Here is a 142,664-nt window from a genome sequence, read left to right on the forward strand (position 1 = left end):
TACTACGTCTGTCTTGGTGGCTGAGCTGTGAGCAGTTTGCAAACTGATTTGGGCTAAAAATAATCTGGTGCAACATGTTGGTTCAGACCTGTCCTCTTTATTGGCCATAGGGTGGCATTAGCCTGGGGTTATTTCTGGCAGACAAATTGCCGGCTTGACATAATGACCATCTCTTTTCTGAAGCTGATGGATCATTTCTGGCGTCTGCACCGGTAGTTTATATTTAGTTATTTAAGATATGGTGATAGCTAGAAATATGTTCCAAGTGGCTTTGAACCCAGTGCCTGGTCTGGGGTTGAAGTGGGGGTGAGATGTCCATTACTCCATGCCACTAACGGTGGAGGAGCTTTGCCAGCAAAGTTTCAAGACAAGCCAGCCAAGTTTCATGTTTAACATTTCAGTAGTCACTCTGGTGGTGCCGGGGATCCCTGTCAGGTTTCGGAGCCTCTGGTAAAGGTCGTCACAGTACCTCGAGGAGGGGGAGTGTCATCTGTCCTTGCTTAAAGTGCAACCTAGCATGCAAACTCCACGGGGCAGTGTGTCAAAGTGGGGCAAATCTGTTGGATCCTCCCGGGCTGGTGAGGTTAAATTGAAGATACGCAAGGTTAAAAACGAGATTTGGAAGACAAAGAATTTCAAACAATATTTTCTTTTTTTAAAGTTTACACACAAAGTAGTGTATGCCTGTTGATTGGTCGGTGGACTGATCAGTGGATTTGATGTGTGGAAATGGTTTAAGGGCTAATATCTGGCAACATACAGAGTGTCCTAATATAGTTGTTTCCTTTCTATTGTCTGTTGAAAGAAATCAGGCTTATTTTTACTGCCTTTTTAAAGGAAAACCCAATTTGAAATACAGATTCTTGTAGCAGTCCAAGAAAAAAATTCTCCATTAATATGTTGCAAGAAAACTTCACGTGCATGTGCTGTTTATTACTATTATTATTAGTGTTCACATTGCCCTGTAGTTGTTCTCATTTTTTTTCAAGTAAACATTCCCCTCAGAAATTTATAATCTCAGTTTATTTCCTATTGTTCTTGTATTGCTTTAGAAAATCAGAGGACAAATTAATCTCTGTAATAATTTAATTTTTTTCTAGAAGATTTAATCTAAGGTGAAATTTAGTCCCAAAACTTCAATAAATCATGTCAGCAATGTTAATTAGAATATGCACTTTATTCATTTTCTTTATTATATGTAGCTACTTGATGTCTTTGTGCATGTCAGCTACAGCTGCAATTCTGCAAATAACAAACTAACTGTGTAATTTTTTATAAATCACTACTTAGAAGAAGGTGACTTGTAAATTGCATGTGCTTCTAGTGCTGTTTAAGGCCAAAGTGAACTGCCCCACTCAATATGTTTAAGAACTTGCTTGCTCCCAGAACGTGAAGGTAGCATTAATTCTCATTTATGAGAAACCTTTGAAGTAGTATTTGTTACCAGTAAAAGCAAGAAAAGAGGATGTTCATCTCAGCACAGGCGAACATTTAAGTTTACAGTATTCTTTTCCTAGCATGACACAATTGCAACACTAGTTGTTTAAATGGACATTTCTAAATCAACTCCTATTTTTAAATTTCATTTAACAAACACTGCAGCTCATCGTGCACCAAGAAGGTTCTGTTCCCTCACCTCAAGACCACCTCGGGGGGCACATTCAGCTCTGAAGAGCTGTGATCCAGTGACCGTGACTGGCCTGATGGGGGTTTGTGTAAAGAGGGTTGCACCACTGGCGGGCACAGCGGCACAGCAAACACGAGGGGCAGCAGGCAAATAGTCGTTCCTCAAAACACACACATACGCCTCTGCCAGTAAGTGCCTTTTCAGTACAAAAATACCGTACAAAGGGATGTCCTGGAACACCAGCAGGTCTGCGTTGTATTATTACACGTCCCAATAGCAGGTGTGTTGTGGTATCGCTAGCACGTTGACTCCGGGAACAGCTTCTCATTAACCATACGAGCTGGAGGAGTCAATGTGAAGGAAAAAAGATTAGTTGTCCTGTTTTGAAGAGAAAGCATCTTTGATATAATTTTTAGAAGAAATTTAAGCCATGGTTTTGGTTGTTCCTAAGGCTTCATTCAATCCTTAGAAAGTGTCAGCCTAACCATAATGGTTGCAAGCATGAGAGAAAAATCACACAACCAGCATGTTAACTGACATTGATTATGTTCTGCTGCCAAAATGTTTTTCTATATACATTCTATACTGTCTGTTTGCCAGTATATATCGCTCTATGCAGTTTGAGATTGGGACTGGTTTTTGCTGATAAAACTCTCCAGGCAAAACCTTTGCAGCACAGACAAGGCCTCCGCTTTCCAGGTGAGCGGTCGTGTGATCCCTGTCCGGGGGCATCTCCTCATTTGACACAAAGCCGCAAACCCTCTGTGGTATGAGATACGTGTGTTGTCCATGGTAAATCCCCAGGGAGACACAACCACCCAGCTCTCTTGGGGAAGCCAATGAAACGTACTGGTGCTGGGAGGGTCAAAGGCTGAGTTTCAAAGGGGAAATCCCATCTGAAGGCGGACGAAGCCTGGGGTTTTCCTGCACTGGGACTCTGCAGCGGGCTTGGGAGCTCCCGCGCCAACCCCCTTCATCTGGTCCCTGACACTCTCTGCACAGCCATGGCCACGCTTCTTCATAGCGGGGTGAAGAGTACTCAATGCCTGAAGGACACCATAAGTTACTGCAGAGCATGGGGATGGTTTCAGAATGGATTTAAAACAAATATCGTACATTTATCTAAGATTTGTTTGGACTGAGCCAGGATAATTTAAGAGTAAGCTGCTAGCTCAGGACTAGCGAGAACTTGTTCTGCTGTACCAAGAACTACCCGTAAGCCCTGGGCAAGGGTTCAGCATCACTATGTCCCTTTCTTATACGTAAGGTGAGGGTGACTGAACTTCCCTCAGAGGTACATGGGGAGAAAACTGCACGGAAGGTTGGGACATGCCCAGAATCAGTGATAATATCTTGGCTGGCATCTTTAAGTGGAAATAACATGTTAATGATGTCAGTTTTGGCCTTAGGCAGATTTCTTTAATGCCTGTAGGGAGAAGTTTGTGTTCTTCCAAATCTAATAGTGCTGGTGATGTCCTCATGCGAGGGATCAAACTCAGTGGAGTTAGAGCTCCTTGAGCCATGGCTGATTTTGGTCCAAGCTGATAAATAATTAAACCAGTCAGGTTAAACAGTTTTCATGTTTCGGGAATCTCCACAGTTTACAAAAATTCTGACAACAGCATGAATACAGGAAAAAGGCCTAAACCAAGCAATTTTAGGCGTTCTCATCTATTTTACCATAAATTCTACCACTCCATCAAGTTGGTCTTTGAAATGGAACCTCACCCACGGTTTGCGTCTCTTCATGTCTTCAGACATCGATATGAATGACTTCAGAAAAGTGTGCTGGCCCTCACTCAGCCCATTTTATTTCATTCAGTATATTATGATAACTTATAATGCAAAAGAAAATCACAGTATATAAAGACACTGAAATGTTAAAACTCTGCAAATATGAGAGCAGCGATATGCCATACTCTTAAAAAACATCAGAAAGCATGTTTGAGTATTCCACTATGATTACAAATAACTTCATGTTGTATTGTTTTATCAGATTATTAAAAACATTTAAATAAAGTTTGACAGATATACTTTTTGTATTAAGAAAGGAAAACAGCAAATTAATATGTAAAATTTAATTATTTTTGTTCATTTACAATGTCATATTGTTAATGTAATGCAATAGCATTGTTTTATGCTTACAATATTCTTCTGATCTTTAATTAGATCAAAACAATGTTTTAATTCAAAATTATTAATGATATAATGAACATAATATACTCTTTGTTGCTCTTCTACTTAAAAGAGACCCAAAGACTTGCATACCTATCCAGGTACTGTCAGAACTATTTAGAAGAATGTAGCAATCTGTATGATGTGAGTTTAGTTCAAATTTAATATGATATTTCTGAAAGTTCAAATTTTCAGCAGAGAAAAAAAAAAAAAGGATGGTCACCTTTTCAACTGTTTTAAAAGACTTGTGATTTTTGAGAAAACAGTAACCTTGTGTAATCTGAGCAGGAGGTGCTTTTAAGGATTTAAACATCTATCTGATGCCAGCATCAACAGAGGTCTCTGGGACACGTAGATAAGAGTTGTTCAGAGAAATTGCTCAACAACAAATGTATTCAGGCACACAGTGAAGAGAAAGGTTGAATATTAACAGAGATACAGTGATTGCTCAGAAGGGCTGGTCCTATCACTGTCAAGCTGGGAAATTAGGGTTGCTGCCTATATATATAGGAACAGAGGGGACCTTTCCTTGTCAGAGCTGCTGGTGGGAGAAGGTCACTGAGCTGCTCAAGCAATCCAGCACCATGAAACTGCTCCTGCTGTTCCTGCTCTGTGTTTCCTCTGTTAAATCTCAGGCCTCTAGTGACTATGACGATGAGGTTGTAATACTGATCATAATGACTAATAATTATAATAGTGAAAATTAATAATTTCATTTAATTGCATGCATGACTTAGCTTATGTGAGTTAGCTAAGTTAGAAGCTGTGGGGAAAAAATGATCCAGTGCATGTTCATGTTCCACTTGAGGTGTTCAAAGAAATAACCTTTTTATTATTTCTTCATGTATATGTAACTGCACAATAGTTATTTTCTGAGTTTGGATATATTGTCTTTGTATTTATTTTCTTTTTCTGTAGGGAATGAAGAATATCTGATGGTAAGATTAGTTATTTTGCTGAATTTATTTAAAGATATTAATTTAGCAATGTTGACATATGATATTACAGACAATTGATATCAGGTGCAAAGGAGTAGAAAAGTGCAATTAATCATGTCCTGTCTCAAAGACAGTAAAAAATTTTCTATGGATTCAGTAGACATTGAAAAAAAATTAACTACCCATTCATATAGTTTTACATTGGAAATGGAGAAGTAACAATTGTTAAACAAAAAGGCAAGCAATGAGGATCAATCTAAAATAATAGTTTAACCTATATTTAGTTTTGTTTAAGTAAAATATTTTAATGGGAAATACAATTTAGAATCTCAGTACATTTTTTATATTTTGAAAATCCCTGCAAAAATGAAATAGTAATTTCAAAGGGTAATCAGAAATGAGACTATTTTCTGTTATACAATCTAAGTATTTGTGTTGGTACGTTGACTATTGATAACACTACGATGCTAAATAATTTTCAGCAATGTTGTGATTTGTATGCTGCCTACTTTTGAAACTACTTGAAGCCTCTGATCCTGGATCCTTTCAAATGGTTGTTATTTATAGCTAAGTTGGAGCGGGATTGGAGATGATTGAAGGTTTTGATTCAGTAGTTCAAGCAACTATTAATTCAAATGTTTTAGTTTCAACAAGCGCTTAGAGACCAGGCCTGTTTTCCTTGCTCAGCCTATTAGACTTTTTCATTTCTGGCAGAGATGGGGAATGTATGCATCAGACGGAGCTCTGAAAACCTACCCAGAGAGATGTTATTGAATGCTTTTCCTAATTCCATCAGTTAATAGCTGGCATGTGGCCTGAGACCTGATGATGTATTTGACTATGGCCTGATTTTCTGAGGCCTTACAAATTTTCTTGTAGCTCAATCAAAAGCTAGGACACTGATAACGTGATGCTGAATATTCTTCTTAGCCCTAAGAATGTCTAATTACTTTCTTTTTATCCTACTATTTCAAATTTCACGGTGCTTAGTGGCTCTGAACTATATAAATATTATTTCTTTGTCAGAATGAGCTATTAAAATATTGTTTTGCTTTGGTTTGAAGGTTTTTTAGTTTGTCTATATCTAGATAAAGGGAGTGTGACTAGTCTTACAAGGGAGGGCATAACAATGACTTTTACATAATATCAGTATAATATTTCCATTATTACTTTTTCCATTCCATTCCATGGTTTTGCTTGCTGTTAAAAACACTGAAGAGTGCTGAATGGATGCCTCCACCCTGTGCCTAGCATTTTACAATAGCAATCCCAGATTCAGAGAATTTCCTCTCCCCCTGGCTTTGCAGGATGACAGCCCCCAGCCCGATGTTCGAGGCCACCGACCCCTGGACAAAAGGCGGGAATCGGCCCCCACGCTCCGACCCGTGGCACCTCCCATCAGCGGAGGGGGGTACCAGCCCCGGCCCCCAAAGCGGGGGAAGCCGAGCGACAAGAAGGAACGTGTCGTCTACCCTGACGCTGGTGGCTGCAAGCATCCTCTAGAGGAGCTGGTGGGTGTCTGCCTGTTGATGCAGCTGATAACAGACTGTGCTTTTCTTCTAGCGTACCCAACATGGAGTTTTTGTTGCCAAATAAGCGAAGGTCGTTCATTTAAAGCAGCCCAACTTTGCTTCATTGTGCTTGAGTTTGGTAGGACTGCATTCAGAGGAGTAATGCCACAGAGTCCATGGGATTAGTCACGCAGTCAGACAGCATGCAGTGAAGATGGGGAGATGAGATTTGAACCGTAAATGAGGAAAGGAATTATCTGTGGGTTAGCCTGTGCTTTCCACGTGGCTTTGAATGGGTAACTATTAAGAAGGACAGAAAAAGGTTCCTCAGAAGTGCTGGCTTGAATTTCAGATAATCTCAAGGCACCAGGTTCAAGACCAGCTTGGACGGGTCTTTGAGTAACCTGGTCTAGTAGGAAGTGTCCCTGCCCATGGCAGGGGGGTTGCAACAAGATGATCTTTAAGGTCCCTTCCAACTCTAACCATTCTATGATTCTGTGATTCTATAACCCTAGGGACCAAAAAAAATGACCTCCCATGTTTTTCTTAAAATTTGTTTCGAACTGTAAGTATAATCTACCCTCAGTCCCTGCCCCAGCTCTCACAGAAGAGCATCCAAGCATGCTGAGACCTACCATACTCCTCGCTGCCTTGCAAGAGTCTATCACACTCCCTGCTGTGCTCTCTGATGGAAAACTCAAGCTGTAACAATGCTGAGAGGCATCTTAGTGTCTGAGGGCAAATTTGAGCATGGAGGTTTCCAACAAATGAAGTCTGTTAAAACCGAATGAATACATGATTGTGGTGGACCCCCACTGCTGCCTGGGTATTTTGGTTCTCACGGGGCTTCAGAATTTCCCACCTCTTTTTAAAACACTGCTGTCCTTGAGGATGCGGCGCTTGTTGCAGAAGCAATGGTGCTCAGCTTCTTGAGATGATAATTTTTGAATGAATCGTATGTTGGTTTCACAAGAGATAAATATAATAAGGTGTAGAGAACATAGTTGATTCTCCGAGGCTAGTGAAAGAGGACAGGGGTAGATATAAACATGCACAGGCACCAGGTAGTTTCTGACAGGCTTTAGTCATAGTTCAGGTGGCCTAACACCATGAATATTTAACAATGCAGAAAAGTGAAAAGTAGATAGTAGACCAAAAATTGTGAAGAGAGAGGGCTTTCCCCAAGAGCTTCAACAAAAGAGCCCTCCTGGGGGAGTCTGGGCTCCTTCCTGACCTTCAGACTGCAGCTTCGTTGTAGAAGTTGAATGTCTTGAGTCCTTACCTAGATGCTTAAATGTCTGGTCTCACATTGCTAACTGTTCAGTGTGTTCAGAGGTACGGTCATTCACTGATGGGATTAGAAACCTTTTATCTTGACTTTTATTCACAGCCCTTTTTGATTTTTTAAGGGAGTGCTGTGTCCAACTGGATGCGAGCTGCAAACTACACTGGTAAAACAGGAAAAAAATGTGAAAGCAGTTGTTCGTGATCTAAAGGACAAAGTGAGCAAACTGTCTGATACCTCTACGACTTTCTATGAATACGTGACTGTTCTAGACGATAAATTGGTAAAGAGGCAAAAACAAAGACAAGGTATGCTATTTCTATGAATTACTAGTGTAAATGGTGTTGCAGTTCTATTGGCATTGCTACTGTTACTTGTTAATTAGACTTCCTAAAAAAAAATCTGAAAGACGGTGGAATATCTAGAAAAGTAGGGTTCCATGACCATGTCCTCTTAAATCTTAAAAAAAAATCCTTTGAGAGAGGCAGAGGAATGGATCTCATACTAAGTCAAGATTCATATGAGGCCCCTAAATGTAAGGGTGATGTGTTCCCCCCTTACCTGCTCTCCTATATCCATCCAATCCCTTTATGCCCAGCTCCTGGCTTGGCACCATGGCTCCCTGGAAAGAAGCTAATTATAGTTCTTTGTCAGAATATAGCACCACTGATAAATGTACTAGCTAGCAAAGAAATAACAATACACATGTACCACTTTCCTGAGAATGTCTGCAAAGTTTTTGCGCACTTTGGAAAAGTAAGCAAAAACAAATGCCTATACTTCCTTCCTGCTAAGGAAAGAAGTGGCTTCTCAAATTGTGTTTACAGATTGCTCTTCATTATTTCGTAACTGGAAAAACATGTTGAAAAATAATCTGTTTTTCATCTCTTTGCTTTTCTAGACAATGACGATATACTTTCTCAGTACAACACAGAAGTGGAACTGCATTATAATTATATAAAGGATAATCTGGACAATAACATCCCGTCTAGCCTCAGGGTCCTTCGTGCAGTTGTGGATTCTTTACACAAAAAGATACAAAAACTGGAAAATGCCATTGCAACCCAGGTGGACTACTGCCGTTCCCCATGTGTTGTTTCTTGTAATATTCCAGTGGTTTCAGGCAAAGGTACTCATTCAACTATAATGACAGCTCTTCTCCCATTTGTATCACTGTGCAAATTGAGAGATGCATCATTCAATTGTTTTGAACATGCCTCTGAAGCTTGTGTCATTGATTAGGATAGCAGAAAAGAGGGAAAGTGGTCCTAAAGGAAAAAAATCTCTTATGGACACCTGTACTGGTCAGACCAAAGATCCTTTTACCCAATATCAGTCTTCATTAGTGGCCAGTAGCATTTTAAAGAAATATGTGCTTCAGGGTCTTTGTAAGGTGGAGGTGATACATTTGTGACTATCAGTTGTACCTTTGTTTTTTTTCAGTCAAGAAAGGTTCTTCTTTCACAAGCTTGTCTAGTTCAAAAAGTCATCGGAAAGTATACATTCTTCCATCACTCAGTTTGAACTTTTAAAAATTCCCATTTGGAAAAGTAGAACACTGTTCTTTTCCCTGATTCTTTCACATGATGTATCACAGAAATCAAAATGGAAGTAGAATTATATATTTATATATATTTAAAATTGTTCCCTTATAATCAGCAAACTGAAGGATAAGAAGATTGTTGAAGAACAACAATCAGCTCTTTCAGTAACAGAGTCTCTGGTTTATTCTTGCAGAATGTGAGGATATTATCAGAAAGGGAGGCGAGGTATCTGAAATGTACCTCATCCAGCCAGATCCTTTCGGCAGACCATACAGAGTATACTGTGACATGGAAACAGATAATGGAGGTTAGTGTGAAATAACTATGTTTTAAAAATACTAATTAATATGGATGCTACACACATTCGTATTAGTAATTTGCATTTTATACAAACGAACATGGACTTATAATTTTTGTAATTACTTGAGAATTAAGTCTGATTGACTCGTTCAGACAGGTCTTGTTGGACATCTTCAGATGTTCATTAGGATACTTATATAATGAAACTGCAAATAAATTGCTGGGATAGGCTTTGTAAATAAAAATGGATCTGACTATGACTAGAATGGACAATGTATGGGTGGGCAGACAAGGACAGCCTGGCTCTTTTCTTACTCTGCTGCTATATGCTAGATAAAAGATCAGGGTAAAAAGTCCTTCAAATTCTGCTTTTTCCAGCATTCCTTATGAAGCAAGGCGCTATTTGAGTATGAGCAAAAATGGCAAGGCTGAGCTCATAGGCAGTGAAAATTCAGACCTGCTGCAAGGAAGCCGTATGTTCCACTTGCCTTGAGATGAAGATAAAGGGGCTGTATCTTAATGTTTCATGCTTCTTTCTTAGCGGCAATTTAATCTAAATACTGTCGCTCCTGCAGGCTGGACTTTGATTCAGAACCGCCAGGACGGCAGTGTTAATTTTGGAAGAGTATGGGATCAATATAAAAAAGGATTTGGAAATGTTGCGAAGAGTGGAGGGAAGAACTACTGTGATACCCCAGGTAAAACACCAAGCATGAAAGGGCTCTTCTTACTGAAACTGTTTTCTTATATTTCTCAAAGTTCTTTGATTTTTTTTAAATTAACTAGTCCACTTTGGCAGACCTATAGGCAAATCATAAAGTTGCCTTGAATTTTATTGTGAAGTCTATTCACAGAGCTCTCACTGGTTGCTTCTCAGGTGAATATTGGCTTGGGAATGACAAAATCAGCCAGCTTACCAAAATAGGGCCCACTGAAGTTTTAATTGAAATGGAGGACTGGAATGGTGACAAAGTATCAGCTCATTATGGAGGTTTCACCATACAGAATGAAGGAAACAAGTACCAACTTTCAGTCAGTAACTACAAGGGCAATGCAGGGAACGCGCTAATGGATGGCGCTTCACAACTGCATGGAGAAAACAGGACAATGACAATTCACAATGGCATGTTCTTCAGTACTTATGACAGAGACAACGATGGATGGTATGTACTTGCATTAGACATTTAAAGTAAAAATGGAGCTTAAAGTAGAGCTGAATATAGAATATTTCTCTAATTTGCTGTTAGTTTTCATAGTATTTCGTGGTATCTTAAAATATGTTTTATCCCTGCAAGTTACCAGCCAAATGTCCATGCAGTTCTCTTGCCTTAGCCAAGGGCAGGTAAAACTATTTATTAGGTTAGTACTGCTCCACAATCAAGTAAGAAGCAAGCATGCTGAATTTTACTGATTCCGGGAATGACATTACCATAGACAAATCAGCAAATCTGGATGCAATAGATTAATTGTCAGAGATTGATGGTAGCAGTGCTGAGGACACTGTCTTTCTTAAGTAGGAACATTGGTACTCACTCCAGTAACACATAATGGGTCCTCAGGAAAGAGACTGTTAGCATGGCCTGTTTAAAAAACAAAGTTCTGCCTACTTAGAAGACAGGAGCTCAGTTGTAAAGTACACAATTTAGCACTGTATCTCTAAATTGTGTGCTATGTCTTTATCTTAATACCCAATTACGTATTAATGAATAAAGGAATTGTTTAGACTGGGGAAGGCATGCATTTCTCATCGTTTTATATCTTTCAGTTGCATTGATATTGCAGTTATCATTATGAACTGCAAGTAATTGTAGTTATCAATCAGTAAACTAAGATGACACTCCCAAGGAGATGCATTAACTTGTTTTTCTTAGCTGCTTCATCTTCCAAGTGCACTGTGTAGCACACACTTGTGATGGTCAATATTTTACAGAAAGTTCAGAGAGGATATTAAATGTTTATTATGGTTTGACAATTTCAGTACAGGGGCAGGTGTATGTACTCCGTCGATCTGTTTGCTTAACACATCTGTTTGTTCTTCTGTCACTCTTAACACTTGCTTTTCTCTCATCAGGTTAACCACTGATCCAAGAAAACAGTGCTCCAAAGAAGATGGTGGTGGATGGTGGTACAACCGCTGCCACTCAGCCAACCCCAATGGCAGATACTATTGGGGAGGGACCTACAGCTGGGATATGGCAAAACATGGTACGGATGATGGTGTTGTATGGATGAACTGGAAAGGGTCATGGTATTCAATGAAGAAGATGAGCATGAAAATCAGGCCATACTTTCCACACTAGCCATTATCAAAATGTGCAGAATCAGGGATTTTCTTTTAATATTTGTACATGGTTATCTTTTTAGCCACAGTGTTCAGGCTTGTCTTTACATATGAGAACCAAATATGTATGTACGAGCATATTGTGACCTAAAGTGAAAAGCTATGTCAACCGCAAATCAAAGTCTGACTGATGAAAATAACTCACAAGTGTGTTTTGTTGCATTTTTCATTTGTTCACAAGACAGAAGTAACTATTATAGAATAATGCTGATAAAAAAAACGCAAACCCAACTTGTTTCACTATTTTACAAGGGACTTCTATACCACCTTTGAAGAGGGAGAGGATTATTTTTAAGAGTTTTCTAAAAATTAAATAAAGCCTTAAAACTAAAGTTTTCTTCGCTTGATTCCTAAGTATTTATGCATTATCTGGGAAGAAGCAAACACATTCCACTAAATAAGGGACAGTCATTTTCTATTATATTATAAAGGTAATGGTAACTACCTGTGTAAGAAGTTGAGAAGGAATAAAGGGAAAATATAGCATCTAACACATAAGTAGGTCACCAGTCACTTAGTTCAAATCCTGTATGCTGGATAAAATATGCCCTTTCCTGGGACCTTGCTCACATCCTGTGCCTCTTAATATCCCTTCCACCATCCCCCATCCTTTTATCGGAATTAGAATATTAGAATATTAGAAGACCTGGCTGGTATGCCTTTCACACAATCGCTATTGTTGGACTAGAGTGACTCCAATCATAGGGTAGGTGGAGGTTGGGTATTTCATTGAAGCTAGGCTCCCTCTGTAGCTAGGAGCAGATGTTGTCCCAAAGACAGGACTTCCCAGCCCTGGTAGGCAGGATCAAACATCTCTCAGAGGGGACTGCCTTCCTCCACAAAGGAAGGGACCCAGATCACTAGTGACAGATGGATCCCATCTGAAACCTCTCATGTTGATTTAAACCGTGGAACCCAGGAGGACAAGGAGGAGACATCATGGCAGCACCTCACTGAGCACAAATTTTCAGCATCCCCACAGGCAGGCTTCCGCTGAGGCTAGGAAACAAAAACACAAGGCGTAAAGCAGCAACCCCTTTTCCAAAAGCACAGACATTTTGCTGCACATGGCTGTAAAGATGTCTTTGGTCTTCAGCAAACTTGCCAAAAAGGTTAGACAGTGGCTGTCTTTGAGAACACTGAAAAAGGGCTAAAAGAGGGTTGCTTTGCCAGTATTTGATGATACTGTTAAATGGTATGAAACACGCTGGCCAGTGAGATTGGAGGCAAGGAAAGTTTGCTCATGCTTGTTTCCCAATAGAAGCACAGAAATATTAAACAGAGTAAATGCTTGTGTAATTTTATGTCATAAGGTATAAAGGTAAACACAGCATGTTCTTGTGTAATTGTGTAATCAATATAACTGTTTTTCCATGCACAGAATCACAGAATGGTAGGGGTTGGAAAGGACCTCTGGAGATCATCTAGTCCAACCCCCCTGCCAGAGCAGGGTCACCTAGAGCAGGTTGCACAGGAACGCGTCCAGGCGGGTTTTGAATGTCTCCAGAGAAGGAGACTCCACCACCTCTCTGGGCAGCCTGTTCCAGTGCTCTGCCACCCTCAAAGTAAAGAAGTTTTTCCTGCATCCAGATTTCTCCTAAAAAATCCTTACCACACACTGTCAGCAAGTTGCTGATTTAAACCCCTCATCTGTAGAAAAGTCCTTGCTTGACACATGTGCCGAAAAACATTCTAAACCAAGGAAATATATACTATAACCATCCACGTTATATCATTTTGCTTGTGCTGGTTACAGTCGTAACCTTTTAGTGGTCACTAGAAAATAGTTGCCTGTTTTGGGAGTTGTATTTTGATGAGTTATCATGAACTGTCTTATTTCAAAGCTACAGTATGCACAGGAAACTACCAATGGGATTGAAAGTCTACCTCCGTATTTGTAAAATCAAAGCTTAGGATATCCTTAAAAGTCAGTATTAGAATGCATGCATCATTTATCAAAGTGTACTCCATGTTAGGTGTGTGCCAAAAGTGAGAACCCAAACCACCCACGCTCTGCCTGGGAATGGAATCCTGCTGCTGTTGTGCTCCCCTCGAAATGGAAATGAGAGGAGATGGCCTAGAAGTGTGACTGTCGATCAGACTTTCACGGTTCATGTTAGTGGAAGCAGGAGTTCATGGTGAACATAATTCTAAATTCTTTTACTTATTTAACACGCTTAAACAAAGTTAATAATTCAAATTATAAATATTTTTATCTCCAGTCAAGGTGTGAGCTGCCAAAGACATAGACATAGACATGGTCAAAGACACAGACAAAGTCTATATAAAAAGGGCTTTAAAAATCAATATTTCCTTGAAAGGGTTTGTCAGTTATAAATAAGACGGAAGAGCTGTTCTGTTAATGATTAATCAGTGTTTATTTTTTAAGCCACAGATGTGTCCAGTTGCCTTCAAATTCACAGGGTAAAAATACATCATGTTCATATATATGTATAAAAAAATCTTTTAAACTTGTAGTTGTAACAGACATATTAAAAGCCTGTTTTTCTACAGCATTTCTATGGGCCTGATTTTCATTCTAACAATTTTAAGGGAATAGTCAGAGGCTCTAAATGGCAGCCAGACCACGCCGTTTTCGATCTCATAAGGCACGTTGTACCTGGGGTCGTAGTGGCCTCCCAGGTAGTAAATGCCATTGAGGTTGGCCGCCTGGCAGCTGTTGTACCACCAGCCGCCCCCGTACATCTCCGCGCAGCTCTCCTCCCAGCGGTCCTGGTCCCGGTCGAAGGTGCTGAACCGCATCTGGGCATGGGACGTGTATTCGGTGCCCTCCTCCAGCCAGCCGGCGATCAGCGCATCCCCGGCGGTCCCCTCGTAGGAGGACACGGCAAGGGGGTACCCTTCTGCTTCAGACCCTACCTGTGCGATATACTCTGCATAGACAGCATTTCCATCCCAGTCCTCTAACTCTACCCGAAGGAGAGTGTCGTTCTGAGTCAGCAAGTGTATGTTTTCATTGCCCAGCCAGAACTCTCCTCGCCCTCTGCCATCCACGCTGCCGAAACCTCTCTTGTAGTCTTGCCAGGTCCGGTTAAAATTCACTGATCCATCCATTCTCTGTTGGATCAATAGCCATCCTCCCAAAGTGGTCTCTTGGTCGCAATAAACTGACAAAACCTTACTGGATCCCGCTGGCTTGATTTTGAAAATGCCACTTTTGGCACCAAAAGTGTGTTTCTGGCGGATATCATCACAGTCTAAAAAAAAAAGTTGATCTGGTTTGACAGGAGTTATCAGCAAAATTTAATAAAAGGTTCAGAGGATCCAAGTACCAATATCTCTGAGGAAAATTGTTAAACATGTCTTGGACTACCCTAGGTATAGTGACAGGCAACATTAGAAAGAATTGAGATAAGAAAACTTTACATACTTCTTAAATTGTGAATTGTCTATGTGATACCCAAGTATTAATGAAATATTTCCCTTTTTGTTTCTGAGGTGGCAACAAACGGACACAGTGCTTGCGTTTTATCATTACACTGTTGTACTGCAGTATCTAAAACCAATGTGTCAGTTTGGTTATGGATGGAGTTTGGCTCCACTACCTCAGTAACTACTTGTGTGATGCCTGTGTACCTTTCCCAGTGTTGGCTGTCCTTTGCTTCACTCTTGTCCGTCTGAAGCTGCGTGCCTGAAAGTCTGGGGTATCCTCTGCACTCTGATCATGTTGCACCCCACCTAGCTGCTCAGTTATTTCACGGGTCTTTAGTGATTTGCTTTCAAAAGTGGAGCCTCCCTTGTTGAAACTAGAAGAGGAGCTGGTCACTACAGCCTTGGAGTGACTTGCACTGCCAGATGGGAATCCAGATGGCTGAAGGTGAAGTCCTCCAAAGTCATCTTCTTCCTCCTCTCCTAAGTCTGTAAATTTGCCTTTCCCCCCATAAGTCCCTGAATGACTGGATGTTCCAGTACCTAAGTGACTACTGCCTGTGCCAGTTACGTGGCTGCTAGTTGAAATGCTGCTAGATCCAGCAAAGTGCCTATTAGCGGTGGATGGAGAGTCAGGGGTAAAAAATGATTCCATGCCAGGGAATAAACTGTCTAGCTTGTGGAAGCCATCTGTCCCACCAACATGATACACGCTTCCTTCCCCTCCAACATTTCCTCCTCCTTGTAAATGGGAGCAGTCTGAGCCATCAGAAGAAACCACTTTTTCAACTACTTCTTCTCTAGGGCCATCAGGGCCGGTGACAATTTTTTTGGTGGTAGTTTTGGTGCATCTACGAACAGTGGAGGAGGTTCTGTCTCCCAGACCATGGGTTTCTCTCCCATGAGTAGAAGTAACTAATTTGCTGGTGCGTGAAGGTCCATCCCCCCTTGATTCTGCCATGGGATAGAAGCTGTCGCCTCGGGAGGGGTTCGTGTCTGTTTCTGATCTTTCTAATACCGCTTGCATCTGCCTGATGTTATTAACTATGTTCAGAGCCTGCATTTCAGGCAGAGGCTTATGCTTAAAATGCTCAGGAACATTTGAGTCCTTAAGTGGCCTCATTTTCAGTGTGCTCAAGGTGGTTGTTTGAAGCTCTGGGTGCAAGTTGATGGAGTTGGCTTGGGTAAGCTGCTTCTGGATGTTGTCATAGCTTTCTTTGTCCACCTGGTAATCAAAGCTTTTAGCACAGGTTCCTTTGCAAGATCGTATCTTAATATCAATGTCCACCTATATAAACGGAGAGAAATAATTTGGTTAGGGAGCTTTCCTGACTTTCTCAAGCAAGTGTATCCTTTGACTGGACTGGGGAAAGGTGGGAGCTGCCCTGGTACCTCCCACCTACAGCTAAGCTTTTCCAAAGCTCAGTTTTGAAAGCATTCCTGGGTTTATTCCACTGTAAATACGACATGTGCAATAGCACAGTGCACAGGAACTCCCTGGAGAAATATGTTGTAGCATGTTCCCAATCTCTGCTCCCTTTATTCGTGAGCCATAGGGGTGTCCTCCTGTGTTTGGAGGGAGTGCTGCAGAGCTGGGCACACTCCCTGGGGACTGGGGCAGAAACAGGTCCTCCAAGGAGAGGGGAAGACACTGGACATGTCCCAGAGCTTGTCATGGCCCTGCTGTGAGGCCTGCCATCCTGGGGTTACCACTGCTTTCCCAAATGATCCAAACGCTGTATCTCTGATCCAGGGATAAAAATGGGCTTTTGAGCAAAACTGCTGTTTGTGACAGGACTTTTCCTTGCATTACCATCAGCAGAATTGGCCGCAACCTGGGAAGACGGGCTCTAATGCCAGCACTGTCTGTGGGCAGTGGTGGCAGCACCGGGGAAGGACAGGGCACATCCCCGTCATCCTAGCTGCTCAGCAGCTCCTTACAGCAGGAGAAATGCCTCACACAGAGCCAGTTATCAGCAGATCTAACATCCTTGCTGCCCATCTGAGAGGGCTGATGGGACCAGGAGTCCTCCTGAGCAGGAAAAGAAAACCAAGCTACACAAAAGAAAATCCAAAAATCATTTGGGGATTTGCCTCAGCAAGTCAGATCTTGTGGGAGTTGCATCATGTTTTCTTCCAGAGGCAGCACTGCTCACCACGTGTAATGGGTAGACCCTCTTTCTGTAGCTGTCCTGGAAAGAATGGAAATTATGTAGCTGCTACCTACCTCCAAGCGCTTCATCTCCACCACCTGTTCCTGGATGCTGCTCTGCAGAGCTTTAATTCTGTTTACTTGAGTGATAACTCTCTGCTTCAATGTCACAATTCTCCGCCTCAGTTCTCCCGACAAGTGACCGTAAGTCTCATCAGTCTCTGAAACAGAAATGCATCACAGTCACCCGTGCACGTGAGATTTTCTTTCCTAAAAGAATAGCGTAGTTTAAAATATGCAATTAAAACACGTAATTAAGAACATATTTCTCATAGTACTGAGCAGGTAAAAATTTAATTAGTTTTTACCAGATAACAGTTAAGAATTTTGTATTACTATGTTTATTCTGGCTCTTGATAATGAGGTCCAGTGCAGCATATATTTCCACTGCGTATTTCTTATGCACAAAAAAAATAATTCCACAATCGATAATAAAACTGGGTGCAAGATACTCACGCTGAGCACTGTCCAAGTTTGGTTTTAGTACGTTTATGGTTTCCACAATTATCCGATTGGATTTTTTATAGTTGTTTTGATTTTCTGCAAGCAGCTTCTTGATTTTATCTATTCTGTGATTATAATCCTGGTCCGTTTCATCAATCAGTCCTTGCATTCTGCAGCCTGATGGACATTTTGTACCCTAAAATTGGAAGAGGGAAATAATTGTCTCAAAATCTTCATAAATAAACCTGTTTTTAACATTAGGTTTGCAGAATTTTGGCCAACAACGAAAACACATTAAAAAAAAAATTAGGGCAAGATTCTGCAAGTTCTCTTCAGATGTCCTGTCCTGTTCATCCAACGACTTCGCCAAGGACTTGTGTGACTTGGAACAAACCACCTGGGGGCTGATCCTTTACCTCTTATGCCTCTGGCACTGGTGTGATGGAATCAGTGAAGCGCATCCGCAGACACCTGCCAGAAGGGGTGTGCAAGGAACAAGTAAACCCTTAATTTTCCCTCTCCGCTGTTCCTCAGGGGTGAAATATGACATACATACATATATATATATGTATGTATATGTCTGTCTCTCTCCCAAAGGGCTGCTGTAAGAAGTCTGTTGCCCAGTTTGAGCAAGGACGTTAGAGGCCAACTTATTTAAGCAGAATTTTCCTCAGATAAGCTTAATGTTCTTACAGACTAAAGCTCTTTGCCAAGATGTCATCAAATAAATGTAGCACAGAGATGGGCTGAGATGCAAGAGGCAAGAGAGAGACAAATTAACAGTTTATACACAAAGATATCCAGTCAATTGTTATGAATCTTTTCCTGAACACTTTGTCATCTGACTTCCTAAAAAGTAACCAGTGAAGTGTAAGCTATTTCTAGCTATTTCTTTTCCTTGTCACACATCTTTCCTTCCATTGCCTTTCTTTTTTACCAACTCCAAAAGTGGCAATATCAAAATTCTGAAAAGAAATCCTCCTTTTTTTTTTTCTAGGAATAGCTGCCTTTTATGTCATCTTTCTTTTCCAGACTTATTTTCTCTTCTGATTCTGCAGCCCTGCAAACTTCTCTTCTTCCTCTTTCTTTCTCCTCATTTTTTTCCATCTTCTTTTTTTTCCCCACAGGAGATCTCTCCAGGCTGCCCCGACGTGAAGCGTTGCCTGTCCTCCCTCAGACCTAAAGCCCCACGGTGTGCTGGCTGCATGGTGCCCATCGTAGTGATGCAGCTGAGATCTGTGAGCATCCTACAGACGGGCCCTGCTTTCACCCCCAGAGCTCATTGCTCACCCAGTCATCGTCCGCACAGATGGGCCAGTTCTTCTCATACTGGCAGGAGGACTGGGACATGTGCTCCACGATCCTGGGACCACGCACTCCTGCACCCTCCCTTTCGAAGGCACTCTCTCCGTCTTGTGCCTGCCAGGAGGAAAAAAGGGGAAGAGCAGAACCGAGATTAACTAAAAAGGTGCCAAGACAACAGAAATATAATGCCAACGTCCTCAAACACTCAGTGGCATAGCTGATGTATGGCAATTACAGCCATCTGGAAAGCATCACACTAAATACCACAAGGATTTTATTCCTGACACTTCTTGTAAGATACAATTTTGTTTGTTTTGTCAGAATAAAGCTTTTCATCTCTTAAAATCAGTTCTGCTATGCAGGGAGCTGGTGATGCGCAGGATATATCATGATAATATCATTCCACAGATACCTTGTATTCTGCATGTAAATATAAAATTAACTTGAAATTAGATTGAAACTGGTTAAGTTAAAGCAAACACTTAAAAAATCCCATGTTCTATTTCTAATATTTCTAAATTTCTATTTTCATTCTACCACCTTCAATCTATACAAAACCGGCTTAAAGATGTATATGAAGAGAGTTTTCCCCACAGTGTTTCTGATTTTAATCACAGTGCTAGCTGTAAGCCTGTAGCAGCGTGTTTTGCCTGGCATAAAGAACAAGAAAGCTAATAACATCGTAATAAAAATAGTAATGTCAGTGATGGATGGACTTCACTATGCTAATGGAAAGAAAAGAAATAAATATACTGAGATTTTCTTCCAACATGAGAAGAGTAAGTGCATGTATACAAAACTAATTCTAAACCAAAACACTGTAAGGATTCCTACTGTGTTATCACTTAGTGAAAGACTGGAAAAGAATTCTTTTTTCATAAAAGAAAGCCCTGTTTTAGGGCTTGAGATGTAATTAGGTCTGACTGGATTCCTCCGCATACTTTATCTTCTTTTCAACCAGCATAATTAATGCTTGAAGATATGAATGATTAATTATTATTATGATTAATGCTTAATTCTAAGGCAGAGACAGTTTTCCTAATTCTAGCCTCCAGGGCCAGAACCTCAGCCCTGGGGAAGTGGAATGTCATTACTAAAATCAGCAGATTCACGCTGGTGTGATGCATCCTGAGGATGTGGCCCAAGTGCCTCTTAAAAGTAACAAATAGAAATTTGACTTTTAGGTGGTCTGTGCCCTTTCAGCACTGACAGCTCCGGTGCGACCGCTTCTGTTTTGGCCCATCCGCTTCCTGTAATTTCTGTCCTTTGTTAAAACATGCACATTCTTCAAAAAACAGTCACAAAGAGAAACATAAAGAATCTAACATGAGATTATGACCTAAGACCTCAATGAGAAAAGAGCAAGGTTATATTAGCATAGTTGAAAATCAAGTCTATCTCTTTCCTTATCTAAAAGTTGATTCTTAGCTGTAGTTTAACCTGATGTTGCTGCCACAGGAATCCTTTCTTTTTTTGATACGTATTTTATAATAAAGGTATTATGAGTCATTCACCCTAATAAACATGAAAATTCCTGGCTGTCTGGAGCCACCAGCATCCAGTCGGTTAGATTTAAGACTTAAAGCATCACCTATGAATCTATGAATTCATGTTAATGTACATACTTTGCTGCTCCTGAAGCCAGGCAGATTCAGCAAAACCGAATTAAGCAAAAGTAGAGCACTGGATACTCAAAAACTACTGATGAAAGTCCAGCAGTGAAGTGGTTACAGTAAGCTTGTGCATATGTGTATGCATTGAATTTTACAAGTTAGGTGATAGCCAAAATGTATCTAACTAATGAATGAACATTAAATAAATGCTTACTCTTCAAAATATAAAGATATGAAAAGAATCAAGTAAGCAAACTCATACCCAGGCTAAGTTGAGGCACAGCAACACACAGAGGATCCTCATTGATATCATCTTCAGGAGAATAGTGAGAAGAACTCAGACTGAAAGGATGCTCTTCACCGGTCTTTTGGTGCAATTTAAACCTTAATGCAAAGCTGAGATTAATCATTATGCTCCCTTCTGTTTGGAGATAAAACATGCCAAGTGCTCCCCTCCCCCTTAGGTGATTACTTAAGGCCTCTTGCACAAGTTTCTGATGTTATTTACTCCAGATAAGTTTGTACAACACCAACATGCAGGCAACACCATGTATTCCAGGAAAAAATCTGTCTAAAGCTTAGTTTCTTGTAACTGGATGTTCAACTGTATGTATGCAGGACCTGGCGGGATCCAGCAATGCTTACCTGCTGGAAAACACACACTCTGTGCGATGGGCATTTAGCTAGCATAATCAAAGAGCCGATATTTGGAAAAGCAAGTCATTGGTTTGCCCTTTCTGTGTGACTGTGTTCCACTGCTGTGAAATTTGCTGGCCTTTCCAAAGCAAGTAGTAGTCTAAGAAAGGTTGATACAGTCTATCTGTGACCATGTGGTCATCAACCAAAATTAATTCCTGAGGAGTGCAGAGCCCAGTTTACACCAGTTCTTACAGCTGGACTTTACTGGCATTTGTATAATGCATGATGTGTTTAACATTATGCCGTCTCTTACACAAATGGTTTATTATAAATTTTTATCAAGTAGCATTTGTTTGAAATGAACACATATTTATGAAAAGCACAGTGGAGCGGTACTTGAAAATGTCCCAGGACAGATGTTAAGCATAACTAAATCTTCCTAAGGAGTCATGTCTCCTTAAATTTTTGTATAATGGGTATAGCTTCTATGTGGCAATTGGTGATAATGTTCTGCTGCTGTGAGCCCTATAACAAGCCTGACTGTTACTGGGCAGTGTTGTACATGGCTTTCAGACACTTGAGGGATGCTGCCCATCTCAAAAGTTGCCACCGCAGTGAGAGGAACAAGCAAGAAAACCCTTACTTGAGCAAATGTGGGCCTAATCAGTTGAAAGAACAAAATTCTCTCTTGGCTTTTTAAAACCTTATGATATTCACAAAGCTCTACATCATGTTCTGCTTTAGTGGGACATGTTTAAGCTTGACTCTGGCATTTTAAAACATATTTAATTCAAAATAGCTGATTTTAGCTTTGGATCCATTCCAGCAGCCATCCCAGGCTTTGCCTTATCCTCCTTTCCTCTCCGTTTCCTCCTGTTTTCTCCCTTAGGAGCCTTGAACCCTCTCCATGTACAGTTCACTGCAGTTGAACTGGACCCTTTGTTTCCTCCCATTTCTGTCCTTGCATTTCATGCCTCTATCATCTAGAAAAACCCTCTTAAACGTAACTTAACTTATACCAATATCATCAATAGTGAGTCATATCCTCAGGTAGCAGAAGAGCTCAGTAAGATGGTGCTACATCGATTAACATCTACACCACCAGGACCTGGTTTTTCATGACTAAGAGTTTCTGTTATATTTAAGGCTTAAGCTTATTCTGGAACAAGATGTTTTGTTTATTTCAATTCCCTGCAACACACTTTGTAAAGTCTTCCATTGAATCCCACGCAGTGCCAGTAATAGTATGATGAAACAAACCTCTTCTGATTTCAGCAACAAGACAGCCCAGCTAACTTCAGCAACAACTGTCCAAACAGACCACATATTACCTTTGCTCAGTTTGAAGATCAGCCAGCCATAGCTGTGTTGTTTGGTTGATAAATGTCTGTAAGGCAGCTCCTGAACTCAAAGCAGATAATAAATATGATTACACACCAAAATGCTCAGCTCTCAACTTCAGCAAGGGTAAGACTGGTGATGCTTCCCTGCTCCAAGTCCTACACAGTTTTGTTCACACTGTTGCAGCGGTTCCATGAAAGAATTATAAAAAGCTCATAGGACAATAAAATGCTTAAAGGAGGGAATGACCACAATGAGAGGAAGTCTTGCAGGATTAGGATTAATTATTTTACAGAACCGAGTAAAATGGGCTTCATCCAAAATATACTGGGGTCCACGGAGAGTCTCCCACTCAAACCAACAAGCTCTAACTTAAACCTCCACGACTGATACAAAACTCTGCTCAAAGATCACAACCTTAGGACCTCTGTGCTCAGGAAAACGAGAATTGCTATTACAACCTTCATGTGCTCTCCTTGTGGGTACACTTGCGGGCTGTGCTTTACCCCAGGATCACACGTGATGCTTCTTCCACCAAACCCCTTCCTCCTCACATTGAGCATGGATGGTGGTCTGCAGGCAAACAGCTGCCCAGAGCTGTATGTTCTTTTCATTGTATGATGATGCTCTGCAGGCTGTTTAAAGTTCAAGGATTTTCCTATGGTGCTCATCACTCAGCTGCCCCAGTGCATTACAAACATTCATTCCCTGGGCACAACTTTCAGTTAAGGTTGTCAAAAAGCAGTTATTTATTTTGGGGATTCATTTTGATAGTCTGAGTCTTCAGAGCACACCTTATGTGCAGATCCCGCTGCCGGCAGCTGCAGCTCTGTGCCTGCACGGGGTCTCAGGAGGAACATCCAGCAGCCAGCTCCAAGACACCCAAGTGACCTGGGTGACGATAGCAGGAATAGCACCTCATTCTGCAGGGTATCAGCTGTAAGTAAGAGACAACTGTGCCCTGCCTGGTCTTACTTACTCACTATATGCGTGACAACCTATGCAACAACTAAAGCATCCTTCATCATTCAGACATGATGTGACATGCCACCTTAGTTCTGGCTTTCCCAATTTGCAAGAGCTTGATTTTGTGATCTTCAGTAATCTCTGAAGATTATTTTTGTAATTTAATAGGCCTTAAAAATCAAGAGCAGTCAGAGCACATCAAGCAGTAGAATTTCTGCCTTTTTAACCACGTTGACAGAGGATGTGACAAATTGCTAGGTTGTGTCCCAGGTACTGGCTACCGGTGTAACACTGGACTCCTCTGACCCTGATGGAGGGTGCAGCTCTCTGATGACCTTCAAATCCAGAAAACTTAAGCTCTGGTCCAAGTAAAACTCGGTCACCAAGGCTAGAAGAACTGGAAAAAGCTGATAACAGATCATAAACATTAGATAAGCTACGAGGGGTTTCCTGCTTCATGGAAAGGGGATTGCTGGATAAAGCCAGGGTGAAGGAGGAGCTCCTCAGGCTTTCCAGTTGAGGGCTGAACTGGGGCCTGACCTTTAGCCCGTACCTTTGCTTTCATGTTGCAATCATCCAGTCACTTCTCCCTGTGTTTGTTTGAAAGGCTAAAGGCCAAGAGCTAGATAAACTTTGGATTTAACTTTAATTCATGATCAAAGGACAGAAGGACAGTTCACTTCTTCAGCTGCCCTGCTCTTGGCAGGCTGCCACAGTAATAGTTGAGGAGTCTGGGGTTTGACTCTGGTTTGTGTGCCCTAGATATGAGCCAGCCCTTGTTTGTCCAGCACTCCCCCTGTCTCCTGTCCTACCACCAGTCTCTGCCACCAGTTTCCAGGTGGTGCCTGCTTCTCCTCTAACCTGCTCATTCATGTTCCTCCTCTGGATACCTTGGCTGAGACTCCATTCTCCTTCAGCACCAGCTCTCTGCTCCACTTTCTCTTCGTGTGCTCCTCGGACTACCTAACTCCTTTGAATTCGTTACAAGCCAGTCCCAGCATCTGGTCCCACATTTTTCCCGTGCAATGTCCCAGGGACTGAGGGACTTAGCAGGTCCTCCAGTCTGTCCACCTTTATTCTACCTCTGTCCCTTCCTCATCCACTTTTTCTTTTTTTTTCTTTTTTTCTTTTAGCTTTGGAGTGACAGTATTGTCAGAAAAAATAGGAGAACTGTTAAGGCCCCTTTCTGATAGTTGGAGGGTTGGAAACAGTGGAAAGGAGCCCCAAAAGGCATGAGTCTTGCCAGTTTTTTTTCAGGGCCCAGAGAATCTAACTGTGTGCTGGCATTCTGCAGACTCCCTGATGAATTCTGGCATAGGACTTCTTCGAAAGATCAGGCTTCTTGGATTCGATAGCTCTGACCCTCCTGACCACTGGAGCAGATGGTCCTCTCCAAAGAGGTTAAAATGATTTGTGAAAACTTAGGATACCAATCAACAAATCAACTGGAAGAATAAGCTAATCTTAGTTCTGGTGAGCAACCCATAAAATGCCAGTTCATACCAGTGAAATGTGTGTAATTACAGAAGATTGTCATAAAATAAATCATTGTGGCCAAAAGCTAAAGTGGAAGAGGCAAATCATAGCTCAGACCTAGCAGAGTGTGGATACAGGAGTCAAAGTGAGAGAGAGGAAAGGAATATTTTTTAATTCCATGTTGTAAATATATAAATAATAACAAGCTTAAAGTCATGTCATAGGCGGGATAAACTGAAGACAGAAAGTGGAAGGGACTTGGCCAATGCCGCTCAAGTGGCTGTTTTCAGAACTAGGATCAGACTGGACTTGCCAGCCCTCAGCTCACATCCTTCCCCCAGGCCTCTCTACACATGCTGCTTCAGCTACAAGGAACCACGGGAGAGGCCTCACGGCACAAAACGTTCAGGAAAACTGCTTTGCTTGGTGAGGAGTTGGGAGTCAAGGCTGGCAGTGAGCCACGCAGCAGGGCTGCTTGCATGCGTGCAACAGAGTCGTGCAAATATACCCATTGGTGGTGTGGAGGGGCTGTCCCTCATCCCAACCAGTTGTTAACTCCATGCTGACCCTATGCTTAATGATGGCTTCTTCTCACCTACTCCTGAGAAACCTGCCTTCCTCTTAGATTTTGGCCAAGGGTAAAACTTGAACTAAGTCAAAACAACCTCAGTAAAAATGACAGGGGGACAGACAGGAGCTTATCATGCAATGGAGACTCAGATCCAGGGAAGGAGGCTCAGGAGGAGGCTCACAAGAGACCTGGGCACTAAAACTGGAAAAATGTTGAGGTGGCATAAACTGCCTTATGAGTGTCTGTGTGTCTTATTAGTGTAATGTCTCCCTGTATTTAAAATATAGCATTTGAATGTGCTATTCAGAAATACCAGGTGAACTTCTCACCTCTCACTAGTAGCTAAAAATAAAGACCGGGATACACTTCATATTTCACTTCTTAATATATCAACTTGAGATACAGAGGCAGAGGCAGAGACAGAGATAGAGATACATATTCTATCTCTGAGTGTATTTTTTGTTGAGAAATTTATCCAGAAACCTAATGTGATTTGCTAATGTACCCCTCAAATGCACTCATCAGATATTCTGAGTGAATACATTCAGACGGCATCACAAACTCTTTGCTGTTCTTGATCTGTGCTGTGGGTTTGCTTATGTATGTGGATTACATGGAAAATTATTACCAGATCTAGGAAAAGAAAATGCAAGTAAAATACCATGAATTTCTGCTGCACATTTTAACTTTTTTGGGTGTGTCAAATAATGGTACTAGATATGTTAATTTTTAAATATTTATGAAAAAAAAAGGCAGTATTCAGGAATAATGGTTGTACATTGTAATACTACCCAGAAAGCCAACCACATCCTGGGCTGCATCAAAAGAAGCATGGCCAGCAGGGTGAGGGAGGAGATTCTGCCCCTCTACTCCACTCTGGTGAGACCCCACCTGGAGTACTGTGTCCAGCTTTGGGGCACCCAACATAAGAAGGACATGGACCTGTTGGAGCGGGTTCAGAGGGGGGCCACGAAGATGATCAGAGGGCTGGAGCACCTATCCTATGAAGACAGGCTGAGAGAGTTGGGGTTGTTCAGCCTGGAGAAGGGAAGGCTCCGGGGAGACCTTGTCGCAGCCTTCCAGTACCTAAAGAGGGCCTAAAGGAAAGATGGGGAGGGACTCTTTATCAGGCAGTGTAGTGATAGGAGGGGTAATGGTTTTAAACTGAAAGAGGGTGGATTTAGATTAGATATTAGGAAGAAATTCTTTACTGTGAGGGTGGTGAGGCACTGGAACAGGTTGCCCAGAGAAGCTGTGGCTGCCCCATCCCTGGAAGTGTTCCAGGCCAGGCTGGATGGGGCTTTGAGCAGCCTGGTCTAGTGGGAGGTGTCCCTGCCCATGGCAGGGGGGTGGAACTAGATGATCTTTAAGGTCCCTTCCAACACAAACCGTTCTATGATTCTATGTGCTATATAGCAAATTAAACTTTTATTCTGAGTGATATTCGAGAAACTTGTTAATATCTATGCTTTGGAGTAAAATATCTGTTCTTGATCATTGATAGTATACTTCCTAACACATCCTGATTGAAAATGTATTCATTATTTCGTGGTAAGCTCAGTTAAGTAGACTTCACTAGTAAACTAGGCCTCTTTCAATTTGCTATGTACTTTGATCTATGTTACAAATCAATTTTATCAGAAAATAGAATGAAAACTTTTGGAAACAAGCCGCTTTTTATGAAGAAATAGCTCCAACACCTGCTTCTAAACAAAGAGCAGAAATTATTGGCCTGCCAGTCAGGAATGACTGAATCAAACAGGTTTGATCAGAGTAACCTTCCAACCATCATAAAGTTTACTTTGTTTTGTTTGGCCAACAGAAGAGCACAGATAACAAGTTCAGATATTTTGTAATAATCAAAAATTTATTGAGAATTTGTACAGAAAAAAATAACCATGTACAGAGGTAAGCACTGCTCAGGGAAGAGGCTTGGGCATTTTACAGTCAACGGTGTTTTATAGTCAAAATTGAACTGTGTAAAGTTAGGTAAGTTCAGTGCCTAAGATATAAAAGATTTGTTTTCCCTGTTCAGACCAGTCTTTGTGAAATTGTCCCTTTACGAGTCTCCAACCTACAACAGAAAAAAAAAGAGAGGATTTTAATGTCCTTCAAAAGAAAGAAGTGCATAAGGCTATGATGACATGTTGATAGTGTTCCTACATATTTATACCAGTTGGAAATTAAAAATGTAACATTTACAACACATTAAGGCAAGGGATTATTTCTGATCACCAGACTATCTGTTTAACTATCTGTTAAAAGAAACAGTAATGTGGAAGGTATACTAAAATCAAAGTACAACTATTTCTGTGACAAAACGCTAAACAAAGCCAGCTTCTCTAAGATGCAGTGGGCTTAACGCTTCAGCTGGCCAAGCTCAGTGTTTGAAATGATAAGAATGTTCTGCTGTCATTTTAAATATCTCCTCGGCCCTGTGGTTGAACCTGTTTGGCGCTGCCCAAGTTGTGCTGTTGCCCATCTATTGACAGTCTGTTGAATGGGATGATTTTCATTGCAGTTTTCTTCATGGAGTACCACCGGTCACGCCAGGTTGCCCAGATAATGCCATTGTCATACCCAGATGGACCAGCATCTTCCGATGTGTACACACCATCTAAAAAATATCCAGTTGGTACAAAACAGTTAGCTGCTTTCTAAAATAGTTAATGTGCCCACACATTTTTCCAGTACTAATACCTCTATAGCATCCCTGGGCATGCTAACAGGCCCTGTTCACTGCTGTTCTCTCCCTAGTTTCCTTCTCTCAGGACTGATTCTCCCACTTTGGGCTGGAGAGCAGCCGTAAGTTCCTACTGCTGGTGTTAACAGTTATTGCAAAGAATGGGCTACGCCAGCTTTGGGAAATCCAGATGGCAAAACATACTCAGTGAAAGTGACCCATTTTTCTTTGTCACTGAAACGTGGTGTCCTGCATTATAGCTATTTAGAAGACACTTTACCTATATAATATTTGCCATTGAGGTGGCCAGCATGACATCTGTTCATCCACCATCCAGATCCATCTTGTTCAGCACAGTTGCCAGCAAAGTTATCATTGTCGTTGTCATAGGTACTGAACCGCATGCCATTGTGAGAGGTAAAGGATTTGTCACTGGGATCGTCTCCAAAATCAAAGCCATCAAAGGCATCCCCAGCTTCACCACCAATAAAATAGGCATAAGTCAGTCGATACTTGTCTTGTTCACTTCCCACTTTGAATACAGCATAGTCAGCAGTGCTGTTAACAAAGGATAACGATGAATATGAGCGTACTGCATTCCCAGTATATGCACAAATGAAAAATACATAGGTGTTAGCACTGCAGAAAAGGCATTTATGGCATCCTAGCATTTGAAAAGGAATTGGTTTTGCATGATTGTGTGCCTCAGTTCAAGATGTACATCTAACCAACTTTTGTGCTCCAGCATCAGGCATGTTTCTGACTACTAGTTTCCAGTGACGTATGAAAGATCTACATTATGTAAACACATACATGTATCTCCCAGGTTCATAATGCTTTGGTCATGAGGAAATTCTTGGTGGGAGGAAGGAGTGCCTGTCTCAAGAAATAGCAAGGACAGTAAGCCCTCCTGGAGAATGGAATACATTAGAATAGAACAGAATAGAATAGAATAGAATAGAATAGAATAGAATAGAATAGAATAGAATAGAATAGAATAGTTCAGTTAGAAGGGACCTACAACAATCATCTAGTCCATAAGATGCATAAGATGTGAGGGAACTTGAAGAGAAGAAACAGACTCCTTCTGCCAATTCAACTAGGGCTGCCAGCACGTGGCCTTCAGACACACACGTGTGCCTGGCAACATCACACAGGGTGCCAATGCAGCGTCCTATGCATGTTAGCAGGTCTAAAGGGTCATCGTTTTTCAGAGAGCTGTACAAACCGACACAGCAGTGGGAGCAGTAGGTTTTAAGCTGTCATTTTCAGAAGCATCATGAGCAAGTACCCTTTTTTGCCACTCCAGTCCTCCAGTTCTATTCGTAAGGTGTATGGCAGAGCGGACTGCGTAGTTATTAAATGCATCTTTTCATTGCCCAGCCAGAACTCAGTGGTGTCATCTGGAGACAGATGTCCAAATCCTTCCTTATACTGAACCCAAGTTTTCTTGAAGTCCTCACTCCCGTCCAGTCTCTGGGGGAAAAAAAACAACACAAAAACAAAACCAAAAACCTCAATCAAAAAGTTACGTACCTTATGTAGGTAAATAAAAACAGGGCTGATGGAATAAGCTTGCTCATGGTAATAATACATAAGCGTCATACCCTCTGTAATACTGTCCAGCCGTTGCCATATGAATCAATCTCACAGTAGACTAGGAATGACTGCTTGGCTTTTTGAGGCTTGATGAAGTAAAGACCACTTTTTCTGGCACCTTTATTTGCAACGTCTTGACAATCTGAAGTAAAGATTTTCAGAGGATTGTTATTAATATAGCTACAGTTCTACCCTCACACTTATTTGATATTGTAACTTTCTTAGTGCAAGAAATACAATTCATCCAAATGTCATTGTTGCAAAGTTAGCTATTTAACCCACATACTTTAAGGTCATTGCCATAAAAACCTTCTAAAGTTCACAGGACTTGTGTAAAATGAGGAAGAATTTAGTCTCACATACAGCTTAAGCAACTTAAATGTAAAATACAGTCCTTGCATTAATTTCTACAGCAACAAAAATGGCATTTTTTGAGCTAATGGAATAAATATTTTTTTCCAGGTGACTCAATAGACATGTGATAATGAATTGCCTTCTGTTTGTCTGATGTCCATAGAAAACCTCTTCCTGCCCCTCCTGTTTAGCATACATTCTGGGATAATCATATTTTGGCCAAAAAGGCCAAATGAGCAAGCAAGACCTCTGTTCCATCTGAACGCTCTCTTTGCAGAGCATCTACCTACCACTTATATTGATCGAAGCACTGGTTTCATAACTTGCAATCTCACATACCTTTGCAGAAATCTATGGTCCCTAAGATTACAAACAGATCATCACCGTGATGCCAATTGGCGATACTTGTAACCGAATTAACCCTCCACCCTACAAGAAGCATTTTGTGCACCTCTTCCAGTTGTCTCCTGTATTTCAGCCGTGTCTCTGCATGGCTCCTGACAGTGTGACTCAAGCAGGGCGATCTTCTCTTTCAGCTGTGCGATCCTGTTTGTGTTCAATATATGCGTATCTGTCAACTGTCTGGACGGAGAGACATAAAAATGGCTTGTTGTTTCAGCTGCTTCTTAAACTGTCATACACATTTCCCTGCACACATGCCTCACCTGTGTAGCAAGCTGCTACATACACTCCTGTAAAAGGGGGTGCCTCTCTTAGCACTGATATTTAAAGATAAGGAAACTAGACAAAATGAGAAAGCACGCACTTAATCTTATGCAAAACTTGACTCTAGTCAGGAAAACTCAAACCAGTAATTAATGTACGAATATAAGTCTATGGAAAGTTTTCCTTTGTTCTCCCGAAGTAAATGATAAATTATTCCTCTTTAATTATGGATGCATTTGTAAAACATAAATGCTGTAAATAAACTGCTACAAGTGTCAGAATGCCTACATCATCTGTGATATAACATCACAGAAGTGGAGATTTTTCTACATTCATGTCAAAAAACATAATCTTAAGATCTAGAAAAGTTAATGGTGTTCTTAATTTTATTTTCAATATCAATTTACAAAAGACTACCACTGAGTTTATAGTTACTTATGATTTACAGCTACATAACTGAGTTGATTTACATGGATACATGCAGTAAAGTTAGCCAGAGTGAACGATCGTACAAATATTCCATACACTCTGCATTACAGCACAAACTCCTATTAATAAAACCTAAAAAAGTCACGAAAAAATTTTAGGAGCAGCTGGCACAGCAAAACAAACTTAAAAAAAATATCACCATGCTTTCTGACATTCTTATCTTGCACTCCTTGCACAATTAATGGCTTATGCAGATGAGCAGAGAATGCAATATCAGATCCTCATGATCCTTCAGTGTCTTGCTCAGCAGCTGCTAATGACAGTGTGGGCACAGCAGTTCACATGAGCACAAAAAATCTTTCTGAGGGAGCCTCAGTTGCACTTGATAGAAGAACAGAAAGAAACAATTTGAATTGTCAAGTGATATAAAAGGTGGAAGATACCTACTGTATAGTATTTTCATGAGACAAAATAGTGTTTTCATATCTGATAATTTCTTCAATTATTTTCTTGGACTTTTGAGTATAATCATCAATTGAATCTGTAAAACAGGCAAAGGATAAAATTGTGGCCATTAGGCAAATTAAAAAACACAAGAACTACATAAATTCTATTTTTCAATTGTGTAGTTATTTTTATATTCTCACTTGGTAGTTTCTGCTTCTCTGGAGGATAGAGGCTTTGGATGTGTTGAATCAAATGTTCTGTTGTTGCTGTGGAGTTAGTAATTTGCCGTAAAATTCTCTCAATTTCCTGCAGTTCATTATCCATAGTAAGATGGTATTTATTAAAGAAATCTGCAATGCCACAGGTTGTTGGGCAGTAGCTACCCTAAAGACAAAAGAATAATAATTGGCAATGTTTCAGGAGCAAGAAATGGAGAGCAGCTATCTGGTCAGCTTACACAAACAATTGTGGATGAAAAAGGGCAGGCGTTTGCCACTTTGTCTGCTGTATTTGAATTTACAGAGGCAGTTTACTTTCATGCTGTGTGCACACATAGCAAGAAAACAGTGCACACTATTACTTGTAGCGTCTGCTGGATATATGCTTTCATCAACAGTGCAGCCTCCCGTACATTTTTTACCAAGCGTATACCGCTCTTAACAAATAACGGGCTTAAGCACAGTGCATTTAATGAGGATCAAAAATAACAATGAGGATCAAGTGATAATGGTAGTTAATAATCAGCATAGGAAAGCTTTAATTAGACTCTTAAGATAAAAGAAAATTGTTCAGGTACTTACAAATCGTTCATCTAATATGCAGCAGTTTTCTCTGGTAGCAATGTACTGAAGAGAAGAAAGAAGACCGTTTTCAGTGAATTTTCTCCCAACAGCGCTTTCTGCGCTGAGGTGTTTTCTAACATCGTCTCTTCACTTACCGCCATGCTGGTAGAAAAGAGCAGTGAGAGGAGAGGCCCCAGGGGAGCCCAGCTGCCTAAACTCAGCACCATCATGTCTGTCCCACCGGGCGCTGCTGACCGCTCGGTGCAGTCAGGCAGTCAGCAGCCGAAAACGTCCAACCCAGCACGGGGCGGCAGCAGTTTAAGGGAGCAGGCTGAAGCTGGGGGCGGGCACTGGGAGGTGGCGGGAAGAGGTGGGGTAAGGGTTTGAGGTGGATTCCCAGAATTTGGACACATCTCGTACTCCTCCCATTTTCAGAACCTGCTTCCCACTTACCCGCTTGATCTCTGCTCCAGCTGGGAGGTCTCAGGAGAGATGGGAAGGTGAGACAAGGCATAGAGATGCTACTTCTAGTAACATGAACGTTCAGGAAACTCACACATCGTTTTGGGATGGGGGCTGGCAAAAGTTTCACTCAAACAGCACCAGGAAAAGCCATAGTAGCTATCTGAATTACGTGGAACAACTACCAATAGCCTAACAATAAACCCTGTTTTGCGGTTATGTATCACTTTCCCACCACAGAATGCTTTGCATAAAGAATCAACCTCATTCTCCCTCTTCTGCACATGACAAAACTGAGGCAGGGAATGGTATGAAGTCACATCTGGAAAAGAAGCCTGTGGTATTTCTCACAGGCAATGGAAGCATGAATCTTCCCCAGCCTTCAATTCAAGGAGTCCATTTGAACGACTTTGATCAAAGCTTCCTTGCTGGGGAACTAAGGTTGTCCATATCTGCCTTATTCAATACACCTACAAGACTGGCGACAGGCTCCCTCTTCTGCTATGGGCTTTATCCCAGCCAAATTATTTTATGTATGTGCTTCTGCATACCATCTCTATAAATAGCGTTAATAGCATTCTACTCGTGCCCTGCACCTGATCTTTATGCTGTGGCTTCTCCAGAGAAAGCCTGCTTTTGTGTTTGTATGACAACCCATGTGATGGGACAATGCTGAATGAGGCTTTTGACATCAATACATTTGACCAAATGATGAACAGAATGGTGGGACTGGGGCTCACTGCTAGATCTGTTGGGGTCGGCTTTGTGATTTCAGGCAAGTGACTTCCCCTCTGTACAGCATGGTTCAGCTTTGCTTAATAGGCATTTAAAATCCATGGACAAAAGCACTCTGTAGAAGCTAGATGTTATAGTATTACAAAATTAGATATGATTATGCCTGGAAATATGGAGAGTTCCGGACCTATGTAACCTCTTTTCATCTGGTTACATCTGGTCAACCAGAAGGTTCCCGTCATGTTCAAGGATCCAGCGAAATACTGCCAGAAGGAAATCTGAGCATTTATGATGCTAAAAATCAATTTTATGGGACGCTTATGTGAACCACTGTTCATGAGAGAGTCAGCCTTTCAGTAACTGTACTGACGACCAATGAGTTAGCTGCCAGGCTGCCAAAAGTCCTTTCCAAAGAATGACCGATGCCAGACGTTTACCCTTCCAATTTTGGCATTAATTACCTTCAGGAGTCATGTGCTGAACATGACTCTGTTGTCCTTACTGACACAAATAGGACATGGCTCCACTTTTTACATGGTTAGTTCTGTTTCCTAAAGGGTGAAAATAAAGTAAATAAAACTGGGTTAAAGTCTACCTCCTCTTGCGTTTTCTATTGTTGCTTCATTAGCACTGTTAACACGGGCTCAGGAAAGTACCAGTGAATCTCCTTGCCATTGCTGCTCACACATTGCCATGACACGGGGTCCAGAGGATCCTGGAGGTACAATTTCAGTGGCTACATAGCGCCAGGATTCCCTTAGATACGATTATATAGTGTGAGTAGGTTCCCGGTATGAGCTTTGTGAAATAACTGGCCCGGCTTCAACCACAGGTGTACACTCAAGAGTGCAGATGGGCACGTAACGTCCATGGCACGACAGGTGAACCATCTAACACAACCCAGGTATCCCTCATCCTTTGACAGAGTAAAGAACAACCCTCCCCTTTTATCACTAATAGCAGTACATAGAGGTTTGAAACTCTTTCATAGTTAACAGCGATAGCACAAAATTATTACTATATAAATTTACATTCATGAAGGAATCGACATTAAACATTGCTTTGATGATTACCAAATATCTGTACACTGCATTTAAAAGAGTTGCCTCATTGTATTTCTGGTTGCAACCTCTTGTACTCCTTAGCAGAAAATGTAAGTATTTAAAAGTCACTTTTTTGGGGGTTGCTTTACTGATTACACTGTCATGATTTAGCCTTGAATAATTAATCCTTTCATATCTTTGCTTCCTTCTCTTTTCTTCTGTGGTTTCACCTTGTATGACTTAAAAAATCCTTATTCCTGCTTTTCATTAATTTGGAAACAACTTGTATTCTCAGTAGCGTGGCTATGCAGTACTTTTCCTCCCTTGCATACCAGTTTGTCTTGTTTGGTCCTGGCTGCAAAACAGCTGACCCATTTACCAGACAAATGTGCTAGAGACCTAGTTGTACCCTGAGATGTGCCCAACATAAACTGACTCTGTTGATTTTCTGGCCAGTTTTTTCTTTCCAGTAAGTCTGTTTGCTGATTTGGTAACAAATGAGGAACAATCCGTGTAGCACAGGCAGAAGGAAGTGTTCTTAAAGTTGGTTTACTTTTTTCTTGCAGTTTATTTTTGAGTAGATAGTAAAGGTGAATCGTTATTTGTTTAAAAGAGCCTGCTTGAACTCAATTTTTGTTAGTATTTTTGTCAAACAGCCACTGGGAGACTATCCAACACCTTCCCATCATTCATAGTAAATCTTCCCTCAGAAATACAAATCAGAAGAAATATGCTTGTGTTTGTAAATTAGTTCCTGAATATCAGAGTATTCTTACGGCTGTCTTGGAAAAACAATTGTTTTTTAAACTTATGGCTCACAAGCCTTAAGAATCTAACTTGAACAATCAGTCTAGAACATTTCAGAAGTGCTTTAGTAATCCATTTTAAGATATCCAGTGGGGTTTTATTTTTGTTTTAACTGAAAGTGTTCAGTGGATTTGACTTGAACTTGCTTTTTTTTCTGGATGTTCCAGAAGTTAATTTCCTTTTGCAAAAATAAATACCAAAAATATTTTTAAAATTGCCTACTTTGCTTTGCAATCCATCACCAATATGTATTACCCTGCTTGTACTACCAATAAACTATACAGATTAGTGGGCAAAATCCCCTTTCCTAGGTCAATCAAGGAGCGAGTGATAATTAGGATGAGAAATAGAGATGACTAAATAGCTGACTAGTAATTGAGGTTATGCTGCTGGTGTGCTACAAACCCAACTGCAGAAAAGTGAAAATGAAAAAAAACAGTTTTGTAACTCATCTTTCTCTTTCAATATTCAAGACTTGGGCAAAAGGTAAACAACAACATTTTTGCCAACCCGATAGTCCAATCTGTGCAACAGACTTCTTCCTCACCCTTCCTGAAACGAAATGCCTGGAGCATTTGTGAGTCAGCAAAAATCAGCTCAGTTGCCCCGCACGGGAGAGGCTTTAATTTCTTTTCACTTATGACACCAGTACAGATATTCACTTTGCTTCAGTTCAAATACAGGCTGGAAACAGTTGTTTCTTTGAAAATGGAGTGAGGAAAATTAAGAAATGTATGTATTTCATATCAGACAGATCTTTCCATTTTGGAAAGAATTCATGGGATATTTTGCTGCATGCACACTGTGAATGCAGAAGAGAGACTTTCACTCGCCTTAGAGTGTATTCTTAAATAATATTATATTGTATTATATTATATTATTATATTGTATTATATTATATTACTATATTTTCTTAAATCTAAGCATAGAAATTACACTGATGCATGGCCGCTAAAAATCATCTGGTTTTAAAGATTTTATTTAAACCTCATTCAAATCTTAAAGAATTCAGAGAGAACATATCTCTAAAAACAACAAAAATGTGATATAAAGGAACAAAATCAAGGTAGTTCAGAAGATTACACATTTTGTTTCTTTGTCACAGCTGAGGTTTTTCTGAGTCGCAGAGCACAGGATCTTATACTTCAACATGCTAAAAATCTACCAAACATACTACAAACCCCAAACCCACAAGTTGGGATCAGTTAAACGTCATTATTGAGCTTTGAGTTGTTTGTGCCTTATACGGGGGCATTAGATGCAACATGGCGAATTCTCTCCCTTTACTGATTTACAGAGATAATTTTCAACTGTTGATTCACTTAGAAATGGCTGGTTTTCAGACGGTCTGCAAAAGAGAGATTGCAGTGTATGCTTTACCTTCAGGGCAAGAGCAGTGAACTCCATCTGTTAAACAAATAGATGCACTAATTTGTGGGAATGAGATAAGTAATAAATTCAAATATTTGCTGAATATTTTGTAATTAGTTGAGAGGACAGAGCCTCAATAAACTAAACAGAGCCTACTCAATAAACTAAAATATTCATTGGTATCTGCTGATACAATAGGTGTGTACAGGAACTTATTTACAGTGACATTAAAGGAAATGCAGAAAAAACATAAAGTATTTCAAAATAAAACCCTGGTCTGTGAAATACTTTGCTTGTACTTTTTTAAGTGATCAGAGGAAGCCTGACTGTCAGGAAAATCTGAGAAAAATAATGGAAAGTGTATTTGCTTTGGAAAAATGTACTCCGCGTTGTCCTCCCTGACTTCCAGGATTAGTTCTGAACACTACTAATTCAGGATGAGGGTAGCAGATGAATTTCACATTTCCGTGACACATCATCTGTGCTCCATGCTAGTGCACAAATCTGTTTACAGGGTGGGAAGCACAGGCCTACAATTGAAACATTAACAGCACTAGCCTAATAAAAGTAAATCTAAGTACTTAGGGTTACTGAAGGAAACTGAATCTCAGATTGACCTATGTTTGAACCATGACCAAGAAAAAAATTGTATTAATTATTTTTTTACTCTGTAACCTTTTTCTTTCTCCAGCATAAAAATTAAAGCCAGAAGATATTTACCCCTTCCTTCTCAAAATTTATGATAGGAATTAAAAATCTGGCTTACTTTTAAGAGCCAGTGGATGCAGATTCCTACCATGTGACAGAGTTATGGTGTTTATTATTGTTGACCTTTATCCCCTATATAGGCCACAAACACAGTCAAGTTTTTAACTAGCACCTCCATGTATGAATTTCACACAGGCTCGTTACTGACTGTAGTTTCTTCTGGGCTTCACCGACAAACAGACAGTGCCATCTGATGTCCTGAAAGAGCAATACACTGTTTCTAAAATCTGTTAAATCACATAAAGGCCAAAATCTCAAAATTACAACTTGACCACCACAGAACATTCCTTCACAAGCCTCTCTGGAAAAGAGCCTCTAAATAATTTGCCTCCGTTTTCATCAAAACAATCCTAACCTTGTGTATGAAATGATGGGCTCTGAACTAATCATTACTGCAGCACTGGCTTAGTATCTTACACGTGCTGTATATTAATTCTCTCACACACATGTAAACATACGTATGCGAATTTGCTAAAATTGTATTCATGCTGCATAAGGGCTTTACAATGATTTCTGACAAAGCAAAATCCAGCCCACTGCAGAACCATGAGCAGATGCTGTCAAAATCCATGTGACAAAAATATTTGAAAGAAGCTGAAAGAATAAAGCACCTTCTAGCTTCCAAGACTGTTCCACCAATGTAGACACGTGCATGTGAATATTAGTATCTTCATATGGATAAAATGCATTTGTTCATCTGGGGTGAAATGCATATATTTGCATAGCGCAGATGGCCCAGGGGATGCTGGCAGGAGTAGATGACACTTCTGCATGCGAGGCGGGTGCGGACGGTGGTGAAACACAGCCATCTACCGGCCTCTCGTTCGCTTTGTTTGAGCAGCCGTGTCTTCTCACCTCCAGAAATTCACTTTTGCAGCATGAAATCTTGGCCTGACACATTTCAGCAGGAGTTTTACTTACATTAATGGGTTATAAATGATTATGTTTGTTAGTGATTGGCATTTATTTTGGATATGCTTAAGCACAGAAGTGAGTGAGGACTACAGGACATTGATTATGGAGTCACAGCCAAGGTAAGTTGCATTTGAATTTCAGCACAGGATTTGAGCCCATTGCAAGACTTGTCGATGTTTCCTGCTACGTTACAGGATGTTGGAATCTTACTGTAATGTATTCCATACTGAAACGCACATGGAAGACACTTTAAAATTTAGCTACAGAAAGCATTTGTCTTTATGCCTATACCAATAGCTGTGTAATTTGCACCAGGCAGTGCTCTTTCTAGTTCTTGCTTCAAAGTTTACTTTAAGGAGCTACAATAAATACACGTTGCTATAGTTAGGACAAAGCTATCTGGAGTCAGCTGTGTATACGTTACGCATTTTTTTTTTCCCCCACTGTGATTATTTGGATGTTTACTAGTTTATAGGGACCCAAAACCCGCAAGCTTTCAACATAATTAAATAACTTAACAATCAAGGTTAGGTCCTCTCTATGTGTAGGGAACCAACTTTTCTTTCTCTGTGACCTCCTTGGTTCTGCCTGTTTAATAACTTAGTACAGTAATTGCTTATAATTTCTTAGGCACTTGGAAGGTTAGAAGATGGTGCTTTATGGCCTTTTTGAAATAGGAAAACGTTGCACCTCCCTACGTAAAGAACCAAATTCTAAGATCACGGCATGACTATTTTCTATCTTCTCTCAACTATATCATTTCTAACTGCAATCAGAAATCAGTCTAATTGGACACTTTATTAACAATTTTCAAAAGTACTTTTTAAAATATTTTCAACATGGCTACTTTTTACATCAGTAAAACCACCTCTCATCATCATATACTTAGCATCGTCAGTATCACACATAATGTTGTATTTTTTCAGCGTTCCTGCAAAGACCCCAAATTTTATAAATGTTTCACTTGCAAGAGATTATTCAAAACCACCTAGAATCAAAGCATATGTGTAAAGGCAGATCTAGCTGTTATTGCATCAGGTCAGCATGCAGTTCTCTGATTCAGTCACAGTCCTTGTCACATCAGATGAATGATGTGGATTTTCTCTAGCTGAGGAGTCACCTCCGAAGTCACCACCTGAAGCACCTCTACACGATCAGCCCTCTGTGGAGACATTCAGTGACAGCCCTCTGGTTCAGACCTCAGGGCTGGGAAATCATTCCTCTGTGCATACCAGGGAATTTGCTGGTTTGGTGACATTCATCTTATGTCCACCGACATTCACTCTGGGACCTGAGAAACCCTTCCTGTCAAAACTGAGACACCTAGTCCCACAAAAAGCCTTATTTTTTAATAAACACATTTTTTATTTAAGGAAGGAGGAAAAGCTTTCTTATAAATTTCATAACCAGACTATCTGATATGCGGAAAAGGACCTCGGGGTGTTGGTTGTCAGCCGGCTGAATATGAGCCAGCAGTGTGCCCAGGTGGCCAAGGTGGTCAGTAGCATCCTGGCTTGTATCCGAAATGGTATGGCCAGCAGGACTAGGGCAGTGATCGTCCCCCTGTACTCTGCACTGGTGAGGCCCCACCTTGAGTACTGTGTCCAGTTTTGGGCCCCTCACCACAAAAAAGACATTAAGGTGCTGGAGCGGGTCCTGAGAAGGGCAACGAAGCTGATAAGGGATCTGGAGAACAAGTTTTATGAGGAATAGCTGAGAGAGCTGGCATTGTTTAGCCTGAAGAAAAGTTGGCTGAGGGGAGACCATACTGCTCTCTACAGCTACCTGAAAGGAGGGTGTAGAAAGGTGGGGGCCGGTCTCTTCTCCCAAGTAACAGGCGATAGGACAAGAGGAAACAGCCTCAAGTTGTGCTAGGGGTGGTTTACACTGGGTATTAGGAAAAAATTCTTCACAGAAAGTTACCAAGCACTGGAACAGGTTGCCCAGGGAAGTGGTTGAGTCACCATCCCTGGGGGTATTCAAAAGACGTATGGTGCTTAGGGACATGGTTTAGTGGTGGAGTTGGCAGTGTTAGGTAGATGGTTGGACTTGATGATCTTAAAGGTCTTTTCTAACCTAAATGATTCTATGATTTCGACACTACCGAAACTCTGAACGGGGTCACAAGGTTTCAGGTTAACCCCCGACCCCACGCCTGGTGTTTCAGTCCGTGCCCTTGCCACCCCTGCAGCACCGCAGGGGTGCGGCGGCACCTGGCGCCGACCCCTGCCCGGCGTGGGCCAGAACCAAACCAGACGCCCCGTTCAGGCCCGTTCCGGCGCGCAGCCACCACAGCCCTTCAGCCGCCTTCAATGTTGAAAGGAGCGCGCCAGCCGGGCCTCCCGGAGCTCCTGCCATGTCTCCCAGCGAACCCGGGGTTCATACACTCCGCTTCCGCAGGCGCCCAGCAAGCTGTTCGGCCGCTGTCGCGGGGCGGGCCAGGGCGGGCCGCGGGGCGGGCGCGGGCCGGGGCCTCAGCTGGGGGCGTCGCCCAGGAGCCCGCCTGCCGCCACCATGAGCTGCGCCGCGCTGCTGGGGCTCCGGGGACCGCGGCTGCTGGGGGCCGCTGCCTGCCCGCCCCGCTGGAGCAGGCGGCTCAGTGCCGGCTGCGAGCCGCCGGCGGGTGCCGCGGTGCGCATCGGCTGCGCCTCGGGCTTCTGGGGGGACACGGCGGCCGCAGGTAGGCGGCGGCGACTGCCCGCGGGGAGGCTCGGCCGGGCGGCGGGAGTGGTCGCTGGGGCACCGAGGGCTGGCGAGGCCGCCGGGCGGGGGGGCGTCCGGGCGGCGGCTGCAGCGTCGCAAACAGCCCCGTTGCGTAAGCGGCCGGGCCGGGGCTGCTGCCGCCGCACGCCCGGGCGCGGCGGGGCGGGCCGCCCGCAAGGCCGTCAGCGAGGGCAGGGGCGGGACGGCCCGGCGGGCCTCAGCCCGGCACCGCGGGCGGGACAGGACGGGCCGGGGCGGGCGCGGACGGCGCGGTGCTAACGGCGGGTTCTCCCCTGCCCCGCCAGTGCCGCAGCTGCTGTACGGAGGGAAGCTGGATTTCCTCGTCTTCGATTATCTCTCCGAGATCACCATGTCGCTGCTGACGGCCGCCAAAGCCCGGTCTCCCGTGAGTAGCCGCTGCCCGGCCGCGGCGCGGCCGGTTTGGCTGAGGCGAGGGGGCCCGGCTGGGTGGGGTGCAGCCCCGCCGGGAGGCGGGTGGGCTCCGGTCCCTCCCCGGCTCTCGTCGGGCACAAATCACCCTCCCAGTCTGTTTTAAGACATGTCAGGTTATGGGGACACGTTTGCTTTTGTACACTTCTTACTTGCATGTATTTATTTATTTTCACATACTCAGTTTCATCTTATAAAAGCGTTCACATCCTTTTCTGTGTCCAGACATTTTGGGAGCTGGTTGTTCTTCCCTGTTTTTTCCTTTCCCTTAACCAAGAAAAGGGATTGGGTTGACTTGACTGTAACAAACAGCTTACAGCTTTTCATTTTTTCAGGTTTTAGGTTACACTCCAGATTTTGTTTCCACTGCCATGGCTCCTTATATAAAAGATATTCACAGGAAAGGTATGCCGCTCTTTGTGTGAGTTTGCATCTTAATTAAGTTCACTTATCTAAGTTTTGTATGGCTTTTGTTGCTATAAACATCTGGTTTTTACCCAAGCATTTTGCTGTCCTCTAGCAATAATATTTTAAACATCAGCAAAAATCACATTGTAATAGATGCAAAGTGCAGGTCTGGTGACATTTAGATTGGGTAACTTGAAATGTTTGCTATAATTACAAATATATACATAGATATCCATGTATATCTTACTGTAGCTTTAATTTGTGAATGGAAGCTTGCTTTACAGACCTTTATTGAAACGTGAGATATAGACGGTTTCAATGCAATCTAAAAGTTTTTGAACATTGCCATATAGTTCTAGAGTATCACTTACTTTCTGATCACTTTTTTTCCTGTTTACATTAGTACAGTGTCACAGTTTTCTGAGCTTGAGAGGAGAAGGGGAATTACTTCTAAGTACCCAATACCTTGTTAACACCGTCTGGAATTTATAGACATAGGTGCATGTTTCTGCTAAAATGCAGTTGTTTGGAGAGCGTGGATGCTTGAATGACTGGTGTCAAATACTATTTCTGTAGGAGTTGTTTTAATACTGTCTGCCTGCCTCTTCATGTATGTCTTTTTGGTCACTTTTCTCTTTCCATGCATAAAGGAAAGATAAAAAGTTTCTATAACAATTACTTTTCCATAAATGATTTTGCATTGGCTTATTCTGATCCTTTCACAGATTAAATGGGGTTCATCTTTTAATGTGTTTTTAGTAGTTTACTTGATAGGATGTCTGACACCTTGCAAAGATGCTACCTTGCTTGCATTTCAGCATGCTTTAAGTTTTTAAAATACAAGTGACTGTTGACACTGCTGAACTTAATTTGTCTTTTTGTTTAGGTGTCCGTGTCATCAGCAATGCTGGTGGAATTAATCCACTTGCTTGTGCAGCTGCCCTTCAGGAGGTGGCAAAGAAAGCAGATGTTGATTTGAAAATAGCTGTTGTTGCTGGGGATGACCTAATGAGTGAGGTATTTTATTTTGTCTTAAGGTTTAGTAACACTGTGGAAATTATTTTAGTCCTATATAGCATGAAGGTGGCATTTACTGTCATATAGGAACTTACTTTGTGTATCTTTATGCACTAGCCTGTAGCTAGTTAAAAGCACCAAAGAAGTGCTTCATTTTCTTCATTCTTTTTATGCATAAAAACAATTCTTGGCACATCTTTGTTTGGTGTGTGATGGGGGTGAATTTTATAAGACTGTGGATCCGCTGTTTATCTTTTTGAAGCAAACTGTGAATCTGATATAAGGTATGCTTGCTTGTCAGGACAAGCCAGGATGTGCTGTTACTTATTTTTTCTGTCTAAATTAAATAATCTTGAATGTTAAATCTCTTAAATTTAAACGTGGTGTAGTTACCATGTGTTCAAATGTTCATCCCTTCTATCTGTTTTTAGTAGTTTAAAGGCATTTCCTGTTGTTATTTTGTTTACAGGTAGCTGCTGTTCTGTTTTTAAGTGATTAGTTTATAGCCAGTAAGGTAATGTTAAGTGAGAGGATTGAAGTTTTAATGTTTCTGAAAAACCCTTGAAATCCGTAGATTAAATGTATGGCTCTTTTTGATTTAAAGGATGACAGTTTATGTATGAAGTCTGGTTGCACAAAAAGCATTGGCCATACCTGAAAAGATACTGTGAAAACAGTTTATACATTGATAGTGGTTAAAGGCGGATAGGTTTGCACAGTGGTTAAATCTCTGCCTGTAACTTGGAAAATTATTTATCTGAATAGGCTCTGTTATTCCTTGCATGTCATTGAATGTGGAAGATGGTCAAGTAAGATTCTTTATTTCCAAATTACATGCAGTGCTTTGACTTCCTTTCAAGAAACTTCTGCTCTACTGAAATTACTTTATCATCAGTGGTCCAGAATTTCATTACTGGTATGACAGTGAAATGGTCGTTATTTGAGTTTGGCATGGACGTTTCTGATCTGAAAAGAATTATTTTCTATGCTAGTGTCGGTACGTAACTTGCAGGAGCGAAAAAGAGAAAGCTTTTATTGCCTACAGACAACTTTTGCTGTAGATACCAAACATCATAAGTAAAGCTAGGAAATGTTGTTTGTGGTTTGGAGGATTTCAGTCCTTAACATGGAATACCAAATTAATCAAAGTGGAAGGTTTTTGCCACACTATAGATCCCTCCCCCTGTAACTAGCATTAGACATTGAGTCTATGCCCCTGGGTCCACTGGTTTCCCAAGCTGGCTACTGCATGGTCAAAAACACCTGTCCTCCTACCTCTCTGGAAACACAATGTATTGTAAATATTACCTGGAGCTGCAGAATTAGCCTTGATTTCTGGCCACACCACAATTGCTGTTATGGCAGACACATTTCTGTTTGCAGGGTTTGATTTATTCAGTCCTACAGCAATTAAATACCGTTTAAAAGCCTAGAAATATACTAGTTCATGGTAGTGGATCATCTGTGAATGAACTAGCATTCTTCAAAGACTGACTTACTCTTCTGTGTGCTGGAAAACTATGGTTAAAAGTGTGTCTAGGGCTTTTAGCCATTCAACTGATTTGTATTGTTGCTAATTTTAATGATTATACTTTGCTTAGAGTTGCTATGAGGTGGATCTGTTGTCTGATACTAATAAAAGGCTTACACTAGATACTAGAAAATACTCAAAGTTTTGATGTTTTGTTTGTTTTCCAACAGAAAGAGAACCTGAAAGGAGCTGGTATCACTGATTTAGAGAGTGGCAAACAATTTCCAGAGAGCATTCATAGCATGAATGTGTATCTTGGGTGAGTTATTTTAATAAGTTGGTTTTGTTATGGAAAAATAACTTGAACACATTGACTACATGAGCTTGTTTTATTTTGCAAGTAAAACCACCCAGTATGTGAGGTTCACCTTTGCATTATTCAGGCAACCAGAAAAAAAAGTTTATAACTTGTAAATAAACTTTTAATTTAGAACCTTGCCAGTTGCAACTCCTTAGCATTACATCTTTTGTGAATCCTCAGGTTTTAGTTCAAGCCAAAATAGTTTTAGTTTAATTATAACAATTGCAAAAATCCTTTTTTATGTGCAGAATATCCCGTCACTGCATGGAGCAGTTGTTTAGGATGTTGTCACTAGAGAAGTGCAACTGAGGAATTAGGGTACTGGGACATGCTCTGAGTACTGTAGGAGGTTCTATTAGGCTATGCTGAGTTATGTGTCAGGCTTTGTACCTTTGAAGTTTTGGAAGCTGGGTTTCCAGGACGAATCACTACTTTGAAAGATCTCCCTTGCCTCCTTTATGATCCTGAAGGCCTCCCATAAATCTCTAAATGCAGGTGTTCTAGCTGCCTGTTTGTGAACAGTTTCATTTTCATTGTCACCATCAGCCTCTTCAGATGAATCAATATCAATCAGGTCTATCAAAGGGGAAGGACTGAGACGCGGGACAATGGTCAGATCTTCCCAAAAGCCAGCATCTCTTCCAGTTGGTGATCCTGTTTTTGCTTTTCTGTCCTCCATGTTATATATATCATCCCGTCCTGAATTTCTGTTCAATGTTCTTCTAAAGTCTGTGCACACAGTCCACCCTCTTTTACATTAAAGTTTATGGGAAAACTGCTTTTATCTCTCTTTTACCATTATCATTGCCCTTTCCAAAAATGCATCACTGGCAGATAGCAGAAAACGGCTGTACCTAACACAGCATGTATTTTTCTCTGTAAAATAAGAACCTTTTAATAGAAGAGTCTTTTTTTTTAATTCATCTTTGGTGTTTTCTGTTGTTGCTGGGTTTTCTGTTTGTTAAACTTTGACTTGCAACATCTGCAGATGTGAATAACTGTAAATGAGATCTACGAAATAACGTTTAAGCTTTGTAATTGTCAGACAGTGTTCATTCCATTTCTGGTGATTCATGATTTATTCATGAATTCAAAAAGCAATGCAAATCAAAACAGAGAGGACAAAAGCAGGCTAGTATGAGGATGAGGCATTTTAAAAATCTGTTACGTAGAATGGTTTAGGTTGGAAGGGACCTTACAGACCCTCTAATTCCAACCCCTCTGCCACAGGCAGGGACACCTCCCACTACACTAAGTCGCTCAAAGCCCCATTCAGCCTGGTCTTGAACACTTCCAGGGATGGGGCATCCACGACTTCTCTGTGAAACCTGTTCCAGTGTCTCACCACCCTCATAGTGAAAAATGTCTTCCTGATACCTAATCTAAATTTACTGTCTTCTAGTTTGAAGCCATTACTCCTCATTCTATCACTACATGCTCTTGTACAAAGTACCTTTCCAGCTTTCTTTTATGCCCCTTTCAGATTACCTCTTGTCTCTGCTTCATTAACAGATGCTATAACAGTGGACTCTTGCTCTTGGTTCTCTAATAAAAGCAGTATTTCTTTATGAGCCCCTTAATCTCGGTTGCGTTGAAATGTAAAGCTATTGCCAGCCTCTTAAATTAGTCATTTCATAAGTTACATTTTTCTTTGACAGCATCAGCAGTGGGGACTTATTTGTAAAGCAGATGATAAATTTATATATGCCTGTAAAACAAGTCAGCATCAGAGTGTGTTGGGTAAAATCTGTAAGTCCTGTAGATAGGTGACTTCTAATTCGCTAAATCTGATGATGTTTACAGTTTGATTCTTGACTCAAGTGTGTAAACTCCATCTGAAAAATTTGCATTGGGATATCAATCCTGAAGTGTTTCTTCTGTCCCTCCTGATTTGGGCCATTAGGAGTTCTGTGGAGCGAGTTCATGTGCGTTTTTAACAATAAGAGCCAAGTGGCTTTATTTGCTGCTTTTGAAAGGTAGTTACACAGTTTTTCTGGCAGTATCCTATATGGATGTATGCAGAAACCCCACTTGTGCTTTTTACCTGTGACTGTTACTTAACGCCACAACTAGAGGTGTAAATTGTTTCTGTATGGTGTATATTTGCTTATTGTTGTAGGTAGTATCATTTGGCTCATGTAGCATTGGGAAACAAAAATACATACTTACGTTTTATGTTTACATCACTAGGAAAACTTCTGTGTCTTCTAACTTATCTCTTGACAAAAAGAGGGCTAAGTCTATAGAAACTGTAGACAAACACTGCTCTTGGTTTTGTTCTTCAAGATTCGCGGTTTATGTGGTTTGTGTTTTCAAGCTGCCTGTTTCATGAAGACTAGAAGGATCCAGCACATAACGCATGTTTAGAAGCCAGGAGTCATGTGCTGTGGTCAAAGCTTGCTTACTAAAGTGTATAAACTCAAGCCGTTCATCTGGGTGAATACTTTCAAGCCTGACTACTTTTGACTGGGACAACTCTTAACTGATCAATCTGGAAAATCTGTTGGCTGAGTTTCTTTGGAAAGAATAACTGCACAATGCTGTTCTTCAAGTTAGTTGATATTGCAAGTTCTAAAAACACTTAAGGAAACTGACCTGAAAGGTTTAAAATTGGAAGGCAAAATTACCAAGCTTTCTCTGTGAAGAATATTGGTCTTTATACACTCATCTACCAATGAAATGAGTAATGAATCTCTGAAAAACACTATTTTCTGTTACTGGTAATAGAGGTGACACTCTGTGCACTATATTCAAGACACTTGTCTCGATGCTTGTAGAAACTGTTTCAATTATGTCATTTAGATATCTGAATTTGATAGGGTGTTCTGAGGATTGCTTTTAAAAATATTGTTGTACATACAAAATGACAAATTGGTTGTTAAAAATGATCTTATTGATTTCCTACAGGATTTTAAAGTGATTTCTATCCTTTGTGTGACAGGGAACTGATTTTTTTTTTTTTAATGTAAAAAATGTTACTGTTGTTTTTTGTCATCTTTAGTGCAAGACCAATAAGCAGAGCTCTGGACCTTGGAGCCGATATTGTTGTGACAGGTAGATGCGTTGACAGTGGGATTGTATTAGGACCACTCATTCATTCTGTAAGTACAAGTTAATTCCCATGTGATAATGAACATATGTGAATGAATATTCAGCAGTCATTTTCAGACAATTTTTGTTCCTGATGAAAATATAGATGCCCAATTAAAAATAATGAGCACCTTAATTTTTTTTTTTCCTTACATGCCTGGAAAGTTGCTAGCTTTCGTTTCTGCTAAACTTATAGCAGAGTTATTTATGAACATGTGTATCATGAAGTGGAAAGCACTTCGGTGAAGTTAAGGAAGTCTTAGCATGTTTCACCAGTATTTCACTCTTGCTGTCCACACCACCACCCCCCCGCCTTGAAAATTTGGTGTGCAAGGTTAAGAGGTATATTTTTCTTTACCACAAGGTGGCGATCGTAGAGCTCACTTTGGGTTTACGGGGGGACAGGCACATGAGGTGGTCTAAAACACTGGTCTTTTTCAATGGGTAAGCAGTTTTATTTTAAGTAGTTGAGTTTCAACGCAACATTTCTTAAATTCTTCGAATTTCAACAAACTATACAAGCACGATATGTGGTTTTCTGAAGTATTTTGAATAGTTTGTGCATTTTTGTGAATGACCACACAATGTGAAGTACAGAAGCTTTCTTTTGGTGCATATTTACAAAAAAATAAAATATGATGGTATATGTTAGTGTCTAGTTACAAATATCCTTTCTAAAACTTCATACTCTTCTGACTTCATGCATGTCAAACATTGCTTGATTAATGACACTGAGAGGAGTGGTGCGGTTGACACACCTGAGGGACAGGATGCCATCCAGAGGGACCTCATGAGGTTCAACAAGGCCAGCTGTGGAGTCCTGCACCTGGGTTGGGGCAACTCCTGGTACCAGTACAGGCTGGGGGATGAAGGGATTGAGAGTAGCCCTGACGAGAAGGACTTGGAGGTACTGGTGCATGAAAAAGCTGGACATGAGCTGACAGTGTGCACTTACAGCCCAGAAGGCCAACCATATCCTGGACTGCATCAAAAGAAGTGTGGCCAGCAGGTCAAGGGAGGTGATTCTGCCCCTCTGCTCTGCTGTGGTGAGACCCCACCTGCAGTACTGTGTCCGGCTCTGAAACCCTTGTCGCCAGAAAAACACAGACCTCTTGGAGCTGGTCCAGAGGAAGACCACAAAAATGATCAGAGGGCTGGAACACCTCTCCTATGAGGACAGGCTGAGAAGGTTGGGGTTATTTAGCTTGGAGAAAGAGAAGGCTCCGGGGAGATCTTATTGTGGCCCTGCAGTACTTAAAGGGGGCCTATAGAAGACAAACTTTAGCGGGGCCTGTTGTGATAGGACAAGGGGTAATGGTTTGAAACTAAAAGAGGCTAGATCTAGACTAGATATAAGGAAGAAATTCTTTACTGTGAGGGTGGTGAAACACTGGCACAGGTTGGCCAGGGAGGTGGTAGATGGCTCATCCACAGAAGCATTCCAGGCAGGTTGGATGGGGCTCTGAGCAACCTGATCTAGTTGAAGATGTCCATGATCATTGCGGAGTGGTTGGACTAGATGACCTTTAAAGGTCCCTTCCAACCCAAACTGTTCTATGATTCTAATCTAGAATTAAACTTTCCCATTTATAATTGTCATTATGACTCATTAGTTTATTTCTAGCTGTTTACATTCTTAAAATAGCTGTCAGTGTGTATTATCTATTCCAGAGAAGCCTCCTTATCTAATGTATTGAAAGGTTTTTAGGGAGAGTTCTAAATAAGAAACAATGAATAAATTGCTTGCACTGTGTTGAACTTGGGAAAAATAATTTCTAGTTAAACGGAAGACATACTTCCAGTTTTTAAGGATGACTGGTAGTACTCCAGGAACTGATGATTTTCAAAGTTGAAAAAACATAGTGGTTCGTTTACATGACATAAAATAGGTGTTGGACTTTTAAACCTCTGTGTTATGCAATTTTTGAATAAGACAAATATTGCACTTCCCTTTTTTTTTAAAGAGGGTGTGACTTTGAGAATATGTATTTGTTTGGGTCTATTAATACGAAGAAAAAGGAAATGCAGCAGAGTTGTTTTTTTTTTTTTTTTTTACTAATTAACTGTATAGCTGCTCAAGTCCATGTACAACACCTACCTGTTCTTTAGATTGCTGCAGTTAAGTAAAAATATATCCAATGCATTGTTACTCAAAGCAGTGAACATACTATATGCAGTTTTCTGTACTGTATGAAACTTTTATATATGTAACATGTTTGTGTTTTTCTTCTAGTTTGGCTGGAATAGGGATGAATTTGACTTGCTAGCTGCAGGAAGGTAAATGATATGAGAAGAAATTGGTAAATTTCTGCTATCCTGACATTATGATATGAAATATAATTTTGTGATTTTGTGTATTACTATTGAAGTAATTTATTTGAATATTTTTGTTAGCTTTTGAGTTTTTTTAAGGCACATTTAATATTCTCATTTGGAATTGAATTTATAGACAGTTCATTCTGTAATCAACTTAAAGTAACAAAACGAGGAAGGGAGTGAAGGCTTTTATTTAGCAGCTTAACTTTCTCTTCTTGTCCATTTTGTGTCTATTTTGTCTCAAGAGATGAAATTTTATGGCCCAGACCAGTGACTCCCAGCTTTTTCTGTTTGGCCGTCACTGTTGATAGTTGAGATGGTAGCAGGTCTTATTCTCAAAGATGCACAGAAGGAGATTCAATGAGAGGTCAGCATACTTGTATGGTTTTGCAGCAGCTCAGTGTCAATGTTCTCATTTGCAAACCTAGTTGTAAATCCTAAAGTTAGGAATCTGATGCAGAAAGCATGGGGTAAAACTCTGTCACCTAATTTAACATTATGTGTTGCCTGACTGTGCTGAAGTCCATAAAAGTGAGTGACTACTTGGGTAACCCAAGTACACCTAGTAGTAATATGCTTGTACCTTCTGTTGCTTGAGAACAAATGTTTAGAGGAACTCCAGCTCCACTGAACTGGGCATGATAAAGAGACAAAGATTTTTTTCCGTAATTCTCTTGAGTGTTAATGGACTATCACAATCAAAGATTTGAAAATCATAATAATGATCATAATACATTCTGTCCTTCACATAGGAAGTGAGATCCTATAGCTCTTGATTTTAAAAATGGGCTTTGCATATTTAGTTACACACAATGCAAACTGCTAAGATACTGAATTTAGATCAGGACTTCTTGAAATGACCAATGAAACTCATTTTTTGGTGTCAAATAATCTTTCAGGTGTTCACTTTTTTCAGGAAATTAATTTGATTCTTGATGTAAAGGTTACTCCTTTCAACTCTTTTTATATTAATCTTTCAGAATCCCTTGTTATGTTTAACGCGTAGTTTATAAATGTATTAGATGCCTATGGAGGAAAAATAACATCTTCTGTTATTTAGCTTTACTTCCATTGTACTATTATATTTTAAAGCTTGATTTGTGAAGCTTGATTTTTACAGAATATTTAGTTATTTGAATGACGTTTTCGCAGCCTTGCAGGTCATCTCATTGAATGTGGTGCTCAATGTACAGGTGGAATATTCACGGATTGGCATGCAGTACCAGACTGGTAGGTAATTGTGACATCAGCATATATGTTTGTTGTGGACCAAATATAAAGTTTCCTACTATATCTGTGTTGTGAAAACTACTTCTACTTTATTCTTTTGGGGCAGGCAGTATGGGCCTTTAGATATTTTCTCACCTTAATGTTATTCTTATACAAGGTCTCTTCTCCCTGTTGCAGTTTTCCTTTCTGGTCAACTGGGGACTTTCTTTGTTAACTTAAGAAACAGATGATTTGAAAAAAATTTTAGCCCTTTGGTTGGTTTTTTTTTCCTATTAGATTATTTTTTCTGTTTTCTTTTTTTATCATCTGCTTTTGGGAAAGATTTGTTACTGGTTTTCATGTATGATTGTAATGGAAAAGACAGCATGCATATTTTGGATGCTGTTTCATCAGTCTTTACTTAGATCAGAGTTGCCTTCCCTTCAGTCACAAATGTTATATAATTTGCTTTGGGAGGGATGAATGTATGCCACAGTCCTCTCCTGCTGTATGACTGACCTCCACAAACGTGTTGAGCTGTTAGTCTTTTCAAAAAGTTACCTGTGTATCTTGTGTTCAGACCTACTGAATTAGACTTTCATGTAGGTAGGTCCTTCTGCCTGCTGAGGAAGGACTGATGTAGTCTGCTTTTGCCCAACTTGTTTTTAAGAGCAATTTAAAAGTAGTCAGGGAATACATTTTGCATAAGATGAGTGATTCTGGCTGCAGTTTATTCCTGTTTTCCTTAGGATGAGAGGGAGGATGTGCTGTGTCATGAGAAAGGCAGTGCTTCCTTTACGCGATGGAGGAAAGTGATGAAGAGTTGTGGGAGAGATATAGGAGAGAAGGGTGTCTTTCATGCTGGGTGTTCCTGCTCCCAAGTTGACCCTGTGAAGGAGGCCACTGGGGGCAGTGTGTAGTCCAGGTGGATGAACCAGCAAGACCCTGTGCCCTGCAATCTGAGAGCCGTTCTCCTGAGTTAGTTCCTGAGGGCTGCCGTGCTTTTTTGTCCTCCTTGTAGTGACTGTTTCTGATTCAGAGCGTGATCCTGAAAGAGGTATTCTGTTTTTCTGAGTTCCTGAACGCTGATGGTTTACAGGTCAAGGCACATATGGCATTGAAAGAAAGAGTGACAGGCATTTCTTTTCACCTATTAGGCAGCTAGTATCCCTGAACAAACTGCACTCGCTCTTCACTGTTGTCTTCAATGGGAAATCAAATGAAGATTTATAGTAATGAGATACTCTGTTCATTTTGGAAATTTATAACTGCTAATCTTATTCCTATTCTCATGTATCTCCTGATGGTTTTATTATGCTGTATCATGAAACTTCTTAAAATCTCCTGTAACTGTGACTCCAAAGGACCTTGCTTTATAAAAGAATGAAAGAAAAAAACAGAATACTGCTTTTCTTATTAAAAAGTTTGGTAGTTCTTTAAGGATTTTTCTGTGCAAAATGTCAGTCTGGCTTAAAATAAAAAGGGAAGTGTGAGTGTATTAAGATAAGAGCTACTGGAGTGGGAGTAGCTAATTTTACAGACATTGGATATGCATAGCTAATAGTCGTGTATGTGTAAAAATCATGTAACTGTGTCTAAAATCGCAGTTGTCTTTTGGCTTAGAGCTAACTCATGCTGACTTGAATTGCTACTAAAGAATATAGAAGAGTAGCATGCAATACTGCTCTGTTACCTTGTCCCCATCGATCTGCATGCATACTTCTGAACCATGTGTGATTGTATTTGTGCTAATGTAACAGTAATTTATTTACCTTCAAGTTAAGTCTACCTTCAAGTTAATCATGGTGCCTTAAAACTAGTGGGTTTGTTTGCAAATTCAGAAAGACTTAGGGATTTAATTGATGAAATTCTTGAAACAAAAGCATGTTACATATCAGCCTGTATGATAAACTCCTAAAACTAGTCAAAACCAAAATAATGTGTGACCTTTAATTTTATATTTGGAGAGGCAGAGTAGAAGACTGACTAAACTTGACTTGTGGTCCAGCACATCCATTTAGGATACCTGAGGAAGGGAAGAGGGGAGGAGATTTCTTGGAGAGCTTTGCTGCCTTCCTGCCCCATCCCCTTCTCCTCCCGATATATAGTTGTTTACTGTATTTAGGCCCAAATGCGTGAAGAGGAAATATTACGGAAGCTTTTGGGCTGCAGAAAAATGCATTTTCCATTTGATAGCTTAGTAGTAACCTGTTGACTCCTTAAGTTAAAGAAACTTGATGGCATGGGGTTTTTGTTATTTAGACAGTCTGAATCCATTTTTGATGCATGCATATAATGCATTGCATAATAAAGCACAATAATAATATGATAATTCATAGTTTCTGTTATGACAAAAACATGCAATACTTGCTGCCACCAACATTACTTATATTGCCAGTAGGTGAACAGAGCTCAGAGTGAGCTTGCAGAAGTTATTTGACTATTAATGATTTCTCTCTTATTTAGGAAAAGCTATGTTTTTAGCAGTCTCTTGAAAGTAACTGTGTCTAAGTTAGATCTCAGTACATCATGGTGTCTTTGATAGATAATGTTAAATCCAAACCAGCCCAACAAAGTCAGTAAATGTGGAGACGAAGAAGCCAAGTCAAATCATAGAATCTCTGTGTTTGTCGTTAAAGTGCCATCACGTAGGAATTTCTCACTGCCATGTGTGTGCTCATACAGCCAAGACCACTTACCGTTCAGCTCTGCAAACATTTACTGGACCTTTACACTAGAGGTTAAGAAAACCTTTCACACCATTTATGCTGTTCTCTGGTGACTAAACGCTAGAGGGCAACCTCCCTTTTCCTCACATGGGATTGCAGAGGGTCAGTTTGGTTATGATTAGACTCAGGTAATTTTTTTACTGTGTTTGGGTTTTGGTTTTTTTTTTTTTTCTCCCCAAGAACAGTAGTCTACGTTGCTCTTCTGTCTTTTGTTGCTGAAAAAGGTGTGAGTGTACTGCTAAGAAGAACTGATGGGTATGAGTTTTTCTAACTTAGAAACTAATAAAAGGAAGAATTTATCAAATTCTAGGCTTATAAGTCTTACCTGTCTATGTGCGTAAGCAAAAATAGTAAGTAAGAACATTTTAAGCTAAGTAAAGCCAGGCAAGTCAGAGCTCACATTCCATATCCTGTCTCTACATATTGAGGCATTGGATTGGACCCGCTTCATTCATCCAACATAGTTTTTTAGTTTTGTTTTGTGTTTTTTTTTTTTTTTTTTTTTAAATTCTTGAAAAGTTCAATGCAGACCACTTCTGGGAATTCAGTTCCACTGCAAAAGGGTCCTTTAAGTCTCAGGAATGTTCATTGGGGTATACTGTGGCCATTGAATGTTAGCTGTTAAAACCTACGCTATTCTTTCTTCTTCTTTGTTGCGTAAGTTTTTATTGTAAAACAAGTAAAATGCATGTTCCAACTCGTGACTCTCCAAGTTACTTTAGTTGATAGAAGCCAGACGTAGCTGATTTCTCTCTGCTGACCTAAGGCGCTGGGATTTCTTTAATTGTGCTGGGTTTCTTTCCTTAATGTATTTGACTTAAAGGCAGGAATCTTGAAGCTGTAAAGTTTTGTCCAGTTTTCATGAAAATGGGTAGGCAGGTAGAGGGGATAGATGCCGTGTACTTTTCCAGTGAGAGGAAGGCTGCTTGACTCGCCTCTTGTATGGATTCTCTGATGTTTGGCAGAGAAAATACAAGAAACCATTAGTTGACAGTTTATAGAAGACTAATGTGCATTCTTAAGTGACTGATTTTTAAGTAAATATTATCAAAACAGGCACTTATTCCTTTTCTGTCATTTGTGTAGTAATATATGACAGCAGGTGGTCAGAAGAAGTGATAATACATCACTGCTCCCTGTTTAATGTCCAGTGCAGAGCACTGAATAGAGAATTCATGCAATGTATCAAAATGCACTGTGATGCCAGAACTACATTGGTAATCAACAGCTCTGTATTTAATTTCATTTAACCCCAGACATTGCTATCTCTTACTTTTTTTTTAGTGTCAGTGGGTGATTAGTACATTGTTTTGTTTTGTTTTGAAATGCAGGAGAATAAACTAATGCTGATCAGTAGAGTAATCATTTTGAGGAGGTGATAGACACTGACATTTTGCCCTAAGCCAAGAGTGTGCAATGGTTGAGACTGCATAATCCTCTGGCCTGGGATGACCAAAAGGGTAAGTCAATAGTTGTAGTCTCTTAAGGGCTGGATCCAGATTGCTTAATTTGGGACTTGGAACAGAATCCAGCATGCGAGTCCCGGTCAGCAATGTGGAATGCCATTTTCTCTGTAGCACCATCTATTCCAGGCAGCTGAATACAGCTGATTGGCTTGAAATGGTCTAGGCATGAAAAATGTACATACAATGCGTACTCTGAAATGCCCTAGTCAAAGGAGATAAGTGATGCAATCAATAAATTTTGCCTAAATTAGAATTGCAGCAAAAGTTAGGAAACATGTTGGTACCTACCCGTAAAGAGATGTGTATACCTTACCCATAAGTTTGTGCTGATCTTGCCTGACTGTTAGCAGTTTTGAATTGGTTGTGAAAACGCTGATAGAAGTGGTAGCAGTTTCTACATTTTGCCTAATAGCGTTGCAGTTAAAATACAGGTCCAGGGAGTTGAGAAACTTGGCTTAGAGCTCTCCTTAGGGTGACATTCATTGGGTCACCTCCCAGGAAATTGCATTAGCTGCAAAGTTAAAAGTTCATGCCACAGTCTCTTTGGACCCTGGTTCACTTCTGTGTCACATGCATTGCTGTGGCGTTTTTGTTTTCTTTCTTGCAGCATCTTCGCCTGCAAGTAAATGTACTACACGGACTTTACTATCTTTGTTGCCAGTAATCTCAGCCTACACCAGTAGTGGTCAGAATGAGATACTTGAGAGTATGGCACCTCATGAGGAAAGAAATACCCATTTTTACCTCAGACAGTGTCTTTCTCCCTGAGCCAAACAGGACCCAGTACTGATCATGGATTTTACCTTTTTTTTTAAAATGCAAATGGTGTAAGATACGTGGCAAAACAAGAAGGAAGGCTACCTTCATAGCTACACTGAGGTTGAAAAGTGCATTGTCCTAGAGTAGGCAGGAGATCTCTGCCTAGACAATTACCGTTGTCACCTGTGACCTGTAAACTGTAACATTTTTGAGAGCCAAAACTGAAGAAAAAATGAGTATTTACATGGAAAAAATTAATTCAGGGGTAAGTTGTCAGGCAGAGAACTGACAGGAGACTCAGTTTCAGAGCCTGATTCCTATTAGAGTAGGGGACAGCAGTTGTGGGTGGTTAATGAAAGGGGTCTTCAGCAGCAAAACCAGTTTTGGAACTTTGTTACACCTGTGCTATAGTCAGTGAGGACCTGCTTTAACTGTTAACTCCTCACACAGCCCCAACTTGGAGGGGATTTCTGCGGTTTGATCTTAGCTTGGCTTTATTCAGTGCTCAGGTTTACTAATGCATGTAACTTATTTAATTGTTAAATACCAAACACACAAAACGAAACGAGCATTTTGGATAAAAGAATGGTAGATGTCATCTCCTTCCACAAACTGATGTATATTACCTCTGTATTTTAACTCTGTGTTAAAAGAACTGCTCAAAATGTTTTAAAAGTAGTACTTTCATATTTATCTCTAGTGTTGTATTTTATTAATTACACAATCATATAATTTAATTAGAACTTATTTTAGTAGTTTCCTTTCAGAATTGTTTACATTGGTTGATATTGCCCCATCATACTAGGATATTATATCACTAAACCGATGCAATTCTTCTATTATTGAAGGATGCCACTTGGTCATTGTGCCACTTTGGATGCCCTGACTGTAGTTGCTGTGGAATTCATAGTTCTGTGGTTTAACTCCCGTGCTACACTGTTCAAAATTACAACTTGGCTATGGGTTATGGCCAGCATAAAGTTGGCATGTTACAGAGTGGATGTTGTATGGTGTGTAGTCATTCAGCAAAACCTACTAGTGAATCAGGCAATGCGTTACTTTTTTCAGTGGAAGCGCTGATGAAGGTGATGGTGTGATCATAGTACCTGCGGTATGTGCTAGAGTACGCGATGCACGTAGCTGTTGCTGGTAGTGAGCTCTAATGCCAGGTTTAAGTATCTGTCGCTTGACTGAATCATGCCATAGAGGTGACTTATCCCAGCAGTATACAAAATATATTTTTCTCTCATGTTAATGTAGGTTCTTATTGGCATCTGCTACGAGGTAATATAGGATGTATGTGTTCTTTCAGCCATCTAGTTACAATACAAATGGAATCCAGGGGCTTCTTGCTCAATTCATTGCATCTCTATGTTTTGAATTGTTAAAAAGTAAGAGAAGCATTCACAGCTGATGTGACCTGGGAGAACGCATATCTTCCGCAACTAAATGAGCGTTCAGGAAAATTCATTGGGTGGTGGTGGACCTTGAGGAGGACACATCCCTCATACTTATCTCAGATGAAGGCAAAAAGTCTTCCTTGATACCATCGCTAACTGTTGAAATAGTCTTGTAACAATGAAAGAGATGACCAAAGACCATAGGTTGCTCATTGTAGTGTTCTTTTCATTGACCTTTGGGGTTGTGGATTTCTGAATGGTTTAAATATAGCTAAAAATTCTTATGCTTGGGCATGCTAGTGTCCTGTGTCAGCATGCCTTTCCTAGGAAGACTTTTGTTTTTCCCCTTTGTTTTGGGGTGTTTTTTTTCTTTTTGAGTGGGGGTGGTGGTAGTGTTAGTGTTTGGTTTTGGTTTGGCTTTTTGTTTCTTTTTTTTTTTTTATGTGTGTTAGAAAGTCTTCTCTCCTTCATACAATTTTTTACAAGCTTTGTGTCAACACTTTGCTGCAAGTGGTAAGAGTTGAGTGTATCTTTTTTTATATAGCAAATATGTCTCAACCTTAGAGGCTAATTAGAAGCTGTTCCAGAAAGTACATTCGTACCTATATGGTCTCCTTCCAGCTACTCTGGCAGCATAAAAAATTCCACCATAAACATCCTCTGACTTTGGCCCTAAGATAACAGGAAAATCAGAGTCTGTCCTTCCTTCTGCATACTAAGGGACCTGAATAATAGTGTTGTTTATATTAATACTCCTTATCTGCTGTCTTCTATGATTGGTCTGTTTTTTATGACTTAGTGTTTGCCAGATTTTAACCGTTTTAGGGGGTGAAATTTCTGTCTTTGCATCACTAAGGCGGGGGGTTTTTTTTAATAGTTCAGGCCTTCTGAGAGTGGAGCTTGGGCAAACTGAAGTCTAATCGGTGTTAGTGGACTCAGTGGTTCAGAGTAGAAAGTTGAGTGTCTACAGTTTACCTTTTCCTCCTTCAAAACAAAGATCACTGGGGAGTAGGTGCGGGAATGTCTCCTAAGAGTTGCATGTGCTGATGACTTGGATCCAGGTGGGTTGCAGCAAGGATATGAGTTGTCTCTGCATTGGAATAGACTGCACTGGGTAATCTGTCTTGATGGAAGTGATTTCACTTTTGGGTGAGTGATTCGAATAAGCTGTGTTGAGCCTGCTAGCAAGGGACCTGGTGGTGTTGCCTTAAGACAAGACAGATAGATGGTAGGGTCAAAGCAAACAAGCGTGGCGCCAAGAGGGTAAAAGCTCCTTAATTCTAGCCTTGTTCACTCACTGATACCTCTGTGTAACACTGGGCAAATCATGATGCTTCTTGTATCTGTCTCCTTACCTGTAAAATTGGGATAATTACATATGTTAGTCTGTTACCCTACAATATAATGTTAAAGACCAAGAACTGAGAGGGTTTTCTAGTGTTGCTGGGTTTTTTTTTTTTCTATGTCACACTTTAAAATGTTGAATGTTACGTTCTTCTTGCTACCATCTTTTCTTCCTCCTCTTCCCCTTAAAAAACTAGATAACTTGTATAAAAAATTGTTGATTCCATTCAATTTTTTGTATTTACCAGGGTGGGTTTTTTGTTTCCTTTTATCTGTTTAGTGGTTTAAATATTTTCAAACACCAGTCGAATGAAGTATAATCTTTATTGATTGATCATGGGCTTTTCTAGGTGTCCTCCAGCTACCATACTTTCAAAGTTTTGTATGCTATCAGTATTAAAGCTGCTGATCTCTGGTAACAGAGCTTGTCTCTTAATCCTGTTTTTTAAATAATGGGGTTATGTTTGAAGCTTCCCAAAGATACGGAATCTGTTCAAACTCCCATGAACTTTTACAAATGTCACTTAAAAATTCACTGGGTTCTTTGCTTACTTCCTTTAAAACTCTGTGGATTTATGTCATACAAACTATGTTCATCTAACCTTTGCTGATAACCAGTTTGCTTGTATGTTCAGCACATTGTTCCCACCAGCACCCAAAAATAATTAATTTCAGGGATGGACTTGATTTTAAGTATGTATGAAGAACCTGAAGGTCGTTGACTTTAATGAGAACGGTGATGTTCACCACCTTTCATTATTAGGACCTTTTTAGAAAAGTTTTGCTCTTGAAAGGGGCTGTATCTCCTTAACTCCTTTTTTTGTGTTCTTTTCGTGTGTCTGGGGCACAAATTACCAACCTCTTGTGAGAGAGGAGTGAGCCAGGTAGCCTTTTTAGAAGAATATTTAGTCTCTATGTTAATTTTTAGGTACTTTTTAATTTTGTTTTTTTCAAAGCCATTACTTATTCTCTCTAAATAACATAAAAGCCTTTTAGCTGGAAAAGCAGGTATGTAGACCTCGTCCACATAACCCTGAAAATTCTGCCCTGCTACTGTAATGACCAACATGTGTGTATTACTACGAGTTGTTTGATCACTTTCTGTATATTACTCTTGTGAGAAGGAAGAACATTTTCATTTAGAAACATGTCTATATTTTTCTATTTTACTGCTTTTCTTTTTGCTGTCCCTCATAATTTTCTGTTTGTTCTGTCTTTTATTATTGTTTTGGCCTGAAGATCTTAGCTTTCATATATCTTTCTGTTTTCTGATTATTAACATGTGAAATTGTCCTTAATAGGTGTGATTGTTCCTGTTTCCTGCTTCCCTTCATCTCCAAGGCTTCCAGCATAGTGTTCTTCCTGCTTTGACTGCCTTTTTACAAATCCAGAGTGCAGGATGCATTTACATGTCTTCACCTTCATGCTGTGTGCTGCTATAGCGAACTAGAATTAGCAATCATGGTTTTACTTCTGAATTTACTTCTTTAATCATAGTCTTCTAATTCTTCCTGCTTCTTTTTACTTTAATCATTTATGTTAGTGTCCTCCTCCAATTCCCTTCCCCACTTCTGTCTGTTTACTGTTGGCATCTTTTGTTATATCCTCACTCCTTTGTCAGGCAATAAAATGCATCCTTTTATTATTTTGGTTAAGCAGTTTGTTCACTGCTTTTTCTTGAGTGTGTTTCTTCAGAAACAACCAGCTATGTTATAACTCTTGATCAGTTTTATTTAATTAGTCATTACCATAAAATTCTGGTATGTTGTTAACTCATTTTTCTTTTCACTTTCCCTTTGTATTTATAGGGTTTTTTTCAATGTTTTTCATATTCTAGGCACAACATAGGTTTTCCCATTGTAGAATGTTCCTCTGAAGGAGAATTTATTCTCTCCAAACCACCAGACACAGGGGGACTAATCTCTTTTGGCACTGTAGCTGAACAGTTGGTGTATGAACTGGGCAATCCGCAGCGCTATCTTTTGCCAGATGTCACATGTGACTTTTCCGAAGTTTCCATCACTGAAATTCCAGGTTAGTCCTCTTACAATGTTAAGAGAGCTGTGTCAGTGAACTGGGTTACCTAACTAAAGCAGTTACTTTAATTTCCATGTTTTCTCTGCATATTTCTTGTTATACCAGTTCCTTAGAGTGTGATACTGTATTAAACTTTTTTTTGGGGGGGGGCTTTTGCTGGAAATTCCTTTAGAAATTTTAACCATAGTCTTTATCTTGCTGGCTGACTGATTTAAATCTTTGATTGCTACTCCTTTTGCTTTACTTTTTAATGCATGCCTTGCACCTACCAAGTCTTTAAACTATGTATTCTGTGTGAACAACCTTGAGCCAGCTCCACTGTGATTTCAGTGGGGTTTTTTTTTTGTTTTTTTTTTTAAAACTGCAGCTCAGGTTTTTTTCTCAAAAAAAAAAAAGTATGTTTTGTACATGTCTTCTCATACGGCATTTGAAATATTAGTAATAATGGAAAGCCGTGTCTTTCAAAGCACTACTTGGTAATAGTGTTTTTCTTGGACATTTAGGTGGATCATCTTAAGTGGTAGAAGCATGCTTACTTAGGTACAGGATTTCTACCAGAGAATCTCTGTTTGAAAAAGTCCATTTGCTGTCCTCGAAACTCAACAGCCAGTAGACTAGAGGTGGATATAATGTATGTTCTGGATTTAGCTTTAAAAACAAAACAAACAAAGAATGCCATGTTTAACACATTTGAAGATCTGTAGATTGGATAAGACAGCTTGAAAAAAATGTGTAGCTACAGTAATTTGAAGTTGGCTTTTTTACTGCATCTGTATTGTATATACTTTTTGATTCTAATGGAACTTATCTGTGACAGTATGCTGAATGTCTTTATAAAACTTAGAACAATTGAAATATCAAAAACTTACTGTGATAAAACTCATAACACTGTAGCATCAAAAATATTTTGCTTCAATAATGTAAGTACCATAAGTACTGTACAGTGTATGTGCTCGAGTAACATAACCAAGTGGCACTCTGATAAGGCCAGCTTGCTGCTTTTAGCCACTAGTCTTTTTTTTAAAAAAAAAAAAAAAAAAAAAAAAACAAAAAAACCAAAAAAAACCCCGAACCACCCTAACCTTCCTATGAACTTTTAGCTTGCAAATGACCCGATATGACATGTTTGAACTTAAAATGAACTTTCACATGAACTTTCAGTTAGCATTCTTAGAAATGTAACAGATGGAAAATGGGCAGATTTCTTAAGTATTTTTAGTTTGAAGTGCTTTGACACGTACACCAGTAAAAACAGGCAAGCTATCTGTTTTTGCTGTTTACATTGCCAATTTTATTGTCCTGCTGGATTAGTTGGCAGTGTTTGAACTGAGAGGTGGTTCTGTTTTCCTTTTGTCAGTGGATGCTATGCATTTTGGTTTGCCGTGTTTTTTTTTTTCTTTGCATTACTCCTTCACCTGAAACATGAAACTTCCAGATATTCACCCTGACTGTAGGGATATTGCTCTGTATTGAGAGAGTTAAATTAACCTTATGTCAGCCTTGCAGAAAGAGTAATGATGATATTTGAGTGACGTGTAAAATTTCTGCTGGTCACATCCACGTTTTCAGATATGTTCTGATTGGATCTCCTCAGAGTATTTGTGTAAAGCTTTCAACTCCTTCCTGAATATTTGCAAGCACAGGTTAGGTACAGGTGAGCTACAGTATAATTCTGTCTGCCTGACATGAAGTGCTGATCCTGCACTGCTAATTTGCAATGGGTAGCACCGATTGATTTTTCTGCAGTTCAAGCTTGAACCTGACGCCATGGCAGCAGTTTTCTCCAGTTTTTGTCGTTAATATTTCTAATACTGAATGCGGTAGTTGCCCTGGGACATCCATTCAGACTGTTCTGTTTCTGTTCTTGACAAAGTTAAGTTATCCCTTCTCTTACTCAGCTATCAGCAAATAAGTTCTCACTGCTTTCTCATCTGTCTTGTCTTGTTTCTTGACCAAGTGAAGGACTGTACTCCATTTCAGCCAACTACAGTAAATTGTATGCTCTGTGTGTGTGTTCAGTAACTGGCTGTTACGTGGAAAATAACTATTGGGTCTGAAGTCCTAAGGCTGATTTGTGTTAAGTATTTTTTAAGTGCAGGAATAAACATTTCAAGCATTCTAATAAAAAGGCTCACTGAAGTCATAAATTTAGTCACCAATTTGTTGTTTGTGTTTCTAAGGCAAGGAAGACTGTGTTGTAAAGAGTTCTCTCTTCTGTGTCAGTACACCTATCAATGATTTTCTTTTTCATTAAGTACATTTGATTAATACGTATCACAAAAGAATGTCTTTGAAGTTATATTGAAGAAGCTTAAATGCTGATTTTTTTTTTTTTTTTTTTTCCCCACAATAGGTTTTGATGGTGGGGCAGTGAAAGTTCATGGAGCAAAAGGATCGCCTCCTTCAACATTTTATAAGGTATTGTCTCTTTCTGTGGAGTGTAAGGTATTCTTGATTTACAAAATTTTATATTTTGGAGAAAATACTAAATATTTTCTGCCACAAACTGCTACCGCTTTAAAATCCTCATCCTCCTTGACCCAAGAATAAAAGAAAGGGGAAAAAGGAAAAAAAAGACAGACCTTATTTGATACATAAAACCGTGTTAATTTGTGTAACAGGCTTATCCACAGACCTCCAGGGAAGGCTGGAATGGTTCTTTTATAGTAATAATAATAATTTTTAAAACATCCTCGCCCTCTGAACATGAGTTTTTCTAAACTTTCACCTAATATAATGAAACCATGATTTTTTTTTTTGTGATAGGCAACCTAGAATTTCAGTACCATATTTTCGTCATCTTTTTGTATTTCCTCAGAATTTTAATTATTAGTTCAAGACTTATAGTTACGTAACGCTGGAAGAGCAAATTTCCTTTCTCTGAGTGATCTGTGTCTGTATTTTCTGCATTTGGGAATAACTGTGTCTTTTTAATCTGAAAATACAAAGACATCTTAGAAGATAAATACAAGCATATTTCTAAAATATGTTTAGTTTTAACAGTCAGACTTACGGTGTTATTGTATAACTGATGGAGAAGTCAGTTTAGAAGTAATTCCTAAAAATGACATAGAATGAAGTGAACAGTTTTGTACAAATTCCATCAATCAAATGATAGCTATACTAATGCTTTTATTATTCTTGTAGTAATTAGTGGAATTTGATACGGGCAAATACGAAGGCAGTGAATGTATGAAGCAGGAAATACTTTTTCTTTCTTGGTCTGAGTATGCGATTTGAAGCGAATATGTTTTGCTTCTCAGCAACTTTCAGCAACTATTCTGTTCAGCAGCCTTGTCCTCCTGCAGTTTTTGTTCTTGACACTTCCATACTTCTGAATATCTAAAGGAAATAACTGAGATTTGAGCTTTTCAGTTGATGAACAATGAAATGGAATAAACCAAACAGAATTACAGTTTGTTTTTTATATAGCAGTAAAATAAAAATAAGTTTTAATTTATTTCTTATTTATTTATTATTATGTCTTAATTAGGGCATTTGAATTGTATGTCTTTAGGAATATTTTTTTAATGTATCTTATGTTTTTTATATTAAATAATGTAATGATACTCTAAAATATGTAGGTTTAGACTTCCTGGGAAATATTTCTATTTTTTGAAACTGGCTGTCCGTGATAAATGGATATATGCTTTGTACACCTGTTTTAGAAGTGATTTTTAGGAAATTAACTTAGTATGTTCAACTTGGCTAGGAAGTGACTGAACGGGCATTATAACAAGCTAGAAGTATTTTAAGGATGTGTAACGTCTTTCAGTAATTTTACAGTAAGTGTAGAGGAAAATTATTTAATTGCGGCATTAAAGGTGGAGTGTAGTTAGTAAAACAATGATAAAAGAAAGTGAGATATAAGGTAAATTTCAGGGAAAATAATGAGAAATACATTACCTGTGAAATAGCTTCTCAAAATAAATATCTAAAACACTGGTTTTTTTGGGGGGCATTTAAAAGTACGTTGGGTAAAGTATTTGAAAACTTACTGCAGGTAAAATATTTCTGGTTGTAGAGTTACACTGAATGTCTTACCAGGTTCTTCAATTTCTGTTTTTGTTTTTCTGTTAGGTAACAAATGTTGAAAATTATCATCACCCTTAGTTCAGATATATCTATTAAAGCTTTTCTACCACTTATAGCCATGCGTTATGGTCATTACTTTCACTGTATTAGAGCTCTGTTAAACAGCTGTAGCACTGGAAGTCTAGCAAAATGCTTATTAGCTAAATGTTTGCAATGTACAGCATGTTCTTTTGTGTTCATGCGTGCATGTGCAATATTTTTCCACACTTACTGTAATGCTCCTGGGAAACTTAAATGTGGTCTATTTCACTGTGATAGATTATTCAGATTTTCAATGTCAGAATGTGTCCTGTGTGCCAAAATAGATAAGTACAGGGAGAATTTAAGGATGACAGTGAGAAGTGCGTCAGAGTTTCAGTTCTGCAGATTTGAACCTTCCTCCAGTAGAATTTTGAAATTTAAATAGTGGAGTAAATTTTTGTGGTGATCATGATGGTTTCTTGCTATTCTGCTTAATGTATGAATAATGATTGTCAGAGAGCATTTATAGCATAGCAGGACTGAATCCCATATAATTTCATAATGCCTTTCTCATTAGGTAAATGCTACTTACCTTGATGGCTTCAGAGCTACTGCTGTCTGTCCAGTGGGAGGTCCAAAGGCAGTACAAAAAGGAAAACGTACTGCGGAAAGTATTCTGCAAAGGTTAGTATTTGAGTCTTGGAAGAGGGTTTTGGCTTTTTCTTTTCAGAGGTGATGAAAATAGAACTGTGACACATGATGGCAACCATATAACCTTGTAGGAAACCTAGAAGATTATAATCTTCCAATTGGGAGGACTTTTCAAGATTTAAGTAGCCTGGGTAGGAAACCTGTTTTCAACATCTAACTACACTTCAACTACATTTGACAGAGTGAGAAAGATCTCAAATATTGTTGAAAATAGGTGGCTGGATAGCAGAGGGAAACCCAAATCAATGAGGGAAAAGGTGTGATTCAGATTGAAATTTATTAGGTGCCAGAGAGAGACCCATGTGAAGCTAGTTTTCACTGATTTTCACAGAACTTCTTTTTATCAAAAATCTTCGTGCTATGAAATGTAGGCAGTTTACCAAGTTTGTGTTTTAAACAAAATTATCTTAGTGCCTTGTAAAATGTGACTAATGATTTTGTTTGCTATAACAATTTTACAATTGTAAAACACCTTGATAATCCTTCAGTCATATTGTCATGCCAGTACATTTGGGCGAGGAGGGATTCCTCTTAAATATAATACCATATCCTCATGTAAATCTCTGAACATTTATTCCAACAGCCTCAGTCTTTCTGGTTATGAGATCTATCTCTCTGTGCCTTGTTTTATATACAGCTTCCTCCCATCTTATTATAGACCTATGCAGCAAGTACACTAGGATAGGCATCTGTCAGAAATGCAAGGTTTACTGGGGCCTTAGAGTGACTTATTGCCCATGTACTGCACTGTGACGAAGGAGGAGCTGTGTGCCTTCCCTCAAGAGACATAGCAGATGAGAGCAGGCTGATATGGGATGTGTAATTAAGCTATAGAATCCCTTTCTTCAGAGTGGTGTGATTGCTAAAGCATGTGTGTCCAAGAGCTACTGAGAAAACCAATGAAGAAAAAAACCCTTCAAGAGCTGTTTAATACAAAGACTGAGGGACTCAGAAGTCTCCAAAAAGCAATCTTTTTGGAAGCTAGTTGATTATTTTGGAAATAGAGTGGTAGATGTTCTCTTTCATTTTTGCTCTTGAGCATTATTTCAGACAGACTTCGTGAATCTTTTGTCTGATTGAAACAGCTTATGGTGCTGCTGCCTCTGTGACCACTAGAAAATTAATTCAGCCTGCTTACTGTGCTGTCCTGAGTAATCCTCAGAAGAGAGGGGTCATGGGAGATAGGCAGTGGCTGGTTAACTGGCTTGATAAGTGGCCTCTAGCCCATGAGGCATGCCTGGAGCAGCTGTGGCTTGTTCTGTGCATTAAAAATCACAACATACAGTATTGCCCATAAATATATTCTTGATCTCAAACACAATCTTAAACAGATTAATGTGTGGAATTGTTTATTCAGCATGTTTGAAATTCAGATTTGTGTACGTCAACCTAGATATAGGATAAGATTTAAGGTATTCTGATCACTGTCAGAGAACGCTCTACCAGCAACTACATCTCATTAGGAAGTTCTGACTCCAGTCCTTCCTCCAATTCCTGTTGCAAGAGAATGTCATAAGGACATGATCTTTCAGCTAGCCAGCTTCCAGTCTGTTCTAAATTTAATTCTGCACAGTAGCCTAATGGCGACAAGTACAGAATAAGGTGCACAAATTTAAGGAGCTTCAATTGTACGGGTCAAATTTGTTGGCAGCCTAAGACATTAAGCAGCTTTGGCAGCTTGTAATAGGTCTTTCGCTTCTTTTCTTGCGTGCTTCTCCTTTATTTATTCATTTTTGAAAGCAGGAGAGATTTGGCAGTATGTGTGAGAAGTCTCTTTGGAGCAGTCTTTGGTGTCCCTTTATTTTTGATGGTTCTCTGTTGCGTTACCAAGACACATGAAAGGGCTAAAAAAATTACCAACAGAATCTATTTGGAACTCAAGTATCTCTAACTGTAATGTTTGTAGATAAGTAACTTAAAATAAATTGGAGACACAGTTTGCAAGTTTAGGTACCTTAAATCAAGTATCTGTCTTTGTGTGGTCATGAAAATAAAGATGGCTTTATTTGTGGTACATGGACCACCTTCATCTCTTTACAATAATTAGAAAATTACGTTTTGTATTTAAGTCCTGTACACTGATTCATTTTTTAGGTACTGATTCATTTTTGGCATTTGAGAAGCATGTTCATTAATCTCAAATATATGCCTTAAAGGTTTCAGTAAAAGTTCCTTGTTCAGTTTGATTTTTCTTCATTGATGCCTGTGATGTAATGAGGTAGTTTATGTATGTATTGGTAGTTCATAATGCCTTATGGCAGAAACAGAGTTAAGAACTGAATTACCAGTATGAACATCAGGAAGACTGCATATACTGTAATTACGTTTCAAGTTGTCTTTGTTTTAAAGATAACAGCAAGAGCTGATATGCATTTATTTGTCTTGCCTGTCATCTTTCAAATAATTTGAATAAACAAAAGTCTCAATTTGAAACCTGGGAGTAAATTCAGGGTCATAACTTCCTTGTCAGTAATTGCTTAATTTGTAATATTCATAATAATTTGTTTAGTGTAAAGTATTCATAGTCCAGTTTACATGACAGAGCTAACTCCTGTGGACTACACAGGGCTACTTCAGGTAATCATTTTGAGGCAGTTCACTAATAAAAAAAATAATCATTTGTTGCAGGACTCGTCTTATTTTCAGTCAGCTTGGGTATGAAGATTACAGTGCAGTTAACATACAGGTTTTAGGGTCTGAAGATACATATGGACCTCATGCTAGAAGGAGTATAGATGGTGTAAGTATTCAGTGGAGTGTTCTTAAACTTTTACTGACCTCTTTTAATCTCTCCATATTGTTATCTTTTCCACAACTTTAAAGGGATTGTTATCATCTTGGGAATTTCATCCCATCATCTTGCAAAGAATTCAGTATCACTACTTAGTGTACAAAATTAACGCTGACAGGGTCTCTGCAGTATTGGGTCTTCCAGAAGCACTGATAGGAAATCTTACAAAAATGTTGTTGTAGTCTGTTCTAATGTTGTTCATCTAAAGAAATATCTTCTTCATAGAAGTTGTTATGATGTAGACTTAAATTGCATTAGATGTAACTCTAAAAGACAACATCATAACGGTCGCAGAGTCAGAAAATGGCAGAATTATTGTTGCCTGTGCAACTTTAAAACTGCCTGTGAGTACTTGTGAGACAATCTTCAGCTATGTAACTCTGTGTTGTATTTTGTGACTGAATAAATTCATATGTAAGAATATGAATGATGGCCATAGGCACTGCAGCTGTGATATATGTGGTCTGTTTTCCCAATCTAGACCATGAAAGTCCTTTTCAAAGGAAAAAGACTGTAAGTCTTGTCCTTACTTACATGCACTTTAAATATTTAGACAGTTTAGTTTGTTCCAAAACAGTAGCATCCAATTCTTCTTTGTCAATGGCAATCTTGCAAAACTCTCAAGGTACACGTGGCAAAACTGAGCTCTGAGTTTGATCTTAGGAGAGCCAATACTTAAAATAGCCAAAAATTTGTATGTATAGGAAACAAAAACATGATGTGGAGAATACTACAGATATTAAGTGTTCTTAGAAATTGGGCAAGTTTTATCTGCAGCTGTTCATTTTAGTGCTTGACCTTCAATTTAATTCTGCACAGCAGCAAGAGTTGCTTCCTGATGAACCAGCTTTATAAGGTGGTCTTTTTCCTTTTAGGACCATAAACCCTGCAATGTTAAGTGTGTTACTGAGATTGCAGAATCAAAATTTTGAAACAACAGGAACAGATGTTCCTGATGTAGAACTTGTCCGTGTTCTGTTTGTACCAGCTCCTTATGATTATGCATTGTAATACATTCTTTAATTAAATTGTTACATAGCAAGTTTTCTGTCTCATTGTATGGAGTGAATAATGATTTGAAAAAGAGCAGTTTCTTCTTCCTTATTGTTCTGTTTGCCTTGATTACAGTACATTAAATAAACTTTCCAAATAAAGTTGAGTATTGGTAGTATTTTCTGTATTTCCAGCCTCAACTCCCAGGTCTTACACTAAAAGTAAATGGAGCGTTATCTCAATTGTATGTGCTTTCCGTGTATGCCTGAAATAAGACGTGAGAGCTGAGGCTGAAATACAGGAAATCACTCTGTGGCCTTCCTCCTTCACCTTGTTCCTCCAGCAGTTCAGAAGAAACTAACAGCAGGAGTTTTCTTCTGGAAAGCAGCAGTAGTAGCTTGAGAAAAAGGGGTAGGGAGTGGGGTTTTCTTTTCCCTTTAAAATACAAAGTCATAGAATCCTAAGGAAAACATCTACCTCCTGGGGCTTCAGGTAGGAATAATGTAGTCTCTTAAACGCTCTTTCCTGCCACGTCTTTCTGTACAGAAAATTAGATATGTTTATTTGGCTTGCAAAGAACAGTGCTCAAAACCAGAGACACGTTATGTTAGGCCGTATATTCACACACAAAGAAAACAGTTCCTGCTTTGAAGATTCTATCATCTAAATTTAAAGAGGAGAAGCAAATATGTATATGAATACCAAGACAGGATAAGTTGAACAATATTTGGAGCTCCCTGTAGATGTCTGGTGTGGCTGGACTAATGCTCACACAGGTCTGTCACCCTGTGTGCGAAGGTTAGTCTTTGCAACTGTGAATTTACTGTATATCCCAGGCTTATGTAGGCCCATATACTGTAGTCCGAGCTGCTGTGTGGAGTGTTGACTGTTCTTGACAACACAAAGTATGCTTGAGAAATCAAGAAATGCTTGACTCCTTTCCATTCTCAGTCTTCCTTGCCGGTTTATGTGGTTGTTGCTTGCCACTCTGGTAGCTTGCTTTGTCAGCAGGAGCCCAGCATGAGTAAGAAAGGGACCTGAATCAGCACTGAGTAACCCTAGTGGTGTTTAATTCATAATATCACCTGCTCTGTGGGTTTCTGTTGGGAAGGAAAAAGGGTTATGACAGTGTCACAGCGTCAGTGAGGTCACGGTTTAGAAATACTGGATGTGCTTCTTGTGAAAGGTATCTATTAATACTACATCAGGTATTAAGAGTTTGCTGTATAAAAACTGTATGTGCTGTGTCTGCTAGTTTTCTACTAACCCTTTGTTAACCAGTTTACACCACCTTGTTGAGACTTGGTGAAGTATAACTTTTGTTTTGCTATTTTTTTTGTTTTAATTGTGGTGCTCTTAAGATAAATGACTTTAAAATAGTCTATATATCCAGTTTTAATACTGGGTTCACCACTCAACAGAATTCAGCTAATTATTTTCATAGACCACTGTATCTTGCATCTGTGGGCAAGGAAGTAAACCTAGAACTTAAATGGAATATTGAAGACATTGTGCACTTTAGAACCAGGAAGCAGATGTGGATGCATAAGTATGTTTTCTTCAAGGGTATTTCCTATTAATTGTTATTTGTAGTAATTTAATGAATCTCTTGGTAGCTTTGAGAACACTGAATGTTTTAAAAAAAAAATGCATTTGTTGTGGCATGGCTGCATATTTTCTGTGTAGCAATTTTTTGACACTAATCTAGTAAAACTTTTTTAAATTGGAAAACTTATTGGTTTCTTATTTATATTACCTTAATCAGGACATCTGTTTCTGTATTCATTGAAGGAAATTTCTACACTTTCAGTGAAACATGATCTGGTGGAATAACATAACATCTCCTACCTTGGCTCTTAAACTTTTATTTTAGGCTTTGCCTACGTGAGTATTGAGATATACTAATAAAAATGTGAATCAAGTTTGCAGGATTTCCAATGTATGATAATATTGTGGTAGGTATTTTCCAGGCTGGGAGCTTAGACGCTGAGAAATGAACTGTGTGTGTCTCCCTGGGAGTATGTCTACATAGGGGTACTTAAGAAAGATGAAAGCAATTATATTTACCCCTGTGTTATCTCAGAGTACCTCTATGTAGATATGCCACTAGAATAGGAAGTAGAGAAAATTCATCCTTCAACTTCATGAATATTTAGGACTTAGGTTTAAACATACTAAAACAAGACTGGGTTTTAGCTGATCACCAGCTAGGAAGTCAGGAAGTTTTCCTCCCTTGGTGTAAGCTGACGTAAGTGAGCTTGTTTGTGTTGGGGTTTTGTTGTATATTTGAGTTGGAATAGAGGATTTAGTAGTCCGTTAACATAACGGTCTCTTTGGGATACTCTTACAGTAACCAGAATGCTTGGTGCAGCGTATTACAATACTTATTATAAACACAATTTCAGCAGCTGCTGCTAGGAAATACATCCATGTTCCTACATTGCTGAAGTTACTTAAATTCCTGAAATTGACTTGAGATTTTCAATTGTTGGTGTGTTCAGCAGTATTGCTTTTGGGAAAAATGTAGTGTATACACACAGGAAAATGATACTAATATACAATATCAGTATTTCAAAAGTTAATATTCAATTTGGTGGTTTATGTAATGTTTTCAAAGTACGCAGCTTTACAGAAATGTGGGCAATTGAAGTAAGTAATACTAGGAGTTAGAACGTGTTCGAAGACAGGCAGTTTAGGAGTTCAGATACAGCATGTAGCTTCTCAGATTATTTTGAAGAGGAAAAAAATTTTAAGCGTAAAATGTTTAGTGAAGTCTTAAAATTTGGGAGGTTTGGAAAAGACAGTTTGTTTTCTTATGATATTGTTAAGTTTACTAGAATTCTAATGAGTAAATTTTATATTTTGTTAGGCATAGTAGTCTAGCATTTTTCACTGCCAGCTGTGTAAATTAACAATTGCTTCAAGCAATTTTAGAGTTCTTTTTGACATGACTTCTGGTTCTTGAAATCAGGGACACCCATTCAACTCCAGGTAGTGAACAAACATCAAGAAGGATGAGACATGGTTTTGTTTGATCACAGCTTTAATTCAGTTCAGCTAACAACTGCCTGCATATAATAACAACTTCAAGGTGTTCATCTTTTCTCTCCTGTTCTTATCTGTTAGAGGAAAGATGATGTTAGCATGAAGAAAGGTTCTGCTGTTTTTTCACTGTTAAGTCGTGAAAAATTTGGTGCTGTGTAGGATCATGCTGTTCTGTGGCCTAGAGGGGGGAGTGGCTCCATTCTTTAGATCTGAACAAAAAACTCTGTCCCTTGTGCTCCACTCCTCAGCCCCTGTTTTGAAGTTGGGGCTGTTGAATTCTAGCAGCATCTGTATCCTTCCTGTCTGCTGAGTATTTAACCTCTGATGCTTTCAGAAATGTCACTGGTTTCTGTATTTGTAAAGAAATAACCAGATTTTAACAAAAAGCTTAAAAGTGCTCCACTAGGAGGAAAAATGTTATTTTAAAATATTCTTCTAATTTTATGCATAATTGAGAATCTATTAAATGCTTCAGAAATTACTGTATGTAAGGAAAAAAGTTGGAATAAACTAAAAATGGGTTATTTAGTCATGTATATTCATTTCCTGGTATAGCAAACGTCTGGCATAGCTTCTGAAGGGCTTGGATCTTCCAAAATACAGTTGTTCCTTTCTTCCAGGAAAACATCCTCTTCAGTATCCTAGGTAGCTATATGTTCAATTTTCCTTTGCTTTTCTACATTTTTAGTCCAACAGCTACTAAATCTTTAAGAATTCTTTGGGCAGGGCATTTTTAGAGAAGTCCTTTATTATGAAGTCCTCTGAGCTCTGTAGAATAACAAAAAAAACTCCAAAAACCCAAACTTTTTTATATTTTTCATGCTTTCATTAAATTTATCCTTTCCTGTTGATGTAAAAAAGGACATAAACACGGGAAGAAATCCCCTAGTATCTTGTAGTCAAACTCTTCCTTTTTTTAAATTTTACATTGATTAAGTAAGGAAAGAATTTCCTGTAAGGTTACCAAAGAAACTTACTTTATGTTCATTAACAAAAAAAGCTGACTTCCAGAGAGCTGAGTGCCAGAGGGAAGAAATACCTTGCTGCAGAACTCCATGGGTGGAGTAGTGCTGTGTGAGAAATTCCTGACCGGTAGATTTTGAGACCTTGTGCAGTTCCATTTTATACGTATGATGGAAATGGTTGTGCCTGTGCTTTGAAACAAGAGATACTTAGGGACAGACTTGTATTTTGAGCAGATTTCACATTTTTAGATATACAACGGTAGACTAAAGGTGGTTCTTACTGGTGGATGCAAATTTTCAAATAAATACAGTCTTTGCCCTCATTGGGACCTAATGTTCCCTCTAAGGCTTTTGCCAGAGTGTATTGATTCCAAAGGTAGATCTTCCAGTGGCAGAAAAGAGATTTTTACAGAAATAAAATCTTAAGTGAGAGAGAGTCCTTATCTGCAAGGGCGGGTGTGTTAGTTGACTGTAGAGTAGGGAGCAGAGTATTGACTGGGTTTACCTTTAGAGGAGTGTCCGCTCTTTTCTCTGGAAACACGGTGGCTTTTACAAATTCTATTCTCCCATTTAACTCCCAAGGATTAGGTTTGAATTCTTTTCCCTGAGCAGATCTGATTACCTCTTGATGCGAAGAGAAGTAAACCTGGCTCTCTAACTTGACCCCAAAGTATTCTCAGTGCACTTAAAATAAGAAGAAAGTTTGTTTGCCAGTTCCACTGAGAGTGAAACCAAGTATTTAGTTTCTTATAAAGTATTATTAGTTATAATACTTAATTATTTAAGAATGCTGGAGAAGCAGCACAGTGTCCTACTGCTCCGAAATACCCAATAGTTGATTTCATGGTAGCAGAATAAAAAAAGACAATGAAATGTTAACAGAAAATTACAGTGATGCTGGATGAAGTGTCACGGAATGAAAACTGTAGCAGTGAGCGAGCACTAAATGTTTCCATTAGATTTAACTTGAATGCAGAGCTACAGTTGTTTTTCAATGAGGTAAACTTTAACTGATGTTCCGCATCTAAGCTAGTCTAATTTCTACGTTTTTGAAGCAGGGTCCTCGGGAAGCTGTTATTTGGCTTGCTGTACACCATAAGCAAAAGGAAGCTGTAGAAATCTTCTCCAGAGAGATTGCACCAGCTGGAACTGGCATGGGTAAGTATTCACAGCATCTTCTAAGAATTTTAAAGTTACGTTTATTTTTATTTTTTTTCCTGAGCATGACTGGTCCCTAAATACTGAGTCGTGTTCAGTTTCATTGCGCTGTGCATAGTGAAATTGTAATTTTTTTAAAAGTATTTATGTTTGGTGTACAAATGGGACCTGCAGACATCAGCAAAATGATAAAATAAAAGTTCTGTTTAACCTCAAATTAATGTGTCTTTATCATTGGATTTTGTATGAATTTGTGGTGTACTGCAGCTATTGCAAGATTTATTTTTTAATTGACGTGTGAGGTAAAGTCAAAATACTGGAATTTAATTATACCATCTTAGTTTTGAGCATATATATTAAGTATCTGCATAAGGGTCACCCAGTGTGAAATTATTTATGATTCTATTGTTTACAAAATGTTTGTTCAAAAAAAACTTCGCATTTGTTCTTTGTAAACGTCACTGGATTATCTTCACTTTCTAGGAGGACTTATTGTTTAATTATTTTGAGCACGCCTTTTTTTTCTTCTGTTCTCCTTCAAGGTCACTTAAGTGTCACCACTGTATTCATCTCAGTTGTAATTAGCACATGCATATATTATGATTTGCTGCTTACATTATGGACACTTGTCCCACTCTTATTATCCATTTAAAACTTGGACAGCTTATTTTGTGGCCTAGACCTGAGATATTTTGCAATGGCTTCTACGTACCTTGTGGAAGACTATATTGAAGACTTAAACAGATCTTCAAAATGAAAATTACATGAGTTTAATCTGAATTTCTCAACTTCCATAGCAAATCTAGAATCCTGATAAATGGAGGGGTGGGTGGGTATTGCCTTGCAGCTAGGGAATTAATAAACATTTTATTTTCAGTGGGTTCCAAACTATATGGAAGTGTGCACATTCTGTGCTGTAGTCTTTATATTGGTAGCAGAGATACAGTTAATGCGGGGTCAGTTGGGTTTGTTTGTTTTGTTTTTTTTTTTTTAAATTGTGTTTATAGAGGCAGGGTCAGTGCATGGTCATCTTCCCCCCCCCGAAGATAGAATGTGATCGTGTAAAACTAATCAGGACTATTCATTATGATAGTTTTTAAAGATTTTTGCAATTCTCAAGGCTGGTTACTAGGTCAGTATTTACCATAGATGTAAGTTGCATCTAAAGACTGTTTTTTCTAATGAATGAAAGATGGTATTTTCACAGTTGAACCAAACTATCATTTCTATAGTTAGTTAAGGATTCATAATTGAAGTAGTTTCTCCTTTTTCATTGTTCAAGTAGACTATGTAACATGCGTGAAAGTAAAGATCTATGCTTATTCTTTATTTTACATATGTATAGACAGTTTCCTAGCAAATATATTTTTGAACAAAGGAGAGCTGGATGGATTTTAAAACAATTACTTATTTTTAAGATCCGAAGCTAATGAATGTATACTTGTCTCTCCAAATTCTTCATCTGTGCTGCCTCTTTCATAAAGCAGCTGCTGTGTATATAACCTCGTTTGGAGTCTGAAATTGCTAGGTTTATGAAGATTTCAGTTTTTTCCTTTCACCAGGTCTTCACAGAATGAAAAAAAGCTAAAAATCTGTGCCACCTGGGTTGGGTGGAGTATGTCTAGTATTGAAATTGAGTTATCAGAATATGTGTCTTAAGGTGGCTGGCGAGCTTTTAGGTCATGTTATCAGGACTCTCTGTGATGAAACAGATGCATTCCTGTGGAGAATCACGTTGGTCTGTCTGTGTGGAGGATGGTGGGGTTGTTGGTTTTGTTTCCTAAAGGAACAGCTTAAACTTTTTAGAACATCCTGTAGCATTTTTTTTTTCTCAAAAAAAAAAAAGTTTCAATTCATAGAACCACTGCTAATGAGCAGCAACGGGAAAGAGCATATTTCTGGAATCATCTGGGTCATCCGGTGATAAACAGCACTTTTGCTTGCCAGGTACAGGACTGCAATAAGGTTTTTGGCCTCTGTGATGTAAATTACTAGTGTCAGAGGGTATCAGAGCTGTTTACTGACATGCTTCCGAGTGCTTGAACAACCCCATAAATAGTAATTTTTTTAATTTGTTGAAGGCCCATTGAGACTGCATCATACAGACACTGCTTTCAGTTGCTGTTGTGTTGTAGATTTCCATATTACCTACACAGATAAACTCTCTGTACGCAGAGAAGGGTCGGATTTGGGATCTAAATGTTTAGTAGGCTGCATGTTGATGTGGAATACTTTCAAGGCAGTGGTCATGAAGAGTCTTTTTTCTTTTCTTATTTTCTTCAGTGAGACTTAGCCAACAAAACAAAAAAAGAAAAATTGTGCAATAGTGCCAAACAATAACTAGTGGTGTACTAGTAACTGAATCAGCTTGATGATGCTTAGTTTGTGACAGTGGTGTAGGCTGTCAGAACTTGCTGTGAAGAGCAGAACAAGAAATGCCCGCTGCTTAATCGTCTTACAACACAGCTCCATAGATGAGGCTTAAAACTCATGTTGGCTAGATGTGTAAGTGATCTTGGGAACAGAAGCCAGAACCAAGATTATCGTTCTTGTCCCAGGTGAATTCTCTAGTCACAGCACCTGATGTTCATTTCCCACCCCCTTCTCCCTTGGCTTTTTCCTCCCCCTCTGTTTCACTGGGCCATTTTTACAAATGATTACTATGCTCCGAAGTGTAACAGCTTCAGCGAGAAGCGGAGCATGCCTCATGGGAGTTTAGTCACTCTTACGGAGGACTGGAGTGTCCACAGGCAGAGAGCCACCCCAAACTCGAACCTCTCATACCCTGAGTGAGTGTTCTGGGCAGTGAGCACCTGAGGTCCCTTTTCATACAGTGCTGCACCGCTTTTTCTCACTGGGCGTTGAGCAAAAATAGCTGTGGCTGCTGTCTCTCACGTGGATGGAGCATGCCTATCAGATGCGGTTTTGCACATCCCACATGGGTCTATGTATGTTGTAACCTTGTGTGGCTCTGTTCTGCCAAAATGGTGGCGGCTGTGGGGATGCACACCAAGTGAGGTTTTAAGCATGTGTGGCTTTTCCTGATGACAACGCAGGCACCCTTTAAGCAACAAAGTCCTGTGTTTCAAGGTTTGCCAGCTTGGTCATGTTCCCCCCATCTCTCCTGTGTTAGTTCTCTTCCAGGACAAGAGGTAGTGGCTATGGCAATGGTTGCAAATAACCTTTCTTATTTTGTATATTCTTTTAATGAAAAACTGAGGAAAAACAGGAGCAAATTATAAATCCTTCATAACCAGCAGCAAGGAGAAAGGAGCTGTCGCTTAGTAGGATGATGTCACCTGAAATGAAACACTTCAGTCCATTAATTTTTTGGACGTCTAGAGAGTGACCTTTGAGAAACAGAGAACAATTATTCCGTCTGTACCAGACAAAAAGGGGAAAAGGGAGGGGGGAAAGGAAAATTTTTGCTCTTCTGCTTGGACTGTGTCTAGTGGTTGTGGAGTATTGTTTTTTAACTGTATTCTTCTTTCACCTCAATAGCAGTTTGATGTTTGTTACTCGATGTGTGGACAGTGGTACAGATAATAATTTCCATGCATAGCACCTTTCATCCAAGAATTGCTAGCAAGCTGTGTAAACACCATCAACTACGCTTTCTAAGGTCTAGTAACATTGGAAAGTAGTCTGTCTGCTTTATAGATGGTTTCCTGAGATAGTGGAAAGAAGCATAACCACAAAAGAATTGGAATCGGAGTCCTTGGTTCTGCTTTCCCTGTAAGACGTGCTGGAGAGGGACTTTACCAATATTTAAGGGGACCAGCCTGGCTAAAATTTAGCAATGGGGAGTGGAGGAGAAGAGGGATAGAGAAAGGAGATTTGATGGTTCAGAATAAGATTGGGGAGTCCTAAGTACTCGTATATTGGAGAGGGAGGCAGCACCAAGCCTAGGCTTTAAGATATACTTGTGTTTATTGGAGCTCTTAGTGTTTCGTCGGGCTGTTTCAGCCTACTAGTCACTACTTGTAGAGCCCTGAGCTACATTTGGTAGGCAGTATTATTTTAGTTACAGTATCATAATACGAGAATTATAAATTGTAGGTAAAAGAGGTATTAATTTCTTTAATAGCCAGTACTAAAAGCCTAGTTTTGGTGGCTTTCACTTAGGCGAAATTTAAATCACTTAAGTCAAAATTTTTTGAGCTATTTGCCTGATAAACTTCATGAAGGACTCTTCAGTTATGGTTTTTCAGACTTTGTGGGGAACAACAGTGAGACAAAAAGAAATTATTTTTCTTCCTGTGATTAAAAAGCATATTACAACAATTTTGTTGAGGAGTGATCTTCCTAATGCTTCACAGCAGAGACTTAAAACTTAGAATGTTATGCCTTGAGTGTCAGAGACGTGCTTTTTATTTCTTCTAGTGAACTTAAAGTTTTAATGTCAGTATTTCTTAACTTTCGACTCATTTTGCAGCTTGATTATTTCAAAACTTTTTTATATCATACATTTTTTGTGTATTTGTATACGTAAAGGGTAATAAAACTTAGGCCTTGTAGAAGGAGAGCACTGCACAATTTGTGATCATTTTGAGAGTGCTGATTCCCCACCACCACCTTATTTATGATGGATCTTCTGAAAATCAGTAGAAGTACAACCATCTCAGGGTGTTGTGCTGATTTGAATTTCCATGTTTCTTGTGAAATCTCACCCTCTGTGTCAGAAAGAAAAGATAAAGGAATACTACCTAAATGTTGGAATGGGCGGAAGCATGCATGTGTTTGTGCTCTGCAATATAGACAAGCAGTAAGACCTGCAAAAGAGAAGTTTAGGAAGGTGGAATCTTTTAAAAAGCTTCCATAATCAAGACTGAAAGACTGAGATTTTCATAGCTATTCCCTGACGTTTTTTCTAATGCATTTTTAGTTCCCATTGTTTTTGTTGAGGATCAGTGGAGCACATGAGCGTACTTGCACATAAATTCTCTGAAATATTATTAAAATTGCAGCTGAATATTTTGAAGTTACTGTATATAGACATGCCATACATGAGAGAGTGATTTGTTGTTTATTTTCTGTTTGGAATGGAAGGCTTTTACTGTAAACTTCTGTTGAGCATGGTATTTAGTTTGCCTGTTCGGACACTTTATCAGTTTTCATTTGGATTATGGTCTTCTGATGGGCTTAAAGGGACACAGCTATTAAAAAAAAAAAAAAAAAAAAAAAAAAAGAGACAAGCATGCCTAATCTGATCTCTTTATCTTTATTTTACAATTAACACCTGAGTTTGTTAAACTTTCAGTTGGTAAAAGTATGCTTTCTGTTTATTTCTCAATACTTTGAAAGTTGATAATAGACTGGTTTTTTTAACAGCACCTAGCAAGTTGGTTTGGTTTTATGCATGTATGGTCTCCTGGAAAAAATAAGCTTGTTGTCTTTAATTCAGATACTTTATTCTGAATAAAATGCAGTGTAGAAGAGGCTCAAGAAGAGCCCTGCTGTGGGGGGGAAACTGGCATTTATAGTTTAATAGAGGTTCAGTAGCTAAGAAATGTTTTACTAATAGCTGAAATCATGTACTGACCCTTATTTCACATTAAGATGACCGGAGTTTGACACTAAGATGACAGCTGGTTAATACAACTTGAGATTTTAAAGTGCTTGAGTATATGTAAATATTATGACTGATCTCCTAAGTGTGTTGGAAGATACTTCCAGAAATGTCCTAGTTCTAACAATTTACTGCAGTCCTCATTTTTTAAGAACAATATTGCAGAAGACAGTTTATCTGCTGTATTCAGAGGACATAGATAGAATAATTTAGATCGTATAATTGATGCCTGTAAACAAAGATTGTACTTATTTTGTACTTCTACTCAACTGTATTGTAAGAACTGCTGAGTATGAAGCCTTGGATGTCAGATTTGTCTAGTTCCATCATTTAAAAAAAATAATGCTTGAGAAGTACACTTCTCTGACTGTTTTTTATATGTAAATATGATATATTTGTCATTCCATAGAATATGTAGTAAATAGATCAATAACCTTTTGGTTGAGCAAATTCGGTCACTGGAAATATAAGGGACAAACCATTTAGAGTCAAAAACTGTAAGCTGGTGAGCAAGAGAGACTGTATTTTGGAACTCAGTGAAGTTTCAAAGAAAGAAGTGTCACCTGATGGGTTTTAAGTTACTAATGCTTTTTAGATTTCCACTAGTCAGAGGATTGTCATGCTTTTTTACTCCAAAACATTTTCCAAAATGTTTCATGCAGTTGTAACATCTTTCACATATCGCATAGTGTTTTATTCTGTTGAAAAATACACAGATTTGTAGAGAAATATTTATTATTGTTTGGCAGAAGTAGATTAAAGAACAAGAAGTGATAAGCCAAAATTGTGTGTGACCATTAAAATAGGATTTGAATAGGATAGAGGAACTATTAAGGAGGCAAAACATAAGGCTCACCCGGTGGATTTTCTGATGGTGGGAAACTGAGAGAGCTATAAGGAACAAAGCTTGTTTTGCTGTGAATTTGCATCTCGTAGGTTGATTACAGGTTCCAGCTGGAGCTTTTCCTGCCATGGGGCATTTTGCAGGCTGTCATATCTATGGCATAGATTATAAAGTAGTAAAACATGGTGGTTCTACATACTGAAATAGGTGCTTGTTTGTGCCGGTCTTAAGCCTTCGTTTTACCAGTGCTGGTTTTCAGTGGATGTACTCCCTGAAACGCTCATGTGAACACCAGAGCTGGTGCAGGGGAGGAGAGGAGAATGACTGACAAGGGATGGGGGGGACGGAGCTGTGACAGCCCTGATTGAGGGCAACACTGTTTTCCCCAGTACTCTTGTGTTTGCCTGCTACCACCGTTCACGGAATTTATCAGAAACTTGCTGTCTTTTCCATATCATATATGGAAATATGATATATGTTTCATATATGATTTTTAAAAGTATTGGTGTTTGCAAGTCCATCCTTGGATGATTTTTGTAGGATAAGAAAATAAAAAAGAGGGGCAGCTGGAGGGAGAAGACATACATAGAGGATCAGAAATGGTGGAACGGTTGTATCAAGGAGCATATCTTGAGTGGACTTCACCTTGTATTATCTACATGTGCGTCTGTCACTACACCACTGCCAGATCACAGGGTGGTGGTGGTTGTGGGGCGTTAGCGTGCTTCAATATTCTTGAGATTCCTCTCCATCCTTCAGATTTGGATGAAATTTGCCATTGGACCCACAATTTGGGATCTTGCAGGTGTGCTGGAAGAATCATGGACAGAAGGAAAAAAAACTGACAAACATAAATACACACACGTATACGCATAGAGGATGATGGTTGTTTTTTCCTAAGGTAGCTGAGCTGACAATGGATAAGATTGGAAGTAGGCTAGAGGGAGGAGTCATTAAATGAAATGACAGGATAAGACTGTATGAAGAATTGTGCAAATTAATCAAAGAGAAGCACTTGCTAAATAATAACTGATTCTTTATCTTGTAGATTCAGGGCAAATTCAAACCTTTAAGTATAGAATCCAAAGGAAGGGTCCCATACCAGCGCTTAGTCACCTAGAAAGAAGTAAATTTAATGCACTTAGTGCCTGACATTTCTCCGATCATGCCTTATATTTGGGAGTTAATTAAATCAGTGGAATTCAAGTGGTGTAATCCCCAGGATTTACTCATTGGTTTTAAATGCCCAGCCACCTTGAAAATTTGTAGTTATCAGGCTGGGCCCTCAGGCACTGTGAGGGAAAATGTTCTCAGAAATGGCAAGCTTTTGAATCATATACAATTGAAGCAAAATAAATACGATATTCAGTTTGATAATTACACCGTACAAATACTGTACCTGCAGATGATCATGAACAGAATATAAATGGATTGGAAGGAAGGTCTCCAACTTAAAGTCCTTCATCTCATTTTGTAATGCATTGGTTTTGTGCTGTTCTGAGGCACGGAAGCTGGCAAATGGTGGTGGTGTTGAGTTGTTTGCCGACTTAGAGAAGTAACTTGTTCAGGAGGGTAACTGGTGGCAAATAGGATGACACTGTGCTTAGTGATGCTTTATCTGCCTTGAACTAATAAATGGAGCTCTGATAGGAAATAGTGGTCATGTAAAGTTTCTGGGAAAGGAGATCAACATCTTCAACTTAGCTGATAATCTTATCGACTTGATACTGCAGCCTGACTGATTCTCTCTCTACAACTATGACAAATTACTCATCTCTTTGTAGATAAAGATAAGCCTTCTTCCAGAAAGGAGGGAAGGAGAGCATCTGCACAGATATTTAAGCAAGCAATGTAAAGTAAGCCTAAAGTACAGCACAAGGAGATCTTCTTAAAGAAGGTGTCTTACGACAAAAGTTGATCTAAGGAGTTCACAATTAACTTTGCAGAAGTAGGTGGGGCCATAGTGACAAGCCCACTATTATGTGGTTGTGCTTCACCTTCCGTTGCCTTATTTCAGTTTTACTGGAGAAGCGTAATGGGCATCTGAGGCCTGGTTTGAGGTGAGGTGTTGTGCGCTGGTGCTGTTTGTTTGCACAAATAACAAATCACTGATTGTAAGCCACAATCAATTTAAGATTTGCTTCATCTTCTCTGCCTGAAGTCTAAATAGGAATTGCATATAGATAAAATTAAATTGTATTTAAAACTGCTCCCATCTTTCTAATGTTAACATAAATAATGGCTTGGATAACTGTAAGACAGAAATTAATATTATGTTGCAACTGCGGTATTGGTGTAGCTTTGCTCTGCAATTGCATTTGTGTGCCAGGGTAGCTGTAGTATCTCCAGAGGCAGATCTGTTGTTACAGTAGCTTGTGCTGGAGAACTTTGCAACAGCAAGCAGCAGTAGAAGGTTATCATAGCCTCGAGGTGTAAGTGGCAGTTGCTCTCAGATGGATTGTTTTCTTGTCGGTGTTTAGAGAACTGCTTTGTTGTAGAAGCCAAGTTCCATTGTGTGAGAGCAGGCGAGCAAAGAGCTTTCTTCGAGAGCTTCCAGGAAGTTGGAATTGATGTTGGAGCAAAATCTGGTATCCTTAATGAGCAGTTCAGCTGCTTAGCAGGAAGTGAGTCATGTGACAATCCACAGATAATTTAAATTAACTAACTTTATGAACTTAGATTTTCAACATGACCTTACCATATCCAGCCTCCTCCCCCAACAACCCAGATAAACCCACTAGGCACATAATACAGTAAAATAACTGCAGTTGGTTGTAATGTTGAATGGCAGTTTTCTGCTTGAACGAGTGCACGGGTAATATGTATAGGGCTGAATCTTCACTGGATCATTTAAAATTGTGTAACACTAATGTAAGGAACGCTTTCGTATTCTTTCCACTACCGCATTCTTTTGAGCAGAACTTACCAGGGAGGGAGGTGGTTATTCATGGCTGCTTTTTTGTTGTTGTTGTTGAAGGTGTTCTTTTTTTTTTTTTCCTGTACTAAAAAACACCATGGGCTTTTTTGGGGGGGGAAAGAGGGGGAGTTAACGCTAACACCCCTAATCCCTTCCAATTGTTCTCAACTGTAGCAACTTCTGAAGGTTGCTGTGTCTTGAGGTTGGTTGGTTGGTTTGTTTTTTCAGCCTCTGGCTAAAAACATAAGTCAGTGAAGTCTGTTTATCTTGTGAATTAGTTGTAATGTGCAAGTTCTGTACTAGCACACTGGCCAAGCTGGCAGAGTGATATTGAACTAACCTTAGGCAAAAGATCTCTTCCATAACTGTAGGTTTATTTACTATAATTACCATCTCTGAATCAGTCATTCAAATGTGCACTGAATGTTAGTTTTGTTGATTCCAAATGTGTGTCAAATTAGAGCAGTGTGATCAAGATAAGGACTATGTAACAGCATCCCTCTTCAAAAACTTGATTAAAACACTGTGTTAATGACTCTTTCTGGGAAATCCCTTCCAGCAAACGTGAATATGGTAAGACTCTATAATCTATGCTGTGTTGTACCATCTATGCTGCCACTGGTATGTGTCCACATTACCAAAGCACTAAATCCAAGCTAAACCAAAAAAGCCTGCTGAGAAGCAGAGGTTCTCAGTGTGAGCTTAGTACCACAACAGCACAGCTACATGGCTTTTAGTCTGTTTGGAGCACAAACAGAGAGAATTCACACCTGGAGGAAGCAAGAAGCCCCTTTTAGCCAGGATTAATTTGGGTAAACACACCATGGGGGCAGCTTTCCACAGCATTTACTTTTAAGGGACTACATAACACACTTGTTAATTCCTAACCTGTTTTAACGTATGCACTTTACTGTTTGTTTCCCCTGTAATGCTATATGGAGCTATGTATCATGGGTGCATGCTATCCATGCCAGAAAGAAGGGTGAGAAGCTATGCTCTGGATGAGGAGACCAGAACTGGAGATGGTTTTAATGGTACTAAAGCCTGGCAACATGATGTTGAGAATAAACATGAGTCTAAACACAATGCTGACTTACTGCAAATCTGGGATCATGCTAGTGACTTTTAAGCCCCTAAATTGCCTATGTATCACAGAGAGAGAATGGGATCTGCAGTACCCAGCACCTTGAAAAAGCAAAGTTAGCCAGTGAAAATGCTAAGAGAAACATACAAGTTAATCTGAAACAGTCTAATAAGCAGTGTCATATCAAACAAGTATTAAAACAAACCATGGTTCAGGTCAGAATTGTTTCGCTGCTCTCTTTAAAAGTAAATAAAACAGCAGCAATGAAACCCCCAAAGCTAAGTTCTTTTTCTATCAAATGTATCACCCAACTGTCATCGGTATACAAAATATTCGGAAGAAGAACCTCAAGATTTATTTTATACTTTGCACCTTTTGAAACAAATTCATCTTTTTGTTCGAAGTCACAGTACATTTTACGTGTTTTGCCTTTTTAACTTAGAATTAGAATCATAGAATTGCTGAGGTTGGAAGGGACCTTTAAGATCATCAAGTCCAACCATTAACCTACCCTGACAAAAGCCACTTCTAAACCATGTCCCTAAGTGCCCCATCTACCCTTTTTTTAAACACCTCCAGGGATGGTGAATCCACCACCTCCCTGGGCAGCCTATTCCAATGTTTAATAACCCTTTCAGTGAAAAAATGTCTCCTAATATCCAATCTAAACCTCCCCTGACATAACTTGAACCCGTTTCCTCTCGTCCTATCACTTGTCACCAGGGAGAAGAGGTCAGCCCCCATCTCTCTACACCTTCCTTTCAGGTGGTTGTAGAGGGTGATAAGGTCTCCCCTCAGCCTTTTCTTCTCCAGGCTAAACAACCCCAGCTCCCTGAGTCGTTCCTCATAAGGCTTGTCCTCCAGACCCCTCACCAGCTTTGTAGCCCTTCTCTGGACACACTCCAACACCTCAATGTCCCTCTTGTAGCGAGGGGCCCAAAACTGAACGCAGTACTCGAGGTGGGGCCTCACCAGTGCCAAGTACAGGGGGATGATCACTTCCCTAGTCCGGCTCACCACACTATTCCTGATACAGGCCAGGATGCTGTTGGCCTTCTTGGCCACTTGGGCACACTGCTGGCTCATATTCAGCCGGCTGTCCACCAACACCCCCAGGTCCTTTTCTGCTGGGCTGCTTTCAAGCCACTCTGCCCCAGTCCTGTAGCACTGCATGGGGTTGTTGTGACCCAAGTGCAGGACCCGGCATTTGGCCTTGTTGAACCTCATACCATTGGTCTCAGCCCATCGGTCCAGCCTGTCGAGATCCCTCTGCAGAGCCAACCTACCCTCAAGCAGATCAACACGCCCGCCCAGCTTAGTGTCATCTGCGAACTTACTGAGGGTGCATTCGATCCCTTCATCCAGATCATTGATAAAGATATTAAAGAGAACCGGCCCCAGCACCGAGCCCTGGGGGACACCACTTGTGACCGGACACCAACTGGATTTAACTCCATTTACCACCACTCTCTGGGCACGGCCATCCAGCCAGTTTTTTACCCAGCGAAGAGTACACCTGTCCAGGCCATGAGCAGCCAGTTTCTCCAGGAGAATGCTGTGGGAAACGGTGTCAAAAGCTTTGCAAAAATCCAAGTAGATAACATGCACAGCTTTTCCCTCATCCACTAAGTGGGTCACCTTATCATAGAAGGAGATCAGGTTTGATAGGCATGACCTGCCCTTCACAAACCCGTGCTGACTGGGCTTGATCACCCTGTTCTCCTGCATGTGCCGTGTAATGGCACTGAGGAGGATCTGTTCCATGACCTTCCCAGGCACCGAGGTCAGACTGACTGGCCTGTAGTTCCCCGGATCCTCCTTCCGGCCCTTCTTGTGGATGGGTGTCACATTTGCTAACCTCCAGTCAGCTGGGACCTCCCCGGTTGTCCAGGACTGCGCATAAATGATGCAAAGTGGCCTGGTGAGCACTTCCGCCAGCTCTTTCAATACCCTTGGGTGGATCCCATCCGGCCCCATAGATTTGTGCACCTCCAGGTGCTGAAGCAGGTCCCTCACCGTTTCCCTTTGGATTACAGGGGCTTCATTCTGCTCCCCATCCCTGTCTTCTAGCTCAGGGGTCTGGGTACTCAGGGAACAACTGGTCCTACTGCTGAAGACTGAGGCAAAGACTTCATTAAGTACCTCAGCCTTTTCCTCATCCTTGGTCACTATGTTGCCGGCCCCATCTACTAGAGGACAGAGATAATCCTTAGTCGTCTTCTTATTGCTAATATATTTATAGAAACTTTTTTTGTTGACCTTGACAACAGAAGTTAGGTTTAATTCTAGCTGGGCTTTGGCCCTCCTGATTTTTTCCCTACATAGCTTCACTACCTCTTTGTAGTCCTCTTGAGTGGCCTGCCCTTCCTTCCGGAGGCCATAGATCCTCTTTTTTTTCCCTAAGTTGCAACACTAGCTCCCTGTTTAGCCAGGCCGGTCTTTTTCCCCGACGGCTTGTCTTCTGGCACATGGGGACAGCCTGCTCCTGCGCCTTTAAGACTTCCTTCTTGAAAATCATCCAGGCTTCCTGGGCTCCTCTGCCCTGGAGGACTGCCTCCCAGGGGACTTTGTCAACCAGGCTCCTGAAAAGCCCAAAGTCCGCCCTCTGGAAGTCCAAGGTAGCAGTTCTGCTGACCCCTCTCCTTGCTTCTCGCAGAATCGAAAACTCTTATCATTTCATGGTCACTGTTCCCGAGACAGCCTCCAACCTTCACATCCCCCACAAGACCTTCCCTGTTTACAAACAACAGATCCAGCAGAGCACCTTCCCTAGTTGGCTCTCTCACTAGCTGTGTCAGGAAGTTATCCCCAGTACATTCCAGGAACCTTCTAGACTGTTCCCTCCCTGCTGTATTGTATTCCCAGCAGATGTCCGGCAAATTGAAGTCCCCCACGAGGACAACAGCTCGCGATCTTGAGACTTCTCCCAGCTGTTTATAGAATATTTCATCTGCCTCCTCATCCTGATTGGGCGGTCTATAACAGACTCCTACTCCGATATCCGCCTTGTTGGCCCTGCCCCTGATTCTTACCCATAAACAGTCAGTCTCATTATCACCATCATTAAGTTCAAAGCATTCATAACACTCCTTAACATACAGGGCCACACCCCCGCCTCTCCTTGCTTGCCTATCCTTCCTGAAGAGCCTATAGGCATCCATGGCAGCACTATAGCTATGTGAGTCATCCCACCACGTTTCTGTGATGGCGACTACATCATAATTATCCTGCTGCACAATGGCTTCCAGCTCCTCCTGTTTGTTGCCCATGCTACGTGCATTAGTGTATAAGCACTTCAGCTGGGCTATAGGTCCGTTCTCCTTTTTACTGGCAGGAGCCGAAGTTCTGCCACCCCCAGACTTATTCCTAAGGAGCCTGGTTACGCCCCCTATCTTTTCCAAGTCTAGTGCCAGCATGCCACCTTCAGGCTTTTTGCTAGCAAGCTTGGATCTATCCCCATCCCCCTTCAAATCCAGTTTAAAGCCCTGTCAATGAGCCCCGCCAGCTCCTGCCCTAAAACCCTTTTCCCCCTCTGAGACAGGCTTTTGCCGTCTGTTGCCAGCAGGCCTGGCGTCCTGAAAAGCAGCCCATAATCAAAGAACCCAAAGTCCTGCCGATGACACCAGTCTCTGAGCCAGGCATTGAACAGCTGGCATTTCCTATTAATCTTCTCATCAATCCTCGCAACTGTTGGGATAGAAGCAAACACTACTTGTGCTCCTGATCCCCTAACCATCCGTCCCAGGGCCCTGAAGTCTTTCTTCATTACCCTCAGGCTTCTTCCTGAAATTTCATCATTGCCTAACTGAAAAATCAATAAAGGGTAGTAGTCAGCAGGCCTAACTAGGGTAGGGAGTTTCTTCCGGACATCCTTAACTTTGGCCCCAGGGAGACAGCAGACTTCCCTACAGATTGGGTCTGGTCTACATATGGGACCTTCCACTCCCTTCAGAATCGAGTCCCCTACTACAAGGACCCATCTTTCTTTCATAACCGAGGATGTTGTTATACGAGGCATAATCTGTCTTGGCCTCAGTGACAACTCCAAGTTCAGCAAGCTGTTGTCCTTCTCATACTCCGGTTCCCTTTGCAGAACATCATATCCGTTCTGCAAGGGCACCTGGGATGGTGTGGGGGTCACCTGGGTGGCACGCCTGCCACGCCAGACGGGGACTTGTTGCCACTGGCCCCTGTCCTCTGAATCTCCATATTCAGCTGTGCTGCTAGAGGGTGGGGAGTGCTCTGTATGTGGAGCTCTGTCTGCCTGAGGTGCTTCTTTCAGGGAAGGCAGGATGTGACTCCAGTTATCTGTCTCCTGTTCACAATCCCTTATACTTCTCAAACGACTTACCTCCTCACGGAGCTCCATCACTAGGTGAAGGAGTTCCTCTGCCTGAGCACACCTCCCACAGGTCTGCTCAACACCGGCTCAAGAGCAGGGCACACCCTGCAGCCTGACACTTGTATAAAATGTTCAGTTTTATTAATTTATGAGAACATAACGTAATTTGCTAGGTATTTCTCAGTGTTTATTAAATGTGCATTATAGGAACGATTCGAGCTATGGTAAGCTATGAGCTCTAGTGTTTTGAAGATGGCTTTAACAGTTCTTTTGTGAATTTTATTTCCATTTCCAGCACCCGGCCTCACTGGAATTGTTGGAGGGCGCCCCAGAGTGTAAGTTAACTCCTGATCATTAACTTGTTGTCATGTTTGATGGTAGCGTTCCTATCACTCACCATCACCACCTTCCCCAACTTCAAACAGCAACCACAGAAGCAACTAAAGTCTCTCCATTGCACACCATGCTTAATAACTGATAACAAGATAATACTGAATGCTGCAAGATATGTATGCAAATAGTAAAATTCTGTATTGAATTATTGAACATGAGTTACGTAAGTCTCTGATCAGATCATAACAATGTCTTTGCTTAATAAGCTGTAGGGAGAACTTTAAATGGGACTTTATGGCAGGGCAGTAGCTCAAGCATGTGCCAATACAGGCAGATTTGTGGACCAGATTTCTCTTGTACCTGTTAGTTTGGAATATGGGCACAGCAAACGTACATCTGTACCAGCCCACTTCACCCAGAAGTGTGAGGTCAAATGTACCAGAAGATCCCACAAAATATTAGCATGAACCCATTGTGTGAGCAACCTGAACAGAATAATTTTGAGCATATACAAAAAATAATTCTGGTTTGGTTCAGTATTTTTCTAGATATGGCTAAAATCTGCTCATGATTTATATGCTCCCCTTTCCATACTTATTCATGAGACCATCTAAAAACTTTCGTGTCCCTAAGCAAATTACTTCAATATGTCTGTCTTGCATATGGAGGTGGGGGAAGAAACTGTAGATATATTTCCAGTAGCTCTGTATAACTAGGCTAGGTATCGGTGTGGGGCTAATGACAGTGCAATAGATTTCAATGTCATGAAGTGCATCCTTTGTCAAGAAAATATTTTTGGTATGTTGGCTGGTCCATGTCTCCCCTTACCCCCAGTTTTTTTCTTCTTTTTTATTTTAAATAAAATCTTACTTTCTTAATAATGAAGTGTAACGAATTTCTGTGCTTCTTAGACTTTCCAAAATTGTTTGGAAAACTGTTGCTAATCATGGCTAAATAGTTTTTAATTTCCCAAATGTTTGTCTGGTGTATGAATAGTCTAAATATGTATGATCTGACATTTTCATTAATTTCTGGTTAAAGGCATTTATGCTTGTTGTTTTGTGTGTCTAGGTCTCCAGTTTTGAAGCCATTTTTCTTCTATTATCCCAAAAGCAATGTTCAGGTAAGACTTACTGCTTAAAGCCTGCTCAGTTCTCTTTGAAGTCATTTGAAAAATTCTGCTGACTCTGGCATTTTTCAGTGACTTTGGAGTCCTAAAACTGCAAAGTATTCTGGTAACTTTGATTAAAAAATATTTTCCCAGAGACTAGTGTTATTCACACAGAATGTTTTACAGCAGTTGAACTTGACAACGTTACATATTAATTGCTTTGAATTTTGAAATATCTTGGATCAAAACTGAGCTTCTCTTTTCAGGTTCCTAGAACTGTAGATTTGAATTATTTTTACTGCACTTGCAAAGAGTGCTTATGAAAATTTTTTATTTTTTATTTTTTTTTAACGTTAATGGTCCCTCTTTAAAAAGAAGGTAATTGGGTGTTCAGAGAGTTGAACAGTGATCTTGTGGACACGTCTTCTGACTTTTTTTTTGGGGGGGGGTGGGGTGGGGTGTGTGTCTACAATTTGTATATACTATTGGAAATAAGTATTAAAATTGGTGGATTTCCTCTGATTCACCCAGATTTTACTTTAACAGAGAGTTGGGCCTTTTCCTCCCAAGTATCCTGCCTGTAAAAATAGGAGTAATGATTTCTGCTCTTGCCTATATTGCAAAAACTGTAAAATTATGAAAGCCTGTGCAACTATTGTGATGAGTATCATAGAGGAGTCTGTGAATGAGTTCTCTCTCTGCGGCCCTATTCAGTTTGTAACAGTAGTTTCTTTCAGTCTGAGAAGTGACGGTTCAGATGCCTAGGCAGTCCTAGGTGAGAAGTTACAGCGTAAGATGAAACGTTGAGCTGGAGTCCTACTTCCTTTCTGTTATGCAGGTACCTCTGTGTAGATTGAAGTCTTCAAGAAAAGCTTAAAGAAACTGGTTTTACTGAAAACATAAAATGTTTGGATTTATAAATGTTCTCTGCTTTTCGAATGCTGTCAGATACTTAATTTATTGAGACTGCAGACAAAACTGCATATATACCCTTCTTTCTGCAAGGCCTTTAGCTGACTTCTAGCTATTGCGTGCATCTCATGCCGAGGCATCTTAATAATGATGCTTCTGACTCAGTAAGGGCTTTCTCACTCATTCCCCATCAAGAAAATGGCCAAAGGCCAGAACGTTGGTCTGTGTTAGAGCACAGGTATTGTGACGGGCTTCTGCTTAGGGTGGTGAAGGGAAGCCTTAGGAGCACAGGCAGCAAGGGAAAGGGGGCGGGAGAGAGAAAAAAACCCAAACAAAACCCAGTTGATCTAAAAAAAAAAAAAACCTCTGTAAAGTGATTATCAATAATCAATTTAAGTGTTTCGAGCATTTCAGAAAAGGACTGTTTCTCCTTCTTTAACAAGTATACAGTGCTTAGCTCAAATAAGCCCAAATGTCTCATTTTTCTTGTAGTAGGCAATAATTTAAGATTAATTTTACAGAGGTGATGCTATTTAGTTATTAAGACTAAGTCTATAAACTGTGCATAGTGGAAAAACATTTAAAAAACCCCACCTTTCTTGTCATTTAAAGAAGTTTGAGGATTTTATTTTTATTGTCACTTATATTTTGCTTCATACAAATGGCTTGTCTTTGCTAAATTTAGTATGAAATTATTATCTTTATGGAAGTTTAACCAACTGCTGTTTAGTTCATCAGATTCAATGTAAACTTATTAATTAGCACTGTGTTCCAGACTTGTTAAAGTGCTGTTGAGATTAAATAGTAGTCTAATTTAGCAGGGAAAGAAAATCAAAATCCTTGCTCTAGGTAGCTAATCTGACAAATGAACTGTTACGCTATTAACAAAATGCCATGTGACCTATCGCTGTTGTACAGCAGTAATATTGAAGGTTACGTAAAAGCATGATGTAAGCGATTCAAGTCCTTGATTCAAAGTTTTAGCCGTGTATTAACAACAATGGTTGGATCGAGAGATTACAGAGTAAGTAAGGTATGAATTAACTGCTTTTCTAGATTGGAAGTTCGGTTACAAAGAGTCTAGTTGCTCTAGTTCAGCATTTGACCTAAAACAAAAAAAAAACTCCATAAGGAGATTTTTCAGATATGTTTTGCCACAGTGGATTCTTTTGTTTTGTGTTTGATAACACCTTTCTTCTGGCTGTCAGTTTGCATTCAGTGTCTCATTTGTTGTTTCCACTGCTCTTATGCAATTGTCCCGACTTCATCACAGATCGCCACTGGTTTTACAGTGCAAACAGTAGTTATTTTCCGTGTGTGCTTTTTCATGTTTAAAAAGTAACGTAAAACTTTATTTAGGGAGAAAAATTCTAGCAAACCTACTGAAGGCAAGAACAGCTTTTCTGAAATATATATATATTTTTTAAATCTTCGTCTTGCATAAGCATTGGAGGTCACTATTAGCTACAGAAAGAGGGCTAAGTGCAATTATTTTGCATTTGCTGACAACTGAGCACCGCTAACTGCTGCAGCTAAGTTGCTGTATGTTGTTTTGTTGTGGCAGTGTAACCTGGCTGTATGTCTGAGTCTTTAGTACCAGGAGTCCTCCAGTGCAGATGAAATGGATGCATTTAATTTTTCTACATGATTGTTCTATATGATTTAACCAGAGAAACCTTGGCTTATATCTTAAGTGAGTAGCCCAATCAGCTAATGAAATAGCAGACTTGACTATGTATATTTTTGGGATTTTTTAGGGGTGGGGGTAGTGATAGTTCATCATGCAAGATGAACAGCATGGCATTTTTTTATTTCATATTCTCATCTCAACATAAACCCCCAATATTCAGTATTAATTTCTTCTTTTTGTAAGTTGCTTTCACAAAATTTATTTGTACATGAATTTAAGATCCAAAGAGAAGTTTGTCATTAATACGGACAGTGACATTATGAAGAAAAGGGGGTTGTACCATGGAACAGCTGGAAGCTTTCAAGTTTTGGGATCCAAGTGTCAAGAGCTGTGACACGAAATTCCATGTAATACTGCTGTATATAGGGGGAGATAGAAAGAGAGAAATTCGTCTTCCTTTAAAACGTACCTGACCGGATAGAGCATTTCTTTGATTTTTATACTTTTTTTCCCGTACACAGAGATTTCTTTTAGGTGTATAATGAATCATTATTGTTATTGTCACTTTTCCAAAGGGAGGGACAGAAGCTTATCCATAAAGCTGTTACTGAAAATGGGCCAGATCAATACCTAATTAGAAATATAATTTACTTATTCACATGTCACACTGGACTTCTAATTTGATGGTTTGAAAATGGGTGTTTCTTTCCAGATAAACCTATTTTTAAATGGGCAGCATGTTGAGACATTTGAGGAGGATCTCACGTTTACATCAGATGAGGTTGTTCCGTCTGATCCACCTAAGATCAGCAGTGAATTGAAAGGTATGCCTATCCTTTTAGTTGTGAATGTATCATTTGCTGTCTTTGTCCTGGAAAATCTTGCTAGATTTTGTCTGTGAAATGTATTTTACCTGTTTATACTATATATTTTTGAGCCTGTTGCAAAATAGTGAAGCTACTTTTCTTATAAGGAAGCAGGTTGGCATCACACAGTGTTAAAAAAAAAAAAAAATTATTTGAAACTATAACAAGTATGTAAGTAAATTGTTATTCAGAAAACCTAAGTCTTAGACACAACTGAAGACAGTTGAACACTGGCTTGAAATTGAAACATGGCTTCAAAGTATACTGCAGTCTTACTTGTTAATCCTGGAAATGGTTGGGTTTACCTTACATCAGAATAGTTATGTTCTGAATGGAGGACAGACCTACAGAATCCTTAGCGTTTAGATAATTGAAATCTGGCCCTATTGCATACGGCACCTTTCACAAAATGAACACGAATGGGATCAACCTGGAAGTGGTGACTTTTAAAGAAAACGCACTAGGCTAATGATCCAGCATGATAATTCCTGTGTTGCTGTTAGACTTGTGTCACCGAATTCTGTGAAGAAAGAAAAGAAGACACTTGAGAAGGGAAAACCAGTGAGCTGAATTGTGCGGGTCAGGATGAAAAGGAAATGTTCAGAGTTGCTCACACAAGCTAGGTACTAGGTTACAGATTACTGAAAGTGCTAGACATTTGAAGATTTTAATATTCTTTCTAATGGCAGAACTATATATGGTATTTCTTAACAGATAGCATGCTTCATAATTACCTTTTGATCCAAACAGAATCTTTATTACCTTCTTCCTTCTCACCAGAGAAATGAGAGAATTAATTTAAAGCTGTGGATGGATATTTTCAAATCTAAATCAGGTGGCTGTACCTGAAGATTACTCATTAGAAATACTTCTAAAAAAATAATATTAATGCTGAAAGAGTAATTCAGGCATTTAAGTCTGTGTATACTCAAAAAAATTAATGCTGTGAAGGCACCAATATGTTAAGATCTATTCTGGATTCTAGATATAGGTGAGTAGTATTTCTCAAAATAGGTAATAGAATAGTGTAATGACTATTTACAAGTTAGTAGGGAATGTTCTGTATCTTATAGAGAAATTTTGAAATACACGTATGACAATGTGTTTGTTGCTGTTTGAAAGTCACTGCTACTGGAGATGCCTGGTGGCCATGCGTGAGTTCATTTTCCCTGTCTATTCAAACATCTCTTCAATGTGATGATTTATGTGTTGCACAGAAACAAGTTAAGCTCTTAAATATTTTTCAGCTCTTAATGTCCGTCTCAAATCTAACGTCACACCAGCATCTCTCTGATACCTGGGAGTTCCCGGGAGGGCAGGGGGGGATTCACACCATCCAACTGGGCGAGTTAAGGAATAGGAAGTCATTATTCTGTTTAATAAAGGGGTTAGCAAAGGTTGTGGTATTTTATTTTTTTCAAGGTGACTACAATGATAAATATTGGAGAAAGAAAAGCTATTAGACTCCCCGTTGCCTTCTTATCATTTGAAAAAACTTTCTGAGGTGCCTGACATCAGCGTTTATGTACTGAATTCTTTAGGCTTTATTCAGGCAAAACACCACTTTTGAGGGACAGCAGAGCTCCTCTGGTTGTTTCCCCTGAGAAGGATCTCTAAACTTTTGCCCTTAGTTGTAAATAGAAATGTTTTCTGTATGTGACTAAATACTTACCTACTTCTGTGGCTTAACACATGGACAGCATGGATGAGAAATAGACAAATGGGTTAGACTGTAAAAGGAGTAACTTCTGCTAAAACATTTTCTGTCAGCATTTATTAAGGAGGGAAGTATTTTTCCTAGTTTTATGGTTATCTCAAGTGTAAGGGACTGTTAGTTGTCTTTGAATAGATAAGAGAAATATGTGAAAATGGATTTCAAAAATGCTGCTAGATGTGGTTCTGGGAGGGTGGAATTTGAATTCACTATTTGCCCTAGCTTTGAAGGAATTCTTTAGTAGATTTGTTTAAGCTGTTTATTAAATGAAAACAACTTCCTGATAAACAGATCATGAAAGATAAATCAATTAGGGTAATAATAAATGAGGACACCAGAACACTGTCTTGCACTGGTTTTGTTTAAAGGGAGACTGTCAAAGACTGTCTGTGTGAAATGTCTGATGGAGAAAAGACTTGTACAGCTTATACAGTTTAAACATTGTCATACTTCAGCCTTTGAAGAAGCACTACTTTTTTTTTTTTTTAATCGTGTATTGAATGAAATTATTAAAAATAAGGTCTTTGCTGTGGTGTATGGAGTGTGGTAGTCTAGTCCAAAATGAACAAGCAGCTTTAGCTGGACTCTTTCAGATTCTCTTTAAACAGAGTTGTTTAATCAAAAATAATATTCCCCAGTTAAATAAGTAGACCCTTTAATATTTTCTGCCAAGTTTCATGGCACACTTCTGCTTGCACTTTTCACGGAAGTGAACATGGAAAAGCCTGTGAGCATCAAGCTCAAAACAAACCTCGTGCGTCAACTCTTTCATGGTAGGCTTTCACCATTTCAAATTTCATGCTACCGTGGCTTACTGCCAATGAAGAACCATTGTGCCAAACTAAACTGTAATCACTCTTTCACCTCATCTTTGACAGAGACACAATATACCTTACAAAAGTTTAGGTCTCAGTTAAAGCAGTTTAACACTGATAGGTTGTTGTTTGGGGTGTAGGTAGATGTTCTCTTTCTGATCCAGCTGTACCCGTAGAAGAGGTTGCTGTGGTGTGAGCCCCCAGTTGATCGTTATTGTTTTCCCTGTTAACTGCCACTCCAGTGTGCCAGCAGAGCTGCTCTTGGAAGTGTTGCCTGACCTGTTTCAACCAAATAAGTACCATGAACTATGATACAGTGTACAAACTATGTGTCATGTTGTAGTGAGGCATTTTTATCATTCACAAGATCTCCCAGCCCGTACCCAATGAACTTTTGGGATCTGTCCAGCTGCCACTGCCATAGACTTGCAGCCTCCCTTTCTGAACGGGACAGTGAAAACTGCAGCCAGTAGGATTTGGACATAGTTTCTTCCTTACCCGGCTTTGGTAAAGCTCTTTATGTCAGCTTGGCTCATGTCTGAGGAGTCATCAGTTCTCTGTGGGCAGGAAGGAGTTGAAGGTAATGATGATTTGGCTAGGGCTGGGGCTGGCTTTACCTCATCACTTGACGCAGTTCACGGTATGCGTATCTACCCATGTCTTAATAGTAGGTGCACTGTATTTTAAATCATACTTGAACTTACCACAGTGTTAATTTTGTTTTTAAGTATAATTTAGACATTCATTTGTATCTTGGGTGAATTTAAATCAATATAGTTACACTTCTGAATACAGCATGCCTTTGGTCAGCATTTAGAGCATAAAGTCTTTAGTATTAAGTCTCTTTCTCCCTGAAATTAACAACAAAACCACAAAGCCAGGACAATAGCTTGATATTGTCATCAGAAGCAATAATAATACAGAAAAGATACTGATGGATTTCCAAACTGCTTTGTGTCTTGCAACGTGAAGTTTGTCTGATATAATTGATTTACAAGACCCTCTCTTCAATTTCTTAAATTTGACAGTTTTTAATACATTAGACTGAAATTTTCTGTGACAAGCATATGCCCAAGGCTGAATTGTTTGGTGTTTTTTTTAAAAAAAAAAACAACAACAACAAACAAACAAAAACAAAAAAACCCCAAACCATTTGGACATTTTTAGTTGTGTCCTGTGGCTGCAACCAGCAGCTGTAGCACCAGCAGTTGTGCCAGAAAACAGGGAAGCTGTCGCTTCCCTGCTCGGAATGTTCCCCCTACTGCTGTCCAAGGAGCAGAGAGGGGGAGAGCTGCAACTTGTGTGCAGAAGGATGAGAAAACAACAGGAAGGGGAGAAAACAACAGGAAGGGGACAGGGGAGAGGGCAGCTGAGGGGTGAGAGGTCTGCATGTGAGTCAGGAGCTTAGATGAGTCTGTTGGTGATGCTGCGACTGAAAAGCCAGGGATACTGTGAGAGCTGATGCGGCTGTAGGGAAGTTGGATCAGAAGCAAAACTGGCTGGAAATTGCTAGATGCTCACTGCCTAAAAATTGGGATATAACTTGTGCTTCAAGTTTCACTATTATGCTGCTGTTGGCAAATAACTGAAACTCAGTGACTAAGCGACTGCCTGATCTCTTGCTTTGAGGAACAGAAACTTAGATGGTGACGGCCAACTACTCTTAGCAATCAGTGATTGCAAGAGGTCTGTGCCATGTAAGTTAACCATCAAACCTCACGTATAAACTGTGTGGATCCCACAAGACTGAATTTCTGGATTTGGGTTTGCTTTTTTTTGATACATAGGTGGATGAAAAGAATACTTAATATGAACTTTGTTCAATGAAGTGCAACAGTCCTCATGTCCCTAAAGGCCTGAAAGTCCAATACTAAGACATTGACAAGTTTAAAAAATTAAGATTGGCTTCCTATAGAGCATGCATTTATGACCATTTATAACCTTTTCTTATATAATACTAAGATATTTACAAAATCGGTAATTGGAAAAAGAAATCTTGGGTTTCTTCTATGCAGATGAATCAGTAACTGTTACAGCAGTGCGTATGGAAGTTAGACACATGTTGTCTTGAAGAGGAATTTTAAATTGTGACTGTATTCTATAGACATTATCATACTATAACAGACATCACAGAATTATCAGGACAGTAGGAACTACATGTATTTTCCATCTGCACTGGAAGCAGAGAGGCCTGTGTGTCAAGGGGACAAAAGTTGTCAGCTCGTCAAGAAATAACAAATAGCTGCTATGCCTCCTACAGAAATACTACATTGATGAGACCAAGATGAATTTTCATGTTCAGGGGTGGTGGAATAGGGGATGCTTGGCACAGCATTCAGCTGTAAAAAGGTAAAAGGAATTCGGGAGATGGAGCAGGAGGGATTGAATTCGTAATTTTGGCCCCCAGCCTCACTTCTTGTTCCTTAGGTGTTCCTGTGGGAACAAAACCTTTGGAAATGTTTTCACGAGACTACAAGCATGGCAAAAAGTATACAGTTAAAATGATAGTTATGTCTTCAAAATGTACTGTCATTTGTAGCTACCATTAATGTATTCATTTTTATATTGTATAGATCTGCCAAGTGGTCCACATACTTATCGCTTAGAAGATCTTGCCTATACTAGAAGTGGAGACAAAGGCAACTCTGCAAACATAGGTATTTTTCATTTTCTTGCTTTCTGAAGAAGTGATGCAAGATTTTCAAATAAGAGTAATGTATCAAGTGCTTTTTTTTTTTTAATCCCTCACATCGCTTCATTGTTGTTTTTTTTTTTATTGTCTCTGTACTGAAACAAAAAATAATCCATATAAAAAGGATTTTACTAATGAAATATCTGTAGTTTTCTGTTTAGCAGCTGTTGAAATCTGAGGCACTAACAAAAAATACTTGCACGTCGTACTACAAAAATCTTTGTTTAGGGTTGCAAAGTCAAGCTCCCCAAAGTTAAGAAATGCCTTTTTAAGGTTTCCTTTACACAGTAGTTGCTATTCCTTCGTGTGCGTTTTATGTAATATAATCTCTTTGTTGTCCTATTCTGTATAGTATTTCCATATATGAATTTTATAACATATATATGGCTGAAACATTGACAACGTTAGGAAGTACTCAAGTTGTTCTTGCATGTAAGAGGATGTGTTTATTATATTATTAATCCAAATGGTGTGTTTCAGTGTGCAGTCTCTTTACATTGATTGTGCTGCTTCTTGCATTGTTTAATAATTCCTTCTATTCCTTACTTCTGCATGCAACAATTGGCTCTCTTATTGTTGGAAGATGAGAGCGTGTGGTGTTCAAAGCTCAGTATGAATTAAAGGTGCGTTTGGGATTTGATTTGCTACTAGCTATCATGCTAAAACTGATGAATTTATATTTAGGAATATAGTTTTCTTGTCCTTGCTTGTGAAACTTTTTGGGGTTGAAGAATGAAGGAATGTTGATTTTCTTTTTCCTTTTTTGTTTTTTTTTTCTTGTTGCAAAGTAGCATTGTCAAATCATGAATGATGCCTAGCTAATAGAGTTCTTCAGATATAAAGACACTATTGCTTTATTAGGGAACAAAAGTAATAACAACAAACTTGACCTCTAAGATTACATTAGCTTTGAAGTTTACAGATAAGATCCCTGTGACACAAATCTGCTTTCCTGATCCTGCTGTGGAAAGTCAGCTTCAGCATGAAGTTATCTGAAGCTTATGAAAGGATATTTACAGCAATAAAAATGCAATTTTCACTTCTCACACGTCAGGATCTCATGCAGGGTGTGGGGCAAGGACCAAACCTTCAGCCACTGATCATGCCTTGTTACGGTTAATTATGATTACTTATCTAAGTCATGCAAGCCACTTAGGGAAAGAGAACTGCATGTGGGTTGTTTATTCCAATGATGTTGTTCTTTAGGTGTCTTTCAGTGACAGGGACTGTTTGCAGCCAGAAAAAGTCCAATAATCACTTAGTCTGGGAGCACTCTTTCATGTCATGCTCCATACTACCTCACTACTGACAGAGGGAAAGCTGTCATACTACTGTTGCCTGTTCAGGAGCTCATTAAAGAGGATCAATATGTACAGTTTGAGTTAAGAGGAGGATCTCAAATCAGTTTTGAAAGGATAAAGGCAAATTGGTTTTAATAGCTCCTAATCCAGCTAACAACAGTTCTGCCTAACAGGTGTGATAGCACGACATCCCCTTTACTATCCGTACCTAAAGAAAACTTTAACTGCTCAAGCCTTGGAGAATTACTTCCAACACCTTTTAGAACGAGAAAAACCTGAAGAGCAACTAGTAACAAGGTGAGTAGCTTGCTGCTCAGTCCACAGTGGTACGGTAGATACATGACGGTATTCAGAATTTACCTTAAGGTATGTTAACATAAATATTGCAAACCTGTGTGTATCGTCTTTGATATTTTTTATGTATCTTTCTTTGTTTTTTAAAATAACACTTTGAGCAATAGTCACTGAAAAAGAACATGAACTTGGACCTCTCCTGAAGCTGGACAAAGGTAGTGAATCTGTTTAGTGAAGGTATTTGAGCTCTCAGAATTAGCGTATTAATGTTGGGGCTATTTCTTTGTTTTGGTCCAGTACAGAATGTCTCTAGAAAATAGAAGTAACTTCTAATGTCCTTTAAGAAATGTATCTTTCCAGTGTTTTTAAACCATTTGGACTGCAGGTGCCCTAGTAACTGAAGTTTCCCAAGCCTCAGAGCTTCAGAACTGGGAGTTTGAAATCCCTAAAACACTACCTGAAAGACATGCACACAGGCAGTATAGACTGGAGCCCAAATTTACCTGTTCTTCCATCAAAAACATGCCTCATCCTGCCACTATGTGGGCAAAACATTTTAATTTTTATTAAGTGCACTCACCTTAGAGAAAGTATTCCTTTGATTATTCTGCTTTCACCCACTTTTTTGTCACATACACCAAGCCAGAATTTAAAGGGAAAAAAACCAACCAAACAAACCAAAAAACCCCAAAAACCACAGATAGCTTCCCTTTTTAAAATATGGATAAACTGTTGTCTTTTTGCTCGTTCAAAGCGCTTGAGTCAGAAGGGTGCAGCTGAAAGCTCAGAGCGAGTTTGGAGTTATTTTAACTACGGCTCTTTGAGTTGTACGTGCTGTTCTTTGTCTTCATAAGCGGCTCAGCGCAGATCTCACCCACTGTTTCATAAGTGCTAACAAATCTGTGTATCTAATAAATTCTGATAACAAGAAATGTAATTGAATTTCCTTTGAAACAGAGCAGGGAAGGGAAGAAATAAAAAATGTCATGCTTCCTAATGATACTTCTAGAAGTTGATTCATTGTGGCTCCTTAACGCTGTTTATGTTCATAAATAAAAGTTGAAATTTGCTATGTCTGGATGAAGCCAATTTATTTTGATTAATTAGATTATCTGTTCCTGGGTTTGGCTTCCTTTAATGATGTGATAATGGAGCTCTGTGAGTGAATTGAAAAACTGCTAGGGGAAAAGAATAAATCCTTTTGTGGAAATATTTAGGATTATAAGGATTATGCTCATGTGCTTCAGATTGTATAGTTTCTTTTTAAATTACTTGTTTATTTTTAGTTCTATCTGTCATAAAAAGAACTGTCTTATGCTTTAATTCTCTCTCATTTCCTTTATTTAAAATGTTAGTGGTTAAAAAATACATATTAGTTTTGCTACTAAAAACATACCAGCCATGGCTCTGCCTTACTTTAGAACAGAGATTGCCTTTCATTCTTTTTCACTGAAGTTATTAAATAGGTGTACTAAACAGAGAAAAAGTGGGATTATTTTTGATAGAGAACACTGAAAGCTCATAAAATTCCACATTTTCAGGTAACATAGTAACAAAAGACAGTCTTTCAACCCATCTCCCCCATACCCCAAAATTCCAAACCTATATGATTGCTTCCCCACCATGTAGAGTACATTCTTAACAGTTAATCACAGTTTTTCTTGGGCATAGGAGTGATGTACAAACTCAGCATGAAAAGTCAGACCAATCTGAGTGAGGGTAAGGAAGAGATACCAGTATTCAGACAAATTTGATCAAAGTTTAGAAAAGGATGTCAGTCTCATGAATTATGACTGGTACCACCATTAAAAATAGCATCAATGCTGTAGTGAGATGAGTAGCTAGACCATACTGCTGCATGTGGAAGACTTCTTTCTTTTTTTTTTTTTTTTTTTTTTTTTTAATTTTCCCCTTAGCCATTTTGGCCTCTGTGGTGGTAATACTTGGTTATCTGTGTGGTGTGGCCAGCCCAGCCTAACCCATGACAATACAAGACTTTAGAAATAGAGACCTGATAATCTTAAGAGATGGAATAAGAAACTTTTCATTTAGTAGGTCAGTCATTTAAGAAGGATAGTAAAATTACCCTGTGAGAATTTGTTGGTTTCATCTTCTGAAATACAGTTATCTTCTTTATGTTTTACGAACGTTCCAATGCTCAGAAATAAAAATAAGACAGCTGATTTCTTCTTGTGGGATATTTTTACGAAGAGCTGAAGAACAAGAAATGTGGATACTGATGCTTCTGGATTGCTTTTTTGTATGTATATTTATTATGAGGGGAAAAATACTTCTCTACAGTATATCCCATCCACAAACACCTCTTTTAGCCTATGGGACTTAGTTCCTGCTTTCCTCCGATGGGAGGAATCTTATCTTTTTCTTGATTTAAATGCATTTAAACAATTTGTGTACCAATATTATTTCCATGCATTTTAACCGGAAATTCACAGGGAAACCTGACTTTGAATATGTACCGACAGCACTTTAAAGGAAGTAGTTAAGCAGGCACCCCATTGTGCATAAGCATAGGAGTTCAGCTAGAACAGTGAATTTTCCATGTTTTATTGGTTTCTGTCACAGCCTTAGTATTCTTTGAAGGGTTTATTTGTTTTCTGTGCTTTTTAAAAGCAGCTCTTAAAACTTTTGATTGAATTCTACAATTAGATAATATTTTCTTCCTTTAGATCTCAGTTAATTAAACTTAAATTGTTTAATTATGCCGGGTAAATGCTTGCCAACATTTTGGTTAATGTATTGTTGCTGCTTTAAGACTTTTAAGATGGTTACAGTGGTTTTTCTTTTTTTATTGTAGGAGTGTATTTTTGGTACAGAAATATTTTGGATGCTCAGATGCTTCAACAGGCCTTAAAATATTGAAAATGCTGACCTTTGTATATTACTTTGTAATTCTAGTTTTAGCTAGAGTATCTCAACTGTGATTATTTCCGCAAAGTACTTGAAATGAACGTGCCATTCTGTGATGTTCCAAATTAAGATCTGTTGCTTGTATTACGTACTCCTTCTGCCAGAATCACTGCAGAAAGTGAAAGGAAATTCTTCCACTCTTTTTGTCATTTGCTTCTGCTTTTGTACGCCCTTCAGTTTCTCTCCTAATTTGTTTAAGTGATTGGTTTTCATGAAACTTCTTTTGAGAGCTGAGGTATTAGCTTCTGGAATACATATTCCATTAGTCTAGTTCTCATGGAGAGATCTGCCAGTCCAGTCCAGATCCAGGCTTGCTGCCTGGAAGTCTTCGCCAGTTTTTCAGAGTATAATGTACAGTGTAGTGTTTTGGTAGGCCTCTAGCTCTCATGGTATACAGTTATTGGTAATTTGTATTAAGCTTTTTAGTTGAAAATTTTGCGGGGTCCTCTGATCCTGCTAGGTAGTTGATTATGCTATTAAATTTAGTAAATAACATAGATGGCTTATTTTGGAAATTGCTTTATTTTTCATATTCCTGTTGTTTAGTAGAGCACTGTTGGATTAATCGGAATTTTCCTGCCTCCCCAATGGATTTGCCTTTAACTGTGATCATGTTGCCTGGCAACTAGCTTTCAAGGAAGTCAACTGAATGCTGACACCAGTTTTCTTCTTAATAACAATTAATAGTGTTAATACTAAAGCAATGTGGTAACGAAAGACTAGAAGGAACAGTGAAAACTCCTTGCCTGGGAGACAGGCGCAGACCTCCATGTGTACTGCTTGCAAGAGCATAATGAGAACTGAAGGTGTTTGCCAGGCCGCTCAGCAGAATCATAGGCTGACACATCTCCTTCCATGAAAGGTTTGGGTCATCTGCTCAAGATACAAGGGCGTACAAAGCTGTGCGTATCAGCAACAGCCGTAATTTTCGCAATGCTGAAAAGGAACTGAATAAGATAAACCTTGGAGTCACACAATCAGCAGTGCAAGAGCACTGCAAGAAATTCCAGCTATTTTGGAGGACAGATTTGAAGAATCTGTCCCAAACATGAAGATCAGGTAGATGACTAAAGAAAAATAGGTGGTGTTGAAGGAAGCTTGATTGAAATTGCAGCAGTCAAACATCTGGAGACAGAGCAAGCATTGGGTATCACCTTTCTCCGTTATTCCTCATGTCTTGCTGATGTTCTGATTAAATTCTTTCCTGTGGAAAAAAGGAAAGCTATAGAGTCTTTAGACAAATAAAATATTGAAGGAAAGGAAAAACAAGAAGACTACAAGCAAGATGACAAAATACTGAAAAACTGTGCAAGGAGAAGCAAATGGAAATACACTATAGACCTATTTATGGAATTTGAAACAACTTTGTTTGGCAAATGGCTCTGTAGTTTCCTAACTTCTACAAAAGTTTCCAAATTGGAACTGTACCAGTGAAAAGCAAGGATGGAAAAATCCTTACAGTGGCAATGGAACAGAAAAATAGGTCTGTCACGCTAAAAGAAAATTTTATCTGAACAAAGGATGTGGCTCCCAAGAAGGCGTTGAAATGTAGTTCTACCTTTGATTTGTTATAAAATTATCTGTAGTTGGCCATAAGAATTTGATTTAGTGACTCATAGTTACTTCTCAGTAATAAAAAGGATGCCTTCCCAATTAGTTGATGGCCTTCATTACCAAAAGTGAATTCCAGGATTTAAGCAGTTGTATTTTTCAGTGTCAGAATTAGGAAATACTAAAAATACTTCCCTTGGCCCACCATGTTCTCTGAGTTCATATTGGATGTTGAACCTGTTGCCTGTGGAGATTTCTATATGGGCTTTAACTCTTAGAAAAAAAGAATGTAGAAAACAACCTCATTAGACATGAATGAGTTTTGAAGTTGAATAAGAGGAGAATGATTACTTTATGGTCCTATTTTAAAGCTATTAAGGACTGTTGATTTGGAGTAAGGGAAGGATCAGAAGGCAGGGAAGGCCATAGGTTAATCTTCAATTAGCTTTTAAGCTTGACTCAGCAGTGGAGTTGCCATCACGAGCATGGTGTTTTTGCACACTGTCTTTTGCTTGACGTTCTCCACAAGTGTTTCTTTCAAAATCTCGTCAGAAACAACGTGTAGATTTTATTTTACAGATATGAGTTGCCAGGAATCCATGGATTAAATTTTGTTCTGAAGAATTCCCTTGGTGGTGGTGGCATAGCATCCCTAAGAAGTGACCCACAGGCATGTATCAAAGCGTTGATTTTAATGTAGTTAAATACCTTTTAAATAATTAAATAAACCCCCAAATTTTAAAAATTAAAATACTTCTTAAATTAAATACCTTAATATCCTTTGTAAGTATGTACACAGTCTCTTTATAACCAACTTTTGGGCTGGAACTTTTGGGCTTTTAGGTTTGGCTCTTTAGTTCCTTTTAATAGCCTGTTAATGTACTATATCTACTTAATTGTTTTAAAGTTTGAAAACAACACAGGGAAGTAGAAAGTATAGAAAGAATATTTGGTGAAAAGACGTGTACAAGAAACTATTAAGAGAGTCGTCAAATCAGTTGTGTTCTTTATGATGTGCTACCTGTGTTTTTAGATGCACCAGCAAAATTAGCTTCTCAAAAATGCTGGCATGTTTTGGAGAATGCAGATTTACTAGACAGTTCTGATTGCTTCCTAGGACATACAGCAACCATTAACTGTACAACAGCTCCTCTAACTTAGCCTATGATTCCTGTAGTTAAAAATATGTAGATAATGAATGTAAATCTGAAAAACAGATGCCTAGGATGTATTTTGTGTTGACCACGTTATGTGAATCTGAAACTAACATTTTTTTGTAAGTGTACAACTTGCATGTTAAATATTTGAAACATCTAAACCTGAAGATGAGATCCCTTGATGAGATCCCTTAATGTGGCAATCCTATGGCTACAGCAGAGCACAGTTTGCCGCTATAGCCTGAGAAATGCTTAAGTGTACAAAGAATCTTGGCATAGTCAGGAAGACTATTCACAAAATAAAATGATGCTATGTATAGAAGAACTGAACCTAAAATAAATTGACTTTAGCACTAAGTACCAAATAAATTATTTTTAGCACTAGGTACCAAAGAAACTATTCAATCTGTTCAGGTTTAGAAGCTGGAAAACTGAACTGTATAGTTTTCCTTCCTTAATTATATTGATTCACAAGTGAGAGAGCCAAATAAATGGAAAAGGTACATATAACTTTGGATAACCGACAATCCAAGGCTTGATAAAACTCACCCAAAACTTATATATAATCATATGTAGAGATAAACTTATAAAACATCCTGAATTCTTACAGTGATTATGGGAAAAATACCCTCTTAAACCATTTTTCAAAACTTAATGTACAAAGGTGGTATATTTAGATAGTAAAATGAAATGTTGGTTTTTTTTCTCTTGCAGGGCAAAGCACTTGGACAGATGCTGTTGGATTTCCAGATTAAAAATGTTCCTGATTTAAAATCACTGATAGAGTAACAAGTGTTTGATACATATGCTTTTAAAAGAGTGGTATAAAAACATGTTACAAACAAGAACTGGCTTCTTGAGTGAGGTTGTTGTTTTTTGTTTTTTGTTTTTTTTTAAAGTCAAAGAATAGAAATTAGTGACAGTTATCTCTCAGAGGCTTAGCTATATGGCACAGATTAGCAAATGTTTTGAGTAATACCAGACTAATAGCTTTGTCTGTGACTGATAACATTTCCTCTCTAGTTAATACATTGGATGAAGAATTAATTTATTTCCTGTAAAATAGAATTAATCAAATTGCAACATAACGTTTAATTATGAGACAAGATAATTTTTGTTCCAAGATGGAAATTGCCTCCTGTTCCGTCCGTCTCTCTCTTCCTTCTCTCAGTCTTTATTTGAAAATTTAATGGGCTGATACATTTGAGCTCCTGTCAGCTGGGTTTGTCCTGTGCACGGAGTGAGGCGGGGTGACCTGCCGTGCATCGTTATGAAATCAGCGCTGTCTGAACTGTATGAACAGCTTTCCCCCTCGGGCAATAAAGAAAGGTAATAATTGTTACTGTCGTAGAGTGACTGGTAGTAAATGCCGACCTTTGGTCGCGATCCACTAAACTTCCATCACTTTGTCCAATTAATGGCAGACTTTATTACAGTTTCCAGTATCTCTTACTAATTAATCCATCGGTTGAAAGTACTGACTAGTAGGAAATGGCAGATCAAAGATGAGGAAAGGAGAGCGCTGTGAGCTTGTCCGACGGCTCGCTCTCTCTTGTGACGGTGCAATCCTGGTAGGGAGGCAGGGTGGCCGGGTGGTGGAGCGTTACCTCGTTTTGTTTCAGGACTGTTAAGTCCTCCTTTTGTGCAGCAGAATCCTGCCCGGATTAAGTTCATTTGACTGTCATTTGCGTTGCCCTTCCCACAGAAAGGTCTGTCTCCTGCTGTGAAGGAATACCATCTTGAATGCAGTGTGCTCCGTGTCTCTTCTGACTCCCATTTATCACCTCCCCATCTCCCTTCCCGCACAATATGACTAGCATGTTCAAATCGGGATACTCTTAAACTTCTTCACCTGATTTAAGCAGAGACTTAAAAATCCGTATCATACTTCCTGGGACAATATCAAGGTGGAAATTCTGGCCCAGTAACTTTCTGTATTTCCTCTGCAGAAGCCATATAAATATTACTCCGCGTGTTCGGGCATTTTATATTCAGAAATGAATCTTTTCCTTTATTTTGGGGAGACTGTATTAACTGTTTAATGCTGACAAAATGAGACCCTTAATATCAGATAAAATGATGAAAATAAGTATTTTGTAACTGTCACCAAAACTATTTGTTTGTTGTTCCTAAATCTCAACCTGTGCTAGCACTGTTATTAATTTCCTAGATTCTTGCTTGCTAATGAGGACTATACAATGAATTGTTTCCACCTTTTCTGTGGTTTTGTTCGTTTTGAGTTGAAGGTGTCGTAAGTGAACGCTTTATCCATCTCAACATATTATTCTTTTAGCGAGTCATAAGTACTGTGTGTATACAGCATGATTCAGTCTAGCTGTAAAAAATGAGTCATTACTTCATTGCAGAAAACTGTCCAACTTAATAATTTCAAAGGGAAAGCAGCATGCTTGTTCTATTATGTTTACAGTCATTGTTTGTTAGAAGACTCTTGTTAATAATTTGGAAGCCTATTAGTTTAGTAAAACAGACAAAGGTATTGGGAGGAAATAAAAAAAGGTGACAGACCTCAGTAGCAAACCTACAAGGATAAAAAAGCTACGGTAAATATTTGCAGTTCACTCTATATGCTGCTTAAGTGATTCTGTAAATGTGTATGTGGTAATTTTTGAATAAAAGTCAACGTTTATAAAGTATACATTTGTTTTAGTCATTTATGTTATTTCTTCTGCTGGAAGAGAGTGATACTTAGTTCAAAAGTTCTTTGTTTTGAGGTTGTTTCACTCGCCTGCAATTTCATGCATTGTCTTGCTGGTTCCCTTCTTCCTTCAGAATTTGTCTGTTTTGTCCCTCCTCTTTGTTAAATACAAAAATTGATAAAGTAAATGATACTATTTTCTAGAGAGCCGGTTATTTACAGCTCTACAATGGAAGCTGTAATTTTCTGAAAAGAATAGTACAGTGTTCAAATGGATTGGATATGGGAATACAAAGGCGTTATTTTTTTATTACTGGAACTGCCCTTTTGGATGCTGTGAAACCATCCTTCACAAACATGTTTTCTGTCTGTTATTTCTTTTAGTGCACCAGCTTAAACCAAGTGGCGTTGCTTTTCAGATACTTTTCTCGCAAATTATAGCCTCCAAAAATCCCTACCCAAAGATTTTATCCTCCTTGACCTCCTTAAGGTGTTTTGAATTCGTGAACCTGTACTTGTTCCAGCAGTCCCAGCTGACGTGAAAGCTTGTTAAAGCTGCATTTGTTTCTTAATCTACACTAGAGATTGAGTAATTGAGAAGCGTTTGGTAAGACGCAAGTTGTACTTGAAGGTGAGCGTGTGCGTGTCGGCTTAACTTCAGTCAGAAGTGCATTTTGCCGCCTTGTTAAAGCAGGGCTGTTCCTCAGACAGGCAAAAGCTTACCCTTCCAATTGCCTTCCCTGCTTTTTCCCTGTTGTGTTAGCTGTGAGGCAGGATGGAAATAGTAATGCCTAGCATAGAAAATAAGTTTCCGTATAATATACGAGTTTCAGTGTAATGGAAACTGGCTCACACCTCTTACCTGGGAAGTTTTTGTGCCGTGGCTCATCTGCACTACAAAACAAAGGCTGCATTATTTTTTTTTTTTTACTGCATCTCTACATAACTTTCCAAAATAAATCAAGGGGTTTATCATGAAGTTACTCTATAAGAGCTAACAGTCCAAACAAAAGTCTGTCAGTGTTTGATGTGTTACGTTAAATATTTCAAAGTGATTTTCCCACTGCAATTTGTGTAATAAAGGTACAAAAGCTATTACACAAAAGCAACCCAAGATAAAGGCTGTGCCAGAGTCTTAGTCTGAGGCCCAAAGTAACTTTTCAGTTTAGCCACCTTTGATGAAGCCATTTTTCCACTAAAGGTGGTGGGGGGGGGGTGTCCCCTTTCATAGCAGAGGAAAAATAATTGTAAGTACACCTTTTAAACTTTTTGTTTTGCATTGTGGCAGTTTGAAAGTAATAGGAGTGCAAGCCTTAAGGTCTGAAAGCAGAAAATGCCGGGTTGCAGACTGCCTTTCAGGAACCCGAATGGCCTTATTCAGCAGCCACTCCGGTAGTATGGAAGCGCTTTGCAGACAGTGATGCTCACAGCAGTTGCACGGTGGTGGCGAAGCCTTGCCGGGGTGGATTTCCCTTGCTGCAGCTGGGTACGTGCGTTGGCTGGAGGAGCGAGGCTATTTCACATACGTCTCTGCTGTCTTATGCCTTTTGTGATCCTTCCGTAGGGGTTTCCAGGCCTGAGAGAGGGATCAAGTGGTTCGGGGCATGGGGGAAGGGAGAGAGAAGTTAGTGTTAGGAGTTAGTCAGCTCATTGGTGCCTGAGGTACGAGGAAATTACACTGCAGAAATGTCACGCCTCTCACCTTATTTCTTTGAAACCCTCCCATGCAGTTAAGGTTCTGAGACAGTCTCTTCCTCATGGCGATTCCTCTTCTTTGGTTTCATCTTGATTTACTTGAAATGGACCCTGGTGATTTGGGGATTAAAGCTAATTGGCATTAGGAAAGCAAACAAAGGATGCCTCCAAGTAAAAGATGCCATTGGGAAATGCTTGTTTCTGCCAGGGAGTTCAGTGGAATTCCTCTACCTTCCTTTGGGCAGGGGAGAGAGATGCGAACTGTGGGACTGAAGCATCTCTGACATATTTCAACAAAGACCATCCGGACACTCCCTAGACAGCTTTGGGAAAGGGGAGGGGGGGTGTCTGCAGATGGCGGCTCAGAGCAGGACCAGTGCTTATCCTCGCAGGGGGAGATGGGAACCTTTCTGTGCCAGGAGTCGGTGGAGTCTTTGATAACCTTCTGGCTGTGGCACAGTGCTCCAGCTCTGGACCAGCTGCTGTGACCGTCACCAAACAGGTGAGAGACCCTTTATCTTGACGAGGGGCTTTAATCTTTTCTCTTTCCTCAGTCACTTAAAAACAATGCACTAGTTGAGAAAAGTTCTCCTTCCCTCCCCAATAATATTTACTAGTAGCAAAACCTTTGAGATGCTGTTGTAATTATATTACTATGTGTGGCTGGTGGCTAATCCACAGGGTTCCTACCAGCATCGTGAGCCACATCTGTAAGGTATTTTTTCTAAGTAACGCGATTTGAAGCAGGGGGCTTGAGGAGCGCTAAGCCTCTGTTATGTAAGAATTTGGCTGAGGCTCTCCAGAGAAAATCCCAAATGCCTGATCCCTCTGGTGAGAAGTGCTGGGGCTCTGGCCTGTAATCAGGGACCAAACAGGTTACGGTGGTGGGCCTGTCTTTTTGCAGATGGAGCAAGGTGAGGATAATTTTCAGCTCCCCAGGAAGCTGCTCTGCTCCAGGCAGGAAGAAACCGGAGGGCAACACCAGCCCTCATTTTGTGTTGGAGAGCGGTGAAGCAACCTGTTCCCCTGAAATATTTTCTTCACTGAGGAGTGGGAAAACTTGCCTTGGCTCATTGATAAGCCTCGTCTTTCCCATGCACAAGATCCTGCCTGAGCCTTGGTTCAGCATCCATGGGGTGGTAGGAGGCTCTCACCTGCTGGGTCCTTCATGTCCCCTCTACCTTTCCGTTCGTACCACAGCTGTTCCCTGATGGAAAGAAAAGGGATGGTGAACGTTTTCTCTGTTTTTGCTGGTGTGACCAAAGGGGTCTTACAGCGCGAGGGTGGTCTAGGGATCTCATCCTTAAGCCACAGGCTCTCACATTTGAAGTGGCTGAGGAGGGAAAAATAACTTGCTCTGTCAACACGCGTGTTTGCCTGTGGAGAGATGCAAAGCTCTTCCATGCTACTGCTCCTCTTGCTTCCCTTTTTTTGTACTTGGCATGGCACATGTTGCCGTGTTTGCCTGAGTGTCCATAACCTGCGGGAGGACAGATCAGGCAAATTGGCAGCTTTAGAGCCTGGGTTTGGGGGAAGATGCTCTGATAAATGACTTCTCCAGCATTGCTTCCCATCGCCCCCTCCGCCTCCGAATTTCTCACAGAAGGGAAAGCTGCAGGAGCGGCTGTGGCACCGACAAAAGCCAACGGCAGCCGCGGCGGGTGAGGGGTCCCCTCCGTCCCCTCCCCTGCCACTCTCCGCGCCCTGTCAACTTCCAGGTAAGATGAATGTCTGTCCCATCCATCATCCCGCAGCCCCCGGGGGGGCGGGAATTTGCTCGGCTACGGAAACTTATTAGCCTCAGACGGGGCGGCTTTGTTGACCTGACAGGGCTGCTCTTTTGTGGGCTCTGTTGCCGGGATTTATCCATTTGCATAATGGATTAGCATGAAACAAAACGCACGGGAACGCTTCTCCGCCTTTCCCCACTCTTTTTTAGCTGAGGGACCTTTCGGGCGAGTTAATTTATAAATGTGACTTCCCTTTTCTTCCTCGGGGACCTGTTTTCTTCCGAGGAAGAAAGGCGCGCCCAGGAGCCTCCTCTCCTCTCCCCTCCCCTCCCCTCCCCTCTCCCGCCGCCGAGCGACCATCGCCGCAGCCTCCCGCCTGCGAGCCGGGCGCCGCTCGCCCCCTCGCTAGCCCCGCTAGCCCCCATCAGCGCTCCGCTGTGCTCCTAGCGCTTTTTCTCGCTGCGGGTGGCGCCGGTGCCGGGGCTGCGGTGCGCTCCCCAATAAACCCCGGCCGCTCCTCGGGGCGGCCGCTCGGCCGGTGGGCTGGCCCGGGTGCCCGCCCCGCCCCGCCCGGTAGCCTAGAAAAGCGGGGCCGGGCGGCGGCGGCTGCTCGGTGGCATCAGGGCTCTGTACCCCCACCCGCTCCCCCCGCCGACCATGAAGAACTCGGTGCCGCAGGCGGCCTCCCTGCTGCTGGAGAAGCTGCTGCTCCTCGTCCACGTCCGGCCCCTGCCCGCGGGCTCCGGCGGGGAAACGCCGCCGCCGCCGGCCCCCGGCTACTACGACACCAGCTGCTTCAAGCGGGGCGACCTGCTGGAGGTGCCCCGCACCCTCTTCATCCACTTCGGCATCTACCTGGGCGAGAACCGCGTCGCCCACCTGATGCCCGACATCCTGCCCGCCTTCACCGGCGACCGCCGGCAGATCCAGCAAGTGGTGACTAACAAGCGGCTCATCCTGGGCGTCATCACCAAAACGGCCAGCATCCGGGTGGACACGGTGGAGGACTTCGCCTACGGCGGCAGCATCCTGGTCAACCACATGGACCGGCTCTTCGAGGACCAGGTGCTGGGCAGCGAGGAGGCGGCCCGCCGGGCGGAGAAGCTGGTGGGCGCCACGGCCTACAGCCTGCTCTGGAACAACTGCGAGCACTTCGTCACCTACTGCCGGTACGGAGCCCCCGTCAGCTTCCAGACCGACAAGGTACGGGCACCCCCGCGGGCAGCCGCCCCGCAGCCGCCGGGAGAGGCCGGGGCACCGGCGGCGGCTCTGCCCTTCCCGGGCGCTCCGCCGCTCCCCGAAACTAGGTCAGCCGCCGCCGACCGCCGCGGGCCCCCGGAGCCGCTGCCCGGTCGGTACGGCCCGCCGGGCACGGCCGGAGGTGGCGGGCACGGCCGCCGGTGCGGGGCCGCCGGGGAGGGCGGGCAGCCCGGCCTCTGCCGGCTTCCAGCGGCGAGGCGGAATTCCGACGGCAATTCGTTAAGACGCTCTTAAGACGCTCTGAAGCTGCTCGTTCCCGCCGGAGCCGCGGGGCTGAAGCTGGGCTGGGGGGTCGGTGCCCGGCTCGCTTTTCGCCCTGTGCCGCGCTCCGGGGAGCCCTGCAGAGAGCCGGGCCGCCACCGCTGGTCTGTCGCGGAGGCAGCGGGCATCTAAAGCTTTCCTCTTTAACCCTGATCCGTTCTCTTTTTGTTATTATTTTTTCTTTTTTTCCCCAGTTCTGTGAGACTGTGAAGATGATCATTCGGGACCAGAGGAGTGTTCTCGCTTCAGTGCTCGTGGGATTAGCATCAATAGTCTGCCTAGGTTTGGCACCCTCCACCACCCTCCCGACTATCTTTATTCCCTTCTTTCTGTGGATGGCTGGCTAACAGCCTCCCCGGAGGCTGGCGGCTAGCGTGTGTATATAGGATGTATACTACTGTATTTATGAAAGCACAGATTATTCATCAGCGTCTCGTAAAGTTTCTTAACCTTGTGTGCTATTTTTTTTGAATGCAACTTTGTCTAGAACACAGTGCACAAGGCATAGCTTACTGTGTAAGCCAAATAATAGATTTCCTGAAAATCTCAGTTGGTACAATTTAACACACCTTTAAATCATGAAAAAAGTAGGGTTGCGATGCAGTTCTGCTCCTTGCCTTTAGCCATAAGTGATTCTGGTAATACCCTTCATGTTCTTCGATTTCGTAGCTGCATACCTGTGTGCCGTAACTATTAATAAAAATGGATGATGGGGTTCCACAAAGTGATGGATATTGAGAACAAACTACTTACCTCTCACTTTGATAGATATAGCGTATATTCAGAAGTTACTGTCTCCATTCCTAAAATATTCTTTAGTGGAAATGTAAGTAAGTAATCTGACTCTATTTGACAGCAAAAAGAAAAACCAGCCCTAGGCTGGGTGCCGTGTGCTGCAGGAGCACATCTGGCTGCATTGGCTACAGTCATTTCCCTGCTGGGAAATGTTCGCAAATCTCTCATTTGTATTAATTGTGTCAACGCTATCGTATTGAACAACTTTTTAATTGGGTTAGCGGTAAGGAAAGACGGCAATTCCTCAGCATTTTCCTTGCTACTGATAGTGGTTAGCATGGCTAAGATAAATGGCTACAGAGGGGTTTAGGAGCTATGGGGAGAAACTAGCTTGCTTTGTGACAACTAGCGACATACAAACGTCGGAAATTTCCAGCGTTCCAGGGCACATAGTGGGGAGGAGTAGGACAGACGCCAATTTAGTTCCTACCTTCCCTCAACGATGGGACCCGTGTGGGTGCCATGAAGCTTCAGGGATCATTAGAGCAGTTTCTGCAGTGGCTCTACTGCCATTTTGGATATTGCCTTAAAACAAGATGCCTCTCGGTGAAAGACAACATGTCTTTCTATACTCGTCTCTTGCAAATAAGTACTCACTTGCAAGCCAGCAGTTGGTGCTAAAAATGTTTCGTCTTCGATGTTGAGGCCTTTATGTTTATCAAGAATGTGTAAAGTTGGATTTGAAATCAAGAAAACATCTACCCAATTGTTTGAGTGCTAAAAACCTTTGCTATTTTTTTTTTTCTTACCAATGTCTTGATGTATGCAGAGAAATTGCTCGGCTCCTGGAATGCCTTGCATGCGATACATGCACTTACACGTTCACGCACTACGCTTGCCTTCCTTTCTAGTCAAAGGCGAATATGACGGTGTCTTCACCAAGGACTGAAACTCAGATTTGCTTCTTTCTGTGAGTGGTGTTCAGTAGCCTGTCATCAGCTCTGCTGCCGAAGCGGCCGCTTCCCCCATTTTTAGAGAGACTCATTTTATGTGTGCCATGAACCCCCTTCTCCTTCCCGTAGACCTTACAGCTGCGTGAAGATCGGATTCTTGAACTGTGAGTCTACTCGGCTGCTCTCTAATCATCTTTCTTCTTCTGGCTGCTCCGCTATAACCGACGAAGAATGTAAAGGCTGGGGTGAAATTCCAGGCTCGTAGGAAACGGCAGCGCGGCTGCTGCTGCCATCAACGGAGAGTGGATTTCAGCCCAGCCTTCGGCACGCGCTCAGTCTGCAGCCCAGCTCCAAGCAGCTGGAGATCAGTTCCCCTTGGGTCCTTGTAAACAACTTCTGTTCTGCTTTCAAAGATTGCAACGCTCGGTGTAACTGTTCCTGGTAAACTTTTAAAACTAAGGTGTTTTTTTAATTAACATGAATTGCTTTTTCATAGTGTATGCGTTAATAATATTTACATAAATTCCAGTGTGGTTTTTTTTACTTGCTGTGCATAAAGTATGAACTGTAGTCATTACTGTAATTATATAAAGAGAATTTATTCATTTAAAAATGTCTACCAGCCTCTTGAAATTGAGTATAATGCTATAGCATTTCTCTAACGTATCCCAGTAGGGCACTGAACAGTCCATTAACATGCAGTTACACGGTGTCTGATTACAGGTGGGCTTTTCTTTTCCCCTTTATTTACTTGGGATTTATAAGAATTCCAGTAATTCTTATGATTCACTTATACAATAAACAACGGGGTCATGACCAGTAACCAAATCATAAGTGGGACTGCTGGAAGGCAGAGAAATGTTCCTGCTCTGACTTCAGTATCAAAGGACCAATGCTCCCGCTTTGCTAATGCTGTCGAGCAAGAAGCCTCCAGATGAGACTGGGGGACTAAACTGGGATTTTCATAGGTGTCTATGAAAGAAGTGAAAGCAGTTCCTTGCAGACGTCCAGCTGTATTAGTAAAGAATTTTCCTTCAACATGTGAAGTTTTAAGCTTATGCAATACTATGAAATGGTCTTAGAATGTCTTGCTCTATCCTTTCATCAAAGGCAAGCCATAATGTGGGCACAAGAGCAGAAATGCAGCTGCATGTTTAGGAGTTTTTCCTACCAACTATAATTCTAGCAGAGATCTGGAAATTTTGTTAAGAGTCAGGCATGAGTCAAATCAGTCATACTCTGAGGGGGAAAAACAAGACTAGAGGCATGAATTCTCATGTTCAGCTCTGCGTGTGGTGTTTGTGCTCTGAAATATTTTGGTAAATGTCAGTGTCAACTTTTTTGTGTAATTACTCGAGCAAAAATAAGCACTTGCCCTAGGTGGAGCATTGCGTTTCAGACTTGAGCTCAACTGTGATGCCATTGAAAGGAAGGAGCTAGTTATAATAAGAAAAACACAGAAAACTGTGGAGCACTTCAGCTGTTCGGAAACGTGCGTGCTCAGAAGTGAAATTGTTCATCGGGAACCGTAAGTGATGGTGATGGGGAGTGTAAATCTAGAGCTGCAGCTCATTTTAGTGGTGGGGCTGTTTTAAAAAGCTGTGTGGTTAAACCAGAATATGTAATGGAGGAGTGTAACCATCACCCCTGGGCCACTGGGAAAGGCAAGGAGCGAAGACATCAAGTTAAGAGGATAGATGTTTCACTTCAGGCGTTCCAAAGAAAACAAAAATAAAATGAGCATTCACAAGGCTCGAAATGTTTTTACAAAACCCACGTTTAAAAGCGAAAAAAAAAAAAGTTAGTTGCTAATGAAGACATTAGAACAGTGAGCTTTCTGTTTGTATTTATTTTAGCTTGGAACATAAATGATTACTCATTTTGTGGTGAACAGTCATCTGCTGCTTGATTTCACCTTTGGGTCCTCCTGCGCAGAAGGAGAATGCTACACATAAATACCACTGAGGCTTTTAATGAAAACAAAATCATAGCAACACTGGTTAAAGTCTGAGGGGGTGGGGAAGAGGGAATTAAACTTGTGTGTGACTTGACATCGTCCAGACAGGTTTTAGAAAGCAAGCTGCAGCAACGAGAAACATTAGAACTGTGATCTCTAGAAATAATACAGTGCTGTATTATTTATTGCATGTTCTCACATTAAATAAAGCGTCACACGCCACTGAAAGATACAGAACTGTGTCAGGCAGTCAGTGACTTAGCATCTCCTTTATCCACTGAAATTTAAAGAAAAAAAAAAAGTTCTCAGGTGACTCTAGGAGCCATTTGCTCTTTATGCTTTGTAATAGCTTAGGACCTGATTCCTCTGAGCACTTTTAGTGTTGTGAATGGGCCTTCTGATGGGAAATGGAGATTCGAAAGCTTCTTAGTAGTTTTGAGGCTCTTTGCTGTAGTGCATTGCACTTTCCTGTAAGCCTTACCGAAATCTTTCAGAACACTGTGCTGGTAAAATAAATGGTCTCCTCTGCTGTGGGGACAGATCACTCAAAGTATTTGACAGCTATTTTTGGCATGATTCCTTAAAAATTGATTCTGTGCTATGTTTTGTGGTTTAGCTTCGTTTCTGAAGTCAAGGGAACGTTTAGGGTATGGTCCTGAGTGCTCAGAGACTCAGGGAGAAGTGGGGGAAGTGGGGTGATCTTTAGGAGACTTAAATCAAAATTACACTGATTGCAGTACCGCAGTTCTGTCTGTGACAAAACCGGTGATTTATGTTTACTGTTTCTGTGCCTCGTAGGGTAGAAAACTTTCTGTAAGATGTTCTGTAGCTTTTTAATGTTCCCCCTGTTTATCAGGGAACTTTATTTAGCCCTGTGACCTTGTTTCTGTAGTTGCCTCTTCTCTATGGTGTATCTGTGAATTGGAAAACAGTCGGTGGCTGCTCTGTGATAGTGAGATTTGCAGCAAATCAGCTGCACAGCGCCCTACAAGTACATCACAACACCGACACCTAGGTGCTTGGGCTGAAGGAGGCAGTGAAAGTGCGGGAGGCAGATAACGTAGGTTCATTTTACTTGCAAGGGCAGGGTACTTCAGGTGTGCTGAAGGACCAGTCGGTGAACGCAGTCTTCTCTGCGTGAGGGACCAGTCTTCGCTCATTTGTGGAGACTCAGATGCTGCTTAGCTGGGCACAGTGGGCACAGTGATGTGTCTGCTCTCCTGTCCCCAGCTGGAGTTTAGGGGGCTTGAGACGGGGTTGTATGTTAGGCTGAGACGAAATGGATTAACTTGCCTTCCCTTGAATTAAGAGGTATGCCATTAATGCCACAGGCTGTTATCTAACCTAGTAAATAAAACGGGCTGGGGTCCATCTTCTTTGGCCTCAAGTTCCGCCAGGTTTAGGTTGGATATTAAGAAAAATGTCTTCACTGAAAGGGTTGTCAAGCATTGGAACAGGCTGCCCAGAGAAGTGGTTGAATCACCATCCCTGGAGGTATTTAAAAGACGGGTGGACGTGGTGCTGAGGGACAGGGTTTAGTGCTGTTTTTGTCAGTGTTAAGCTGATGGTTGGACTCAAGTGATCTTAAAGGTCCCTTCCAACCTAGGCAATTCTATGATTCTTCTGACTGTGTGGTGGTACACTGTGACTCCTGTCCATATAGCTAAACTCTCTCACCGCTACAGCGTACCTTCACCTCTGGTGGTTCCTGGCCTGCCTTGTCTGAAGGCACACTCCAAGACAGCACTCATTACCAGGGGCTGCAACTGGCATCATGCAAGCAACATGCATGCAAACATGGATGACCATGTGCAAATGCACAAACCTCTTCTGTGACCTTGTTTAGCTGATTAACCTGGCCAGAATTTTAAGGTAGACATCCCCATTTGTTACCCAAAACCTTGAGTCCTTTCCCGATTGAGCAGGACTTTGAATGGAAACAGTGATACCATCTTATAAAGAGTGCAAAAATGTGATGGTTACAGCGTTTCTGGGGATTTGGGAGACCTGCTCCTAGGACCTTCTCAGTCCATCCTGCAGGAGACTCACCAGACTTTGGATAAGGCTATGAGGTGGCTACCTACCCCTTTAATCAAGCTCGGCAACACCTGTGGCTTTGAGTTAGAAGCAGAAAATGGCGGTCTGGCCCCTCTGCACTGGAACAGGCTCTGTTTGGACTTGTATTTGCCCCCCTCCAAGGGTGGTGTCACTTCTCGAGGTCTATGGACCCCAGTGAGGTTCTGAGTGGGAAACAGATCCCTAGATGCAGCCAGGAACTAGAAATGCTGAGGTTGGGACATTTCTGACTTTGACACAACACAAAGTGCAGCCATTCAGAAAACTTTCAGATGTAAATAAGGGAGAGACTATCAGGTTACCTCAAAGGTTTGCTGCTTTGCTGCAGTATTGTTTTAGTTAAAGCAAACGCTTTTAATTAAAGCAGATATCCGCTGTACCTCTCTAACTATTGCCTACAGTTTCTCTTTTTCAATTCTTTCCCATTTCTGTAACTGGGACAATAATCATCTCTGTTTTCTGGCCAGCTGCAAGACTTGATTACTATTTGCATAAGGTTGTGGGTTCCTTGCATTGGACATACCGAATAAATAAAATGTGTGGTTCCTTACCACAAGGCAACTTCCCTGCCTGCGAAACCAGAGTTTTCTGTGAGGGAGGCTAAGGAGGTATACTATTTTATATAATTAAGAATACACGCAAATGAAGGGTTATGCTCTGCTAAACTTGCCAAGCCACCTTATCTTCTGCTTCTGCATAGTCTTAGATGCAGCTCAGATTTGCACCTGTGTGCCGTGCAATTTTGCAAAAAATACCTGCACATTTCCATTTAGTATTGCACAGAAACATAGGAAGGGGTGGGTCTGCTACTGCCACACAGTAGGTAAAAGGTTAGTAATTAATCCTGATCAAAAGTGAAGAAATGCAGGTGTGAAGATAATGAGAGCTCTCCTGCACCTCTGGTGGAAAGATGAGAGTTAGATATTAAACAGAATAACTTGTGCTATTTCTGTTTGCAGACAAGATGGTACGTAGCTCCAAGGGAATGCCCAGGAGGAGGGAGGCACCTGGTTTCAACCACATTCATTTAGAGTCTGCCTGAATGACGTGGTAGAGCACTGTGTAAGTAAGCCTGGAGCCAGCGATGACTTGGTTGCCTCCAGAACCAGAAAAAGTTCTGTGAAAAGCGTGGAACTGCATTTAGCCCTAGGGGAAGAAGGCTCTTTGGTTTGGCATCATACTATCACAGCTCTGTTGCTTTTGGAGCCTGAACAGATAGCACCACATGATCCTGTCCTGTTTTGCAGTCCTACCAGCTCACCCGAAGCAAGAACTTTGCATCAGGCAGATATGCTCCAGACTGCTTAAATTCCATCCCAAGCCGATTTATTCACAGGTTACTTTACAGAGGTTCCAGCTCTGTCAGTTCCTGAGAAGTCCCTCCTGAAGTATCTAACTCTTCCTAAGAGTATCTTCCTCTTCCTTTGGAAGTGGAGACTGAAGGCCTCACTCAGGGCTGAGAATCACCTCCGACTGGCAAGTGTGTAAGGCTGCAAAGCCTAAAGTATACATGAAGATGTAGTTCATGACACCCACAGTCACTTTGCCACGTCCCATTCCTTAGTCTTTCATCGAGCTCAGTACACTCACAAAACTCAGCTCCTCTGGAAATCCAAACATGTAATAAACTAGGACGTGGCCTTGACAAATAGAGGCAGAAGTAACATCTCTTCATCCAGCACATCCGCCATTTAGCACCAACGATCGTGTGGTAAAGACAGCTTTTTATTTTCCTTTAGTTATTACTCCCAATTTCTGACAGCAAGTAGGTTTGGTCACACTGTATGTAAGAAAGAACCCTTCTGTTGTTCTAGTCACTATTTTAGTACGACAATTAGATCATGTATTCACAGGGAGGGTGTAGACTGGGAATAATGTCCTTGCAAAAACTTGCCTGGAGAAAGCAGTAATTCTGCTTGGCCAGTGAACTGAAATTCCAGTGAGGAACGGAGCGTTTCTATTTCTGATGTCTTTGAGCAATTCCAGTAACTCTAATACTGTTAAAGCATTGAGAATTGCACAGGCAGTAGATCCGATGCATAGTCATGAAATGCGTTTCAAAATTATAATGAGGTTTTTATGACTTGCAAAGAGGTTTTTTACAAGCAAACTGAAAATATCCACCCAAACCAGTTATAGAAATTACTTTCCCTCAGTAACTTTCTGGTTTGCATTTTTCAGTTTGGGGAATGTTTCTGTTAACAGCTCTCTTACAGACAGTACTCAATCCTGCAATTAAATACAAATTTGTGGTTGCAACAACAGTCTGTTCTTATGGGAAAGGCACTCTGGATTTGTGACATAAAGTGTGAGCTCACTGTATCACTGAACAGGAAAGGAATATAGGATGTGAGCAAGACACCTGTTTATACAAAAACCATTTGATCCTAATGAAAAAAGTTACTTAAAAAAATAATCACTTTACTAGCACTGAATATTTAAAAATTATGCCACTAGGACAGGTTCTCAGTAATTGAGAAGTACTCCAAGCTTCTTTATTGCAACAGCATCGCTGAGTTATTTTCTTGCAGATAAAAAAAGCTTCTTGCAGAGCTTTGCCACTGACTTTATAGAGAGCAAGATCAAGTATTCCCACCCATTCCCTGACCTCCCCACAATCTCCTACCTGTGGAAATTTAGTAACGATATTCAGAAATGAACCCCTGATCATTATGAACTTTACACTGAATTATGATTTGAAGAATCTCACAGGTCATGAACTGTGCAGCTTTTTTATTTTCTTGTAGTTCTTTAAGTCTCTTGAGACAGCTGCCTACAGACAAGTTGCTTCTGCACTGACACCGGTGTTTCTACCTAGTTATTTTTTGCTGGTCTTGGCAATGCACTCTTCAGCTGGCTTCTGAGATCTTTTTCTGTGAACACAACTACTCCCATTAATCTTTAGGAAAATGGGACTCTCAATCCAGAGCTGCAGCAAGACAACCAGACACTGTTAACAACTTAACTACCTTTGAGAGCCTTGAGCTTATAGACAAGGGCCAAACTTTTCAACGTTGTAAGAACTGAGGAATGAACTTGGCAATATCCAAAGGTTAGTTTAGCCCCGTATCATTCCTCACCAATAAGCACCGGTGAGCACTTGGGGAGAGGGTATGTACAGGCTGAGGCTTGATACGTTCTCAAAAATTTCTGTAAGCAACAATTCCCCAACTTCCAGCTTTAAAGCTTGCATTCATTTTATCATGTTTAATACTCTTACCCTAAGTGAGCCTGTTTTACTCTATTTTTAGCTTATCTGGCTGGCCTCTGAAAGGTTCTATGGCAAGATTAATTATGACACATGAAAAAGCACTTTATTTTAAATTGGCTGCCTGATGACTACATTAGCTGTCCCTCCCCTTCTTGTACTACAGGGAAAAATGAATAATCATTTTGCGTTCATTTTTCCCACTTACAGTCTTACAACTCTCAGATATTCCTGATGCGGAAGTCAGATTTTTTTTTTGTAGTTTCCACAAATTTACCCTGAACTACTTCTGAAAGGGGCTCATTTGGCACCATCCTTGCTCTCAGAAATTTATTACACATTACACCTCTCAGTCCAACAATATCATCCTGGAGTTTCTTTAGACTTGACTACACCCAGCTTCATCAGTTTGTTACTTTGAGTTTACTCATCAGTCATAAAATGCCTTTTACTGACCCCTCAGTTTAGGACTAATGTGAGGACATCTTTCCTGTAGAAAAGAATGGGCTTACTTTGAAAACTTCTCTATCACGTTTGTACTGAACATTAGTGCAAAAAAAAAATTTTTTTTTGGTTTTGCTATGGTCTAATCTTCCTCGAAAGGCCCTTTCATGTCAGTTCCCTCTCTGGCAAATGGCTGGCTTTTGATATGTTTTAACAATGCTTTTTTAAAATTATCAGCTTGTATATTAGTAAAACGATCCTTTAAATCTTTTTTAGCCTGGGTACTTGGGGCTTTCTACATAGCTAGCTTATGCAGAGTGTTTGTGGTCCTTGTTTAGATACAAGATCTGCTTTTTGGATGGTGTAACTTCTAGTAAACCCTTGCCTCTGCTTTGCTCCAGGTGGAGTCCTCCTGGACTGGAGGAGCAGCAAGGCAGGCAGTGCCTCCCCAGCCTCCAGTGTGCACAGGAGCGCTGAAAAATCTCAACTCGATCACTAATTCAACACGGTGTGGATGGTGCTGCAGCATCTCCTGGATGCTGGGGAAAGGGAGCTTCAAAATAAAACCAGCTGGGGCTGACAAACCGTCTTTGAAGATAACATACTCCCACCTAGTGGCTCCCTTATGATCAGGAAAATGCACTGTGCAGATCTCCAGCAAATCGGTAACGGCTAACTACGAAACTCGCATTTAAAAAACGAGTAAATCACATGTTTACTAAGTTGATGTAACTGCTCAGTAGGTTTAGAAATATTGATGTTGATTTCCTGTTTCACTATTGCAACATCTAACCAGAAAGCAGGAAGGAACAGTCAAACTGCATAGCACTGATTTTGTTTATAGTTGCCCACAATGTAGTGGCTCTTGTTTTAGTTTTTCATTGCAATTTTGGTTGTTCACTAGGCTTCGTAGAGAAGAAAACAGCTAAATGCAGAAAAGCATTTAAAAATCATTCTGTTAGCCCTACTTAATGAATATTATAAAAAACTCCACAGAAAAGTCATGGGATTCTATGTGTGTATAATACACAATTATGTGTGTGTATATAAATGAAAGACACACACAAAACCACAGGTTACATTGCTTGAGACCTTCTCAATTGTGTCTCCAAGCACAGCATTATATCCTTAAAGCCTCAGGAAAAATATAAAGAAAATTACACAGAAGCACTGTAAGCTGTTTAACTATAATTGGCATTGACAGTCCAGAGTTTCCTGACTTAAAAGCTAGTTAGCAGCTCCCAGCAGATGGATTATAAATTAAAAGGATGTGAGCTTGATAAATTGATGCTTTTTAGGATTCTCAGAATAAGCTGGAATTCAAAGCCAAGTATGAAGAGCTTAAAGAAAGAGTGGACTCTTTTCCACTTCTCAAACTACAATAAAGGTATTTTAAATATTTAAATCTAGGAAAAGTAAAAATTAAATCTTTTTTCTCCCTTGTTGCACTCAATGTAATTTATTTCCCAGAATTATTAAGTATTCAAAAGGTAATGTGATATAAAAATCTTCAGCTTCCCTGGTAAAGTACCCGTTCCATGTCTGGGACAGATCAGGTATGACTAAAGACTTTAGAGTTTGATGCCTGATGCCTCTTTGGTTCCAATGCTGAAACACACTCTAAGGCTTCTGCAGAAGCTACCATAAATTCAAGTATTTTCTGACAGTATTTGCAGAGAAATAAAAAACTGAGCAGTGACTGAGAGGGGACTGTCTCTGATCTTTCCAGGCCCTCTGGTGAGGACTGAGACACCAGCGGTGTGATGAAAGGAAGCCCGCTCCATAGATCTTTGTGCTTCACATCCTTGTGAAAGAAAACTTTGGTTTCCAGCTTGTTGGGGCCGTAGACACTTTCATAAGCACTAAACCCACCAAACCTCTTCAATTGCTGCTGTACAGATGTGCGGAGGATATACTGCCATTTCAGCATTCATTTAAGACGTCTGCCTAAAAAGCAGACAGGAAAGCATTCTGTAATGGTGGAGCATCAAAAGACAGCAGTACAGCAGGACAGAATTCTCCATCTCCCTTGACCCTTCCCTCCTTCCCATCCTTTCTTCCCTTCTGTTCCTTGTCATTCACCTCTTCTTCCACCAAGCCTTTGCTGTGTAACTTTTTTTTCAGGAATTCGCATCTGTTCCTTCCCTCTGGGGCTTAGCTGTGTTGCCAGAAAACAGCCGTTTCGCTCTGTGAAAGGTTACACCATTAAAGGTATGGCTTTGTCGCACAGGGTCCAGGTTTTTAGAGTGAGATACAGAGGCAGCAGAGAACAATAGTTCTGGAGGTAATGAGGGAAAAAACAAGCAGACGGATTTTATACACTTTGTTATGCACATTTTACACCACTCCGCAGTCAGCAATATTGGCTTAAAGTTGATTTAGTTCCATTTACATCAGTTAAACTGTTGATATTCATAATCATCTAAGTGAAGACAGAATGTGCTTCGGGATCCATTTTTTTCATATTCATTGCATATCTGCATGTTAAAATCCTGTGGCATGTGTGTCTCAATGTGGTTTACAAAAAAAAAAAAAAAAGAAAAAGAAAGCAATTCCATATGGTATGTATGGCAATTTCTCTAAAATTAATATTCAGTTCCCTGAAATGCTGATTCCAGCAATACCAGATTTTGTAATTTTATAATTAAAAAAGATACCAACTCTTTTAAGGCAGAAAGCTGAATGAGAGCAAACAGCACCTTTCAAGAAATAAGACCCTTCAGGCACTGGGATGCCTCGTTAGGAGGATCCTACTAAACACACATTGCAGCTACTTGATAAACTGAAAACCCAAACTAAAATGGACTGATTGACTGAAATTAAGTCTTTCTAGACAGCTTACTATAATTAGATTTACAATCATATTATGTCTAGGCTTTCTACAGAGACCTTTGTCTAAACTTCAAAGGATGTCTGCTTCCTTTTAAAGTATTTCCACTACCTACATATCAAACCTGTCAGAGTGCAGAAATACTACATACCCTCTTTTCCTGCTTGAGGCCATAGTAAAATCTACACTGACAAAAAAAAAAAAGCTTATGCTTCTATTAAGGCATATTACAACTGCAGTAATAGCCCACTCCAGGAATATATATGCTGGGGCTTGCTAGCATTCCAATGAAACAGAAGTTAAAAAACATCAAGGACTTCTGTGTTACAGCTACCTTAAATAACTTACAAGGAAAAGAAAAGCAACTGTCTGGTGCACTGCTATAAAATAAAACCTGTAAGAAAAACACCTCTTTCACATTTTCAAATTTAGCCAAAGGAATAAATGTCATAATCTTGGCAGGACTTTGCCCTCATTCCTCATCCATCAGATTCACAACAGTTTCAAAAAGACATTCATGAGGAAACTTAACTCAGTGTTAATAGGAACTGTATAAAGCTTTAGGGCAAATAGCATGTTATTTGCAATTTCATGTAATTTTCTAACCAGAATTTGTGCCAAATGCTTTCTGCAAATTATACTGTAACTCTCGTAAAATAATCCTAAAATAGGTTTCTATTTATCAGGTTTAAAAGTTAAAACAGTCATGTACTAAGGTAGCAATTCAATAAAGCAGTAAAATAAATTATCTGATAAATAACAAACATCGTTCTGAGCCTGGTCTTCTTTCCCATCCTTTAGTTAAACTCCATTAAAAATACGTGAGTTAAAATACAGCATTAATTTGGAGGAGTAGTATTTATATATGTATAGGGAGAGAGAAGGAAATTACAACTGAGAAACTGTCCCTTTGCTGTGAAGTTGTCACTCCTAGAAATGGGAATTAAACTGTTAATTGCCCTAGTCCTTCCACCATGCTTATCCAAACGACGGCTACTGAAAAATGGGTGAGATATGTCTTTTGAATGCAGAATGCAATCAAGTACAAGGGGAAGAAATTAAAACAAGGCAGAATTCACCAGGGGCAGTGCCTACCTGGAGGAGGAGAGAGGTGGCTTCTCCCCTACAACTGCACCCAACTTGATAGAATTACACATGGTGTTAAAGGTTAAAATAACTAAACCTAACTTTTTAAAATGGAAGATTGACTGAAAGATTTGCTTGGTGAGGATTCTGCTCATTGTAGTACAAGAAAAGCAACATTTCAGAGAGCGCTGAGGTGAATAAATAGTTTTGATTTGGCCATGAGAAGTTTTCAGGTGCGCAAAATCTTTTTTGAAGACCTGAAGTTATCAGATATACTGCTTGATTGAATAAAAATATTGTATTTCCCTGTAAATCTGGTCTTATTAGAAAAGAAAAGTTCAGCTCAGACTTTATCACGAGTCACAGCAAAATCCAAGACAAATGCAGGTTAGAAATAGTTGTTCTTAGTAAAACCTAATTATACTGAGCAATTAGACTGTCAGAAAAAAAAGCAGCTAGCACCTGTGGGCAAAGAGGCAGTGAGAACTCTGATACCCAATTAGCATGTGAGGAACAAAGGAAGAAAAAAATCATTAATTTCTTTTAGAGAGGCAGGGGTCAGCAAGAAAACCAAATGAGTCTGTAGTTCTTATGTCTGAGTTTTTTGCTTAATAAGAGATAATAATGTAGACACTGAATGCTTTTTGGTTATTTTGATTTTCTCTTTTATTCATGTCACATCATGAAGAGAAAAACCTGCTGTCAAATTTGCATATATAGTTTCTCTTGAGACTTTCTGTTGTTAAGTGCTGGAACGGGTTAATATTCCCAGCTGAGCAGCTGTTTAGCTCTATCCCCCAGCAGCAGTCATTTGTACTCTAGAAACGGCTGTACACAGTAACCTACCCAGTAAGATGTCGCTTACACGAAATACAAAGAAAATGCTGGAGTTTGTTTTTTTCCTTTTTTTCACTTAGATGAGAATTTTTCTTTCAGTTCTTTCAGTACTTTCCACCAGCAATAACAACTGAGACACATGGAGTTTTCTGCCAGGAAGTGAGCAGTCTCCAAGGAAACTGGGACACCGAGCTGCAGTCAAAATACCCCAAACTTTATTTAGCTTAATATATCCCATATTCATTCCTATTAGAGGCTTTGTAGCTGATTTAGATGTGGTCAAAAAAAAGAGGACATCTGAAATCAAAAGGTGCTGAAGTTTAATCTTGAAGACAACAGCTTCGTTATGTTGGCTATTCAGAATTTTTAAATGGAGACACATTATTTGTAAAATGCATGATTAGTGTATCATGCCATTATTAATAAAAGGATAAAAAGCTTTCTCTTTGAAAAATAAGTGAATTTGAATAGGTAAATGTCTAATAGGATGCTGTGACAATTTTATGGCAGTACATAATTAAAACTAGATTAAAATTTCTGGGATTCTCTGCCTTATTAAAAAGCATGGTTGAGCACGTACATCTTAGGAAAAGGGAAGAGAAGTCATCTTTGGTGAAAGTATTTTGGCTTCTAACTTTCATTTGCTAGATGGGGAAAGCGGGCCACAACGTTTGTTAACAACAAATTGAAGAACTGGCAAACTAATCCCACACACTTTATTAATGGCAATGCGCTTGATGCGTGCCCATCAAAGCAGTTTTCTAAGAGCAGTGCTAAAACCGCAAGGCCTCCAGCCTCACTGGCTTAGGTAGTGCCTGTAGCTGTTGTTAAACTGACATAGCTCATTTCTAAGACATGGAAATATTAACTGAAACAGTAGGGATTGAGAACAGACCTATTTCACTTGGGTATTACTGGTCAACACAGACCTGCATGTAAATGCTCCCTGAAGAAGCACACAACAGAGCACACCCTGAGATACACCTTTTAAGAGTGGATATAAGCCCAAAAACACCCCCCCCCCCCTCAGCTGCGTTCTGAAAAGCTAACGGTGAGATAAATAAGCGCTCCGGGGGGTAAGAGAGAGAAGGCGGGCAGGCGGGCGGGCCGGCCTCCCTCCGGGGTGTCTTTGAGGCGGCGGCTCTCCCGCCCTCAGGGCGGCCACGCGGCGCCACCCGCACACGACGTCCCAACTGCTCGCGACCCCCATCCGCGCGCAGCAGCAACAGCACACCTCTAGCCAACGGTCGCCTGTTTTAATAGCGCTCCCGTGCCCAGCCCCCGCCCCTGGCTTTGCCATGATTGGCTGGCACCGCCTGTCAATTACGCCTATGCTCATCGTGTCCGGCTGGTGATTGGCTAGGCGGGGGCAGAGCGGGGGAAAGCCGTGGCGGCGGAGCCGGGTGAGCGAGGCGGATCGCGGAGGCGTCGGGTAGGAATCGGACGTTTCTTCTGTGCCGCTCTTCCGCTGTGGCGTAGGGCTTTTAACGGGAGAGCGGGGAGTCCTGTCGCGGCCTCGCCCGCCTGGGGACAGCGGCGGTTCCGTGCCCTTGCAGTGGTGTGGGGAAAGGCAGAGGCGGCGTGAGGGACGTGGCCGTGGCTGCTGTCCTCAACGAGCAATTTGGCGAGAGTAGCGCAGGGTATTTCCGAGGCTCTTGTTTTTCTCTCTTTTCTCTCCCTGTCCCACATGCTCATCTTGTTGCTTCAGGTAGTGTTTTCACCCGGGGGCCGGTCCGTAGTTGCTTCCTTCACTGGGCTCTTGGCCTAACTCCTCACTGCCTCTTCACCTCTGTGGGAGCGGTGTGGGCGCCCTCGTCAATCCCACGATTTTAGTCTGCTGTCCCCTTGCTGCTCTTACACTTCTTGGCTGGATGTTTGAACTCACTGAGACAAACAGAAAACTAATTTATCCCTCTTTTGCTCCAACTTTTTGCTGTCTATGTCCTAGTTAGGCCTCAAACTGCTGAGAGATTTGCTGATTACGGCATTTCTGTGCAGCTTGCAGGCCATGAAACACAGCAAATATATATAATTCACTTGCTGAAAAGAGATGGGACAGCATTTGTAGCAGACAGGAGTCATGTTGTTACTGCCCTTGTCTGTCGGGGATTTTTTTGTGCTCTCCACTTTCTGGAATCTCGATGAATCCAGGAGTTGTTTGGGGATTGACTTCTTTAATGACCAGCAATGGGTATCATATAAACTTACCTTCTCCACAGTGGTTGGTTGCATGGATTCCTGCCTCAATATGAATTCCAGCTTGATAGAAATATATTTATCTTCATCAAAAGTTGTCTTTTTCTAGGATGGAAAATATCGCAGTTGTGTGTACTCTATCTCCGTTCTAATTAAGGGAGGTGTGGAGTCTCTTATGTTGTATGAAGGCTGTTGTGAAAAGAATGCACTGAAGAATAGCTTCATTATTACTTTGATTCAAAGCACATTTGAAATGACTAAGCTGTTGAGGAGGGGAGAGAAGTCCATTTCTGGACAGTAATAGCATTGCATAATATGCATAAATGTGGCAGTGGAAGGAGCTTAATCACTCCATAAATGTAGCTTATAATCTTTTGAAAAACTTAAATGTATGCAAAATCATTTTAATTTGAGATACTGTGTTAGTTTCAGTGGAATGTGTAAGTGAGGAATAAAAGGAGGAATAATAGCAACCATTGGGTTAGTTAATGTTTTCAGTATGGAGGCAAAAGCTTGCTTAGTGTGACCAGCAATCAGCTGAAAAACTTTACGTATGAAGACGAGTGGGATAACATTTGCTACATTAGCTACTGTGTGTGGCTTTATTTTTACTAATTCTTGTTTTTACTAGTGGTAGGGAGTTACATAGTCATCTGTCAGGTAAAATAAATAATCTGTATATATAATGGTGTTCATTTGAATGATCAAGCTCAAAGTAATAGTTTAGTTAGTACAAAAGCACCAGAAGCAACAAGCTGAAGAGGAGAAGGCTTCATCTTCAGACTGCGGAAAAAGGATGTAATTTTAACTGGTTTTGAACTCTTTTGAACACACCCTTTTGGTAGTGTTCAGTTCAGTGTGACAAGTTTGAGTTGAGTTTACTGCAGTGTTTGAGATAATTGGTTTCTTGGGACCTTGAGTAGCATATAGGTCTCTACACACTGTGATAACATGATTTATGAAATACTTCATTTTTCTTCTTGAATACTTAAAAAACAGTTGTGATACAACTAATGAAAGTTTTAATATAGAATATATAGTTGCTGATTGAAGTTCAAGTTTATGAAATGTTTTGAAAGCAAATATACAGATGATAGTAATTTGATGTAGGATTGAAGTCTTATGTTAAACAAAGTCACAGTAAATAGGCAAGTATATATAAGTTGTTTTTCTGTGCTTTGGTAGCTTCTGTATACATATAACAATTTAGAATTATCCGAACTGAAATATTTGCAATATTCTGTTGAAGCTATTACAGATATGCATGAGGAAAATAAAGCAGCACCAAATGGATGTGGCAAAATCCGAGGTGGCACTCAGAATGAGGCTGCTTTACTGGCCCTGATGGAGAAGACTGGATATAGCATGGTTCAAGAAAACGGGCAAAGAAAATTTGGTGGTCCTCCACCAGGTAAGCATTTCTTTTGAGATTAGGAATTTGGAGTTTATTTTCTGTAAGGACAGCTATGCTGAATCAGACTGAAAATTTGTGTAGCCTTATGTACTGTATCTTGACAGTGACCAGTAGTAGATGCTTAGGGAAAGACTGTAGGAAACACAACACATACAGGATCCTGGTATGCTTTACAGCTTCCGGCAGTTAAAGATCTCTTGTGCTAGACTGTTGAACATTTGCTCTTGGTGGATTTAAGAAGTCACAGCTTTAAAAGCAACTAAAGTTGACAGGTAGCAAAACAAACGTGGAGTTGAAAATACTGAGTGGGTTCCATATGACTGAGAACATGCTTGAAAACGTTTAGTGGCACAGAAGGGACAAACAAGTTGATGATAGCAGGCATGACCTACTTTATTTCTTGTTTATATCTTTATAAGTCGTGCTCGTAAGCATGATCTGTACAGCTCATTGCTATATGTAGTTTAAGATACAGCTGCATCAAAAATTATTTCTCTTTGGAAGTTTTTCCGGTCTAAAATTACATACATACTTTTATTAGCCTATATAAAATAGGCAAATGGAGCCCTGTGAATTATTTTGAAAATGCTACTGGAAAAAGAACTGCAGGGCATCACTGACTACTTTCTGAGGGCTCAGCCTGTTCTTAAATTATTTAATACAATTATTACATTATAATTATGATTTTTAATTAGAACATTAGACAGTATTAACTGTATTTGTTTGGCAGAGTTACTTTTATTAATGAAATTTGTTAATCTTTTCTGAAACTAGATGTGTTTGACAAGGTGTATCTTCCATAAATCTGTTCATTGGTATTAATTATATACCTCTCCTTTAAATCTTCATCTATTTTCATACTTCCTTAGGCTGGGAATTACCCTAAGTTACTATAAATGGTTTTCTAGGCCAGATGAGACTTGAATGTTTGAGATGGCTTGTAAGAAATTACAATTACTGTTTGTAAATGAAGAGTTTCACTGGGAATTTTGCTTGTTTAAGATGTGGTTTCTCTAAGCTTGTGTTACTGCCAGGGGAGATAGTCTCACTGTCATCTCTGTTTTCTTGCTGCCATCTTGTTTATCTGATTGTCATGTTATGCAGCTCAAGCAGCTGATCTGGCTCAAAATTACCCTATTGTATTTTTTAAAACGTATCTATAGAGTGTGTCTGTAAAAAGAAAAAAAAAGTTAGTTTGGGTCCTCTGCTTTGATTGGTGGAGACATGATATAATTAGACATGTAAGTCATTAGAATTAAATGGAAGAAAATTTGAGATGGCATGGATCTCACTAACAGACTATCAGTGGCAGGATTATAACTATAATCAGAATGGCACAGAATCACAGAATGGTAGGGGTTGGAAGGGATCCTTGGAGATCATCTAGTCCAACCTCTCTGCCAAAGCAGGTTCACCTAGAGAAGGTTGCACAGGAATGCATCCAGGTGGGTTTTGAATATTTCCAGAGAAGGAGACTCCACAACCTTTCTAGGCAGCCTGATGTTGATTGAAGTTTGATTACTTGAACTGCTGCAAAAAAGGGAATCCCATAATCTATCGTCCAGTGATAAATCCAGTACCCAGTCAAGAAAACTCTCTGGTCAGTTGGTAACTACTTGAGGAGTGGTGCCTCTCGTTGACTGTTTCCGCATTTGCTCTGTTAAATACATGCTGTTCATTGGCAAATGTGTCACAGACCAGCTTTTCTTTAAGTCAGGAGTTGTAATTTACTCTGAGTTGGCTGTAATGTGCTGTAACGCTAGGTTAGTATGCAGCTTTAATATTAGAAGGTGGGCTTTTTGAATTGTAGATGGCTTTTACTTACTGAGAATCACTGTTTAATCAGTTACCAGGCTGAGGATGTTGGTAAAAGTTTGTCTAGTTAATAAACGAACATTGGTATTTAATTTCATGACTTTCCTACACGGTCAAGCATAGCCTCCTCCCTTTTTTCCCAATCAAGGTGTGCAGTTGCTTTTGTCTTTGGAGCTCTTAAATGCTGTACTATTGGTTTATGCTTTTTTATGTAGGCAAATGACTGCCACGATGTGAGTGATGGCAGTACTAGCTCGCAAACTGTGTTACTTGCCACGTGCTGTCAGACCTCAGTTGAAGTGGTCATAAATGTGTATAAAGCTGAAAATGGTAAAGGTGTTGAGTGTTGTGTGGAAGAGAGCCAGACTTTTTCCTAGATAAGCCATGGCAATGTGGCTCCAAATGGATGTCAATTCTGATGCCTTGATAACTTCCCTGTGTACCATGTAGTTCTTAGTGTACAGCTTATACATGAAAATTACTTCTCTGAGAAGGCAGAAATTTCCCAATTCTGTTAACATTTTTTTCACGAGTTAATTGCATGCTCTTTGGTGATACTTACATGAAAGAAAAAGTTTTAAGTTAATTACAAAATCACCTAAATATAATTTATTCTGAACTTTAAACAAAAGTAAAATATTTAATTATAGTCTTGTTTTAACTTGTCAACAGTAATTAAAAGAAATCAAAAGAATTAAAAGAAATACAAATTGTGGTCTTATGGCATTTTTTATTTAAGCATAACAAAAATAAGAAATAATAGATGGGAATATGCCAATTTTAAATTGAGACTAAAAATAAATAACTCCCACCTCTGAATTGATTGTGGGGGGGAAGTGTGCCTATCTGGCATGTGTACTAAGATTGTTGTTGGACAATTTATTTTAAGGTTGGGAAGGTCCTCCACCACCTCGTGGATGTGAAGTTTTTGTGGGTAAGATTCCTCGTGATATGTATGAAGATGAATTAGTTCCTGTTTTCGAGAGAGCTGGGAAGATCTATGAGTTCCGACTGATGATGGAATTCAGTGGTGAGAATCGAGGCTATGCTTTTGTGATGTACACTACTAAAGAGGAAGCCCAGCTAGCCATCAAGATTCTTAATAATTACGAAATTCGTCCTGGGAAATTTATTGGCGTCTGCGTAAGCTTGGACAACTGCAGACTATTTATTGGAGCAATTCCAAAAGAAAAGAAGAAAGAAGAAATACTGAATGAAATGAAAAAAGTTACAGAAGGAGTGGTGGATGTCATCGTTTATCCAAATGCCACTGACAAAACTAAAAATCGTGGCTTTGCTTTTGTGGAATATGAATCTCACAGAGCAGCTGCAATGGCTAGAAGGCGGCTAATCCCAGGTAAACCTGTTTGTAATTAAATTGAGTTTTTGAGGGAATATCTGTCTCCGTTTTGCGAGGGGTGGTGTGGTGGATCATCCCTGTTTTCCTTCAACGTATTTTGAGAGTTACAAAACTGCAGTAGTGCCTTTCAGCTCAAGAGGAATTTTTTTTTTTTTGTTCATTAATCAGGTTTTTTTCTTTAGGTTCTCTTTTGTGTGTTTTGTTTTGTTTTTTAAAGAAGCTGAAATCTAAACAGTTCTGAGAATGAAAGAGACACAACTGTTTCATAAACACAAGTTGGTTTAATTTACACCAAGATATGTATTTGCTTGGACACACATCCCATTTTCATTTGCATGCACTAGTCCCTGCACATGAATTGTCATAAGGCGGAGCTTAAAAAATATAATGCTTGGAACGCGTCCCTTATTTTCTTTGAGTGTCATAAGTGATGTTATTGACGTTTTGTATTTTAAAAATGTTTGAAAGTAGGCCTTTAATCCTCTACGAGAAAATATTTTTAGGAGTTTAACAAGTAGAAGGTGACTTTTACTTTGCACTTGTTTTAATACCTTTTGAGGGAGGGAAAGTTGAAGGGATTAAGTATATTGAAAGAGGAGGGAATAGGTAAAGGTACAGTTAAAGGGAAATTCTGGAAAAGAAATTAAATAGGGAGGAAATGAAACAATATAGTTGGAGAATCAAAGTCATTAAAACAGATAATACAGCACTGGCTTTGCTGAAACGAGTAGCAAAAATCCCTGTATTTATTAAGGCTAAGATTTAGGCAAGTCTTGCATTAATCACTGACAGAGTGTTAAGAAGGAGTGTTAGCTAAGACTTAATATAGGCCTTGCAAAGTAATGGGAGGAATATGGCCAGATCACTGAATGCAGAATAAACTAGTTGACTTGAAATGAGTAACAAAGTGGGGTTTGTTTTGGTTTTATTATTATTTTTTTTTTTTTAGTTTATGGGTTTGGCGTCTGCTGCAATGTAGAGTAAGGCTTGTGCTAGTGCATATACATTTAGATGCTTTTTCCAGGTGTTGACTTTATTTTTTTAAGGTGGTAATATTACTGAAGAGGCTGTGTTTACTAGCTAATAAAATAATATGTTGCTTATGGTGTATGTGCATCTCACAGAATCACAAAGGCTGTGTTTTGACAGCTTATGGTGCTTAAATAACCCAAAGGCTACAGATAGAACATTTTGAATTTTTGCAGAGTCTTATTTTCTTTAATAATTTCAAGTAGTAATGTTTTACATATTTTGTTTAAGTAGATGCAGGCAATGAAAAACACTGTTTTGTGTGGCATACTTCCATGTTTGCTTTTTCTAGAGGTAGTTGATAAGAATGATTTTGTTTTCCTTTGCACATTTCTTATTGATGTAATACTTCTTTGCTGTAGGAACATTCCAGCTCTGGGGTCATACTATTCAAGTAGACTGGGCAGACCCAGAGAAAGAAGTTGATGAAGAAACAATGCAGAGAGTTAAAGTATTATATGTAAGAAATTTGATGATATCTACTACAGAGGACACGATTAAAGCTGAATTCAACAAGTTCAAGCCAGGAGTAGTTGAACGTGTAAAGAAGCTGAGAGACTATGCTTTTGTTCATTTTTTCCACCGAGATGATGCAATTGCAGCTATGTCTGTAATGAATGGAAAGTGCATTGATGGAGCTAGTATTGAGGTAACACTAGCAAAGCCAGTTAACAAAGAAGGCACTTGGAAGCAACATTTTAATGGTCAGATAAGTCCTGGTTCTGAAAATCTTTTAGGGTTTCCTAACAAAGAAGATGGTCATCAAAAATCCTTAGGGAAGCCAGCAAGTCTTCCAGTTCGTCTTAATGGTCAGCACAGTCCTGGCCCTCCTGAAGTTGAAAGGTGTACATACTCTTTTTTTCCAGGAATAAAGCTTACTCCAATTAGCATGTATTCTTTAAAACCCAGTCACTTCAGTTCTGCAGCAATGCATCTGGATTATTTTTGCAATAAAAATAACTGGGCACCACCAGAATACTACTTGTATTCAACCACAAGTCAGGATGGGAAAATACTCTTGGTGTACAAGGTGCTTATTCCTAGTATTGCAGATGGTTCCCAGAGTTATTTCATGCCAGACAAACTCTGTACAACAGTAGAAGGTGCAAAGGAATTGGCAGCACAGTTCACACTTCTGCATCTAGGTAAGCATAAACGCTTTCAATTAGTTCTTAAGAACTGGGCCTAGAAAAGTTACTTTAAAATGGTTCTTTGTGTACATATTTGGCTTGAGCGTGTATCTTTTTACATAAAGTATAAGTTAGTCTGCAGAAGAATTGTTTCTTGTATAGTCAGCTGATTCTGAATCATCAGGTGAGAGCACTGAAGAAACCCTGTATAACCATCTGTACAGTGCAGTGCTAGGGTCGTTTTTGCTTACATTTGTCTACCGTAATGGTTTATGAGGAAGAACTAGATGACATGTTAAGTGGCGTAGATATAAGGTCATCTGTGTGATGATTATGGTGCTGAAAATTTATTTGAAAGGCTGTCTGTGTTCTTGATTTATTATGAATAGGGAAAACAGAAGTGGTAAATCCATATTCAGGTAAATAAATAGTTTTGGGAAGCTTTTTTTGATTCCTTCCTTTATGGACATTCTTAAGGCTATAGCAGAGTATCATTACATGGCTCTACATGTATTATCTTTAGGTAAAGAGTGTTGTCATTTAGTGTTCCTTTTTTTTTTAACCATAAAATTGGATAAAATAGGGATACAGTTATTCTTAATTACCTTCTAAGTCTAGCATCTTCATTTATATATATCCCATTTATTAAAATTAGAATGCAACTACGAGAAAAGGAAGGTTTTTATATTATAAAAAGCTATGGTAAAATCTGTTCTTTTCATAACTAAGAAGACAGATCACTGCAGTTCTGACAGTGTTATCCCTGTTGCTCTGTGAAGTGAAGTAGGTAAATAGTATAAAACATAACACTTCTGCCATCCAGTTCCTGCCCAGCATTTTTCAGAACATTCATCACATAGCATTCAGAACACAGAACTGCTTCCTAGTGCCAGGTTGTTTCGTTAGTAGTTGTAGTCGTCATGTGCTCAAACTTCATCCTCAAAGAAATGAGAATTATGGCTCTTTGGTACTCAGATTTGAAGGCTGTTATAGAGCCGTACCACAGTGGTTTGAAAATTCATACTTCAGGCAAAGCTGTGTTTAATTTTTTCCACTTGTTTTTCTGTAGTTTCTCTTCTGCTTAGTTAGCTCTGCCTCTTTCTGGCCTGGTATATTTGAAGATGAGATAGGACTGATCTTTATAATTTTGCAAGTATTATGAACCATCACTTAATTTCTCAGATCTGCAGAGTAGATCAGGTTGTGCTTCAATTACTGTTACTTCAGTTTATTAATAGACCGCTGTGTTTTTTCACATTCTAGTTTAGAATATTGGCCGCCTTAAGCCATGGACTTCCAGGTTTGAAATCAGGAGTGGCATTCTCTGTCGATACTGCCCACTGTATGGGGGCCGTGCAGCATCGGAGCCATCAGACGTAGTGATCTTGTGTAGTGCAGCTCTGGATAGAAACACAGTGAGATCATACAATACAGTAAATAACCCTTTTCTGATTAGCTGTGCATGCATACAGGGCCCAGGACTGCATCCACAAGATTTAAAGCTTGATTTTGCTTTAGGAATGGAAGGAGGAGAAAAGAGAACAGATAAGGAAGTGTTTCTTAAAATGTTTTTACTTGATAATTTTGGACCACTGAAAGTAAATTTTCAGGGAAATGGAAACAGAAATAGTAACTGACTTAACAACTTAAGTGGACTCCTGTGTTAGTGATGACTGCTTCTGTTCCTCTTTCCTTAAAGGAAGACATTTTTCTTCTCCTCTGTTCTCTCCCCCCTGCCCCCCTTTTGTTTTTCTTTTTTTTTTATCACCTCTTCCAATTTTGGTGGATTGGAAAAGCTACTGCTGATAGCAGACTGTTAAAATAGTGTTGCCATCCTTCACTTCTTAATATAACTATTTAGAACTTGCTCTGGAAGTCTCTTGTTACTTAGGCTGTGGTGAGATTTTTCTTTTAGGTGCAGTTTGTAGCAGACTTATTTCAGGCTTCACTGTGATGCCTTTTTTTGCAATACGTGACTGAAATGTAATCAAGTTTTTTTTTCTTCTTCCTCAGAATCTTGCTTCCCCTTGGTTTTGTTTTTGCACGCCCGAAAGCTCTTAGAGGAAGAAGAATATCCAAATGCAAAAAGCCTTATACATTGTCTCCACTTTAGCAGTGATATGTTTGTTTGCATTAGTAGGTCACCTCTGGAAGGTGATACTTTCAGGTGGTGAAAGTGATGAGATTTATTTATTTTTAATAATAAAACAGCTAAGTATCTGTGCCTGGATTTGTACCCATTGTGGCGAGGCATTTTACAGTTGAGTGTCTGTTTCCATTTTTTTCTAGCTATGAAGATTAGGGCCATACCTTTATAACGCATGTAATCCTGAAGACAAAAGATAAAAAGGATGATAAACTCGAAATAGTGGTGCGAAACTCTCTTTCTTTAAAGAAGAATGAAAACAGCTTCAGGTTTTATGCTTGACCATGCATACCTGTCCATTTTTGGCTTACAGATAGCATTATCTAAAGAGAATATTTTGTCTCCTGTACTTCTCTGGGAAAGAATGACCAGAACAATTGAAAAAAAATAGACTAGGAGCGATTATTCACAGCTGTGGTCAAATCCAGAATGCAGACAAGTTTAAAAAAAAATGAAGAAAGTATGTCTTGAGATTTTTATCTCTTCAGTTATAGTTATAAGTGCTATAGGGAAAAAAATTTAAGGTGAATTTAAATTGGCAGTATTTTAAAGCTGTTTTGCACTTCAGCGTGCCATATTATCACAATTAATGTGAATTCTTACTTACCAGAATGCCCAAATCCCAGGTTTGGTTTTTAAAAGCTGTCCACCTAATGGCCTTGTGCTGCTAATGCTGTCTTGTTATCTTTGAACTGTAAAACTATTTTCTTTTGATGGTCTCTGCATTCTTGTTTCTGAGGTTTTGGGCCCACACAGAGCATGCAGAGCCCTCTTTCAAAGGAAACATACATGGCTGACTTTTGAAAGATACACCTCTTTCATGTTGATAAAACCTCTTTTTGATGTTGGCATTGTCGTGGTACTGAAATATAGCCCTAAGGATTCTATAAATAGAATTTATTTTCCCTATCTAATCTACAGAAGTTGGTTTTGTTCCAACTTAATACATATAGTATGTTGAAAGAAACATCTGAAGCTAAGGAAGAATTGCTAGAAGATCCACCCTTCTCACTAAAGTGTCTTGTATGGTTTGGTATTCTGAATAATGTTGCATGGATGCATATATTGTGGGGTTTTTTTTTTTGATTTGTTGTTTTTTGGGTTTTTTTTATAAGTAGCAGTGATTTTGAGAAAAGTCTGTGTGTTTCTTCTTGGAAGCAACTTACTGTAAGCTTAAATGTACAAAGATGACACAGGGAATTGTTCCTTCTGGTAAGTAACTTCTTTTACAGGAACTTAATTTTTTTGCCCACTTAATTTTTGATCCATGTGTACAGTTCTTTTTTCCTTTTATAGCATATAAGCAAACTAAGGTAAGTGAATGAGAAAGAGCTGCTTGGACAGAATTTTAGAACTGGACTGTTAAGATTAATAATCTCAAAGCACTCTGGCTTTTTTTGATGATAAATATTTCTGTATTTACTTTCACGTAACAAAATACTTGGTTGTTACTGCATACAGTAGTCCTGAACAGACAGCAGTACAACAATTTACCACTTGGTGTCACCTGAATATTTTGAAAACGATGCTTGGAGAAAATACAGAAAGCTGTAATTTCACTGAAAGATGAATAAACTACATATTAATGTTACCAGATAAATCATGAACAGATCAAGGAAGTGAAAAAACTCAGGCTTGTTTAAATATATGGAAATTACATGTCTGGATGTCCATTTGTGAGAAGGGGAGCAGAGCTACATGTTTAAGTTCCAGAAGGAGGTGAATGTTTAATGGGGGGAGGGAGGAATGGAGGGGGGCAAACAGAATATGATAAAACCTGAATACTCCATAGAAGAAATTATTACCTTTTCAATTAATTTGAATCTAATTTCAACACAGATAAGTCTGTGTTTTCAGAAGTTACACAGCACCTTAGTATTGTTTGTAAAATGGTGCTTGGCTGTTAAATGTGTTATCCAGTTAGAAAACCATGTAAGACTTCCTACTCTTGCCTGTGCTGGAGGCTCACTACATGTGAGGCAACTCCAATTTGGAGACTGTGTAGTTGTGCTAATTAACACAGATTGTATATTCCACCTCTGGTCCAGAAGCAGTGCTAGTGCAGAGTCAATTCCAAAGTAGAAAGCCTACTGAGAGGGGTTATTTATCATTCAGACAGTTTGCATCAGTAATGTACCTTTGTAACTTCTGGAATCAAGCTGATTCATCTAGATGCCTTCGAAGTACAAGCAGAAGAGAACTTGAGGTTGCACAGATGTGCTCTGAACTGTAGGAGCAATTTCTACCTCCCTTTCTTTAGTGAGAGTAAACATCTGCAGCCTGGAAAAGCAAAACATTCTTAGAATGGTTGTTGTTTTGGTTGGTTGATTTTGTTGTTGGTTTTTTTGCTCTTTTTAAAAAAAATTTATTTTATTTTCTTGGGTTTTTTTATTTTGTGTGCGGTGTTTTTTTGGGTTGGTTGTTTTTTTAATTTTGTTTTCACTTACCACTAAATTCCACAAAACCAGTGTAATTCCTCTGGTTTAAGGAAACGCCAGAAGATGTCAGAACCTCTTTCTAGTCCTTAAGATAATACCCTCTATAGCAAAGGCTGAGTTCTAGGGAGTT

At 40.0% G+C, this 142,664-nt stretch overlaps 6 protein-coding genes across 15 annotated transcripts in view; 4 read left to right on the forward strand and 2 right to left on the reverse strand.

Annotated features, from left to right (window-relative positions):
- Positions 1-4,327: 4,327 nt before the first annotated feature.
- Positions 4,328-12,053, forward strand: FGB (fibrinogen beta chain). Of its 4 annotated transcripts, XM_074589721.1 has the most exons (9): positions 4,356-4,461; positions 4,721-4,740; positions 6,048-6,251; positions 7,661-7,844; positions 8,438-8,665; positions 9,274-9,387; positions 9,956-10,078; positions 10,258-10,543; positions 11,452-12,053. In XM_074589721.1, exons 2-9 carry the CDS (start codon positions 4,738-4,740, stop codon positions 11,678-11,680), a joined length of 1,371 nt encoding a protein of 456 aa, XP_074445822.1. In that variant the 5' UTR covers positions 4,356-4,461; positions 4,721-4,737; the 3' UTR covers positions 11,681-12,053. The 4 variants fall into 4 exon arrangements, with proteins under 4 accessions (XP_074445821.1, XP_074445822.1, XP_074445823.1 ...); XM_074589720.1 differs by lacking the exon at positions 4,721-4,740 and having other exon boundaries at positions 4,328-4,461; XM_074589722.1 differs by lacking the exon at positions 4,356-4,461 and having other exon boundaries at positions 4,498-4,740.
- Positions 12,054-14,075: 2,022 nt separating this feature from the next.
- Positions 14,076-21,070, reverse strand: FGA (fibrinogen alpha chain). Its single transcript, XM_074589723.1, has 6 exons — positions 20,948-21,070; positions 19,058-19,186; positions 17,780-17,963; positions 17,339-17,484; positions 15,319-16,399; positions 14,076-14,939 (listed from the first exon to the last, which is right to left on the reverse strand). The coding sequence occupies exons 1-6, from the start codon at positions 20,996-20,998 to the stop codon at positions 14,230-14,232; spliced, it is 2,301 nt and encodes a 766-aa protein (XP_074445824.1). The 5' UTR covers positions 20,999-21,070; the 3' UTR covers positions 14,076-14,229.
- A 6,454-nt stretch (positions 21,071-27,524) lies between these two features.
- On the reverse strand, positions 27,525-32,943 carry FGG (fibrinogen gamma chain). 2 transcript variants are annotated; one of them, XM_074589725.1, is made up of 10 exons: positions 32,794-32,942; positions 32,657-32,701; positions 32,057-32,240; positions 31,857-31,950; positions 30,766-30,896; positions 29,969-30,102; positions 29,653-29,837; positions 28,642-28,919; positions 28,126-28,295; positions 27,525-27,752 (listed from the first exon to the last, which is right to left on the reverse strand). In XM_074589725.1, exons 1-10 carry the CDS (start codon positions 32,866-32,868, stop codon positions 27,738-27,740), a joined length of 1,311 nt encoding a protein of 436 aa, XP_074445826.1. In that variant the 5' UTR covers positions 32,869-32,942; the 3' UTR covers positions 27,525-27,737. The 2 variants fall into 2 exon arrangements, with proteins under 2 accessions (XP_074445826.1, XP_074445825.1); XM_074589724.1 differs by lacking the exon at positions 27,525-27,752 and having other exon boundaries at positions 27,945-28,295; positions 32,794-32,943.
- Positions 32,944-41,202: 8,259 nt separating this feature from the next.
- Positions 41,203-109,932, forward strand: LOC141744233 (uncharacterized). 6 transcript variants are annotated; one of them, XR_012587368.1, is made up of 21 exons: positions 41,203-41,419; positions 41,748-41,848; positions 42,228-42,297; positions 43,187-43,317; positions 45,019-45,107; positions 48,151-48,250; positions 50,473-50,516; positions 51,708-51,785; positions 61,300-61,496; positions 63,853-63,917; positions 66,133-66,239; positions 68,895-69,006; positions 75,116-75,218; positions 90,270-90,309; positions 91,379-91,430; positions 94,673-94,784; positions 99,929-100,012; positions 101,522-101,645; positions 106,701-106,791; positions 107,993-108,607; positions 108,984-109,932. XR_012587368.1 is itself a non-coding variant. In XM_074589726.1 (20 exons), exons 1-20 carry the CDS (start codon positions 41,254-41,256, stop codon positions 108,065-108,067), a joined length of 1,941 nt encoding a protein of 646 aa, XP_074445827.1. In that variant the 5' UTR covers positions 41,203-41,253; the 3' UTR covers positions 108,068-109,932. The 6 variants fall into 6 exon arrangements, 4 of the variants coding, with proteins under 4 accessions (XP_074445827.1, XP_074445829.1, XP_074445830.1 ...); XR_012587369.1 differs by having other exon boundaries at positions 75,119-75,218; XM_074589726.1 differs by having other exon boundaries at positions 107,993-109,932.
- Positions 109,933-113,977: 4,045 nt separating this feature from the next.
- Positions 113,978-117,175, forward strand: LRAT (lecithin retinol acyltransferase). Its single transcript, XM_074588847.1, has 2 exons — positions 113,978-114,562; positions 115,075-117,175. The coding sequence occupies exons 1-2, from the start codon at positions 114,017-114,019 to the stop codon at positions 115,225-115,227; spliced, it is 699 nt and encodes a 232-aa protein (XP_074444948.1). The 5' UTR covers positions 113,978-114,016; the 3' UTR covers positions 115,228-117,175.
- Positions 117,176-132,462: 15,287 nt separating this feature from the next.
- The window catches only part of RBM46 (RNA binding motif protein 46), a 14,244-nt gene continuing 4,042 nt past the window's right edge, over positions 132,463-142,664 (forward strand). Inside the window, exons 1-3 of the mRNA XM_074589731.1 lie at positions 132,463-132,613; positions 135,321-135,788; positions 137,183-137,965. Coding sequence (XP_074445832.1) covers positions 132,463-132,613; positions 135,321-135,788; positions 137,183-137,965 — 1,402 coding nt within the window. The remainder of the gene's footprint in view (positions 132,614-135,320; positions 135,789-137,182; positions 137,966-142,664) is intronic.

This window comes from Larus michahellis, chromosome 5, assembly GCF_964199755.1.
Source record: "Larus michahellis chromosome 5, bLarMic1.1, whole genome shotgun sequence".
Taxonomy (NCBI): Eukaryota; Metazoa; Chordata; class Aves; order Charadriiformes; family Laridae; genus Larus; species Larus michahellis.

Bases quoted from the DNA above. Each gene is read 5' to 3' on its own strand.
- LRAT (XM_074588847.1), top strand. From the start codon at position 114,017: ATGAAGAACTCGGTGCCGCAGGCGGCCTCCCTGCTGCTGGAGAAGCTG. The intron at 114,563-115,074 runs GTACGGGCACCC...TTTTTTCCCCAG, and splicing joins TCAGCTTCCAGACCGACAAG to TTCTGTGAGACTGTGAAGAT.
- FGB (XM_074589719.1), top strand. From the start codon at position 5,967: ATGGATGCCTCCACCCTGTGCCTAGCATTTTACAATAGCAATCCCAGA. The intron at 6,252-7,660 runs GTGGGTGTCTGC...TGATTTTTTAAG, and splicing joins AGCATCCTCTAGAGGAGCTG to GGAGTGCTGTGTCCAACTGG. The intron at 10,079-10,257 runs GTAAAACACCAA...GTTGCTTCTCAG, and splicing joins GAACTACTGTGATACCCCAG to GTGAATATTGGCTTGGGAAT.
- LOC141744233 (XM_074589726.1), top strand. From the start codon at position 41,254: ATGAGCTGCGCCGCGCTGCTGGGGCTCCGGGGACCGCGGCTGCTGGGG. The intron at 69,007-75,115 runs GTAAGTATTCAG...ACGTTTTTGAAG, and splicing joins CTAGAAGGAGTATAGATGGT to CAGGGTCCTCGGGAAGCTGT. The intron at 101,646-106,700 runs GTGAGTAGCTTG...TTTATTTTACAG, and splicing joins GAAGAGCAACTAGTAACAAG to ATATGAGTTGCCAGGAATCC.
- FGG (XM_074589724.1), bottom strand. From the start codon at position 32,868: ATGATGGTGCTGAGTTTAGGCAGCTGGGCTCCCCTGGGGCCTCTCCTC. The intron at 29,838-29,968 runs GTATGACGCTTA...TTTTTCCCCCAG, and splicing joins GCTGGACAGTATTACAGAGG to AGACTGGACGGGAGTGAGGA. The intron at 28,920-29,652 runs GTACTTGCTCAT...CTTTGTTAACAG, and splicing joins GACTGGAGTGGCAAAAAAGG to CACTGCTGACTATGCTGTAT.
- FGA (XM_074589723.1), bottom strand. From the start codon at position 20,998: ATGATATCAATGAGGATCCTCTGTGTGTTGCTGTGCCTCAACTTAGCC. The intron at 19,187-20,947 runs GTATGAGTTTGC...TCCTCCTGGCAG, and splicing joins TGTGCCTCAACTTAGCCTGG to GCACAAGACGGAGAGAGTGC. The intron at 17,964-19,057 runs GTGAGCAATGAG...TTCCAATTTTAG, and splicing joins TCTGTGCGGACGATGACTGG to GGTACAAAATGTCCATCAGG.